Source organism: Sturnira hondurensis, unplaced genomic scaffold (assembly GCF_014824575.4).
Source record: "Sturnira hondurensis isolate 20B ecotype Veracruz unplaced genomic scaffold, ASM1482457v3 Scaffold0022910, whole genome shotgun sequence".
Taxonomy (NCBI): domain Eukaryota; kingdom Metazoa; phylum Chordata; class Mammalia; order Chiroptera; family Phyllostomidae; genus Sturnira; species Sturnira hondurensis.
Window position 1 is genome coordinate 9,904,640 of NW_028095541.1, and position 144,179 is coordinate 10,048,818.

At 42.7% G+C, this 144,179-nt stretch overlaps 2 protein-coding genes and 1 long non-coding RNA gene across 4 annotated transcripts; all 3 read right to left on the minus strand.

Annotated features, from left to right (window-relative positions):
• Nucleotides 1-13,853: 13,853 nt before the first annotated feature.
• Nucleotides 13,854-42,116, minus strand: LOC118980531 (uncharacterized). The gene is made up of 3 exons (XR_005065117.1): nucleotides 41,946-42,116; nucleotides 21,240-21,268; nucleotides 13,854-14,454 (listed from the first exon to the last, which is right to left on the minus strand). It is a non-coding gene; the product is annotated as an uncharacterized LOC118980531 (long non-coding RNA).
• A 16,729-nt stretch (nucleotides 42,117-58,845) lies between these two features.
• Nucleotides 58,846-87,038, minus strand: TEX26 (testis expressed 26). 2 transcript variants are annotated; one of them, XM_037037111.1, is made up of 7 exons: nucleotides 86,929-87,038; nucleotides 81,100-81,181; nucleotides 74,468-74,633; nucleotides 73,284-73,437; nucleotides 66,662-66,838; nucleotides 64,280-64,441; nucleotides 58,846-59,246 (listed from the first exon to the last, which is right to left on the minus strand). In XM_037037111.1, the coding sequence occupies exons 1-7, from the start codon at nucleotides 86,987-86,989 to the stop codon at nucleotides 59,185-59,187; spliced, it is 864 nt and encodes a 287-aa protein (XP_036893006.1). In that variant the 5' UTR covers nucleotides 86,990-87,038; the 3' UTR covers nucleotides 58,846-59,184. The 2 variants fall into 2 exon arrangements, with proteins under 2 accessions (XP_036893006.1, XP_036893005.1); XM_037037110.1 differs by having other exon boundaries at nucleotides 81,100-81,184.
• Nucleotides 87,039-93,164: 6,126 nt separating this feature from the next.
• On the minus strand, nucleotides 93,165-111,110 carry MEDAG (mesenteric estrogen dependent adipogenesis). Its single transcript, XM_037037109.1, has 5 exons — nucleotides 110,618-111,110; nucleotides 99,409-99,518; nucleotides 96,172-96,284; nucleotides 95,447-95,732; nucleotides 93,165-93,732 (listed from the first exon to the last, which is right to left on the minus strand). The coding sequence occupies exons 1-5, from the start codon at nucleotides 110,893-110,895 to the stop codon at nucleotides 93,608-93,610; spliced, it is 912 nt and encodes a 303-aa protein (XP_036893004.1). The 5' UTR covers nucleotides 110,896-111,110; the 3' UTR covers nucleotides 93,165-93,607.
• Nucleotides 111,111-144,179: the final 33,069 nt, after the last annotated feature.

Genomic DNA, 144,179 nt, shown 5'->3' on the forward strand with positions numbered 1-144,179 from the left:
CTCTTTGTTCTTCATATAGTTATTGAATATACCATGTACCCAGCACTGTTCTAGACCAATGGGATATAATAACTGTGCTTCCACTCTAATGGAGAGGCAGATAATAAGTAACCCAATAAATATATCCTATGTCTATGGAGATAAATTAAGCAGAGAAGGGCAACAAGAAATTCTGGGTTTTGAGATAGGTGATGTGGAGAGTGTGTTTTCATATGGGGTGGTCAGAGAGGCCTCACTGAGTGGGTGACACTATGGTGAGCCACAGGGATTTTGAAGGAAGCACATCCCTAAAGAAGATAATGGTGAACATAAAGGCCCTGATGTGCAGGTATGCTTGGTGTCTTTGAGGAACAGCAAGGAGTCCAGGAGCCTGGAGCTGAGTGAATGGGAAGGTCACAGTAGGGAGAGAGTGGTGTGGAAGAAGCACAAAAGGAAGAAGATGGTTTCCCCAGAACCAGAACTGTAAGGGAGCCTTCTAGTGGGGAAACAATAAGAAAAGGAGGAGAACCAGAGGGAGAAGAAGGAAGAGAGGGCTGAGGGCCCCAGCAGTGGGTACACAGGCCAGCCTTCCAGCAGGGCCACCAGCAGGAATTGGGTCCTCAGGAGATGTGACAAAAGTGGCTGTGCGGAGCTCCAGGCAGACAGTGCTCCTGGGTCTGAAGGGGCCTTGATGCTGGCTTCCTGACAGTGGGCCCCAAACCGTGGTACAATGTCAGTGGGAACACCCCTGGAGTGACTGATCTTATGGTGGATGCTGGGAGCTCAAAACAGAATTCGAGTTCAGGAAAACAGAGTAAGTTATGTTCCTTGCACATCCACAGTCATGGGCTGAGAGTCACACTGGCTGCATCATTCTACGTGCATTAAAATGAGAAACAAGCTGTGCTTGCACCTCTGGGTTGTCTTTTCCCCTGGAGATTGGCATATTTTTCTTACAACAAAAACGGGAAACATCACCTCATGTGGGAAGCTCGCTCTACTGTTGCTTACCCTGAAAGGGGCCTCAGAGTGTGAAATCACTGACTTCCCTATGAGACACAGACTCCAGTGGAATTACTGCCAAAAGGAAAAAAGAAATTCCAGAAACACATTCATCCCGAGTATCAGAGCCAAGAAATTATTTATATCACCCTGCAGTGCTGGCAGGAGACCATATTCCTGGAATTCAGAGCATCTGAGACCTTTCATGGTGCTACAGTAACATTGGGCAGTAGAAATAGGCAAGACTGACCTAGAAAGATCAAGTTCTTCAAAGAGGGTATCTTTAATTTCTTTTTAAGATTCAGAGAGGCTCAAGAAAAGACCGATAATCTCCTTCCTCCTTCAGAAATTGCTCTAGCTAATCTATTTTATTCTCAGCACAGGAAGCACCAGCTCTCACCTTACTTGAAGATTGGAGTCACTGAGAGGAGCTTTAGGCAGTGAGCTGTGTGTCTGAGGGACTCAGGAGAGCATTTTGTCACACCCACTCATCTGGAGCTTTCATACAGCACCAGGGCAGGTCCTGGCACAGGGCAGACTCAACATTTGCCCCTGGAAAAAGCAGGGCAGCAAGAAAATTGAAGTACCCAGCTGTGTTTGGATTGCCTCCAGATTTCATTTCTTTGAACTTTTCTGAACTGTAAAGCATCATGATAAGTGCATCAATTGCTGTCAAGTTTTGGTATCCTAAATCCCAGTGATCTCACCATCTCCACATTTTTTCCCTCTATGGAATGCAGTGGGATCAAGCATAAAACAAATTTCCTGGTTTTCCCCTCAAAATGAAGATAATCAACAACCCTCATCTGGGAAAGGTGATGGTGAGACTGAGACTGATGACAACTGCTCTCAAAGGACCAATCAGTACTGTTTCTTAGGTGGCAAAAGAAAGACCAGTCAGCTAATAGATCACACTGAATGTCTCTAGTTGTTGACATTGGATTCATCTCTAGACACCAGCCTTCCAAAAGTGTCTCGCCAATGTTCCCAACTCATATCGAAGCTATGGAAAGAATGCAGGCCACTTTCACTCAGTGACCCCAACCAGACTGACTATAGGCATTGGAAGGAGCTGGGATTCTGTCCCTCATGTGAGAAGGCTCATTGGAGGCATCATGGGGATTGCCATTATGGGATACACCATGTCTTAAGAGAGCCAGACAATGTCCTAATGTCGAATTGGATGAAACCCAGGAAATACTTTTGTATCTCAAGGAGTCTGGGAGAAAGTGCAGATCATCAGGTGACAAGCATCAGTGTCCAAAAAGGCCTTGACTCACTGGGATAGGGACCAGATACTGCTGAGATTTGTTCAAGATCATCAGCACAGCATGATCAACCCTGCCTGGAGTTTGTGGGCCAAGTTGTAAAGAGGAGAGACTGAGGCAGTGAGCCCACCAAATAGAATGTGTAAGAAATTGTGAAGACCCTCACTGGGGAATGATTAAAGACATGAGAGGAGAAAAAGGACAAGAACTGGTCAGTGATTAGACATAGAAGGTGAGGAAGAGAGGAAGCAACCAGAGAGGATGTGAAGGTTTTCAATCTAAATGATGAAATGGGGGCTGCAATCATGACAGAAAACACAAGAAACACTTCAGAATTTGGGGGAGAGCAATTGCATTTTGACACTTCAAGCTCAAAAGGCCTACAGGATATCCACATGGAGATGAATCTAGTATTTAGAGGTCAAGGGTCAAGAAGTAGATTTTAAATCATGGCCAAAGCTGTAGAAAGGAAAGACCATACTTAAGGAGAGAATGTGGTAAAGCAGAAGGCCAAGGGCAGCACGTGAGTGGAAGGAAGAGGAAGAAGGGAAACAGAGGAGCTGTTAGAATAGGAGAAACAAAGGTACCACTGCAAAAGCCAAGAAAGACAAGTGGTAAACATCACTGAGTTTGATACAATGAAGACTCCAAAGAGGGAAAAGATTTGCCTCTTAAAGCTCATTGCATTAGGTCCAATGAAAGATAGTGAAGTTGTAAAGCCTGGCAGTGATAATGTCAATACACATGGCAGAAAACCAAGGACAGGCTGTTGAGTCCTAAAGGTGCAGGGCAGGAGGGCATATTCCCCTTCAGGCCCCAGCTCCAGCTGTTCCTCTGTCTGGGCTGGTCTCCCTCAGGTTTCCCTGTGGTTTTCTTGGCTCATTGCTCATTCCCATGCTTCCTTCAGGTCTTGGGTTTTTGTCATTGCTGTTTGTTTTTCAATTACATTTTATATTCAATATTTTTTTGTATTAGTTTTAGGTATACAGCATAGAGGTTAGATGATCATGTACCTTACAAAGTGCTCCCCTTGATATTGCAGTATCTAACAGCATACATGATTATTACAGTATTATTGACGATATTCCCTAGGTGCAGTATCTACCTGACAGCATACATAAATATTACAGTATTATTGACCATATTCCCTATGCTCTACTTTATATCCCCATGGCTATTCTGCAACTACAAATTTGCACTACTTAATCCCTTTACTTTTTTTACCCATTCCCCCAACCCCTTTCCCTACTGGCAACCATCAGTTTGTTTTCTGTATTTCTGAGTCTCTTTTTATTTTGTTTGTTCATTTATTTTGTTCTTTAGATTCCAAGATAAGTGAAATCTTATGGTATTTGTCTTTCTCTGGCTTATTCTCTTAGCATAATACCCTCTAGGTCCATCCACATTGTTGCAATGGTACGATTCTCATTTTTAATGGCTGAGTAATATTCCATTATATATATGTGCCACCACATGTTTTACCCACTCATCTCTTGATGAGCACTTGGAATGCCTTTATATCTTTGCAATTGTAAGTAATGCTGCAATGAACTTAGGGGTGCTCATGTTCTTTCAGATTAGTGTTTGACTTCAGGTTGTAGTTTGAATGTCACCTTCTCAGTGAGGCCTACCTTAGCAGCCTTACTTAGAACTGTAACCAACAGCCCTTCCCCCCATTTCCACTAACACACACATATATCCTTGTCATAACTTTCTCTTTTAGCACTTAGACCTTTAACATACTATATTATTTGCATATTTATAATATTTATTAGTTATTGTCAAGCTCTCCCTACTCAGACAAATACTCTCTGAGGGTACATTGAAGGATTTCCTATACTCAGAACAATGTTTGGCCCACAGTGGTCCTTCTATAGTATTTGTTGTATGAATGAACACAGCTAACTGTAGTATAAGACAGAGTGTGCTAATGCCTAAAACACAGACATAAATAAAGCACTGTGGGATCCCAGAAGAGAAAAAAATAACTCTGATTCTGAGAATTGGCAAAGGCTTTGTGAGGAGTGAAATCTGAGTTGTCTCTCAGGAACTGACAGGATTTTGTGTTAGAAGTGACAACTGAGTGGGTGTGCAGGTGGAGAGAATGGCGATGAGTTCCTGAGGGAACTTGCTTCACACATGCAGGAAAAGCAGGCTTCCCCATGGACATGATGTTTAAGAGGAGGACTTGCGGGGGCAGCATGCAGGTTGTTGAGGGCCATTTGTTATGTTTGCATATGTCTATTGGATTTCAAGGTGGAGACATGAGTAGATAGTTGGATATGAGAGTCTGGAGTTTGAGAGTAATATCTGTACTAAGACATAAATTTGGGGGTCATCAGCATATTGGTAGTATTTAAAGCTTAGAGACCGAAGGAAATCACTTAAAGCAAAGGAGTGCAGATAGAGAAGGGGACAAAGGATAGAAACCAGGAGTGCTCCAAGGATAAAAGGTCAGATAGAAGGGGAGGAACCAGCAACAGGAGCACCAGTAAAGCAGAAGAAATACCAAGTGTGGTATCCAGGAAGTCAAGTGGATCAACTAGAACAAATGAAGTGAAGGGTCTCAATGACTGATGGGTCACTGAGAAGTGAAGCAGGTTAAAGTATACTGGTGTAGGGAGGACAGCAGGGTGATGAGAGTGAATCACAAAGAGGAAGGACAGTTGGCCTGACCATTGAGGATGGTCTGGGAAGTAGGACAGAGGAGCTCACGAGGATGAGCCAAATGAAGGCTGTTCAGTGTGGGACAACTTGGTGAAGCTGGGTCAAAGTGGAATGTTTCTTTCAAGTTTTGCTGCAAAGAAATGATATATGAGCTGGCAGTACCAGTGGGATATAGAGAAGGATTTTGTTTGGTTGGTTACTATGGGAAAGATGGCATTTTTATTAGTTAATGGGAAGGATCCAGTGGAGAATGAAAGGTTGATGGACAAAGAAGAAATAGTTGTAGAAAGGATGTCCCTGAGTAGATAAGACAGGACAGGATCTGGTACCTCAGCAGAGATCTGCACACACGGAGCACAGAAAGTTCATCTGGACCAGCAAGTGAGAAGGCAGTGAATGTGGTGCAGATGCCGCTAGGGGATGGGATGGGATGGAAGTTGGTGGAAGTTCTTTCCTGACTGCTTCAATTTCTCAGTAAAGTGAAAAAAACAAGGTCAGTAGCTAAGATGAGGATGTGGGGGTAGTTAGGGATTTGAGGAAAGAGTAGAGAGAATGAAATTGTAGACTTGAAATGGGGGTGTGAGTGTACCCTTTTCTATGTATGTGAGATACATAGATGGGTCTCAAGGGCCCATAGCTTTCTCCTCCTTTTCTATGTATGTGAGATACATAGATGGGTCTCAAGGGCCCATAGCTTTGTGACCAGGAGTTCAAAGTGAGCTGTGTTGGTGTGGTTATATGTTTTTACAACTGTACTTACATCTCTCTCCTTCACTTCCTTTACTTTTTCTCCTCAAAGGAACTTTAGAATAGAGCCTTGTTTGAAAACAAAAGTTTGGATTTGGCCCCAAACAAATACAAGGAGAGGAAATCTAAAAATCCCATGGAGCATGGTTCCTTGCCAGACTGTATTCCTGAAAAGACCCTTTTCCTTAGCTTTACACAGATATCCATCCTTTACCAAGATCTAAAATTTAATCCAAATTCTTGGCATCTTATGTTTGGACAAACAGTCTCTTCTTTGGTGTACCCTTAAAATGTGCTTTTCCCTCTAACAATTGAAAAAGCAGGGATGAAGTCATATTTTTTTTATTTTAATCATGTTGCTTTCCTTCTGTAGTGTCTTGTGTCTTTAAGTCCATTCCCCAATTTAAATCATGTGTACTTTATGCTCTGTCCGATTTCCCAGACCATCTTGAATGGACAGGCCAACTGTCCCTCCTCTTTGTGATTCACTCCTGTCACTCTCCTGTCCTCTCTTCATGCCAGGCACACTTCAGCATTTTCCACTTTTCAATCCAGGTTAAACTCCATTCCTTACTATAGTGCTGGGTGAGGATTCAGTTTTATGCATACGGTTCTAATCAGTAGCTGCTCATAAGTTTGGAGTGATAAGGAATGTTATCTGTGAGACATTCATAGTCCCCCCATGAACCTACAGGGTGCCTGGGCCCTCATAAGGGTGGGCATAATTTTCCACTTCAGTGTAGCACATGCACATGCATTACACTCCTGGACTGTGGCTGCTATATCTGTAACGAAGGTGGAAGGAGGCCCAAACCAACTGTAGGGTTACTACAATAATAGGGCCTAGCCCAGTTAAATTAATCATGATTTGAGGAGGGCAGGGGGAAGAGGCAAGGCCTCAGTTCCTCTTAGTCTGACACCTGAGCTCCACACTGTGCCTTGTGAAGACACTTGGAAACTCAGCTGCTGTCATCATAGCCGCCACTTCCTTTTCTTTACGTGTACTTTATTGTTGATGTTATTATAGTTGTCCCATTCTTTTTTCTCCCCTTTATCCCCCTCTGCCTGGTACCCCCATTCCCTCCTGCATTCCCCACCTCTCTAAGATGAGGATGTGGGGGTCGTTAGGGATTTGAGGAAAGAGTAGAGAGAATGAAATTGTAGACTTGAAATGGGGGTGTGAGTGTACCTGAGATACATAGATGGGTCTCAAGGGCCCATAGCTTTGTGACCAGGAGTTCAAAGTGAGCTTAACTTATGTCCATGGGTCATACATATAAGTTCTTAGGCTTCTCCATTCCTATAATATTCTTAACCTCCCCCTGTTTATTTTGTACCTACCAATTATGCTTCTTATTCCTTGATTACTTCCCCCCACTCTCCCTCTTTTCTCTCCCCACTTATAACCCTCCATGTGATCTGTATGTGATTCTGTTCCTCATCTAGTTGTTTGCTTAGTATTTTTTCTAGGTTCAGTTGTTGATAGTTGTGTGTCTGTGGTCATTTTATTGTTCATAGTTTTGATCGTAGATAAGTACCTTTAAAATTTCATATAATAAGGGCTTGGTGATGATGAATTCCTCTAACTTTTTAATCTCCATTTTTTACTCATCCTTCCCTGCAAGGCCTGAATCACATGACATGCTTAACAAGTGTTTACTAATTGGGACCAAAGTCTTCAGTCCTTAAGGAAAGTATGTGGAGGACACTGGCAGACACAGGCGAAGAGCTGAGGAGCTCCTGAGCTAAAAGGCAAAGTAGGGGCCCTCCTGAGACCCTCTGTTGTCTCCTAGTCCTTCTCTGATATTATGACAGTCATAGTTACAGTAAAGCTCTATTTCTTTCTCTCAGACAGAATAAAAGTCAAATATCAAATATGAAAATAAAATCCACACGGAATTGAAATAGAAGATACAGTCCTCATCAGGACTGTTCCTGAAATAGAAGACACAGTCCCTCAGCAGGGCGTAGACGAATCTCATTAGTAAATCTTTCTTTCCAGGTCCTCTTTTTCTCTCTCATTCAAAGATGTCCTTCATTCCAAGCATGTTAGTTTCTCCAAAGAATTCAATTTTATCTTCCATTCCTTCCTCTCCCCACTTACGCTCATATGACTCTCATGGACAGGAATGTCCTTTCTGTCCTTGGGCCCACCACACCTGCTTGTCCTCCAACTCAAAAGTCACTCTCCGGGGGAGGCTTTGCTGTCTGTCCCTTTGTCTTCAGGGGTGGTACCCACTCCTCTACTGTGTCCCTTTGCACCCAGCGTACACCTCTGTCTAGTAGTTATGTCTTGTGTGGTAAAGTTTGGTTGGCTCATCTGTTTCCCCCACTAGGGTGCAAATATTATGAGAAAGAATATTATTAAGTCTATATTTTAGAGCTCATTTCATGGAGAAGTGGTATACAAGATAGGAACATCATTTTTACACATAACAGAACAGGAAAGTCTCTAATTTAGGAAGCAAAGCAATCTCCTTTTGGCCTCTTACTGATGTATTTTAACAGAATTCTTAGAAATTTAAGTTTTTCTTCCAAGAAATCCTCTTGGGTAGGTTGATATCATAGCCCTCGGTAAAAAAAATTTTTTCCCTTGGTTATTAGTTTATTTTATGTTCAAAGAAGGAAATCTCTTATCCTAGGTTAGCAGACAAATTAGCAATAGATCAAGCTGGATAAAAGATACTAATTTTTTTGTCCTGGTTGGTGTGGCTTAGATGGTCGAGGGTCAGCCTTTGAACCAGAGGGTCACTGATTCGATTCCCATTCTAGGGCACATGCCTGGGTTGCCACCCAGGTCCCCAGTCAGGGGTCCACAAGAGGCATCCATACATTGATATCCCCCCCTTATAAATAAATAAATGAATGAATGAATAAATAAATAAATAAATAAATAAAATCTTTAAAAAATAAAAATACTGATTTTTAATGTATTTATTTTTTCATAAGAACATAGCTATTGAATGTCTTCTAGGACCCAAGAGCTCTACTAGGAAGATACAATCATCACTCATCAAAAATATTTCTCTTGCCTTTCCATTTTATTTTTATATCTAAAATTTTAAAGTCTGAGGAATATCTCACAGTGTTTCTACAGATATATGAAAGTCATATTGTACATGCAATTGTATCTTAAAGGTAAAATGACAGAGTGAGTTCCAAACATGACAGTTAGTTTACAATGTCCTCCCATGAAGGCACACAGACCCCATGAAGGGCACTCCCTGGAACATTCAGTCCCTGTAACTAGCCATCATTGTGCTTGCCAGAACCTCACCCTCTTGGAATATTGTGATAAACACTATGCTGTTGCTAATATTGCGCTAAGTGATTAGGTCTGGGTATGAGGGGTGGTGAGCTGAAATGGAGATAAAATGCAAAATTTATGCCCTGCTTAGCTAGAAACCAGTAAGGAACCAAGCCGGCAATTCTTAAGGGAGGTTTTAGGATAACATGGGGATACTCCATCTCATCCTTCCTCCCACATACACACATGCCCAGCTTGTGGGGGTTCTAATGGGCTATAAGTACTGTTTCGAACAAGTCTTCTGTTGGGTGTGTCTGGTAGGTAAATAGCATAAAGTCAATAAAGAAAAAACCAGTCTCCATGTCAGAGGAGCAGTATCCTGAACCTCACTCCTAGTCTCTTGGGACAGCCCTCTGGCAAAGGAAGGGGCCCCAGAGAATGACATCATCAACAAACAGTTCCACTGATTGGACTGATGTGTGGCCAATACCGTTGGCTCAATCTCAGATGAGCCCCTCAGCAAGAAAAGGGTGACATGGTGCATGGCCCAAGTCATAAATATTCACACTGTTGTGGACTGGATGTTTGTCTACCCCCACACTCATATGTTGAAGCCCTAACCCCCAATAGGATAGCATTTGAAGATAGGTCCTCTGGAAGGTGCTTAGGGTTAGGTAAAGTCATAAGGTTGGAGCTCTCATTATAGGACTAATGTCCTTATAAGAGACATCAGAGAGTTTGATTTCTCTCCATGGTCATGCACCATGGAAAGTCCAAGTGAGGACACAGCAAGAAGGTGGCAGTCTGCAAGCCAGGATGAGAGCCCTCACCAGAAACAGAATTTACCAGCACGTTGGACTTCCAGGCTCCAAAATTACAGAGAAATTAATATCTGTTATTTAAGCCCCCCAGGCTTGGTATTTTGTTATGGCAGCCCGAGCAGACAAACACATTAACATTCACCAGACTGTATCCCCCCTGTGGTGAGGTGTCCTGAATGTCCAACCCCTGACTCCATGCCCAAAGCAGAGGACCCCTCACAAATACATCTCCAAGCTGGGGAGTGGTGGGACAGGGCTTGGGACACATCTCCAAGCTGGGGAGTGGCAGGACAGTGGTGGGAGTCTTTCTGACTCCCTGGGACAGCAGTGCCCCCAGAACCTTAACTGATTTGGAGTACTCTCCATTCAGTCCCCTGCTGTAGAGTTCATCTAATCATGATAATAATGAAAACCAGAATTGATAGAGCTTTTTCTATGTGCCAGATAAGTCCTCAACAAGTAGTATCTCATGAAATCCCCCCCAACTATCTAGTGGGGTAGGTACTACTTTTATTTCCAATTTTACAGACCAGAAAACTGAGGTACACACAATTCAAACAACTTTCCTGAAATCCTAGTGAGAGTTGACTTTAGATTCTACATTTTTGATTCTTTATTTTTTTTAACAGTATTGGAAAATGCCTTGTGCTAGGGGCTAAACTTATAGTGGAGGGAGAACATATGTGGTCCTGCCCTCCCAGTCTGGTGACAGTCGATGGACAATCATGATCTATACTCATAGTCTGTGATATGTGCAATAAAACAAATGGACAGGGTGTCAGGGGCAAAAATGAGGCCATTAGAAAAGAGCTGTCAAAGGTGGTGAGATTTAGACTGAGTCCTGAAGGGAAAAGTGTGGGTGTAAGTGGGGGTGGTGTTGCAGGTAGAGGAGACAGCACATGCAAATGCCCTTAAATTGGAACAGCCAGATAAGTCTGAGGAGCTGTGTAAGATCAGAGAGGCAGGTGCTGGACATCCAGGGAAGGAGCTGAACTATGGATGTAAGATATAAGCTGTCATGTGCTGCCAATAACAAAGATGATTAGATCTACAAAGTGGAAGGCTGAGGTCTCCTTCAGTCACTAAGGGGTTAACTCAGTGCTCCCCTACATTCCCCTTCCTAACCTGTCCCCTTGACCCCTTCCCTCCTGTGTTAGCTCGTCTGCCCTGGAGCTGACAGGACAATTTGTGGTGTAGGAAAAACGGCTTACTGTCTCCACCCCTGCTCATCACTTGGAACACGCAGTCACTAAGTTCCAAAGACTTGCCTTTCTCTGGGTGTTTTTAATGTCTCTTTTCCTACTTCCTTCTTACCTGCCATGCAGCTCAAGTTGTTCTCTGTCTCCAGATGTCATACGTCTTGTCTCATCTTCAGATTTTTCACCTCAGAGTGTCTCTACTAAGTGACTGACTGTTCACTCTCTGAATTATGTGTGTGAGAGACATGATAATTAAAGTCACTGAGCATGATTTTAAAAATCAAACCATGTTGAATTTATAAATCCACATTGGTTACTTTTTATAATTGATATTAATCACAATATAAACCTCTATTAATGAATACATTTTAATTATTAAATTTCACATTAAATTTAATTGTGACCTAAGGTTGGTTTAACTATTTGTTGAAGACCAGGGAGGGTCCATGCTGGGCATGTATGTATGTGGGGGCTGCTGGAGGAGACCAGAGACAGAGGAACAAACCCACCAGTTTGTGCTGAGGAAAAGCCATGGGGGAGCCTCACAGTGGACATGAAAAGTCATATAGACAAATGAAAAGATGCTCAACATCCCTATCAGGGAAATGCAAATCAAAGCCACAATCACACATCATCTCACATCTGTCAGATTGGCTGTCGCCAAATGGCTAACAAACAAGTGTTGGCGAGGACGTGGAGAAAAGGGAACCCTTGTGCACCCACTACTGGTGGGTGTAAACTGGTGCAGCTACTACAAAAACAATATGAAGTTTCCTCAAAAAAGCTAAAAATAGACTTACCATAGGACTTAACAATTTCACTTCTGGGTATTTATCCAAAAAAACCATAAACACTAATTTGAAAAGATATATGCATTTCTATGTTCACTGCAGCATTATTTACAGTAGCCAAGTTTTGGAACAACCTAGGTGTCCATTGATAGATGAGTGGATAAAGATAATGTGGTATATATATATATACACAATGGAATATTACTCAACCATAAAAAATGAAATATTGGCATTTGCAACAACATGGATAGATCTAGAGGTATTAAGCTAAGTAAAATAAGTCAGGCAGAGAAAGACAAATACTGTATAACTTTATTTATATGTGGAATCTAAAACAAAACAAGACTCATAGAAACAGTGACTAAAGTGTTAGCTATCAGAAGGGAGAGGTGGGGGGGACACAGGTGAAAAGGGGAAGAGGAAGAGTCATAATATTATGATAAGTTTACATGGTGACAGCTAATTACTAGAATTAGTGGGTCATCACATTGTGAGGTATAAAAATGTCAAATCACTACATTGTACACCTGAAACTAGTATAATCAATATAAAATTGTAACCCAACTATGCATAAATAAAAATGAATTTATTTTTCATTTATTTATTTTTTATTGAATTTACTGGGGTGACATTAGTTAACAGGATTGCATAGGTTCACGTGTACATTTCTGTGGTACACAGTCTGCACATTGCCTTGTGTGCCCTCCACCCAAATCAAACCATTTTTCATCCCCATGTTTGTTCCCCTGTATCCCCCCATTCTGCTGCCCTCTTCCCCCTGGTAACCATGAAACTGTTGTCCATGTCTCTGAGTTTCAGTTTTATATCCCACATATGAGTGAAATCATATAGTTTTTGGCTTTTTCTGACTGACTTGTTTCTCTTAGCATAATATTTAAAAATGGGGCATTTAGTAGGCAGGGCTGTGGGAATCCCCCTCAAGCCCTGACCCTTCCCTTGGCCATGCCCCTGCAGAGCCCGGTGCTGAACAGCCTAATTCTGCAGCCTGGACCCCGGGATCACAGTTCAGTCTCCCCCAGTGGTGAATTTGCTTTTGCTTCAGCCATGATTTCAAATGTTCCAAATTTTCTACCCAGCCCACCACAACCTTTTGACCTGTCTATTACTGAGGTTAATAAGCAGCACATTAGTTTCTATTCTGTTGCCCTTGATCAAAACCCCCAGGGTCTTTCTTCCCAGCCTGTAACCCATTCTTCCGATGCTTTTCAGCAGTGAGTATAATCGTGTTCTCACTGTGACCTTTATTGTTTGAATCAGTCCAGAGCTCTTTGGACTGAATGTTGGTGGCTAGTGATATAGGAATAGTACTTTGAATCTAAAAGTGTGCTAAAAGTTCACAAGACTATTTTTTTTCTCATCTGGCCCATACCTTCACTCTGGAAGTATCGCAAAAGAAAGCCCCCATCTGTGTTTGAGGCAGTGACAGCATCCTTGCAATGAGCCAGACAAAACAACTTCACACAGTAGTTTTCACTGACATATGAACTCTAGGATTTTTTGAAAGAGCTTCGTGACTTTGTCCTTATACTACAAATGTGTGTGTGTGTAAACCTGCACATGGAAACCAATTTCATAACACAACTTCTTTACTTTCAGGTTGTAGGCACTCATCCAGTCCCTGTGATCAGTTTGCTGCGCTGTGGCATGCTGATGACATCTGTCACCCACCTGGGCCCCTGACTGATGGACTTGTCCAAAAGGGTTGAAGGAAGAAAATGAACAAAATGTGCCTTTTTAATGATAAGACAATTGCAGTTGTTTCAAGCCATTTATGCCTATAATACCATGCTTAATATTAGAGTTTTCCTTAGTTGACTTTCTCCTTTAAGGATAGAGAACCAACTTTATTCCCTCTCTCTAGGGAAGGCTTATTCAGCAGCCGGTGGGTAGGAGAGTAGATGCCTGACACTGGTAGTGTAGATGGTAAGTTTCCTGACAGGAATCTGCATCTCCAGAACCCAGCAGAGAGCCAGGGCTATGTCAGGGATCTCAGCTATTTGTTGAATGAGATTATCATAGACTGACTTTGAAGACAAAATATATTCTGGACTAAGTCAGGCATTGTTATTACTACCCTAAGTGTACTTACTGAATGCTTTTTGGCCTTATGAATTTCTGATTCTGTGAATCAATTAGTTGTCTTGAGAGAAGCCCTAGCATAGCTTCCAAAACTGGAATAACCATTAACAGTGAAAGAAATAAAAAATTCTTTTTCATTTGTCATTCATTAAGACATATGATAAGTTACACAGTGGAATCACATGTAATTCATTCCTCCATCTGATTTGAGAAGCAAAATGAAGCATTATCTTGTTCTACATATAGAGATAATATTTTATCTGCATCTCATAGACTAGCAAAATCCAACATGAATATATTCAAGGATACCATCTCTGTAATCATGCCACATGAGGAGCAGTTTAAAATAGCAAATAAAATAAAACCAGAGCACTCCACGTCCTTATCAAATGAAAATCACATACAAAACCCCTTTTTCTTTTTAACTTCAGCTGAAGGGACCAAAAATAAATCACTGCATCTTCTCTGATGGTGATTAGGGCGTCATCAGGCACAGAGAGAGAATGCGCAGCATGGGACCCCCATCTGACAGTCCCTGCGGCACAGCACGCATCCAGAAGGAAACTCTTTTTGTCAGGCCAAAGCATCAGCTTGCTCTGCATTCTCTGGCTGCAGATATGTGTAGAAGCCATCCTGGAGAACAGAGGGAAATCCACTAAACAGTTATTATCTTTCTGGCTTTCGAAAATTCTCCTTCCCATCAGTGCATGGATAAGACCTTTCTTGCTCATGACGAAACTATTAGCATGAACCAGTTCATCAGTATGGACTTGGCTGCCAAAAGCCTGGGGATAACAGGGTGCACCAAGTCACGTGAGGCTTGGAGTCTGCTACCCAGTAGCAGGGCTCTCCTCTCCTCCCAGTCTCTCTCCCTAAATATGAAGATGATAATGGTGATGGTGGTGATGGTGATGATGGAGACCACACATGTTTCAAGCAATGTTGACCTTCATCCCAATTCTCATACTAATTATATGAGATAAATACTATTCTCCTCATTTTTATAAATTAGAAAACTTAAGCTTAGAAAGTTTAGATAACTGGCCTAATATCAAACAACTAGTATGGGGCTGGCTAGAAACTTGAGTCCTATTGGTCTGAATGAAGAGTCCCAACCCACCAGGACATATGCCTCATGCAGTATGAATCTCAGCAGTATGCCTCAGGAAAAGGACTTTGTGGTCAGAGAGAAGGGGTGGGCTTCTATAGGGCCTGAGACCATCTCTGTTTTCTCTCCATTCTCCCCAAAGCCCCATTTCACTAGTGTCTTCCCTACTCTCCCCTGGAATTTTGACTGTTGCTTTTTAAATAAGATAGTACTGAAACACTAGTGTTCGATTTTGTTGGGGAACTGGCCCAAGGACTGAAGAGACATGTCTACTACTCCACTTGTTGTCTTAGAACATAGTTCATCCTGGAACAATGGAAGGTTCCTGGCAGACACGATGGCAGAGAATACTAAAAGCAGATGTGTTGGCTCTTTGTTATTATAGAACCCAAATTGGATAATATTAATAATGATGATAATAATATTTGTTGAGAATTTACTCTGTGACTGCCCCTGTCCTAAGCACTTTACATGTGTTAACTGACTTCTTGCTCACGGGTGTTTCACTATTGCTTTTGGGTGAGGTGGTAGATATATCTTTTATTCCCTGGTTTTATGATACAGTTGTTGAAACTTGCCTTAGCTACTGAAACCCCTAGTTAAACTATTCCAAGTATCACTTGACATTACAAGAATTTGAAAATTGTGAACCTGCATTTCCCCTAAGGTTGGCAAAGTTTCCAAGGGGCAAGTCTACTCCAGCAAGGAACAAGCTCAGAACCAAACATTTTATGTTTTCCTTACTAACTTCAAGTTTGATTCACAAAACATAACCCAACTTACCCAATGAATTCTGCCCATTGCTTCAGAGTCTATCTTCATGAAAAGGTGTTCTATTTCTTCAATGCTCAACAGAAGAAAAAAAATATGCTTATATGTGTTACAGGAGTAAACTATTCACTGGATTGCTGGGGGAGGGGATACAAAAGGAAAGAAAATCTTCATGTTTCCAATTTATGAATTTTATATTTAAAAATGCATCATATTCAAAGATCTCTGGAATGCGTGTTCCAAAAACATTAATAGGATGATTAATTGGAATTCAGCACTGACATCGAAATTCTTCCCCAGTGGAGACTGGGGTGTCTGGAACTTCTATTTTGAAAGGAAGCCCCAATTAGCCTGAGGAGCTGCACGTGTCTCTGTGCTTGTGCCCCTGGGAGGTCATTCTCCACCCAAGTCAGTTCTGGCCAAAAGGCTGGACTCTGTTTAGGGGCTCCACTTTGAGATAAACAGCAAAGCAAGTTCTTAGGACAATGGCTAGCATCCTAAGTGACTAAGAATAGTCACTTGGGTATAGCTGAAGACAAAAAGATCAGCAAATCATGATAATTATTTTCAAGTACTAGAAGAATTATTCTGTGGGAGAGGGAGAGTATAGATTTCCTCTGTGTCACTGTAGCAGGCAGGGTATAAGATGGACCCAGTGATCCCTGCCACTTGGTATTCATAGCCTTGAGCAGATTGCTTGGAACCAGCATTGAGGATATGTCACTTCTGGGGTTAGGTTATATAAGACATAGCTTCTGTCTTCTTAGTAGGCTCTCTTCTTGGCTGGCTCTGATGAAGCCAGAAACCATGTTTTGAGCTGCTGTATAGAAAGGCCCATATGGCAAGGAACTGAGGGTAGCCTCTGACCAATAGCCAGCAAGAAACTGAGGCCTTAGTCCAACAACCTGTAAATAAGCAAACCCTGGCAATGGTCTCATGTGCTTAGAAGCAGGGCCTTCCCCACTCAACCTTTCAGATCAGGCCCCAGCTGTAGTCACCACCTTGAACTAGGCCCACGAGACACTCCAAAGCAGAGAGTCTAGCTAAGCCATGACTGGATTCCTTACTTACAAAAAATGGTGAGATAATAAATGCATATTGTTTTAAGCTACTAAGTTTGTGATAATTTATTATGGTGCAATGGATCACAAATACAGTGTCTCAAAAGAATAGAAATTGGGCTAGTGGGTAGAATGTCAGGAAAAACCAATTTCAACTCATAAAGGGAATAAAAGGTTCTAAGGCCAGAGCTCTCCAACCTTGAAATGGGTTGCCTTATAAGACAATGAATTTTCTTTAGCCGAAAGCATTGAAGTGTGCTGGCTCATGACTTATCAGAGAAGAGAATTTAGCATTGAGGAAGTTATATACAAAGTGACCACTAAGGTCTTTTTATATTCCATAATTCTATGGTTTCAGGAATGCATGTAGAAGGCAGCTTCAAACAGAGAAAGTCAGGTTACATGTCTATTTGGGGTACTGATATGTTAGCTTTTCTTTTATAAGTCCCAGAGGAGTTGCCTTTGTGCTGTAAATGACAGTGAACTGGAGAAAACACAATGATGACTGGTTTTCAAGACACCAGGGCATTTCCTCTTGGCAAGTCAATACCCAGAACAAGTGAAAGGGTCATAGGTAAAGACCCTAGCTTGGAACTAAGCACAACCCTGGGTCCCTCAAAAACATGCTCAGCTGGAGACACCTGACACTCTTGGGTGTGGCTGACAGCACAGACCATCATGACAGCTAGAGAACACCATATGTAACAAATATTTTTGGAATGTTTTGAAATGAATGTCCAAACAAAACTACACACCCAGAGGAATAGCCTCAAGAAGAGTCTAGGATCAGAAATGAAATAGTAAACAGACAATCTCAAAATAAGAGCAACACTGCTGGGTTTAGGCTGCCCACTAGGACCAGCCCTGCCACCATGGAGTAGAGCCTAGAAGAGCTGTGAACACACCTGGACACCTTGGAGGCTGGGCAAGGTGACATCAGGCAAAGGCCATGCAGCATGGTGAGTCATGGTGGGCATAGGTCCTCGGGCAGGGCCATCAGATGGGCTGTATCTGGTTTTACTGAACTGTGGCTCTGCCCAGAGAGACCCAGCTTCCTTCCTCTACCCCAGAGCTGAGGAGACCCACTGCCTTCTCAGCATGGTTATTAGGACACTTGGGAACATTGAAATACTTCCTCCACATATTGTCACTTGTTGAAGCAAAACTGATTGAGCACCAATGATATGCCAAGCCCTGTGCAGGTGCCTTCCTGACATTCACTGTCTAGCGGGGTCACAGATGAGCAAACCAGTAATGTAACACAAAATGATAAACTCTGTGTTACAGGGAACTGCAGACCACTCTTAGGGTAAAAGGAGTGGCATATAACTATTTCTAGGGATATATGATAGACTCCTTCAAGTCCATGATGGCTGTACTGCCTTAAGTCACTCATTTACTCAGCAACACTTACTGGGCACTTGTATGTGCCGGGCAAGATGCTAAATTCTGGGACCATAAAGAAAATCAAGCTCCAGAGAGAGTTATGACTCAGGGGAAAAATGGAAGGAAAGTGTTCTGGGCAAAGGGAACAGAACACGGAATGATATAGAAATGGGAAAATAGGCCTCCATTTTCCTGTTTCTCAAGGGAACCACAGGGTTTTTTGTTCTGGGGAACTGAGCCCCACTCCCCTAGATTCCACCTATATTTGAAGTATCTTATACAATAAGCTTTTCCTGAGTGTTAGTGCCTTCTCACTTTTGGGTCATTGGGTTTTGACTAAAGCAACATTTCTTAGGTAAAGCAAAGGAGGTACAATTGTTTCTGGTTATTAGCAAGTACTACCAGCATGAGAAACTCTACAGTAATGGACAGGGTATAGGGGTATTAGATGTATTTTTAACTGTTCTTCCTGACTAGCAGAATACCCAACCTTTAACTGGACACCCATTGCCCTAGAATAAAGGCCACATTTACCTGCCTCCTTTGCAGCTAGATATGTGATTAATTCTGACCAAAAAAGTTGAAAATGCCATGGGCAGTTTCCAGGATCTGTCCTTAAGAGGAAGGAGTGAATCTTTTTTGCTACTTCCACATTTCTGCTGCCTGGAATGAGGCATGTTGGCTGAATCTGAGCAGCCATCTTGAGCTATGACGACAAATCCATATGCTAAAGGTGGGAGACCAGCTAAGTGGGAGCTAAATTTGGTTCTGATGATTTCACAAAGCTTCTTGACCCTCTGACTTTTTACATGAGGGAGAAAAAAACTTGTCTCCATTCAACCTTCATAGTTGAATGGAATTTTTTTTTTCGCTGCAGGTGATATTAAGCATTAGCACCAGACCATAATTTGAATCCAAATCTGTTCCTTAGTAGCTGAGGAGCTTGAGGCAAGTTATTCAGATTCTTTGACCTTCTGTTCTCTCACCTATGAAATAGTAAGAATGCTTTCTGAATAGTCCTGGTCTGCTATTCCAGAGACTGGGAATATAAAATATATGAAGATCCTAAGACAGTGTGGGTACACAGTCAAAAATCAGTAACTGTCTGATAAATAAGTGAAGAAAGAAATGGTTTCATTCCTCATGATGTATGTACTGGATACAATTTAGCTAGTGCACACTGACCCAAATAACTGCGTCATCTCTCCTCATCTCCCCCTCCCACACAGGTTTCCCTGGATGTGTGGCAGGCATCGTGCTGGCTGTTGCCTCTGTGCTTCGGAAAGTGCTGCTTCCTCTCTGTCCCTCAAAACTCAGCCCAAGGCTCATCTCCTCCAGGAGAGCTTCCTGACATCCTGGTCTGGTTTATATGCTCCCATAGCACCCAGGCTTAACTCTAGGGTGATTCGGACCTCCCAAGGGCAGGGACCATATTTTGACCAACTTAGTATGCCACAAAAGCTAAAACAAAGCCTTAGCAAATACTTACTAAGTACATATTGCCCCAGTAAACATGTATTGAACAAATGAATGAGAGGAAAAGGGAATGAGTAGATAGATAACTAGACTGGCAGACACTCTAAAAATATAGGTAATTAGACATCTTTGGTTAAGAGGGTCTGCGACATTGGTAAAACATCTAAATGGGTGCTAGTTAATGAGCATGTTCTCCATAGCAGAAAAACATTAATCACACCTAAGCTTCCCCTGTAGCCATTGATACCCAGGGCTTTGCACCTTAGAAGGAAGGGGCAGTTGGGAGCCTCATCAAACTATGGTCTGACAATGGTGAGGTTTTTTTTGGTCCCATGGTGTTTTCTTTTTCTTTTTTTGTTCATACGCCAAGGGCGAGATCATAGACCTCTACCTTCAATGTTACTTTTTTATAGTTGAAGATATAATCCTGAAACCTTAGTTAATAGAGCCTAAACAGTCTCTCCTTTCATAATATGTATTTTATCCTACAAATGCAACCCTGTTCATTGCTATTGTCTGGACATGAGTGTCCCTCCAAAATTCATATTTTGACATCTTAACCCCCCAAGATGATGGTACTAGCAGGCCTTGGGAGGAGCTTAGGTCATGAGCATGGAGCCTTCAGGAGGGATTTGTGCTGTTATAAATGAGACCCCAGAGAGCTTACTTGCCCAATCCTACCATGTGAGGATATAGCAAGAAGTCTCAACCCGGAAGAGGGTCCTCACCCAACCATGTTGGCACCTCATCTCAGACTTCCAGCCCCTAGAACTGTAAAGAATATGCACTTACTATGTGTAAGCCCCTAGTTTATGGTATTCTGTGGTAACAGCTTGGGTGGAGTAGACATGCATGAAGATTTCACATTCTGGGCTAATAACTGGGCTTGCCAAGACAACAGAGAGAATGTTTAAAGTATTTAATTTCCATACAGCTTGGGGATGGGAGAAGTGCCCAAACCCTTTGGAAACAACCCATATAATATTTCAATCAGGGATTTAACAAGAACCTTTTTTTCTAAAAAGTTTCTAAATATATTGTTGGTCTAGTACGCTAAGTGTAGACCGTTCAAAATAAATTGGATGGCCTTAACAGAAATCACAGTCTGGCGCTGAGAGTGATCTCTTAGATAGATCAGTCAAGCCTAATTGGTTCCTATGGTTAAAGTTGTAACTGTGGTTTCCATGATCCAACATTTATAAACTCATTTACTTTATTCTGTGATTTTATATTCTGCTTCATTATGCACTTTAAAGTTTCCATATCTAGCAGCTGTCTTCCCCTCTATCTATACTCCTAGGAGGAAAAACAATCATTAGTGTGGACATAGTTGCACTGTGTTTCATCTAGGAGCAAGAAGTCAAAGAATTGAGTGTCTAATTAGATTTACCTAAATTCTGTAAATTTCTAACATGTTATATCTTTTGTTCATTTCTCTGATGCATTCACAATCTGTTCCCAATTTCATTATGAAGTGACAATTAAGGAGAACTTATTCTTTCTTGCTATTTTACAGAAATTAAAAGGATTATACTTTTCACTGAAAAATCAACCATCAAAAAGAGAATCAAATTATCCAGGTAAATATTTAGAAAGCTCACTTAGTCAATTCTTACCTAAAAGAGGGCATTTGAGTTCTGAAGCTCTTTGCAGGGTCATTTGATTTTCAATCGCATCAGACAAAAAAGAAAATAAATTAAAAACATATAATGTTTTTAAAATAAAAACATTATTTTTAATAAATTAAAAACATATAATAGCAATGCCCATAATGCAAGTTCTGGGAACCTAAAATTTTACTCTTTATGAGGCCAACAAGGTAGCTGAGTGTCCAAATAATATTTAATATCCCAACCCTCATTTTTCCTTGTCTCTACTCTAATTCAATGGATCCTTTGACCTTCAAATCTAGGGTACAATTGGCTCTACTAGGCTGGAAGGAAGGAAGAGGTGGCAAGGAGGAGAAGAGATGATAGTCATGGTCTTGGAAGAGAAAAGATCAGGAACTGGACTAAAATAAGAAAAGGAAGACTGACAATATTTTGCCACATCACATTCCAAAGGCTCTATGTTCCTTGTCAGGGGTCCTGTGTACTCAAATGCATTCTGACGTTTCCCTGCTTCCTATCCCACCTCACCTAGACTGAGCCAGGAGGAGGCCTTGGGAGAACTCATCTGCTGTCTTTTTCTGGCACTTGGTGCTCTTAGTGGTAGAGAAAATGGTTATCATTCAGTTTGAGCTGTCCTCAGCTCAATAAGATTGCCGGAAGATGCCTGCTTCTCACCTCCAGACACTTAGCCACTGTTTCAACAATATGGCTCTTATAAATGAAAATTGTAAACTTCTGGCTTAGAACTAATGAATACTGTCACCAGTGGGTAAAGCCAAGTTAAGCCCTGATATTCTCACATCATTTCATGAGGCCCAAGGAAAAAAGCCAAGAAATAAATTGGCTATTTCTCCACTAGGGTTATCTTCTGAAATGTCTGTGTGGTGGTGCCTTTATCATAAAACTCTGACTGACACCAAAGCTATTGGGAACTCCACCAATTGGTAAAACTGAAGCACCTTTCAAATTCTGTCTTGAATGATCCCCAAAATAATTTTTAACTTGCTTTTACTGAGGAACAAAATTGGAAACCTAGCTCTAGAATGGGAAAGCACCACATCTGAAGTTCCTACTTAAAATTTCTCTTTGGGGCTCTTCTGTCAAGACCTGAACTCCTGAGATAACATTTAAAAGAAGATCTCAACAATATTCAATCAGCTGTGAGAGAAGATTCCATCAAACTGAGGGGCCTCTTACCTTAACAGAAGCCATTACCACAAAACAAATTCAACATTTTCTTACACTAAACCCTCTTCAGCACTCAAAAAAGCAGGTGAGAGTACACCAAACTCACACACAGCACATAAGAGAAAAAGGTACTTGAGTCCTAACCAGAAGACAGAGACTTAAGAGCATGTGACTTCTTATTCTGCACCCTGGATGTGAATTCTAGAGGGAAAAACAATTTTTAAGGCTCTGAAAATTATTTCCCTTAAGGCTGAAAAATTATGGTGAAGAAATGGTATTTCAATTTTTCACATTTTTCTGAGTCTTCACAATTCTAAATATACAATATAAATACTTTATGAGTTTATATGTTACATAAGACATTTCTATCCTTAAACTAACAAAGTGACTCTAGATTTGTGCAAAGCAATCGAAATGTATTTCATATATTACTCTTATTGCAAACTTCTACCTTTCTACCACCCCACAATGTCTTTTTGCCTGGCTTCAAAATCCCCTGAAATTTTACACAGTGAGAATTATGTTCATTAACTGTCTTATTATGAGTAACTGACCTTGCACTTTCCTCTACCTCCATTACTAAAAAAGAACAAACAACAAAAAATTGCCCTGCCTCTCAGGAAGGGCTTCCCAATCCAGAAAAGACTAACTCAGCTTCTCTCCATAAATTTACTAGAAATGCTGCTGAGAAAGTGGGCTGAAAGCCATCATTAATGATTGTAATGAAGGGGCCTGAAATTACAATTTCTAGAGCCAGTGTGTTTATAGAATTTATAAAGGGTTTTGCAATACTTTTCACTTAAGAATAAAATTTGACCTCCCTTGTCTAAACATTCAACCTGTATGTCTAAAAAGGACATAGAGATGGCCCATGGGCATATGAAAAGGTGCTCGATGTCACTAATCATCATATAAATACAAATGAAAACCACAATGAAATACCACCTCACACATCAGAATGGCTATCATCAATAAATCAACAAGCAACAGTATTGACAAGGATGTGGAAAAAGGGAACCCTTGTGTACTATATGTGGGAATGCAGACTGGTGCAGCCACTGTGGAAAACAGTATGGAGATTCCCCCAAAATTTAAAAAAGGAAGCTACCTGTGACCCAGTGATTCCACTTCTGGGAATATATCCCAAGAAACCTGAAACACTAATTTGAAAGAATATAGGCACCCTTATATTAATTTCAGTGTTATTTATAATCACCAAGATTTGGAAGCAGCCAAGTGCCCATCAATGAATGAATGGATAAAAAAGTTGTGGTACATTTACACAATGAAATATTACTCAGCCATATAAAAGAAGGAAATCTTATCCTTTGTGACAGCATGGATGGACCTGGAAAGCTTTATACTAAGTGAAATAAGTCAGAGAAAGACAAATACCAAGTGGTTTCATTCATATGTGGAATCTAATGAACAAAATGAACTATCAAGCAAAATAAAGATGGACTCATAGACAGAGAGCAGTCTGACTGCTCTCAGTGGTGGGGAGAGTTGGTGGGCTGGGTTGAGGGAAATAAATGAATAAATTCAACCTAAAATTCTCCCTTCCCACCTTCTTTTCACCAGAGCCATCCCTTCATCTCTAACAAATGCCCTACCCTACTTTGCCTCCTACTCACACCATGACACACCCACAGGCTCCAGAACGTTCTTAGGTTTACTCTTTGTTACCCTGGGCATTCTATTCCACCTTTGCCTCCTGGCTACAAACATATCTCCTTCCTGCCTCCCCTATTCCCACTGTTACCAAACAGGTGTTGGGCCTGGAGCAGATCTGCCTCTGGCCAGCCTGTAGTATGTGGGTTCTTGACTTTGTGCAGGAAAGATTTCATAACACCAGCCCAGGTGATTTTCAGTATGTTTATTAAAGCTGGGGACAGTGAAACAAAGGAAGGACTTAAGGAAGAAGAATCAACAGGAGAGCCAAGGAGGAGTTGCTGTTAGCTCACTGAGAACTCAGAGAAAAGGAGGTCTTGGGGGAAGGATCAGGGCATTAGCCCAGGACAAGCTGCCACTGCCCACTGCTTCCCTGGTTGCAAGTTTCACAGGGTCCCTTAGAGTTCAGGAAAAAGACAGCAGAGATATAAGGTGTGGGCATGCTCTAGTGAGAGCACTGTGGACACTGTGGGTCCTTTGTCTTGAGGCTTCTTCTCTTTGTTTGGCCTGCAGGAATCCTAGGGGAGGTCTCAGGGAAGGGTTGTAACAGAATATTCGTTAGCTTTTCAGGTGTGTCCTTTAATATACTGATTCATCAAAATGTGGATGTAGATGGGTCCAGATTATCTTCTGCTTAGTTTCACTTTTTAAGAACATAATTGAAGATGGGCCAGGATCTAGGCATTCTGTCCCTAGATAGTCTGGAATGTGTCCAAACGATTTGCTCTTAAGTGTCCTTGGTTAGGGAACAAAACCTTGTGATTCACGAAGTCACTGTAGATTGTTCACATCATTTGGCCTCGTTCAATTATTTCGTCTCAGTTTCCCTTATTCCACTTGTCAAGGAATTTCCCTCGCTTCTTACCCTCCTATGTCACCACATCCACAAAAATAAGGGCATGGGAGAAAATTAGCTACAGAAGATTTTTCTGGCTTGCACCACACCACTATGTTAACTAAGTCTCCATTTCACTTCAGAAGTGGGTTCTCAAATCCCACAGACCTCATCAAATTTTCATATGTTATGGCCAAAAGTGAAAATCCAATGATTATTAGCCAACTTCTTTTCAAAAGGCAACCATATAAATTTGTTTTGGGGAAACACAGCTACAAAACAGAGCCATTGTGCTTTTCCTCAAAAAATATAAACCAGGCCTTCACATAATTGCATGTTTTCAAGGCAATTTTGGAACACAAAGCAGAGAAAACATATGTCCCTACTGGGTACTCCTGTGCTTGGCAGTGATAGAAAATTCCTAACTGCCATTAACAGTAAGTCATACTCTATCATGAAAAAGCTTGAATGCTTTGTTTTTCTACAAATAAAAACAGAGAGAGAAGCCTGACCATTTTATCTCCAAACTGTCATTGCTATAGTAACAACCATAAATAATTCAGCACATAATTGTGGCGTCAGTTTTTGAAGTTATTGTCTATTGCCCAGCAATGCACTTGTCTTTATTGAAATGCAATTTCATAGAAACCTACCTGGATAATTCTCTGATGTCCGGCGCGAGAGGGAATTCAAGGCGCTGTGGTTCTGCTGGTCATTGCATGGCAGACTCCCCAGAGCGGGTGGTTTTTATGATTGGAGTGGTTTTCCCATAAGGGTTCATTTGCCTGCTGGGTGCTTATTTGCAATGAGCTCTCTTACAGTTATAGCCCTACATCTCTTTGCTTCTCTCTGTAAAAGTCTCCTCAGTCAGGATGGCTTAGAGATAACTTCATGTGCATGACAAGGGAATTGACTAATTAATTGAATACAGTAACCTTTCAAAAATCTGTTCCTTGAGTGGCTGTCTCTATAGCTTCAAAAAATGGATGGATATAATCCTACGTATATGGGATTTAGAGAACAAACGTATGTGTGTTTATGTGATCTTAAGATCCTAAAAGAGATAGGAACTCTAGAAGGTTTGGGGAGTTCTCTGAATTAAAAGTTAGGGGAGACCATGGCGGATTGCCCTGATGAAGAGGAAAAGGAGGACGCTATAGAGAGTTCTCCAATGAACCTAGATTGTAGAAACACTTGTATAAGAAAAGATCATGGTGTGATCAAGGGAAGAGAACAAAAAAACCGGCCTGGGTGATTTCTACCAGGAACTTTCAAACTAAGCTAAGGTGTGAAGAAAGATTTTCTCTCTAGCCATATTAGGAGCAGAAAGATAAACAAAGCGGGGTTGTGGGGGCTTCAACTTTAAAAGGAATGCGACCTTAGGCAGCACTGCCACTAGCACCCAACCTTCACTGAACTTAGGAGCCAGTTGCTGGGTGCTTCACCTGCATGTTTCCAATACTCTTTCCAATAGCTCCCTAAGGGAGATACCACTGTGGTGTATCTCCCATTTTACACACCAGGAACCTGAGGCACAGAGAGGCCAGTGAAGTTGCCCAGCTTCCCACACGAATAAGGGCTAGAACCAGAATCCAAATACAGGTGATCTGCTGTCTGCCTGGGGCCCCTGCCAGTGCCAGCTCTCAAGGAAGCACAGACAGACCAGAGGCCGCAGAGGGGTTTGGGCTTCAACTCTAACGTCCGTTATTACTCTCGTCTCTTCCCCTCTGACAAGGCTAAAAATCAGAGTAAAGTGTTTCAACCCAAGTGGCTTGTCCTCTTAAAAGTGAACCTGAAATTCCCCTACATTTGGAAGTATTCTTACTTTGCTGGGTTTTTAATGGTTAAAAGTGATGGTGACACTTGGGGAGTTAAATTCTCTCCCTTCCCTCAGTGGACATTTTTTAAAGTTTTATTGTTGACACTATTACAGGTGTCCTTATTCCCCTCCCCCACTGCTTTGCCTGCTGCCACCAAATCCAAAAACCCCTTTCCTTTAGCCGTCATCACCCCTCCGTGAATATTAAAGACTTCTTGCCATTGGAATATTTTATAGCTTATGTAAGTTTTTATAGCTTTTTATTGTATAGCTTTTGTAAGGTTTTAAAAAGGATATGTTTATTGATTTTTAAAGAGAGAGGAAGGGAGAGAGAGAAAAAAAACATCAATGAGTTGCCTCCTCTATGTGCCCAAATTGGGAATCAAGCCTGCAACCCTTTAGCGTATGGGGACAACGCTCCAACTAACTGATCCACCTGGCCACGGCAGCTTACGTAAGTTTAAAGAGGATTCAAATTTGCTGCAAAGAGCAGCCCAAGCATTTCCCTGCTTGGTTCTCAAAATTAATCTAAAATGAGTATATTGATGCTTTTTCAGCTGCTTGGGTAAATTCTATGACTTTCTAGTGGTTTACAAAAGAGAAAAATGCTCCTTAAGCCTAGCCAAATAAATACAGCAAAGCTGCCCTGGCATATGCAGTGGCCGAGTATTGTGTTGGGAAGGATTTTGAGGCACTGTCCATTCCTGAGGGACAGATGTGCTGTCTGCCACAGCCTCGGAGGGGACAGTGAGAACATAACCAAACGTACATGTGCTGGGAGCAGGGCCCTGAGGAAAGAGGTAGATGAGGACGGGGCTGGAAGAGAACTTAGAACCGACAGGGCCATCACCCTTCCTCTGCAGTGGGGAAACTGAGGCCCAAGAAGATAAGTAACTTGCCTAAGGTCACATCACTACTGAGTATTAAGACTGGACACCTGGCTTCTTTCTACATTAGAAATGGAACAAACTCTTCCTGTTCCTGGAACAAGTTGATTAAAACTTCATGGAGTTGGAAGAGCAGGGATATTTCCAGACGTCATCAAGGACCTCCTGTGGCTTCCTCACACCCTCTACTTAACTGCCCTCCATCCCAGCCCTGTCTTAGCAGGAGATGCCAGGGCCCTGCACCCACATCCTGAATTCCCTCTCTAGTCTGTCTCCTGGAGGCGTCTCCTTATTTACCGTAACTTTTCCAGCTGTTAGCCTGCAAGGGAAAAAGGCTTCCACTATACCCCCTGGAGTTTTGGGCATGTGCTCTTAAGAAACAAGACTGGAGAAGGGAAGGCCAACAGTCTGAAGATAGGATGAATCAAAGCAAATCCAATTTTATTGCTCACTGCTGTGGTAAACTGTCAAGATGGCCCACACTCTTTGCCAAGTAACTCACAGTGCTTTCCCATCTTGTCTCTGGGTTTGGCTGGGTGACTTGTTTTGTTTCATGGAAAATAGGAAAACGTTGTGCAAACAGACTTAATAGTGTTTGCAAAATCGGGCATGTCTCTCACTCATGCCTTCAACATGAGAATATACTCAGGCTGTCTGCTAGAAGCTGAGAGGCACTTGGAGCAAGACCATGACTATATAAAAGTTTCACAAAGCATTGTGTGTGTGTGTGTGTGTGTGTGTGTAATTTATAGCATGCACATACATATATGCTTAACAGATTCTCACTAAGGATTCTGATATAAAAAAGTTTGAAAGTCATAATTTTGTGAAACACTATTTACTACTTAATATGAGCAATGCTCTCTGTTACTTTTTATTCTGGTCTATTCTATCTCCTTTTTTCTTCCACTAACCTGATTTCATGACCCACCAGCAGCCCAGGACCTGCAGGCTGAAAACCACAACATGCTTGCCCCAAGGTTCTCTGTGTTAGCAAATGGGCCTCATTCATCTTTGTGTTGTCGGTGCCCTTTTCAGTCCACAGACAGGCGACCAGTGTTCATTGAGTTCAACCGAACTGAGAAAAGCTTACAGTTACAAAATCCCTGGGTTTGCCTCCCTAATCCCTGCCCCTTGGATCTTCCTTTATCTCCCCAAATTCCAGGGACATGTCAATTACTGCTCCGGGCCTTTCAACCCCCAGCTCCTGGCTCCTTTTCCAGTCTCAGTAGAAACTATTTACAAATCACTTGTAAATAGTTTCACAGCTCTATCAAATTCAATAATCTTTTCCAAAGCCACCCATCCCAGTGCCCCATCTGCCGACTCTCAGCAACAGACCACCCTGCAGAAGCAAGGACCCCATTCCAAGCCTGGGCCGACAGACCATGTGATATTGGAAGATGGAGTGCAGGGACCAACCGTACAGTATTCCCCACGGTTTCCCTGTGTCAAGCATGGTGTCTGACACACAGCAGGTGCTGAAAACATTACATGTTCAATTGAACTTAAGTTACTTCACCCTGCTGTACCTCAATTCCTTTATCTCTAAGGGAAAGAAATTGGATAAATTTCTTTCTTGCTTTAAAATCCTGATTCTAGGTAGCACCAACCAGATGTGAGGGCGTGCGCAGGTGAGATAAGCAGCTACCTGTTTCCTGTGCTTTATTTGTGTCAGGAAGGGACCCACAGCTACTCACTAACACCAGAGTCTAGCTAAAGATTTCTCTTTCACATGAAGGAACTCAGCCTTGCTGAAGTACTTCTTTTTCTTCAAAGGTAAATTTAAGCTATTTTCAGTCTTTTACATTCTACTGAGAAAGAAACTTCTACACCTTTTCCTGAGAGCAAGTCTTGAGAGAGGGAGAAATATTATATGAAGGAGCTAACCTAGGGTGGTGTGAAAACGAGGTTAGGGCCCTCAAAGGTGGTCTGTCTGAAACCAGTGATGATAAACCCAAAGCAGTTTACAACGGACTGGTCCTTCCGCCTACTATCTTCCTGGGCTCTTTGCCATGGGCTGTCAGTGAAGAAGTTAGTGGTAGAGCTGAAAAATATCTTTGTGTCCTATACCCAACCCAGTATCCTATTCCATGAGCAACCCTGGCTCCTGTGGTTTCTAACACAAATTAAAACTAGCTGCTGTGTGCCTGTTTTCCCACAGGTAATTTAAAGATGTGGCACTTAGGCCATCCCTTATGCTTAAATATGGTGTCAGCCCATGTCCTCCTGCACAGCCTTGATTCTGCACCAGCCCACACAAACTTTATGCCAGGAGCCTCAGATCCTGTCACTGTTTAGAGGAGGCCATGGGGAGCCTCAGGCCTCAGGGGTAACCCACCAAACAGAGCCCAGTCATAAGCAGTATGGCTTGAGCAACTGCAGTTTCCAAAATGGTTAACCCAATTAGCAGAAGATCAAAACCCAGGCTGGCCACAGTTAACAACTCACCCTTAACCCTAAAATGCCCCACATAGTTCTGCCATCCTCTGACGATGACCAGAACTTCCTCCTTAATCCAAGAAATCTTTTTTTTAAATATCCAGAGTATTTTTTTTATTTTTTAAATTTATTTATCTTTGAGAGGAAGGGAAGGAGAGAAGGAGAGAAATATCAATGTATGGTTGCCTCTCGTGGAACTGGCCTGCAACCCAGGCATGTGCCCTGACTAGGAATCGAACTGCGATCATGTGGTTCACAGGCCCGCGCTCAATCCACTGAGCTACACCAGCCAGGGCCCAAGAAATCTTAAAAGGGGTTGATGGGTAAAGGAAAGTTTGGAGCAGAACCTACATGATGAATGCTGGGCTTGAGCGGTGACTAGAAATAGATTGTGAGCTTGCTCTGTGGCTGGAAGTCTTATCACTTGGGGCCACTGGTTCCAGATCTTTTGGACTTCAGTGTTTTTACAACGTGACTCAATGAACATTTAGAAAACAAAAGTTTATAACACATTACTCATGCTTATTCTGAAATATTAACTTTTGTCTGTCATTTTTAGATGGCAGTCATATCCCACTATATCAACTTTCTGACCCATTAATTGATCTCACCCACAGAATGAAGATCCATGCCCCAAGAAAGCCCCTTGTAATAAATAATGTGCGCAGATCACTATAGCAAAACAAACGAAACCTAGTTCTTAACTCCTCATGACCCTGCACTTCGGGCCCTGTTTGCTTCAATCACTTGTGTAGCCTGGCTTGTGCTGTTTCCTCCAGGTGGAGTGGCCTCTACAATCTTGGGAAACTTGTAGCCATCCTTAAAGGCCCAGCCTATACTCCTCTTCCTCCATGAAGCCTTCCTGTTTGCCCAAACCTAAAGTAATTTCCCCTTCCCTGTCTCCCTATTAGGAGCATTTCTCTTTTGGATACACATCTTCCTTCCTTACCAAGGTTCTATTTCCTAAAAATTAGTCATGAATCCATCACTTGATAGATTTTTGCCATTTCTATGTTACTTAATATTTTTACTTAAATAAACTTACTTATTTTATATACTACCTCCTTTTAGCCTATTCTAAGCAATAGTAATCATGAAATCATATACATAATGTGCTTGTTAGATTTCTAGTGCACAGTAACATAAATATACTATTATTAACACTTTTAAAATCTTATCATGGTGACACCTAAAACATTTCCTTTGAGAAAAAAAACATGCTAGCTGCTAGCTATGTAGTCTTGAGGGACTATATTTTGTTTAAGTTTGAGTTATCTCTAGTGCTCAGTACATGGAATTGAAATCAAATGAAATTGAAATTTATTTACATCCTTAGCATATAAGCATTAATTTGATTTATCCAAGGAGGCAATTGTGACCTTGGAAAGCAAAGAACAAGACTGGAAAGGCATTGGACATAAAAAAAAAGGAAAGTGTTGATTACCAGGGAAGGAAGATAGAGAGAGAGTGTCATGGTGGGTTAGGGGAATATTCTGGGTTGGGGGGAGGGCACATGGGGAAAGAGATGTTTAAGGATCACCAAACAGATGATAGAACTTTACCTGGGATGAGGCCATGACTCATCTAGTATGGATCCTGACTTTACGCTGGGTCATGGGCAGAAAGCTGACCTCCTGACCACAGGCACTAGGACACTGCAGCCCAGTCCCAAAACCCTGCTGAGAGACCCACTGCCCATGCAGGTGTAGTTGGGCTTGTTGCCTTCCTTAAAATTTCCACGCTCAGGCGCCCAGTCAGGTGCCCATGGTGGGCTGGGTCCTCCCCTGGGCCGCGTCCTCCACTCCCATGGAGCGGTTGTGCATCCTCTCTAGAGTAAGGCAGGCCCGCAGCAGCTAGGCTGGGGTTTCAGCTCCCCATAGGCCCTGCTGTCTCCAGTGTGAGGTCCAGTGGGGTACATTTGAGGCTGATGTATTACCAGCTCCCCCAGTATTACTGCTGTGGCCAGGATGCTGTCCATACCCTTCCATACTGGAGACAAAGTCCTGTTAAGGGTCTCAGTAGGGAGCCTAGGTCCCACTGCACCTCATGGGCATTGCCACCACCACACTTGCAATTTCTTTTTGACCAGCCTAAGCAGCCACCTTCTCAGGGGTGGGGCCAAAAGTAGGAAAGGACTTTGGGGGTGTGGAGGCAGCCTCTCTGCCTTAATTGACAAAGATAGGACACATGGAGCTGAACCCTTTCCACTGTGCTTTAAAGATTTTTTAAAAGGAAAAGAGAAAATTAAAAAAGACCCAGATACCCTACCCTGAACTGATAGTTTCTTAAATATTTGCAGTTCTGAATAGACAATGTTACAAGTAGTCAGGAAGCTATTAGTATAAAATCCATGAAGTTAAGATTGTAATTAAAGCCTACAACAAAGCAAATCTGTCATAATTTTTACTGTAGTGCATGATAATTAGATAGAAATCGCAAGTTGTTTAAGCAATAATCCTAATTGTTATTAATTTTATAACAGTGTTCTGGAGGCTGCTCAGGAAAATCTCCCAAAGGTGCTTGACGTTGCTGGGTTCTCCGTGTAAGTGTGTCCAGCTTAAAAAGTCAGAGGAAATCAGGGATTTCAGTTTGTTTTTCTTTCTTTCTTTCTTAAGTGCTGTGCTCTTTTTTGTTTGTACTCAGAGTAACACTTGGTAGTCATTGACTAAACCTCCTTGGCTTAAAGATCTTGCTTATTGGATCTTTTTGAAATACAGAGATTAGAGAGAAACTTATCTCTTTGGTTGCCAAATAATATAGTACAAGTTGGTAATCTCATTTAATGTTGTTGGGCTCATAATTTGGGCTCTGGAAAAGGGAACAAAAAGTTAGACCAGTTATCCCACCCAGGCTCTGCCACAGGCTACAAAGCACACCTTGGGGCCTTAGCAAGGGTCAAGATCATCGGGTGATTAGGAGCACCCTCTTTTCAAGGCATCCTGGATGGTGCATGTCTACAGAGCCTGTGACACCCTTTGACAAGTCACTTATTCTTGGTGCCCTAAAATTTTACTTCATGTTACCAAAAGACCACTTAATTTTTTTCTGGAGAAAGGTCCCTCTAATAATGGAAATCCCTCTACAACAGTCAAGCCAGACTTTCCTTGGGTAAGGGGAAGGAAGTGGGGGAGAGCTGGAGGTGAACTGAGTGGAGCGGAATTTGGAAGTGTGGGGGAGAGGAGGAGTAGGGATGACCTGAGAGCATGGACACTGAAACAAAGTACATTGGGCAATTAAAATGAGAGCCCTGGGCCTCTGCAGGAAGGGGCTGAAGGGAAGGGGAGAGAGGAGCATAGGCTATGGAGGCCCTGCATGCACATCATCTTTTTTCTAGGATGGTACAGAGATATAGTTACATGGCTTCTGCTATTTTACTTCCCCAACTGTGAAATGGCCTAACCATAGTGCCTACATCATAGGGTAAAAAGTCAAGTACATGGGACTTCTGGCCAAGATGGAGGCAAAGGTGGAAACACTGTGCCTCCTCGCACAACCAAGTTTAAAGACAACAAAGTTTTAATAACAAAAACTCAGCCAAAACACAGAAAATTGAACTGTATGGAAGTCTGACAACAACGAACCGTTAAGCCAGACCAGTAAGAGGGGCAGAGTCAGCGACAGAGCGGTGTTCAGCAGAAAAGATCAGCAGGACTGACCCAGGAGCACAAGCTGCAGTTGGTGGATCCCAGGCATGGGGTGGCAACAGGCGGACCCAGTGAGGGCTCAGGGCAGCTGGCTGACCACGGTCACACATTCGAGTGCAGATAAACCAAGTGAAGGAGCAAACAGTGAGGCAGACCACTCAGACTAGGGCCCCAGCAATGAGAATTAGAGCATGAAAGCACCAATAGGAAAGACTTTTGGGGTCGAGGTGCTGGGAGAGTTTGTTGGAGAGACCCACAGGGTCCTGGAAGGTGCACAGGCCCACACACCCGGGAACCAGCACCAGAAGAGCCCAATTTGCTTGTGGGAAGCGGCAGAGGGGACAGAAATCTGAGAGGGAGCAAAACAAACACCATTGCCCCTCTCTGACCCCGCCCCCACATACAGTATCACAACCCAGCAACCTGGATAGCCCTGCCCTGGTGAACACCTAAGGCTCTGCCTCTCATACATAACAGGTGTGACAGACCAAAACATTATGGCTCATGAACAGCTCAAAGCCCCAGAGTCTATAATTCTAAGCAACCAAGAAATAGGCAGCCTTTCAGATGCACAGTTCAAAATACTGGTGATCAGGATGCTCACAGAACTGGTTGATTTTAGTCACAAATTAGAGGAACAAATGAAGGCTAAACTAATTGAAATGAAGGGAAATGCACAGGAAACCAATAGTGATGGAAAGGAAACTGGGACTCAGATCAAGGGAGTGGGCCAGAAGGAAGAAAAAAATGACCAAACAGAAAAATGTGAAGTAACAAGAATTCAAAAAAATGAGGAGAGGCTTAGGAACCTCCAGGACATCTTTAAACATTCCAACATCTAAATTATAGGGGTACCAGTAGGGGGAAAGAAACAGCCATGAGTGGAACACTTATTTGAACAAATACTAAAGGAGAACTTCCCCAGTCTGGCAAAGGAAATAGACTTCCAGGAAATCCAGGAAGCTCAGAGAGTCCCAAAGAAGTTGGACCCAAGAAGGAACACACCAAGGCACATCAGAATTACATTAGCCAAGATTAAAATGAAGGACAGAATCCTAGAAGCAGCAAGAGATAAGGGGACAGTCACCTACAAAGGAGTTCCCATCAGACTGTCAGCGGATTTCTCAAAAGAGACCTTACAGGCAAGACGGAGCTGGAATGAAGTATTCTAAGTCATGAAATCCAAAGACCTACACCCAAGATCGCTCTATCCAGCAAAGCTTTCATTTAGAATGGAAGGGCAGATAAAGTGCTTCTCAGATAAGGTCAAATTCAAGGAGTTCATCATCACCAAGCCCTTATTCTATCAAATGTTAAAGGGACTTATCTAAGAAAAAAAGATAAAAAATATGAACAGTGAAAGGACAGCAAACTCACAGTTATTAACAACCACACCTAAAACAAAAGCAAACTAAGGGGACAGTTAGATCAGGAGCAGAACCATAGAAATGAAGAACACATGGAGGGTTGGCAACAGGGGAGTTGGAGGAGGAGAAGGGGGGAGAAGGTAAAGAGAATAAGTAGCATAGATGGTAGGTAGAAAATAGACAGGGGGAGGGCAAAAATAGAATGGGAAATATAGAATCTAAAGAACTTGTGACACATGGACATAAATGAAAGGTGGGAATGGGGGTGTGCAGGATAGAGGGGAATGAAGGGGGGAATAGGACAACTGTAATGGCATAACCAATCAAATATATTTTTAAAAAGTCAAGTAAATGTTATAGTGATGTCAAGTCTTCAGAGCAGTTCAAGGCACACAGTAGGTGGTCTACACATGTTAGCTATTATTATTATTATTATTATTATTATTATTATTAAGGCCAGCCCTGCCTGTGCCTATCCTAGAAGAGGCTGATCAAGTGCCCAACCCTCCTGCCCTCCTGCCCTCCTGCAGCCGGTTGGGTAAAGTATGAGACATCCATCAACCCTAGGACTATTGAAGAGATGAGCTGGGCCACTGCAAGTCCCTCTCTCATTGCATAAATGAAGACTTCTGAAAAGTTTTCAGGGAATGGCAACAGGACAGAAAGAAACAGACATGGAATGAACTGAATTATGTGAATAGTGGGGCTCCAGAGTAGAGATTTTAGCTATTATTCCTTGGACCTAGCTATCCTTTGCATTCACAGCCACTTCCCACTCCAGCCTCATTATGGCTCAGCTCAGAGACAGCTGCTGTCCTAGGATTTCCATGAGATTCTCTGTTATTTCACATGAGTCCCAATCACAGAGCTCCTTGGCTTATGCTACCTTGATGGAGCGTCTGTTTCTTGTAATTCAAAAAGTTAAGTTGAAAGAACAAATTGTCTCTGATGGAGGCACCACAGATGGTTTCTATTTTATTCTCTCTGTTGTTCTCTCTATTCTATATATCTTTTTACAATGAGTCTATACAATTGCTATTGCGATACAAATACTATGAGTATAGTATTCTATAAAGAGCACTTATTTTGTAATAAAAAATGATTTTAAACAAAAAAATGGCCCACTTATTGGCAGCAAGCAGTAAGTTTGTGTGGGAATAACCATTAAATTTTAAGGTGAATTTTAAATTCTACATTCAGGGGCCTTCTCATTATCCAGTCATGTGCCCTTGTCCCTAAAATGAGAAAGTGAGCTAAGAAATCTGTAGATTCCATTTGAGTTATGTGAACCCTGAGGGGGAAGAAAAACAAGAAGGGCTCCTGTGGCTAACTGTGCTCAATTTAAAAAGCAGAACCTAGCAGCCATTTCTGCACAGAGGCCTCTCATGAAAATTGTACTTCAGGGAGAAGTGTGCACTGAACACCTGCTTGCACTGTGTTCCTGCCATTTGAGCCAGCCCTTATAAAAAAAGTTCCTGGAATCCTATTTGAACCAATAAGAACAAAGACTTTCACCATCCAATCAGAACTGTGCAGCCTCTACCGACCAGAATGGCTGTATTCTGACCAAACAAAACAGTTCCATTTGGGTCAAAATGATAACAGCCACTCCTCAAAGTTCTCAGCAGAGAAAAAAGAGGACCTTTTCAATAGCAGATTACTACCCTGATAAGGATACATCTGTTTATGAAGATAACTCTTATGGCCTTTCTGGGTAAAGTGACTTGCTAACAGGGTTTTCAGGAGATGAGGGTAATCACTTTCTCAGTACTGTAATTATCATGGGGTGGCCTTGGTACTGCTTAGTTAGATATAATGCAAAATCTAACCTGAACCATCAATCAAATTGCTTGATCAGCCACCAGAACTGTTTGAGCCCAGCAAACATCTTTAAAGCATGAGTAGTCCCAGGACAATGGACTTGCCCTTGATTATTTTCTTGCAGCCCAAGGAGGAGTTTGTGCCATACAATACCTTTTTCTGTACCTGGATAAATGCTTCTTCCCAAGTGGAATTTGAAGCAAACTCCTTCATCTTGCCAGATCCTTTAAGGGGCATTCCAATTTTGCTTCTAGTGTCAATGGTCAGTTAGGATTTAAATTTTCTGATATTTTTAACTGGCTCCCAATTGGGCTTGGAGCTACTTTTAAGGTCCAGTTTGCAAATTGTTTTGCTTATTATTCTAACCTTTACAATCAGGACAATAGAAGCTATTGATGCTCTATATAACCAAATGATTCAAACCCCCTACAAAAACTTGAGTAATAGCTGTAGGAAGGATAGGAATGATCCATCAAGCACTATATCCCCTCCATATGTGTGATTCATGATGCTTGAAATCTTTACTCCTTATGCCAAATACTTTTTGTCAATTGCCCATGCTTTCTCTCATGAACTAAGTTCCTTTACTGTTCTCTAACCTGTCCCAAGTTGTTTTAGCTGTTTTTCTAAGACTGAATATTTGAGTTTGGCAGGTAGCTGAATAAACTAATAATTGAAACAGGTAGTTTGGTAAACTAATGGCTCTAGTTACTCTATTGGTTATTGATCTGACACAGGAATTCCACCAGAGGACTAGATGGAAACAGAGCTGGCAGCCAAGCCACTCTGGCACTGGTATGGGACAACCAACCTTGTTTGCATGAGGATGGACCAATCAGGAAGCAGGGAGAGGACTTCTGTCCATATAAATCAGCTCTCCTCTGGCTCTGGAGCACACTTTTGCTTTTTACTAAAGTGTGAAGACTGAGTCTCCCTGGCTGAGCTGAAACACTGAAGATGTCTTATCAGAGCAGGACAGAGCTGTCTAGCCAGAGAGGGGCCTGGGCCCAGGGTTCTGGCCCTGGAGCAGCCTCACAGCCAGGCTGGTTTCACAGTTGTATTGTGGCCCCTTCCCCAGTTTATATGTTGAAGCCCTAATCCCCAAGTGATGCTATTCAGAGATGGGACATTGGGTGGTGATTAGGTCATGAGGGTGGATCCTTTATGAATGGGATTAGTGCCCTTAGAAGAAGAGACATGAAAAAGAGGATCTCTTTTTCCATCATGTAAGAATACAAGAAGTGAGCTGTCTATTAACCACACAGGCAGGGAGCCCTCAGCAAGAACCCCTCCATGCTGGCATCCTCCAGAACTGTGAGAAATAAATGTTTGTTGTTTAAGCCCTCAGTCTATGATAGTTTGCTGTGGCAGCCAGAGCTGATGAAGACAGACTCCTTTGATGGTGAATTTAAGTTTGTGTCGACACATTTAAATGGTCCTTCCTATGCTCCATCCTATCATCCCCCAGCCATTTTAGTGGGACCTGCTTGCCCCTCACCCCAGTCCCAGTATTCATAGTTGCTCAGATCACCTTCTCTTTCCCCTTCACAACTTCCTGTTTCTTCCTCTTGTTTTTCTAACAAACAGCCATCTGATCAGGCTCTCTTTGGGGGAAGACCCATTGAGCCCACTTTTCCTGGTTACTGACCAGCTTTACCCTCATCTCTGACCTAAGCACCACCCTTCTTTGTTCTGGCCACCAGCAGCTATGAGTAAGTTTCTTATCACCTGCTCTAGTCCACACAGCTTCTTCCCTTGCCTTCCCATTCTGGCCCTCAGCCTGCTTAGACATAAACATAGAAGAGATATTGAAGAAGTCTTGTGCAAATAGGAGCTTCAAAAAAGCTGAACAGTTCAAACCAGAACTAATCCAAACCATCACAGGGGTGCATTAGTGTGTTGGCCAGATCAGAGCCAACACTAACATCCTCTTCTCCCTTGGAGTCTGTCTGCAGAATGTGCTCACCAGGCTGGTTTCAGATCACAAGCTGCACACCCTGGTTGCCCATGGCAACCCAGCTGCACTGAAGTGTCAGCATTTGTAAATGTGTGTGGGCTTAAAATTATATTATTGATTCTGTCTGGAAGATGATAGCTTGATTTGTTTATAGCTCTGAATAAATTACTCGTTATCCTTTACAACCATCAGAGTATGCGTTTCTGTTTTCTTTCTCCTTTTCCTTTCTTTTTTTTTAATTTCAGAGAGAGAGAAATTTGTCTCAGCACATGAGAAACAAAATGTTTCCCCTAACAACCACACTAGAGGAATCCATATCCAGGGCACCAGCCTGGGTCTGGGCATCACTGAACAGATAACAAATGGATGGGTTGGAGAGGGATGGAACCTATACTGGGGAGTTTCTGCTAAAGGGACCATCAAATGTAGTTTGAATCACAGAAAAGCAGATGGGAACAAAGAGAGTGTCACCCCCACCATGGACTTGATCAGTTCATGCTGAGCCCAGGCTTTCTCTTTTTGTTTTCTTTGATGGGTAGTTGTATATTCCAGCAGACTAAAGTACTGCCCAGTCATCACCCCTCCTTGAATCTATGTTCCTTGACCTTTAACTCTGTAGATCCTTCCACACAAGACATAATGTGCTGCCCTTGACTTTGGGCTTGATCTTGTTGCTTGCTTTGATAACTAGCCAAATTGGCAGTGTACCAGTTCTGAGCCTAGGCTTTAAGGAACTTTGAGTGTTTCCACTGGCCCTCCCGTGCTTTTTGTCATTATTATGAGAACTTCCCTTGGATAGCTGCCACCCCTTCAGCTGGGACCCACAATGTGGAGCAGAGTCAGTCCCATCAAACCCAGTTGATTGATAACAATACCCAGCCTAGATAAGCCCCTTCAGCTATGCTGCAGTGGTCTGGAAAAGAAATGCTCACTGCTGTATACCACCAAGGCTTTGTACATGCTCGTCAGGCTGCGGTAACTAGCTATTATTATGCCCCATCTTTCCAACATCACGGCCCTCAGTGTTATTGATAATGGAAAAGAAAATATCAACATCCCTCAGTGCTCCATTTCAGTGGTCATTGATCACAAGTGTTATTGAGAGAAAGTCCAGATCATACATTACAATTTGCTACCATAATTTACTATTATGCTTACAGTTTTTTCTTTCAAGAACCCAAACACAAATTCTTTTGCCAAGCTAAAAGCATGTTTCATGTTAGCCATCTCAGAAGTGGACCTCTTTTTAATTATGGCATTTCTTTTAATTATGGAACTTTATGGGGAGGTCAGTGCATCTGAGAGAAGCTCTAAGTAAATTATAGGATTTCATCTCCACTTCTCCCCAGTGGTCACCAAAGTCCTGCCAAAAGGTTGCTAGGGTTATGTTTGAATTTGGGAGGAAGAGTGACATTACACCTTTCAGGAAGCTGTCATTGTTTTTATCAATTCATCCCAGAATGAATACTTTTAACAGAATGCCACATATTATTACCAGCTCTTTGTATACCTCCACATCTCCACTCTCCAGTCAAGGTATGTACAACACAAGCACATCCAATAATTTTCAACAAGTTTTTTAAATCTTCACCTGAAAAAATGCTTATTGATTTTTAAAGAGAGAGGAAGGGGTAGGGGAGAGAGAGAAAGAGAGACACATAGATCGGTTGCCTCCCATCTGCTCCCTGACCAGGAATTGGATCCACAACCTAGGTATGTGCCCTGACTGGTCATCTAACCCACAATCTTTTGGTGCATGGGATGACACTTCAACCAACTGCGCCATCTGGCCAGGTCTCAACAAGTGTTCATTGCACACATTGTGGGCTGAGCCCTAGAAGCGGCAGCTAGATGTGTTAAACAGGCAAGTGGTTGTGGTGGGTAGTTAGGCAGATGAATCAAGACTGACTCCCAGGCATTTGTTCTGAAACACTGGAAAGATGGAGGTTCCATTTTCTAAGATGGGAAAGTCTGGGGAAGTGCTGGTTTGGTGAAAATAATACATTGAATTTTGGACAGATCATGTTTGAGCTACTTCAGAGACATGGAAGTGTGGTACAAGTGGTCAAGCAGGCAGTTAGATGTCCACATGTGGAGATCAGAGGAAAGGTCTGGGCTAAAGATACTGGTTTGGAGGGTTGCCATCAAGTAGGTGGCATTTAAAACCACAGGCCTGAGCAGAGAGTACATGTAGAAAAGAGAAGGGAGCCCAGGCTTAGTGTTGAGGGGTCCCAATATTAGATCCAGGCAGAGGAAGAGGAATGAGCAAGCAGGACTATAATGGAACAGCTAGAAAGGTGGAAAGAAAGTCAGAGTGTGAGACCAGAAAAAAAACTGGTGGGTTTGCATGTACTTCTACCCACACCCTACCCTTGCTGACAGAATGTTGCCTTTGGGTGGGTGTTGAGGGTTATGCCCTTTATGGGAGGCATGGCTTCTGGTTTCAGGGGGGCAGCTCATGGGGGTCAAAGACAGCCATGGTAAGCTGCTCTCCCTGCTAGTTTGGGTCTAATCACAAACATGCGATGCAGCTGTGGCCAAGCCAGTGGGAGTCCAATGGGTAGCTTTTGGGAAAGGTTTCCATGCTTTTAAAAAGTGAAAAAAAAAGGAGAAAACCAAGTTCCTCTCCTCCTTCAGATGTGGACTCTGGATAAAGATGCTGCATCCATCTTGAAATCAGGACAAATGCGAGGCCAAAACCAAAAACATCAAAGATACCAAGAACATTTGTTTTAAATTACACGTTTGAATTGTTGAATAAACCAGCTTTGGAGAACTCCCTACCAACCAATACATGATATAAGGTCATCAATTTTCTAAGTGTTTAGGGGTTGTAAGTCTTTTACAATCTTTAGCACAAACCATCTAAATGGTACCAGTCATTTTACAGGACAAAATCAAGGTAACTCACACCCACTGGTAACATGATTCTGCCAGGGGTGACAAGACCCTAAGGTGGCAGGTGATGCTTAGCCTGCTACTTAATGGGGTTTTTTTCACCTTAATTGGGGGAACAGCGATTACCCAATCCTTTAAATGTTTTGATTGTCACTCTTAATACTAATTTAATATTATGCTTACAGTTTTTTTCTTTCAGGAGCCCAAACACAAATTTTTCTCTCAAGTTAAATGCATGTTTTATGTTAGCCATCTCAGAAGTAGACCTCTTTTAATTACGGCATTCCATCAACACTTGGCTAGTAGAAAGGATGAGTTGAAAGATTGAGTTGGAAATATTCTAAAGCTTATTTTCCTGCTAACATAGAAAAACAAGATTCATGATAGGGCAGTGTAAGAAGAAAAAAATAAACACCTAATGATCAGGACAAAAAAATTATACAGAAACTTAAATATATATAAAGTATCCTAAAGTCAAAATGTTTGATGACACTTAGTATATTAATTAGCCAGATTTTAAGATACTGACTGCAGAGTCCTTAACCAGTTTGTGACCTCTGTACAGCTCTTTGAATAGTGTTCTTTTTAATCAATTAATGCTCCTGAAAGGGCTTTGATTTTGTATTAGAGCCCTCATGATAATCTCAGGAATTACTCAAATTCAAGGTTTTATTTTTTAAGTGCTATTAACTTATTAAGGCAGAGGCTCTGACCACAGGGACAACATCGCACACCCCAGCCACACTGGTTCACCTGCCAGGCCAGGACGGTGTGGTCAGGTGGCACAGTGAACCGACAGGCTTCTCCTTACCTTCCTCCTGAGGAGCAAAATGTGTCCTTGGCAATGTACACAGTTACCTTATAACACTCATTTTTACAGTAAACAACTCCCTGCCTATACTCCAGCAGAACTGTAGACAATTCTATTTGATGTTTGAAAAAGCATGGAATAAAGATACCCTTTTCTTACCTGTTAACATTAGATGTTTCTAACCTTCCCAAAACAAAACCTGCTCTTCTTCTCTGATTCATGGTATTAGACAGAAACACCTACTGGGTGCTCTTTTACAAATTAGAATTGGGTTCACATGGCCCCCTCACTTCCTAATGATCAGAGAGATGCAGGTGAACAAAATCTTGCTGCTTCCTAGTTGGGAGCAGCAAGGCTGCTGAGCTCTGGCTATGCGGGCTGCCTGCCTCTTTGGGCCAGGGTTTGTAACTGGAGTAGTAGGGTGAACCCTCCTCTCTCAGCTCCTCTCCAATTACGCTAATCCCATCACACATGAAAGTACCTGATGCTAAGCTGAAGCTGGAGGTGTGCGCTGGGCAGGAGATGAGAGGGAGTGAACAAGAAGGAAAATAACTCTGGTATTAAAGGTGCTCTCATTGTCTTGTCCTGCCAGGGTTTAGTTAATAATAATTATTATTTGTGGGTGCTATCCATCACCCCAGTCTGAACCCTGATTACCCAATCTCACTCCTCTACCTTTTCCATTTCAGATAGCAACTCCATTTTTCTAGTTGCTTAGGAAAAAATCCTTAAAGTCATCTCCCTCCCCTCTTTTCTAAACACACATTTAGTCCACTGACAAATCCTGTCAGTTCCACCTTCTAAGTATACCCAGAAGTCAACCACGCCTCACTTTTCCCACCAGCGCCTCCTAGTTCAAGCCAGTGAGTCTCTCACCGGGACAAGGGCAATAGTGTCCCAGTTGGTCTTTCTGTCATAATTTCTACCCCCATACAATATATTCTATATAGAGTGATCTTTTAAAAACAGAAGGTAAATAATGTTCTGTTGCAGCCTGTCAAGGCCTGGCAGGTCCGCTCTGGATTTGGGCAGACAGAAGAAAAGTCTATGAGCCGTGGGGATGCTTGACATGCCTTTATTCATGAGTCCAAACTCCCCTTATATACTAATTGCACACAAAGCCAGCAGGGAGCTAGAATATTGTGTATTACGGCATGATTCTTTACATGTGAGCCTACTTAATGTTATGGGAACGGTTTATTCGACCCAGTCTCAAGGCTATAAGAACACTACTTATCCTAGTTCCCCAGACATCTGGGTAAGGGGGCCAGACTGACTCCATTTACCCTGCAAATGTCAATCCTCCACTCAAACCTTAGCCACACTTCTCATCTCATTCAATGTAAAACCATGGGCTCAGAGGCTCCTGTGACTTGTCCTTCTGCCTGCCTGACCTCCCCTCCTGCCATCTTCCCTGGCTTCCCTGGGACCATGGCGACCCTCTGTTGGAGCATGTATGCTCTGCCTTGGTCACCTCCATCTGGAAGGCTCTCCCTCCTGGTACCCACAGATTCTTCTCTGCCCCTCATTTCTGTCAGGGATGAGTTTGATGCCATATTACAGAGGCCTCCTCACCCACCCCTCATGCCTCACTGTCCTCAGCCCCTGTGTTTCTCTGCATACTCCTGAATTCAACATTGGATTATATATTTACACAGTATATTATATATGAAATACATTTCTACATAACATGTACACTTCTCTTTGTATTTCTGTAACTGTCATTACAGCACATACAGGGTCTAGCAGAAGTAAGGCCTGCTTGAGTGTGGTTGGTAGGGTAATAATATGTGTGTAATAATTTATAGTTTTAATATGCACATTTCACCTAAAATGCCATAGGTATGCTTGAGTGCAATATTGTTATGTTACAGAACTAAAGGCTCGTGATTTTGTAATAAAAGATTTTGTAATAAAAAGGGAGCATGATTTATGCTGAACCCTGTATTTGTTTATGAGTTGTCAGTTTTCTCCCCTCAGAACATAAACTCCATGGACATAAATTTCTTTTCCTGAATTCCCATAGCCTAGGTATGAGCTTGGTGCAGGTGGAAAAATTGCCCCAGACTGGAGACAACCCCCATGTCCTTCAACCAGTGAATAAACTGTGGTATATCCATTCTCAGCAATAAAAAGTAACAAATTACTATGGATTACACAAAAAGAACAATCATCTCGAATTCATTTTGCTAAATGCGAGGAGTCAGTTACAGAAGGTTATGTATTGCCTGATTCCCCTTATAAGATATTCTAGAAAAATCAAAACTAGAGGGATGAAAACAAAGGGTATGACTTTTCTGTATCATGATTCTGCTGTTGGGTATAGTACTTTAGGCATTTGTCAAAATCCATAGTTATGTACACCAAAAATAGTGAATTTCATTGTATATAAATTTTAAAAATTTCTGCATTTTTCCAAACCCTACCTAACTGACATAGTCTGAGCAGGCAACTGTTGACTAGAGAGAGCTTCAGCAGCCCTTTTAGACATGGCAGCCACTCACAGTTCACCATAGTCTTCACCACTCCCTATGGTCTCCCACCTGGCCCACTTCCCTCATTTAGGTTACCTGCCAGGCCCCTGTAGGCATCTGAGATTCTTGCTTTTGAAAACAGCCTAATATAGTTCCATTACTTCCAATGAAAATCTGGATTCTATAATATTCCAGCAACCTTTCCTGACCCTTCAGGCTGGGTTAGGCAAGCTGCTCAGAAATTCCATAGCACTTTACACATAGTTCTATCATACTGCTCTTTGGAGTTTGTTGACATTTTTTCCTGTATCAGTTGGAATGCTATTGATTCCCAGTGGTAGAAGTTCAGCTCAATCCAGCTTTAGGGGAATGAATGGGTTCATGGCAAGGGTGGTGCACACATCCAGTACACACACTCCAGTCTCAGCAGGATCCTCTCTGTCATGGGTCCACTCTCATGAGTCCATTCTGTTGGGCTGGTTGTTCCCGTGAGGTTGGAAGAAAGACTACAAGCAGCTCTGGACATGCCTTCTTACAATCCTCATGACCACAGAGGAAGCAAGGACTACAAAGTTACAGAGCCAAGTGGATATAGGGAGAGATTAAGAACTGGGGACAATAATTCAATTTACCACCGTGCCTAGAAAGAATGTCTGTCAAATACTGCATCCCAACATTGTAAGTAGGACCACATTTCTGTGTGCAGCCAGGAGGAGGCTGATGCTCGTCCACAGGCTGTCTGCCACAAGGCAGTAGAGGTAATGTTGGCTCTTCTTGCCTGTCCTGGCCTTTAGAACACCAAAGCTGTCCCTAAAGATGAAATACACAGTGTGGGGGATAGAGAGGAGGGTTGAATGGCGATGCGCAGGGGATATTCCCAAATAATGAAACTATTCTATGTGACTCTGTGCTATTGTCAAAACCCATAGAATTTTATAGCACAAAGAGTGAACTTTAATGCATAAGTATTTTATAAAACATCACTTAGGAGATGAGGGATTCCCTTTGGGACTTCCAGCACACGCCACTTGTTCCTTTTGGATGTAGGTAGGAAGCCGGTGATGCATCCATGACATGTTTGTGGTGGCTTAAAACTCTAGTCTTGGACAAAGCTTTGCTAGCACAGTGTGAAGAAGAGGAATGGCATAAAACTCATCCATGCTCAAGAGTGAGCCACAACTGAAATCAGCAGAAATGTATTGAATATTCTGAACACTGAGACTACAGAATGAGAGTCCATGCTATAGGAACCAATGGCAGAGTCCATGGAGAAGGTAAAGGATAAGTTTAATAGTAACTCAAGGAGATTCAGCTGTAGAGAAAAGGATGGTTTTCTAAAATCAAAGCTAAAATAAAATTTAATGTCTGGATTTTAAAATATGTTAAACAGAACCATCACTGCTAACAATCACTGCTAACAGTTCTGATGTTGTGAGTGAGCAAAAGGGAAAAAATCACATGAGAGTAGTCAAAAACATTAAAATCTAGAAATTATAAACAAAAAGGAGACTTGAGGGACAAATCCAAGAGGTCCCGCATGCAAATATTACTGCACTCACAGAGAGAAAATGTATCAAATGGTAACATAGATAAGAAAAGCAAAAAGGCAAAATAAATTTTTTTGTTAAAGGGTCCAAATGAAACTGAACACAGCCTCCAAAAATTACTGAAATACTGCAAGGGTAAAGAGACAATCTTATAAACTTTTAGGAAAAAAACCCCAGATCACTTATGATGGTAATTGAATCTGACTGGTATCTGACATCAATTATACTGTGAATCAAAAGACAACAGGGTGACAAAGCACTATTGAGAAAATAGGAGTTAGATCCAAGAATTCTATACCTAGCCATGAAAAATGAGGCAGGACACTCCCCAAAAAACTAAATTGTCTTCTGCAGGGTGGACCATTGTAGTACAGGCTTCCCCTGCTAAGTGAGTATTCTAGGAACTCATCTGTATCAGTGTACCAGCTGGTGTTGTGAGAGGCTGCCTTTGGCTTCAGTGAATTTTCTTTCTCTTTTGACACATTTGCCCATTTTATGATGAGTGATTTTATGAGCACACCTGCCCACACCACACTGAGTGTTCACCAGTTTTGGAACAAAAATGTCATGACCCCCATGCCTCACCCTCCCTATTCACCTGATCTTACCCCAAGTGACTTGTTTTTTGTTTCCCCTGGTGAAAAAAGTCTTCAGATTGAAACGTTTTGCTGATGTGAAAGAGGTGAAACAAACAAAAAACACCAGGAGCACTAAAAGGCATCAAAGTGACACATTCAAAAACTGTTCTAAGCAGTAGAAAACAGTCTCGGTAGGTGGTATTGCATCGAATGGAGAGCTTTGAAGGTGACTGAAGTTTAAACACATAAGAATAAATACACAATTTTTATAAATAAATTATAGGGGGTTATGGGTTCCTCCTTATAACTTAATGCAAAAGAACATTTTTGGGCAAGTAAGAATTCAATGTGTTGCTGTCCTGGGAACCCATCTGAGGAAATAGATAGAAACTATTCTAACCAAATAAAAGTAAATTGAACATGAATCTCAGGATTTGGGAAAATAATAAACTGCAGGAAAAAGTGACAATTAAATATAAATGGATGATATCAATGATGTGGCTGGGAATTTATGTTTAATGGTTTAGTTAAACAAAAAAGGAAATTTTAAGGAAATCCCTAATACGAGCTTGAAGCAAAAATGTCCAACTATCTCAGCGATGCAGTGCAATGTGTGTGTGTCCGCAAGCACATGCATAGTCAGGGGGTGCAGCGGAGCGAGCAGCACAGAACAGAAAACCAGATGTCTCATGAAGTGGGGATGGGAAGAATCGTGGAGGAAAAGGTCCTGGGAGCATAGGGATTATGTAGGGTTTTTTTTTTTAAAGCTTTTATTTATCTTTAGAAGGAAGGGAAGGAGAGAAGGAGAGAAATATCAATGTATGGTTGCCTCTCGTGAGTTCCCCGCTGGGAACTGGCCTGCAACCCAGACATGTGCCCTGACTGGGAACCGAACCGNCAGAACAGAAAACCAGATGTCTCATGAAATGGGGATGGGAAGAATCGTGGAGAAAAAGGTACTGGGAGCATAGGGATTATGTAGGGGTTTTTTTTAAAGCTTTTATTTATCTTTAGAAGGAAGGGAAGGAGAGAAATATCAATGTATGGTTGCCTCTCGTGAGTTCCCCGCTGGGAACTGGCCTGCAACCCAGACATGTGCCCTGACTGGGAACCGAACCGCGATTGCGTGGTTCGCAGGTCTGTGCTCAATCCACTGAGCTACACCAGCCAGGCCTGGGATTATGTAGTTTTTATCAAAGTGTGATGAAAAAAATTACTAGTGCAATGAAAAGCCGCATTATTTAAAACTTAACAGTGTGTAATTAAGAAATGAAGAAAATTAGGAAAAGTAAATTTAAAAATAACAACAAAGAATAGCAAACAAAAACAGTATAGAGGTGGGAGGAAGATGGTGGTGAGGTAGGAGGGAATGTATTCCACTTCCCCGTACACGTGGGAGAAAAACCTAGCCAATCTACAGAGAAACAGAGAGAACAGCCAACAGTACTCCAGCATATATGAAGATAGGAGACCAAAAATTATAGAGGACATTGAAAAAACAGGTGGTAAGGAGGGTGCTTCAGGACAATAAGGTCCCTGGAACCAGCACAGGGACCAGGGTGGCTGCAGCCCCAGACCTGGGTAGTCTGCCATAGGGTCCTTGGGAGAGAACCAGGTCAACGGCTCCCTCCCCTGCCAAACAAGGTTTGAGCAGCACCTGGAGAGACCTAGTTGCTTGAAGTCGCAGAGAGGGGAATAAGGACTAAGTGGCAAACACACAGGGGCTGTGAGCACCCATGGAGTCTGTGAACACCAGCTGGGGAGGGTTGAGAGTTGGGCTGAGACAGGCCCTGATCCCACTAGTCCTCAGTCTGGTTGGAGAATTGGGCTGTGTGAGAGGCCAGGTCTCTGTACGGAGCAGCAGACTTGAGCAGGAGGAATTGCTCAAAAAGAAAGAGTGAAAAAAGAGATACTTGGTGGTTGCTTAGGGAATTCTCCTGCAGCAGCCACTCTGGCCTCCTCCCCACCCAGCTACTCAGAGCTCCTGAGGTGGTGTGGAAGGCCCTGCACACACTCCCATAACCCTGGAAAGAGTGCGTGCTTGAACCCGAGGGACCAGAGGTGGCCAAGACAAGTGCACAACCCCACAACCTGGGGAGAGTGCGCTCTGAGGAAGGCTCAGCGCCCACACCTGAAGCCCCCAGGGGAGTGTGCACCCAAACCAGAGGATGCTGGGGAATGGGGTTGGAGGTTGACTGCCAACCAGAAAGGGAGAAAATCAAAATCAATCACCCCTCAGCCTGCTGCAGCCAGGAAGAACAGGAAAACTGGCTTGTCCAGTTGGAAGCCAGCAGGAGGCTTTTTTTTAAAAGTAATTCTTTATTTTTAATTTTTAAAATCTTTTAACTTCTTCTTCCCTTCTTTCCTTTTTCTTGTTTTATTTCTTCTTCCTTTCTTTTCCTTTTTATCTCTTCTTGTTTCTTTTTTATTTTATTTATCTACTTTTTTAAATAATTCTCACAAATGAGACAAAAAACCTGGAACTGTGAAAAGACCAGAGATGGACCCAAAAAGGGGTCATCCCAACAGCTGAGACAGTGAGACAAATTTCACTTTGCTATTAAAGAGAAATTGTAAGTTATTGCATATTTGTGTTATTATTTTTTATTATTCTTACATCTTTTATTTTATTAGTATTTCTATAGTCTTCTCTCTGATTAGTTTTCTATATTTGGCTGGTTAAATTGCATTGTTTGACTGGTTTCCCTTGTTTCTCTCTTTCATAGTGTATTGTTATTTTATTTGTGTTCCATTAGTATACTACTGTAAGTCCTATGCCCCCTATTCTGGTTATCCAGATCACATAGATTCTGCCATATGATCATTGCTCCATTATTATTGTAAATAATAGCTGTTCCATACAATTCTAAATACGACACAGCACCCCTCCCAGATCTTCGCCCACTTCACAGTTTCCTGAACTCTATTACTGTTGTGGTTCACTCTATTCTCTCACACACTACACCTATTTTCTACCCTTTATGCTCACTTAACCTCAGAATCTGACCTCCTACAACCTCACTGCTTTCTAGATACAACTAATGATCCTTCCTCCCATCCCCCCAAAAGTCTTATCTTTTTTCTCCCCTTTCTAAAAAGTGGCTAGTTGGGTGAGATATCACAGTTAACACTATACATATCCAAAGGGTCTCCTATCTCCTCTCTACAGGCTGGTACTGTAAATATCATAGAATATACTCTTGCTATCGTAAACATTTTTCCTTCCCTCTCCAACTGATCACAAAAAAGAGTAGGTGGAAGCTGTGAACACCAGGATACCTGCTGGAAGAGGAAACCCAACAACAAAGGAGTCACCAACAGATAACAAGAGAAGTAGGTGAAGGAAGGAGTGGAAGCCACAGTAACTCAACCCAGGACCTATCTGGAAATACAATTAAATAGTGGAGAAATTACCCAGAACAAACAACTGAACAAGAACAAGAGAATTCTCAAAACCTTGTACACATGGAAGAACCAGCTTCAACACAACCTGACCACACCTGCACAACTGAATATAAGAGGTAGTGGACAGGGGGATCCTCAGTTAACCAGTTGATGGGAAGAACCCACCAAAGAAAGCCCCAACAGCAATCAAAACCCAAATACATACACAGAACCAACACAAATGACAGCCCAAGATGAGTGAGCTCAGGGAATCAAGGAGAAGGCACCACTGAAACTCACAGGTATTTTACCATAGAAGTTCACACCATAAACCCAGGGAGTCAGAACAGATCAATTTAAGAAGGAGAAACTAACAAGAAAAATCTCACAAACAACAGGAAGACAAAGAAAGAATCTCCAAATGAAAGGAAAGGAGGAAGTCTCAGAAAGAAGGCTAAATGAAGTAGAGGCAAGTCAACTATCAGATATTGAGTTCAAAGCAATGGTTATAAGAAAGCTCAATGAGCTCACAGAGGATTATCAGAAACTACAGGGGAAGTACAATGAACTCACTGCAAACTATATCAACATGAAAAAGGAAATAGAAACTATCAACAAGGGCCAAGAGGAAATGAAGAATACAATTTCTGAACTGAAGAACACAGTGGAAGGAATTAAAAGCAGTATAGATGAAGAAGAAGATCTCATCAACAAATTGGAGGACAAAGTAGAAAAAAACTCCCAGAAAGAGCAAGAAAAGGAAAAGAGGCTCAGAAAGAATGAAGAGGGGTTAAGGGAAATGCAGGATAATATAAAATGTCATAATATTTGTATAGTAGGGATATCAAAAGGAGAAGAAGAATAGGAAGGGATAGAAAACCTGTTTGAAAAAGTAATGATGGAAAACTTCCCTAATTTGATGAGAGAAAAAGTCATACAAATTCAGGAAACACAGAGTCCCAATTAAGAGGAATCCAAAGAGGCCCACTTCAAGACACATCATAATTAAAATGACAAAATTCCAAGACAAAGAATCTTAAAGGCAGCAAGGGAGAAACAGGAAATAATATACAAGGGAGCCTCAATAAGACTAGCAGCTGACTTCTCAATGGAAATGCTCCAAGTCAGAAGGGAATGGCAAGAAATTTTCCAAGTAATAAAAGCCAGAGGCCTGTGACCAAGACTACTTTATCCAGCAAGGCTCTCAATTAAAATGGAAGGCCAAATAAGGAGCTTCCCAGACAAAAGAAGCCTCAAAGAATATATCTCCTCCAAACCAGCTCTGAAGGAAATGCTAAAGGGTTTGCTTTAAGAACAGGGGAAAAAAAAAACAGTGAAAGAGAGAGGAACACAGGTATGAAAAAATGGCAATAAATAAGTACCTATCAATAATAACCTTAAGTGTAAATGGATTAAATGCCCCAATCAAAAGACACAGAATAGCAGAATGAATAAGAAAACATAACTCACACATATGCTACCTACAGGAGACCCACCTGAGAACAAAAGACCTACACAAACTGAAAGTGAAGGGCTGGAAACAAATATTCCAAGCAAATGAACAGGAAAAAAAAAAGCCAGCGTAGCAATATTTGTAACAGACAAAATAGACTTCAGAAAAAGAACCATAAAAAGAGACCCAGAAGGTCACATCATAATACTCAAGGGAAGAATCCATCAAGAAGACAGAAACATTGTAAATATATATGCACCCAACATAGGAGCACCCAAATACATAAAGAAAATCTTGGAGGACTTCAAGAAAGATATTGACCACAGCACAATTATAGTAGGGGATTTTACCACTCCACTGTCAAAAATAGACGAACCTTCCAAACAAAATATTTTCCCTAGAGGAAATAAACTTAACTGACATATATAGAGCCCTTAACCCCAAAGAAGCTAAATACACATTCTTTTCAAATGCACATGGAACATTTTCAAAGATAGACCACATGATAGGACACAAAACAAGCCTCAACAAATTAAACAAAATTGAAATCATATCAAGCATTTTCTCAGACCACGAGGTACTGAAACTAGAAACCAACCTCAGGGAAAAACCCTAAAACACTCAAAATTATGGAAATTGAATAGCATGCTATTAAACAATGAATGCCTCACAAATGAGATTAGGGACGAAATCAAAAAGTTTCTGGAAACCAAAAAAAAAATGGACTCACAACAATCCAAAACTTATGGGACACAGTGAAGGCAGTCCTGATAGGGAAGTTCATTGTGATACAGGCCTACCTAAAAAAATAGAAACATTTCAAATAAACAACCTAACCCTATGCCTACAAGAACTAGAGGAACAACAAAAAAGACAACCCAGAGCAAGTAGAAGGAAGGAAATAACCAAGATCGGAGCAGAATTAAATGACATAGAAACTAAAAGTAAAATTTAAGGATCAATAAATCCAGGAGCTGGTTCTTTGAAAACATAAACAAAATAGACAAGTCTTTAAGCAGGCTCGTCAAGAAAAAAAAGAGAGAGGACCCAAATAAACACAATCGGAAATGAAACAGGAGAGATTACAACTGGTACCACAGAAATAGAAAGGATTGTAAGAAATTACTACAAAGAATTATTTGCCAAGAAATTTGAAAACCTGGGTGAAATGGACAAATTTCTAGAAAAGTATATTCCAAAACTCAGTAAAGAAGAAGCAGAAAGCCCGAACAGACCAATAATATTTGATGAAATCAAAACAGTAATTTAAAAGCTTCCAACACACGAAAGCCCTGGACTGTCGCAGAGTCCGCCTGTTATGGTTGATGATGAGAATCAATGCACAGGGGGCAACAATCCTGTGTGAAAAAAGGGAACAGGCACAACTACTCTCTCAAGGGGAGAGTGCCTATGGGTGCCTTGGCCACTCCCTCCAGAGGGGAGCACCCCAACCCTTGCCTAGACAGGCTTTTATTGTTTTCCTGGGGTCTTACATCAGAGAAAGATTTATTATCTATTACATAGAATATTATTGTCTATATTCTAGGTACAATCAAGGAAATAAAAATAACATGCAAAGGAGAATGGTGATGAACTCATTAGCACCGTCCTTGGGAGAACTCATACAGGTTTTGGATATTACCCTGAAGATAGGCAATACACATCTGTTGTTTTAGACCAGGGTGATGGAGTTTTAGCAAGAGCAAGCCATAACAATCTGTATGCATTTTCCAGGCCTGATTCCCACAGGAAAACTCAGTTTGAAAGTCTAGCTCCTGCCCACCACTTCACTTCTGTAGGTTTTCTATACAGAGCTGAGTCACATTTGCCAGGCCAAGACAAACCAGTCTCCTACACTGGACCAGACAGTTTCATGGGAGAATTTTACAAGGGAGAGCTAACCCCCATCCTCCACAGATTATTTCAAAGAATTCAAGAAAATGAAAGACTCCCAAACTTTTTTTATGAAGCCAGTATCATCCTAATTCCAAAACCAGATAAAGACATCACAAAGAAAGAAAACTTCAGGCCAATGTTGCTGATGAATATAGATGCCAAAATCATCAACAAAATATTGGCAAACCACATCCAGTAATACATTAAAAGGGTCATACACCATGACCAAGTGGAATTCATCCCAGGGATGCAAGGATGGTTCAATATTCATGAATCAGTAAATGTAATACATCACACAAATAAAAGCAAAAACAAAAACCACATGATTATATCAATAGATGCAGGAAAAGCATTTGATAAGCTACAGTACCCATTTCAGATAAAAACACTGAGCAAAGTGAGAATAGAGGGAGCATTCCTCAACATAATAAAGGCCATATATGAAAGACCTACAGCCAGTATCATACTCAACGGACAAACACTTAAAGCCTTCCAATTAAGATTGGAAACAAGACAAGGATGCCTGCTTTCACCACTCCTATTCAACATAGTACTGGAAGTTCTGGCCACAACAGTCAGACGAGAAAAAGAAATAAAAGGCATCCAAATTGGAAGGGAAGAAACAAAACTGTCATTATTTGCAGATGGCATAGTGTACATAGAAAATTCTATAGACTCCACCAAAAAACTACTGGACCTAATAAATGAATTCAGCAAAACAGCCAGTTACAAGGTCAATACTCAGAAATCAAAGGCATTTTTGTATACCAACAATTAAACATCAGAAACAGAAATCAGGGGGAAAAATCCCATTTCCTACACCAACAAGAAAAAATGAAGTACCTAGTAATAAACCTAACCAAGGAGGTAAAAGACCTGTACTCAAAAAACTATACAACACTGAAGAAAGAAATTAAGGAAGACACAAAAAAAGGAAGCATGTCCCATGCTCATAGATCAGAAGAATTAACCCCAGTGGACATCAAAATGTCCCATACTACCCAAAGTGTTATAGATTCAATGCAATCCCTATTAAAGTGCCCATGACATATTTCAGGTATATAAAACAAACATTTCAAAATTTATATGGAACTATAAACTAACCCAAATAACTGCTTTGATCTTGAGAAAGAAGAGCAAAGTAGGAGGGATCACAATACCTGATATCAAACTATTACAAGACCACTGTAATCACAACAGCCTGGTACTGGCAAAAAAACAAGCACATAGACAATGGAACAGAACAGAGAGACCAGAAATAAACCCAAGTTTCTACAGTCAATTAATATTTGACAAAGGTGGAAGAAGCATAAAATGGAGCAAAAATACCCTCTTCAACAAATGGTGTTGGGAGATCTGAACAGTTACATGAAAAAAAATGAAGCTCAATCACTAACTTACACCATACACAAAAATAAATTCAAGGTGGGTAAAAGACTTAAATATAAGTCATAACACCATAAAAGTCATAGAGGAGAACATTGGCAGAAAAATCTCAGACATTCCACACAGCAGCATCTTAACGGATATGTCCCCTAAAGCAAGGGACATAAAGGAAAGTATAAACACATGGGACCTCATCAAAATAAAAAGCTTCTGTGTGGCTAAAGTAAACAGTGTTAAAGTGAAAAGAGATCCAACCATATGGGAAAACATATTTGCCAATGACACCTCAGACAAGGGCTTGATCTCCAAAATATGTAAAGAACTCACACAACTCCACTCCAGGAAGACAAAAAAAAAAACAATTAAAAAATGGGCAAAAGACTTGAACAGAAACTTCTCCAAGGAGGACATACAAAGGGCACAGGCACATACGAAAAGATACTCAACATCACTAGCCATCAGATGCAAATTAAAACCACAGTGAGATACCACTTCACACCAGTCAGAATGGCCATCATAAACAAATCAACAAATGAGTGTTGAAGAGGATGTGGAGAAAAGGGAACCCTAGTGCACTGTTGGTGGGAATGCAGACTGGTGCAGCCACTGTGGAAAACAGTATGGAATTTCCTCAGAAAACTAAAAATGGAACTGCCTTTTGACCTAGCAGCATACCCTAAGAGCCCTGAAACACCAATCCAAAATATCCTATGCACCCCAATGTTCATAGCAGCACAATTTACAATAGCCAAGTGCTGGAAGCAACCTAAGTGCCCATCAGCAAATGAGTGGATTAAAAAACTATGGTACATTTACACAATGAAATACTACACAGCAGAGAGAAAGAAGGAGCTTCTACCCATTTGCAACAGCATGGAGAGAACTGGAGAGCATTATGCTAAGTGAAATAAGCCAGGCAGTGAGGGACAAATAACATATGATTTCACCTTTGCCTGGACCATAATCAACAAAAGAAAAAAGCAAACAAAATATAACCAGAATCATTAAAATTAAGAACAATTGAACAATAGCCAGTGGGGAGGGGAAAGGGGACAGTGGAGAGAAGCATTTTCAGGAACTGCTATAAAGGACATATGGACAAAACCAAGGGGTAAGGTGGAAGAAAGGGAGGGAGGTGGGTTTGGAGGGGTGGGGAGAAAATATGGACAACTGTAATTGAACAGCAATAAAATAATTTAAATTAAAAAACAATATAGAGGACTTCCACCAGGATGGAGGTGTAGGTGGAAACACTGTGCCTTCTCCCACAACCAAGTTTGAATACAACAAAGGTTTAGTAAACAAAGACACAGCCAAAGAACAGAAAACTGAACTATATGGAAGTCCGACAACAACAAACCGTTCAACTGGGCCGGTAAGAGGGGCAGAGCCAGCAGCAGAGCAGGGTTGGGCAGGAAGGATCCCCCAACCCCAGGTGCCCAGGCAGCCATGGATGGATCCCAGGCATCGGGTGGCAACAGGCAGACCCAGTGAGGGTGCAAGGCCGCAGGTTGACCATGGTCACACATTCACTCGCAGTTAAACCAAGGAAGAGTGAGCAATGAGACAGACCTCGCAGGCCCCAGTGGCGGGAAGCAGCAGAGGGGACTGCCATTGCCTCTCTTTGACCCTGCCCCCACATACAGTATCACAACCCAGCAACCTGGGTCACCCTGCCCTGGTGAACACCTAAGGCTCTGCCCCTCATACATAACAGGTGTGACAGACCAAAACATTATGGCTCATGAACAGCTCAAAGCCCCAGAGTCTATAATTCTAAGCAGCCAAGAAATAGGCAGCCTTTCAGATGCACAGTTCAAAATACTGGTGATCAGGATGCTCACAGAACTGGTTGATTTTAGTCACAAATTAGAGGAACAAATGAAGGCTAAACTAATTGAAATGAAGGGAAATGCACAGGAAACCAATAGTGATGGAAAGGAAACTGGGACTCAAATCAAGGGAGTGGACCAGAAGGAAGGAAGAAATGACCAAACAGAAAAATGTGAAGTAACAAGAATTCAAAAAAATGAGGAGAGGCTTAGGAACCTCCAGGACATCTTTAAACATCCCAACATCTAAATTATAGGGGTACCAGAAGGGGAAAAGAAACAGCCATGAGTGGAACACTTATTTGAACAAATACTAAAGGAGAACTTCCCCAGCCTGGCAAAGGAAATAGACTTCCAGGAAATCCAGGAAGCTCAGAGAGTCCCAAAGAAGTTGGACCCAAGAAGGAACACACCAAGGCACATCAGAATTACATTAGCCAAGATTAAAATGAAGGACAGAATCCTAGAAGCAGCAAGAGATAAGGGGACAGTCACCTACAAAGGAGTTCCCATCAGACTGTCAGCGGATTTCTCAAAAGAGACCTTACAGGCAAGACGGAGCTGGAATGAAGTATTCTAAGTCATGAAATCCAAAGACCTACATCCAAGATCGCTCTATCCAGCAAAGCTTTCATTTAGAATGGAAGGGCAGATAAAGTGCTTCTCAGATAAGGTCAAATTCAAGGAGTTCATCATCACCAAGCCCTTATTCTATCAAATGTTAAAGGGACTTATCTAAGAAAAAAAGATAAAAAATATGAACAGTGAAAGGACAGCAAACTCACAGTTATTAACAACCACATCTAAAACAAAAGCAAACTAAGAGGACAGCTAGATCAGGAGTGGAACCATAGAAATGAAGATCACATGGAGGGTTAGCAACAGGGGAGTTGGAGGAGGAGAAGGGGGGAGAAGATACAGAAAATAAGTAGCATAAATGGTAGGTAGAAAATAGATAGGGGGTCAAAAACAGTGTGGGAAATATAGAATCTAAAGAACTTGAGACACGTGGTTATAAACTAAAGGGGGGGAATGGTGGGGGAGGGGTGTGCAGGATGGAGGGGAATGAAGGGAGGAATAGAACAACTGTAATGGTATAATCAATAAAATATATTTAAAAAAACAGTACAGAGATTATACAACTAAGTATGTCAGGCATCATAATTATTGTGTACTGACTAAATTCTCCTATCAAAAACAAATATTCTGATTTCAGTTATGATATAAAACCCAGACATAAGGTATTTCTAGAAATATACAGAAATAAAATTACAAAGAAAGATTGGAAATTAAGGGAAGGCAAACATATGCTAAGCAAATGCAAAGGGAAACAAATGAACTCAGTATTAATATCAACTAAAATGTAAGTCAAGGACAAAAGCATTACTAAGGTCAAAGAAGAAAATATAATGAGGGAAAGTTAATCAGTGAAGAAGTTATGTATAATTCATAAGCAATGGATAAACGATATAGCAGTCACATATAGAGCAAATCCCCAAAATACAAGGAGATATTGATGAAAAAAATTCTGGGGGGAATTTTAAAATATACTTTCAGAATTTGCCAATTCAACTATATAATTTAAGATATATAGATTTGAAAAATATAATAAAATATATTTTTTCTTATGTTTCTGTAATATACAAATCAGAGAGTTGACATAAGAGAAAATTTTGCTAAATTTTCCAAAGCTGAGATTTTTTTAAACTTTCAAACAAGAAATCAATAATAAAAAGACTTTTTAAATTCTCTAATTATTGGAAAATTAAGAAACCTCTTTCACATAATTCCTGCTTCAAGAGGAAGTCAAAATTGAAGTCACAAATTACATATCCAAAAGAGAATAGGAGAAACTTTATATCAAAATGTACTGGATACAGTTAGAGCTATGTTGGGGAATGGGGTGGGGATTTATAGTGTTGAGAGAAGACAATCATACAAAGTCATGAATATCATATTTGGAATAATTTGAATATTGTTTTTCATTGACTTTTGATGAAATGGCCCAGTAGGCCCTTCCACTGATTTTCAGATTTTCTTCGCTTGGACCATTTTCCCTTTTCACTCCGTCCCCTTGTCAACATCACAGTAAGAGCGAAGAAAGCGTTCAAGAAGTTTTCTGTCTGAAAATTATGAAGAAAAACAGGGTGAAATTTTTCATTTAACTATTTAAGTGCAAAATAGAGAAATTCTAGGAGGGAGACAGATGTCTGATAATAGAACTCTATGTACAAATTTGATGAGCCCAAAATAATCAAAGGATATTGTGTCTAATAGCTAAAAAGGCACCGTTATGTGATTATTGATTTAAAAGAGCAGAGTTAATATTCGAGGGATTGGCAAGACTTCGTGGAAAGAGCATGGTTTTGGAATAACGCAGAGGTAGGTTTCAGTTCTGCACTGGAAAGTATTAGCAAGTCATTTGACCTCTCCTTTTCAAAAGTATTTTTCTCTTTGAATACAGGCAACAGTATTCACCTTGCACAGGTGTGGGAATGCTGTGTGTGAGGCACCTAGACAATGCCTGGTCCATAAAGACACTTGGTAAATGCTGTAGTTTTACCCTTCTATTACTGTGTCCACAGTAGGAAATAGTGGTGATAAATAACAGAGACCATTAATCCAAGAGTTCCACAGAAGCCAGAGCTGTTTTCGTTTCCAACAATGTTGGTAGGCTTTGCTGGTTTTTAGTGATAAGTGACCATGGTAAGGCCCTTCAACTCCCTTGCCTCCATTCCCTCATCTGGAAAACACAGAATCTTGCCTGGCCTAAACATCTGTGGTTCCCTAATTCTAATTACATATTTTTAAATAGTACAGAACAGAACTGTAAAACTTTGCTCATACCTAGCAGTCATCACCTGTGCAGTTCAAACCAGAAGAACAAAAAGAGAGGAAGAATTGAAGTGATAACATGTTATCCTGGTTTAAGTTAAAAATGGCAGTTGGGGTCTGTAGCTCCGGTGTATGTGTGTGTGTGTGTTCCTGTTTTCTCTACAATTAGGTTTGCATTTGTTTGTTTTTGTGACTTCCATTTAATTCTGAACCATCCCAGCACTATCCAGACCTTCGTTGACCCCAGCATTTTTTAAATTAAAAATGTACACTTTATGAAAAAAAGTGCACTGCACTGATATTCCAGTGCAACTCGATGGCTTGATACCTGCATACATGCACCCTACACCCATATAAGAGTGTAAATCGCCCTGGCTGGTGTAGCCCAATGGATTGAGTGCAGGCTGCTAACCAAAGGGTCACCAGTTCGATTCCCAGTCAGGGCACATGCCTAGGTTGCAGGCCAGGTCCCCATTGGGGGCCATGTGAGAGGCAACCACACATTGATGTTTCCCTCTCTCTCTTCCTCCCTCCCTTCCCCTTTCTCTAAAAATAAATAAATAAAACCTTTTTAAAAATTCTTTTTAAAAAAAGGAGTGTAAATCATGTCCACTGCCCAGAAACCTCCATCACGCTCTTCCCCAGTCAATACTTCCTAGCCCAAGACAGACAAGGTGCTGATTCTCTCCTCATAGATAAGTTTTGCCTATTGTAGACCTTTGAATAAATGAAACCATACAAATTGTATTATTTGGTGTCTGGCTTTATTTTCTCAGAGCACTGTTTTGATGTTCATACCTTGTGTTGAATATATCTAGAATTCATTCTTTTTATTATCTAATAGTATTTCATTATATGAGTATATCACAGTTTGTTTGTGATGGAGATCTAGGGTGTATCCAGTTTGGGACTATTAAGAACACAGTGATTCTAAACATTTTTGTACAAGTCCACCTGTGGGCCTGTGTATTTTATTTCCTCTTAGGTAAATACCTAGAAGTGGAATTTCTGGGTCATGGAGTAGATATATGTTTAACTTTATGAGAAACCACCAGATCTGTTTCCAGAGTGATTAGACCATTGTACAACTACCAGCAAAACATTGCTCCATGGTGTCAATATTTACTGTTGTCAGTCCTTTTCATTTTAAGCCTAAAATGTCTTCATTTTTCAATCTTATATCAAAGAGTTGATTTTAAGAGAAACAAAAAAAAGTTTGTTGACACCAAAGATAAGCTTATTATAAGATGAATCTAGTTTGGCACAAATTAATAAAAAAGATGAGATTGTGTCAAATTTAATGTCATTTTAAATAACTGTTCAAAAAGGCTGCCAGTTGCAATCCAAATATCCATATTTATTACATATAGATACAGATTTAGGCCCCTGTAATTTTGTTTATGCTGTTCCCTTTGCTTAGGAATGACCCTGCTTCTCCTTGTCACGTGGTTCATCCTTGATGCTTAAAGAAGGCCTCCTCTGAGCAGTCTTTCCCACCCCACTGTCAACTCACAAGCTTGGGAGCACCCCTTGAAGGCTTCTCATGGACTAAAGAGTGCACCTTGATTGCAGAGCTAAGATGACTGTGTACTGTCTCCCACCCTGACACTGAGTCCCCTGAGGAGGAGAATTTGCTCTTTATGTATCTTTGTATCAAGTGAACAGTGTAGATATTCAACCAACGAAGCAGGTTGAATGGGTAAATAAATGCATTTTTAACAATACCGAATACACCATAGGAAGAAATACCCTTTGAATAGACATATCCGTGGGAATTTTAGTTGGAGAAAGAGATGGGGAAGGAGTCATAGCTGAAAAATTCTGAGAAGCAGATTTCAGATAACTTTCTCTTTCAAGAGGGGAGTAAGTGGAGAAATGACTGTCTTTACTGATACATTAACAGAGGCCTGAAGAGTAAGCCATTGGGTGTCTGAGTCACTTGGAGACCAAAGCCATTTTGAAAACAGAATGGCCACTACAGACGTCTAGTTAAGTTTCCTCAAGCTGTATATGCAGAAGAAACTCATACCATATGGTGACACACAGAGGCAATAGCAACAAATGGTTCACCATCAGCTGCTCCTCCTTCCTTCTTTCCAAGCTTTATTTTGTGTCTTCCTGAAGCTTCCTCCAACCCCCCTCACCCTGCCACCTCCCAGCACCAACTTGAGCCATGGTGATGATCCTTCCCCCTCCCTTCTCTCTTTCAATCTATAGCAGAAGGGGCTTCTGTATAGTCTAAATCAGCTAACACATCTGACAGTTTTTATTTATTCTCTTGAGTACCTGCTCAGACCTACCACTACTACAAAAGAGCTCAGCTGAGACATTCACCATCTGAAAAGCATTAGCATCATCTCAGACAGTGGAAAACACAAGAGGTTTGGGGCTTCAGAATTCAAAAGGAGCCTCCTATTTGCTTGTCAGCCTCTGGCACAGCTGGCATTGATGAGCAGGCCATTCTAAAACAAGGCTACGAAAGAAAAACTAGAACCAACTGGAAGCAGATCCTACATGACCCAAGCCAATGCAAAATGGCAAGGCTGTGGGGCCTGAGCACTGGGGTGCCTGCCCCCCGTGCTGTCCTAAGGGAACCAGGGAAGCAAGCCAACTAAGAAGAAACCAAAGCCTAGACCAGCCCTAAAGCTGCCTTGGCAGGTAACAGGTCATGTCTCAACTGTCTGGGAAGAAAAGCCTAACGAGGGAATAGTATTTCTATGAAGGATCAGCTTACCCAAGGAATCTTGGAAAAAGCTGATCCGAGTGGAGTAGAGGCTACCAGATCACTCTAAGAAGCTTTTATTCACCCATAGGGGATACGGCTCAGGCTCCAATTGCAAATGACACACAGACAACAGATAGAGGGGCCCAGCAGCCAGCATGGTTTTCACGTGGGAAGAGAAGAGACAACACTGCATGTTTCTGCTCTGCCTCCTGGGAAGACCTGAGCAGTGACCCTTTCAAGGAGCCCCCCAACGTCCTTGTAAGCTGTCAGACTGGCCCAGAGGCATCTGTTAGCAGAAATGAATACCCTTGTGGGACTTACAGACTTCTGCTTCTGTCTGCTGCTGGTACCTCCTTAATACTCAACACTGAAGCTCTGTTAGGGGCCTTTGGGGCATCAGCCCTCAGTCTGTGAAGGTGGAAAATACCCCTTTCCTCAAACACACACACGTGCACACACACAAAGCACACATAAGCACATTCACATCCCCTTTCTGTCTTGCTTCAAGCAGCGTTTTGATCTGGTGTGGGGTAGCTCAGCTACCAATGAAAGAAAGTGTTTCAGCAAGCATTGTAGAGGAGCCAGCTCTTCTGATGGTGGCTGCAAACAGACATTGGGGACCTGAGAGGGGGAGGAGGCAGAGAGCAGGGGGAGGGTGGCCGAGTAGCTGGTGGGAGTTCTGAGCTCAAGCCTGACCACAGGGCACAATAGAAGAAAGTGGCCCCCACACAGGCTGGAACACAGGTAGGGTGAACCAGATGGTCAACTGGGTGCAGGCAGAAATACTAGAACCTCTGTTACATTTCTTCTTATTTCCTTCTTCACATTTTGTCTGCCTTACAACGGACATAATACATTAGTTTGGTGGTATATATACATATACTTTATATAAATGTCTCTTTGGGCCATGTGTTTGAAAGTGCAGAGTAATGCAGAGCACAAACACTAGCATTGGGTGCTGAGAAGCCACTGCCCAATGAATGTGGCTTCCTGTCCTCCAGCTCCTCTTCTCTGAGGTAACACTTTATACTCTCGCACTGACCAGTTGCCCCAACTGAGCTGTTCCCAAGTTGATTCTTGTCACTAGGCCCCCACCTGGGATGAGTCCCCGTTATATGGAGTGAGCCAACATGGTCCTATGCATGGTGCTTTCTCTCTTTGAGTACATGGTACATGAAGGTACTCAGGGACCCTAAAAGCCTGTGTCAGAAAAGTAGCACCAAACAGGAAATAAAGATTACACCAAATAAAACAAAATTATGAAACAGTACACACAGGCACTGGAGAAAGCCATTAACTATGAGAAAAAGTCACCCTGGAACAATTTGAACATGGACAAGCGAGATCAGAAATGAACAGAAAGCTCTGTTTTCTTTTTAATAAGTGGAGATATAGTTGCTGGGGCCTCTTTGAAAAAAGTTTATTTTCAATGGGTTGAGGTTTGCACAAAAACTATGGATTTTTTTTGAGGCACTATTTTTTTGCGTGTGAACATTTAACTTCCATGTCTGGAAGTTGGAACAATTTCTATTTAGTGTAAAGCAATGTATTATGACCTGTAAATTCATGAATAAATAACCCAAGACCTCATCTTACCTGTGTAGGAAACACTTTGCAGGTACTCTCTTATTTGAGAAGGAGTAAATGAGTTCAAGATGGTTAAGAAATCCAGGTAGGCTTCGCCGTAATCACTCTGGTATGTGGTCTGCTTCTTTGTGCGGGCCTGGCTCTTCATGTGGCTGTGCAGCACAGAAGGAACTAGGGGACACACAGGGAAGAAAGACATGGAGGCTTACACTGAGTGAGGAACTCCCACCCTTATCTGTTGAGCATGCCCCCCGCGCCTACTCAGCCTCCTGAATGGCTCTGGAATGGGAGGTGCTGTGCGAGTGACTCAGGGCAGGCAGAGCGGCTGTGACTCAGCACTGTGCTGTGGTGTGGGAGGGGTTGGAGATGATAGCCAGAAGGTTGCATTTGACCGCTGTTTTCAGAGAAATTTTCCCTGGAATTGCCTCTTCTGCAGGTCAGCATGTTAGGATGGTAGCATTCACCACCTGCTTTGTTACCCTTTCATGCCCCCTCCTGGGAAGACTGGGACTGACACATAAAGGGGCCTCCCCCAGGTGCCTTAGGAGGAGCAGTTTGGAAGAAGGATGACACCTGCAGTCAGCATGCATTGCACTTTCAGACTAATGGAGGTATGAGGTGCAGACCACTTTCCTTCAATTCTGAAGGTCGCTTATTTAATGTGGGTTCTGATAGTCATGAGTCATTTTTTAAAAGCAATGAAGATGATGTGAGAATCTGTTCACAACTTTTCCAGTCTTTGTAAATATTAAGAATACCTTAAATACTGCTTAGGTTCCAGGTGTCTCCTTGAAATGGACCATTGGCTAGATGGAGAGACCAGCTGGTGAGGGAATTTGATACCACATCCTAAGAAGAGTGTTTATAGGGTCTAGAAACACTTAAAGTACAGGAGACTTAGAAGGCATACATAAGGTTTTTGTAGAATGATAGACTGATACTCTGGAGGAAGAAGAGAACCAATGGCTAGAAGTTGAACAAGGAAGATTCTGGCTGTTCAGAACTTTCAAACAGCTACTTAAATTGCCACTGAAATATCTAAGAATGAAGGATCCTTGGGAATGAGCACTTCCCCTATTATTTCAAGCAGAAATAATATCACCCCTTGGCAAAGGTAGTATAGTCATGACTCACATAGGACATGGTGGTCCAGAGTTGTCCAACCTTTTGGCATCTTTGGGCCACACATTAAATACATTGTGACACATAAACACACAAAAAAATCTCATAATGTTTTAAGTAAATTTATGATTTTGTGTTGGGCCACATTTACTGCTGTCCTGGGCTGCGTGCAGCCTGTGGGCCAGAGGTTGGACAACCCTGATAGACCAAGTAACTTCTCAGTTACCTTCTAACCCCAAATACTAAGTGTCTGTTCAGTGATTTCTGTGTAAAGTACTACTTGGTCCCAATTCCATGCCAGGAATCAACCACTATCCCAGAATGACACCCAAAAATCTTCTCAACCAACAGCTTGGAGGTGGCTGGGTCATTGAACTTCTAAAAACTTTTCTGTTGAAAACAACAGAAATCTGGGTTACATATGCACACAAATACACATCCCTCTAATCTGAAGATGCTTGAAAGTTGTTCCTTGTGGGTAAAGAGGAGTAATTGAGGAGTAAGTCAGTGAGTAATTGACAAGACTAATTTGATTCCTACCTAATCTCTTTCTCTGGCAATCTCTTTCTCTGTCAACTGAATCCTTCCTTTTATGTAATAATGGAGGGGGGTGTTCTCCAATCCCAATACCTGCTCCTCCCAGGATATCCCCTTGAGGATATACTCTTTTCTTGGAATAAGCAGGCAGTTCTCTTTGAGATTTAGTCATTTCCTGAGTCTGAGGCTAGGTACCATAGAGGCATAGCTTTAATTCCATGTAGGGATCACTGGTACATTTTGCCATTGTTATTAAGATCAAGAGGAATTTAAGAAAGAGGGAGCTCCTACCCTTCATGACAGCATGGATGGAACTGAAGAGCATTATGCTAGGTGAAATAAACCAAGCAGCAAAAGACAAAAATACCCTATGATCTCACCTATAAGTGGAACCTAATCAACAAAACAAACAAGTGAGCAAGATAGAACTAGAGACATAGAAATAAAAACCAAAATGATCAGTGACCAGAGTGGGAGGGAGGATAACAGGGGGAAGAAAGGAAAGGGTCAAGTCAAGGAACATGTATAATAGACCCGTGGACAAAGACAACAGATGGGGTGGTGAGGATTGAATGTAGGATGGGGGTGGGTAGGGCAGGGGAGAGTAATTGGGGAAAATGGGGACAACTGTAATTGAACAACAATAAACACATTTTGTTAAAGATCAAGAGGAATCTTGAGGCAAGGGGAGAATATTTGTGAAGTTGCTTTAAAAGCTATAGGTGCGCTTACCTAGACCCTGAGAAGCAATTGGTAGACTCGAGTAGCATCCATATTTGAAACTAAAATCCTGAAACTCAGGAATTTTAGCTGGAACTTGGTAATTACGTCGAAATTCAGTGTCTGTGGGGTGGGAAAGTAACTTTTTCCATTCCAGAAACATCTGAGAACTCTGCTTAATCTTCTGAGCTGGGGTAGGGGTAGAAATAAAAGGCAATGATTACTCCTTCTCAGCTATTGCTAAATAGTGTCATACTTCATTCCATTTTGCTCTGGCGGTAGCTTCCAATTTATCACACTAAACCGCACTCTTCTTGTTTTTAGAGGTATGGTCAATTTCAACCGAGAAATAATTTTCTGCTTTATTAGGCACAGGAAGTATGTGCTCAAGTGATTAGAAGTAGTTCCTAATGAATGCATTTTTTATTGGTTAGGAGTGCTCTGTTCTCCTCTGAGGGTGCAGAAGGCAGAAGTAGGGAGCAGGGAGAGAGATTTCAGATAGGGTTGGTCTTGCCATATAAAACATTATATGTTTTAAGGATGCCAATTAAATTTGAATTTCAGATAAACAATGAATAATTTTTAGTGTAAGATTATATAAGTATTTGGTATTTATCTACTATGTATCATCCCAGTTTAATTGGGCATCCTGTATAAATTTATGTGCTGCATCTGGCAGCCCTGGGTGGAGCATTGCATGTCATTATCCTTACCTGGAAAGAACCACTCAAAGCTTATCCCCTACCGATGAAGATGTAGATAACATCGTTGTCATTAGTGGACAGTAGCACTATTATTTCTTTGAAATAAGTCTGCTAACAAACATTCGTTAAATCTTTATTTGTTAGATATTTGTTAAGCATTGACCGAACACTAGGTCCCATAAGCACTTTACCAGATTCCAGAGAAGACAGCCATAAACATTTTCACTTAGATGAGTTCACCCTTAGTTCTTGCTACAAAAAGTTGGTGCACAAGCACATCACACAACCCCGGCTTCATTCGGGACAAAGATGTTCAAACCATGGATGTCACAAGCAGTGTCCAAACAGTGCCAAGTACTATTGAAACTAAACTCAATTCTTATTCCAGTTAGTTTTTCAAAAGGACTTTTCAAAATACATTCAAATGTACATTGTATGTCAAATAATATGTGATGTCATCTACTGGCACACAGGAGCATTTTATTATTGATTTTTTAAATGATCTCACTCTCAGTCAGCATGCTTTTGATTTAAATGACTCAGGAAGAGAGGTTATGAGTACTCAGTGGCCCTCACAATGAAGCCATAAGCTTCCCATGGAGGAGACAAGGTTACAGAGAGGAGGAAGCTCTAGGGCTCAAAATCAGAGATCCCTTAACATATCTTTGGAAAACTATTTTTGAAAAACTATTGGTTTTTTGTAAATTACTAATAGCTTTATAGGAGAAAATTCCTGTTGAAATACTTGATATTACTACTGAAAAGCAAAGGTGTTCAGTTCCTACATGTGTTCGGTGTCAAGACTAAAGACAATTAAGCCATTGTCTTACCTTAAGACAACCTCAAACAAGTATGATTAGAAAGATAGATACTGAACAAACATATATGGAATGTGATGTTTTGCAAGCATAACACTTAGAACAATAGGTAGCACATGGATAATCCATCAAAATTATCTGGATGGTTTTTCCAAATCATACCTTCTGAAACCTCATCCCAGACACTGATAGTCTCTAGAAGTGGGACCCAGGCATTTATATTGTGAACAAGCTTCCCATACACTTAAGCATCATTGACTCAGAGCCTTGAATAAGGTGCTGCAGAAACCCAGAGAGAGTGTAATGAACTCTATTAGGGGAAGGGGAGGAAGACAAGAATTAAAAGGCAGACATAGCAAAGGGCATGCTTTGACAAAGGACTAACACTGAAGCAAAAGGTACACAGTGTGTTCATGAAATGTAATCTGGCTTGTGGGAGTGTAAGGTATGCAGGGTAGGGAGAAGTAGCTGAGGGTGAAGCAGGAGAGATAAGTTAGAGTCTGGAGGGGTTGGCCCATGTGGACCAGAATGGATCAGCATAGAAGTAGAGTGATTGGAGATGAAGACCCAGAAAAGACAATAATCAGAGCCTAGATTTATTACAAGTTTCCTTGAAGATAAAGATTAAGTCGTGCCCTGGCTGGTATAGCTCAGTGGATTGAGTGCGGGCCTGCGAACCACACGATCTCAGTTCTATTCCCAGTCAGGGCACATGCCTGGGTTGCAGGCCAGTTCCTGGCAGGGGACACACCAGAGGTAACCATACATTGATGTTTTTCTCCCTCTCTCCTTCCCTTCCCCTCTAAAGATAAATAAATAAATAATATTTTAAAAAAAGATTGTCATATTCTTCATCAGTCCTTAGTACTTATCACAGCATTAGACTTCATTAAATATTTACTAAATTAATGAGTGAACAAAAGAAAAATCAGAACATAATTGCTATGGATTAGCAATTAATCTAAAGTACACACTAATGACTGCCTATGTGATGTATGCTTAACATAATTCTTCATTACTAGTTCTTCTCAACTAATGCTTTCATTGCCTTTATAATGTTTCATGTTAATGAGTTCCTTTGGTATTATTAAGGAGAGAAGTTCCTGCTGTTCATGGGCCCAACCAACATCTGAAGGAACCTTAATGCTACTGAAGTACAGACAGACAAGATAACCTGGCCCAAAGCTAACCACCCCTCCAAGGCCTGGATTGTTCCTGCTCCTCAGAAGCTCAGGTCCTGCTCATTTATTTCCCTCTTGATAACAGTGACATAAACTACAGCCCTTGTAGCCCAAAGAGAGGAACTGGCCCTTTGGAGATTAGGTATGACATCTGTTGAAAGGCAGAGTCCAAAGGTAAATCTACAGCAAGTGCTATCCAAAACCACTAGGACCCTTGGCACATAACCTACAGCCAAGTGAGAACCAGTTCTGTTGCTTTTATCTGCTGCTCTAAATCATCCAAGCAGTGTTCTCCAAGCCTAAATTTCTCAAGAAAATAAGCACCTTTTAGTTATTCTCACTCATTCACCATAAATTCAATAATGAGGATACTCAGGTAGGACATGGTCCCTAAGCTTCGGAAGCTTAAACTATTTAGAGAAACAGATACAAAAAAGATAATTACAATATTATGTGATAAACACTACAGAAGAAGAGCTATAAAAACATATTAGAGGTCCATTGATCCAAACTTGGAGGAGGAGAGAAGAATCCTGGGGGAGAAATGGAGCTTGTGTTCAGATTTAAATGATGGACATGGGCTAAAAGAAGGAAGGGAGAGGCAGTCCACAGGGAGCAGCAGTATGTATGAGGCATGACGCCTGAGGCTGCCAGGGGGCTTGATGAGCCTGGAGAGCAGAAGGAAATCAGTCTCATAGTGTGGGGACTGGCAAGGGAAATTGCTGGAGCAGTGGGCAAGGACCATAGTGTACATCACTCTGAGGACAGCGGGGAGTTATTGGAGAGTTTTAAGCTAGAAGATGATGTCAATTGCACACCTGGAAACTCACTATGGATATAGTATGGACAGTGTACTAGAGGAGACAAAGGCACAAAAGCAAGTTGGATTAGAGGTCATCCAAAGCAGAGACATTGGTACCCTGAAGTAAGGCAGTAGCTTCCGGGAGGGAGAGAAACAGGTGGAATTAAGAGATTTAGAAGGGTGTCTTTGTCAGGTGTTCGGTATTTACTTAGATTAGGGAACATGGTAATTTGCACATGCTGAAAGAACAGCTTTGATTGGAAGTGCAATGCCATCTTTTAAGAATGTTGGCATTTCTGCCTTGGCTGAGTAGTTCAATTGGTTAGAGCATCATCCTGATGATATAAGGTTGTGGGTTCAACCCCTGGTTAGGGCACATATGGATATCAACGAATGTATGGATGAGTGGAACAAACTGATCTTTTTTTCTCTCTCTTTCCCTCTCCCTCTCACTAAAAATCAATCAATAAATAAGTGTTTAAAAACAAAACAAAAGTACTAAAAAATGCTGACATTTCAAATATTTTTCCATGACCCTTAATGTTTGTCTGCAATATGGAGGTCTTTTGATTCCATCCCCTTCCTAACCAGAGATTTATTCAGTGCAAAACTGAACCAAAGAAGCTCTGAATTCCAGTATTTCAGTTATAGGAGGAGGGTGTAGTGAGATTCTGGACCAGAATAAAAAGAGGGGTTCAGGTAGAATATGCACAGCAAGCAGGAAGCTCTCAGTCTCTACCCTAGTTCTGTGCTTAATCCTGCTCTCAGCCAAGCATTTACCTTTCTGGAAAAAACTGATCTATAAATACTGGCATTTGGGGGCTTCCCAACAAAAAAAGAGAGCTCAACACCTGAGTCAACCACCAGCTAACAAACCCCATCTTTGTATGTAGTTTCCAATCAGATTTTAATTGTATATTTTGTACATTTGTACATTTGTACATTTTGTGAATCTTGGAGTTTAATACTTTGGGTAAATCATTTAAAGAAAAAAAAACAGAAATAAGATTTAAGTTGTATTAGCTTCAGTAAATCTGCCTTCACTACTTCGTAAATATAAACCAAAAAAAAAAAAAAAAGGATTTGCCCTGGCTGGCGTAGCTCAGTGGATTGAGTGCAAGCCTGAGAACCAAAGGATCGTGGTTCGATTCCCAGTCAGGGCACATGCCTGGGTTGCAGGTCAGTTTCCAGCAGGGGATGCACAAGAGGCAACCATACATTGATATTTCTCTCCCTCTCTCCTTCCCTTCTCCTCTAAAAATAAATAAAAAAATATTTTTAAAAAGATTTTTATTAAGCCATTAAGACACAGAGAAAATAGAGATGACACAAAGGGCAGATGAAAGCGCTAAAAATTAAGTGAATCATAAATTTATAAAAGAACTACTGCATTTATAAAACAAAAACACAGTTCTATTTTCACAAAATAATCATAGAGAAGAAGAAAGAGAGCTTGGAAATTAAAAACATGAAAGCTAAAATTAAGAATTCAGTATAAGAGTTGGGTTAAAAAGTTAAAAATATTTTAAATAAACATAATTAAAATACAAAGAGAAAGCTACTAGGAGAGAAGATGTAAGAAAATTAGAGGCTCATACCAACTTTCAGGAGTCCCAGAAGACAACAGAGAAAAGAAATCGGAGAAACAAAGGAAAAGGGTATATGGGAACAATTTCCAAAACCAAAGGACATATGTTTCTAGATTGAAAGGTCCTGCTGATCTAACATAATAAATGAGATTCTCACTAATGCATGCAAATGTGAAATTTTACAGTGTCAGGAATAAAGAGAAGATCTTGAGAATGTCTAGGAAAAAAATTATGAAAGAGTCAGGAATCAAAATTGCATCAGTCTTTTACATACAAGTTCTGTATGTAGAACTTGTATTCTAGAAATCATTTGGGGGCCCTGGGGGAAAATGGTTGTCATAGTAGAATTCTATACCCAGACAAACTATCAAATAAGTATAGGGATATTTTCTGTTGGAAGGAACATGCCCCAAAAAGTTTCTCCTACATTCCCTTTCATAGGGAACTACTGGAAGATGTGAGGAGGGGGAACGAAAATGAGGAGGGGGAACAACACAGAAGAATATATAGTCTCAGAGCAGGAAGAAGCCAAATAAATGCCCAGAATGATAAAAAGAAAGTTCCAGGACACAGTTGGGCAGCACATTTACAGAGCAACTCTTCTAGATTAGAGGAGACTGATGGAGGATGTTGGCTCCTCAGGAAAATCTCTAACTGGAAAGAATGTCTGAAATTGTATTTGGGGAAAATCTTGGTAAGAGTATGACAAAATATTTGAAAAAAATAGTGACAGACTCATAGAAAACTAAGCAAATGAAAACAATTATTAACTCTAGTAAAAAAAACCAAAAAGTAAAGAAACATAATTTTAAAATACCACCTGGCTCAGCAGTAAATGTTTATATATCATAATACATCATTTCATCATAATCATAATATAAACCCTAGCAACTGAATTAACCAAAATTTTGTGATACTGAAAGGATGGATGGAAGAAGAGTATGGAAGAGTTATAGGGGAGCCAAATCATCAATGGCCATAACAGGAAGTCAGTAATAATGTCCAAAATGGATGGACTAAAAATAGCAGCATGAGCACATTATTTTAAAACACAGAGGGTGACATAAGAAAAAACAGTTCAAATGACTGAAAATGATTGTCATTGTGAGGTAGGACTGGGCTTGGGAGGCATGGGTAAAGGAACTGCTGCTATTTATTATGAGTCTGCAGGAAATTATTTTTAAGTATATGCATGAACTGGTTTAATAAAAGTTTTAATTTAAAAAATAGTAAAAAATCAGTTAAGATTTGGAAACAGGATATTTAACCTGATCCCTTCATCTTCACCCAGCTCACTTGTCCTTGTCCTTCAGTCCAAGAAGCCTTTCTTGACCTCCCCTCTAGAAAGGGTGTGTGCACAAGAGGACATTTGACTAGATCTCCCATTGTACACACCTGCGGCACCCTTTTTATACTTGGCTGTTTCCATCAGCAAATCGCCTTTTTCTATGTCTATCCTGCGAGTTCCTTGAGAGAAAAGGCAACTGGTACTTTTGTGCCTGGCACATTAGCAGGAACGAAGAGAAATGGGCATGCCTACCTTCGGCTCTGTCCACAAAGTCTCTCCTGGTATGGGAAATAAACTGATTTGATATGGCCTTTCTGACCTCATCTACTGTAGCACAGATTTTCCAAGGGAGGTAGCTCTTCGCTGACGTGGAGTGACCTGGAGGTAGTGTCCAGCAAAAAGAGTCCTATCAATAAAAACACAGTTTTTAAGAAAATCCACATGGGTTCACCTAATGGTGTGTGAATGTGTGCACCCAGGTACCTCTCTGGGGATGCTGTGTGTGCAGGAGCATGTCCACAAGCGCCATCAGTTTACCCCGCTCTCATCTTACACAGGCACTTTGTCACTTCTTCAGTGAAAGAAAATGTGATTGCAAAGACCAAAGAATTGTATCTCCACCAGTAAACTTAAGACAAAGTCAGAAGAAGAAAAGATCCCATGAATTTTAGGGCTGGCCACAGCTAAGACAGCTGCTGCTTTGCCTTGGGAGTTCCAAGCCCTCTCTCCTCTTTGCCTCCAAAGAGATTTATGATTATAAAACTTGGAACCTCTACCACCTCTTTCCATCTTCCCTCTTGCTTCCTATTTCCCTGAGAAAACTGAAGCCAGCAAAGAGAACCTCCACAGCCTCCACAGCACCTCCCAGCCACTGCATCTGTGATGGCAGAGGAGCTGCCGGGCCACACAGCAGGGCTTGACCTCGCCTGGTTCCCTAGAGCCTGCATCTGGTCTACTCCAGCCCATCCCCCCAACTACTCGCCTGCAATTCCTGTTCCTCCCTCTGTCCTGGATGGTTGCCATCGGTATCCGTGCCTGCCTTTATTTCTTCCATCTTAAAAAGAAAACTCTCCCCTCACCCTACTTCCCTCTCCAGTTACTAAAATATTTCTCAATTTCCCTTCACACTGAAATTCCTCAAAATAGTTAAGAATACTCTACTCTCCCAAATTTGTCTTTCAAGTCTCTTTTAATCTTCAGGTTCCCACTCCATCCCCTCCCTCTCCTTATAATTTCTCTATGTGAATTTCACTCCTTTTTTTCAAATGAGGGGATAGGGAAGTAGTAGTTAGAAATAAATGTGAAAAGGTGGACAGAAATAGTCTAAGAAGAACCGTAACTGTAGATGATGAAGGATTTTTGGGATATATTCAAACTCCCAGTTAGGGGTTGATGATAATGTCTTAAACTCAACAGATATACAGATGTTATCTTACTTGACTGGTGTGAGAACTGCAGCTCCCAATCTCTCCTGGAGTCCCAGCTTTGATTAAATCTTCCTTAGAGCCTAACTTCCAAATGTACTCATCATTGTAATGTGTCTGATTGGGAAGAGGATCACTAAGCGAATACGTATATCCTAATGTTCGGATGCTTTTCTGACTACAAGAAAAGATAATGGAAATTAGAGGAAAGAATTAAATACTAAGTCTCAAAATAGTACACATGTCAAAGAATTTTACTGATTACATTTTTTTAAAGATTGGCTTGAGACTTGATGCCAGAAATCATTTAATATTACAGAATTCTCTAAAAAGAAACAATCCTGTATCTTAGGATGGATCCTAAAATAAAATTTAAAAGAATAATGATAGGGAAATCATTAATTTTTTAAATTTATTTTTAAAGAGCCGAGTATTCCCCTGTAAAATAGTACTTCTGTGTCACCAGTCAGGGAAGAAAAGTTTCTCTTTACAGAAGTGTTCCAGTTAATAAAAGGAAGAAATATAAGCATTAGGATATCACTGCCTTGCAAGTCCCTAATGAAATAATGCATCCAGGCATCATCAGCCATTCTCCTTTGCAGCTCAAAGAGAGGGACTGCCGGCTTCCATGTGCTCTTGATAGACATGTACACCACCACCCACTTAACGCTTTTGCTAAAATATTCAACCTAAATCTGGCAAAGTTTTTGGAATGTCAAATTAAAGGAAATACATGAAACTAGAAACATTTTAATGACATGATGGGAGTGAAATCAGAAAAATCCAGAATCCATTTCTTCAACAAAGAAATTCTCAGAGAAAAAAGGGGAGAACCTATAGACTAAAAGAGGTAAGTGATATAATAACCAAATGGAATGTGTAGACATTTGGATTCAATTTCAAACCAACTTTTTAAAAAATTATGACGCAATTGGGGAAACTTGATTTCTGATTGGCTATATTTAATATTAAGAAAAGATTTAGATGCAATAATAGTATTATTCTATATTTTTAAAGAGTCTTTATCTTTTAGAGATATAAAAATTATTTAGAATTGAAATCATATATAAAACCTGGCAATTGCTTCAACATTATCCAATGGGGAGGCTGGGTGAAGGGTGACATATAATGTCAGTTCTTAATTATTGAAGCCAGGTGATAGCTGGAGATTCATTGTGTACAAATATATCTAAAATATTTATATTGACTTTTTTCAAAAATAGAGTTAGATTAGGTTCAGATTATGTTTGTAAGAAACCATACATCCGGAAAGTGGATATAGCTGGATGATGACTATTTGACTTGTCATCCAGCTATGTGGTCCTAAATCAAACAGAAGTGATCACAGGTACACGAGGATTCTCCCAAGGAGACAGAGCACCAATAGCTTTAAAGGGACTAATTTTCAGATCTCCATTTCTAAAAACACTCTTTCCTAACAGGCACCTGCCTGAGAACGAACCTGCATAGCTATGGGTCCTTTGTGTCCCACAGCCATTTCTCCCTTCTCCACTGCACCACAGGGTCTTACTAAGATGCATTACACCTCACCTGGGGTAAGTCCCCAACTGTGAGAGGTGCCCAGTGGGAGGGGAACTTTGCTCTAGATTTCAGGGCAGCCCCCTTGTCATCCAATTCCACACCCTAGGTCTTGCCTAGGTCTCTTGTTTCTGAGGGAGTGAACGATGAGGCTACAACCAGGGCATTATAGCCTGTGTGGGATGATCTGAATTTAGATGCATTGTAGTGGCATCCCTCAGAGTAATGTCTAGTTTTCCATCTTCTAAAAATGATAAATATTCACTCCTCATCAGGGAGATGCCTCTGGGAAGAGAGCAGAGAATATAGAATACTGAAAATGTCTCTTTCCTCCAGAGATTTAGAGCATTTTTTTAGCTTTTAAAAAATGTCTAGGATATGTCCTCAGCGGGAAAGAAAAGCTTCTCTGAGTAGGAGAGGGTGGTGATGCTGATTCTTCTAAATATAACTGGAATCTTTTCCAAAGCTACCAAAGTTTTAAAGATTCGTGGGATAAAAGCAGTACATAAAAATCTTGTGAATATTTTTCAGATTTTGTGTTCATCACTCAATAAGGTATTTAAATCTTATCTTTAAACCCAATCATATTATGAAGTGTCTACCCCAGTGCAGCCAGTCTTCATTTTACTTTTTGTAGTAAACTTTTAACAATATGTGAGAGTGTGTGCTGGCTTGCCAAACCAATTAATTTTTACCACTTACAACTTTATCTTTCATTAAACTCATAATAAATGTTTGAGTTGCTGTCTTAAGAATTCAGTAAAATTATTTCTGATTTCTGTATATAATTATTATTTAATTATTCCCAAGTGTCAAGTGCACTAAAGTTCTAGACACTTGAGAACATATTTAACTAAGGAAATTTTTTAAATTATACTTCTCTCTTCGCAGATACTTTACATATTCCATTGCATTATTCTTATTACTTGGATATATTTAATCATATTAGACCTGAATCTTTTTGTACTTCCATGTCTACTTTTAATAACCTTCCCTAAAATGTGCATTCCATAGTTTATCAGTAGTTTTCATAATATTCTTCAAAACATACATTAATACTTCATTAATATGAAGTGTAGTCATATTTTATCATGGCTGTAAGAAAACCTAATTGTTCTTGTTGGTTTGACAATAAGGACTGATTTTACTGACAAGGTAAATATGGTGAAAGTTGTATGAATTAAATCTTCAGCTCCAAGATTTTGATAAAAATATATTTTAAGTATGTGATGGCATAAGCTTTTTATTTTAAAAAGATCATATTGGAAAGCTTTTGTTGAAACTGATGTTCCTATTTTTTACGTCCTTTTTGAGTATATAATATTAAAACAGGTTTCCTCCAAATAAGAGTAACATGTAATTTATAGCCATTTGTTAACACATGCCTTTTCAATACACTTCTCAGAAAATGAGACAGGAAATAACTCAATAACTGGATAGCAAATCATTTAATTATTTGCTTTCAATAAAATTGAATGAGTGCCCATCCATGGTGTCAGCCAACCAACCATTAAAAACACAACACAGACAGGGCTGAGCGACAGTGAGGACGCCTTTCATTCATGTCTACTTACTTACATGAACAAGGTTTCCCAACAGCATGATCTACAAACTTAAAAAACTTTAAATAAGCAGAAAAAAGTAATGCTGAATGTGGTCTTATCCCCAAAATAATAACACTCAAAATTAGAAACATAAACCAATTGAAACAAACACAGCCCCATTTATCTCATTAAGACTTAGTTCCAAAACTTTTACTTTTTCTATTTAATAATTACTAACTTTTTTGTTGTATGCATTTCTTTGAGCAAGTATGTACTAAAAGCAATTGTGATAACTCAATACTTAGGGTCTCATAACATGTTTAAAAATTAATTTTGATTAATATATGAAAATAGTTATCAAGAAGTATAATGGAGTGGTTGATAAATTGCTCTCAGATACAAAAATATATTACAGCAGGGTAAAATTCTATGGAGGAAGTAGAGCAGGACTAAGTTCAAGAAGGAAAAGAAAAGAAGTAAATTATCTATTAAAGAAGACCTCATCTGTGCATTGTTTAAAAGGATCATATAGCCTGTATCAGTTTGCTAAGGCGGTTAGATTACCCATTGGTTATATTCAAAGAAATGACTTACCAGTTTTATTTTTAAACTCAGTCTTTAGGATGGGCTTGAAGTTTTATCTTTTCAACTATTTAAGTTTATGATGAAAACTTTTCTGTGAACTTAAAGATGTAAAGTTTGAGGCACACTGACCTAGACTTCATTAGTAACCATTTGTTTTTGGCTCTCATCTCACATGTTTCTTCTTCAGACAACTGTTACTGTATGGGAAGCTGGAGGAATCATTACTGCCAGAGGATAAATCTCCCAGGGAAGGGACATGATGTGACTCAGTGGTATAGCCAATAACTTGGAAGTCAGGGGTCTCGCAGCCCTGTACATCTTGGGAGTCTGTCACGTATTATGCTGGGGAGAATGAATGCAACATTTTTGAGGAAATCTTTATTTCTAGTCACTGTGCTAGTACTTTTATTCTGTGCTCAGAACCACCACTAACCACAACCATGAGACACAGGTGGCTTGTGACTTGCCTCGGGTAGCAGAGATAAATTAGGTTAGAGCAGGGAGTGGATGCTAGAATCAATTTCTGCCTGACTCCACAGCCATGGTCTTGCCGATACTCCACTTGACTTCTCAATAATTTGACCTTCAAGATGAAAAGATCTTTCTTGGAAACAGTTTACAAAGTAAACACAGGCAAGTGAAGTCTCTCCATGCTAATTTCCCACCTACCCTGATGTCCTGAAAGATGCCAGGGGTTTCAAGTTTCACTCTGGCTCACCAGCCAGTGAGCTGGGAGAGGCAGCCTACCAACAAAAATTCCCACCAGTTGTTATTCTGTTGGAACTGGAGAAGTTGCTGGCCAGCACTACTTTAGGAAGCAAAAGTGGAGGCGTGAAGGTAAGGGTAAAGCTACTGGGGCGTTCTTCCAGCTTCCAAGACTAGTAGTGTTGATAGAAGTGTTAACAATTCCTCACTCATCCATTCATTCGGTTGTCATTGACTGCTTACTATGGCTCAGGCAATGGATTCATCCTCATGTCCATGGGTCATACATGTAAGTTCTTTGACTCCTCCATTTCCCATACTATTCCTACCCTTCCCCTGTCTATTTTATACCTACTAATTATGCTTCTTATTCCTTGTACCTTTTCCCCCATTCTCCCCCCACCCCTTCTCCACCAATAACCTTCCATGTGATCTCCATTTCTGGGAATCTGTTCCTGTTCTGTGTTTAGATAGCACAAGTCTATTAGCCTACTTAGAGCTCGATTGTAGATCAAGACACACAGTAACATTTTAAGTATATTTTATCAATTATGCTATTACAGTTGTCCCAATTTTTCCCCTTTATTCCCCTCAGCCCAGCAACCCCCTCCCAGAGCATTCCTCCCCTTATTTAGTTCATGTCCATGGGTCACACATATAAGTTATTTGGCTTCTCCATTTCCCATACTATTCCTAACCTTCTCTTGTCTATTATGTGCCTACCCAAATATGATTCTTATTCCCTGTACCTTTTCCCCTATTCTCTGCCCCCTCCCCATCCCCACTGATAACCCTGAATGTGATCTGCATTTCTGTGATTCTGTTCCTGTTCTAATTGTTTGCTTAGTTTGCTTTTGTTTTTGTTTTTAGGTTCAGTTGTTGATAGTTGTGAGTTTGTTGTCACTTTACTGTTTGTATTTTTGATCATATTCTTTTTCTTACATAAATTTCTTTAACATTTCATATAATAAGGGCTTGGTGATGATGAACTCCTTTAGCTTTACCTTGTCTGGGGGTCACTTTATCTGCCCTTCTATTCTAAATGTTAGCTTTGCTGGATAGAGTAATCTTGGAAGTAGGTCCTTGCCTTTCATGACTTTGAATACTTCTTTCCAGCCCCTTCTTCCCTGCAAGGTTTCTTTTGAGAAATCAGCTGACAGTCTTGTGGAAACTCCTTGATAGGTAACTGTCTCCTTTTCTCTTGCTGCTTTTAAGATTCTCTCCTTATCTTTAATCTTGGGTAATGTAATTATAATGTGCCTTGGTATGTTCCTCTTTGGGTCCAACTTGGGAATCTCTGAATTTCCTGGACTTCCTGGAAGTCTATTTCCTTTGCCAGATTTGGGGAGTTCTCCTTCATTATTTTTTTCAAATAAGTTTTCCATTTCTTGCTCTTCCTCTTTTTCTTCTGGCACCCCTAAGATTCAGATGCTGGAATGTTTAAAGTTGTCCCAGAGGTTCCTGAGCCTCTTTCCATTTTTTCGAATTATTGTTTCTTCGTTCTGTTCTGGTTTACGTTTATTTCTTCCTTCTGCTCCAAACTGTTGATTCAAATCTCAATTTCCTTCCCTTCATTGTTGGTTCCCTGTATATTTTTCTTTATTTCACTTTGCACAGGCTTCAGTTTTTCCTCTATTTTGCAACCATATTCAACCATTTCTGTGAGCATCCTGATTATCAGTGTTTTGAACTCTACATCTGACAGGTTGGCTATCTCTTCATCATTTAGTTCTACTTCTGGAGTTTTGATTCATTCTTGAATTTGGGCCATATTTCTTTGTCTTGGTGTATTTGTTATATTGTAAGGGGCAGAGCTTTAGGTATTCGCCAGTGTGGGGCTTCCCTCTTTGTTGCATTGTGGTGCTGTGTACATTCTAGGACCCTGTGGGTCTCTCCAATGAGCTGTACTGTGAAGCTGGGAGCTTCTCCCACCTCCACAACCCCCACATATTTGTGAAGAAACAATAATTCGAAAAAATGGAAAGAGGCTCAGGAACCTCTTTGGGCCAGAAGTCCCAACACACAGTAACTTGATGAAAAATCCATGGTTCCATTTTCTTCAGTTTCCTGCAGGAGGTTTGGGCATTGTTTGAAGAGGGAACTCTCTAAGGTCCCTGTGGGAGAACTGTGCATGCAGTAGGTCCTACCTGAATGCATTCTTCATAAGCCCTCTCTGGTTACTCTTCTCATTTGTTTTGAATTCTGAATAGAATAAAATAGAAGTGAACAAATTAAAGTGTGCATGCCAGTCTGACTCAAGTAGGGATGTACCGGATTAAAGCAGGCACTGCTCCTGTCTTTGGCGTGAATGCAGTCTTCATCGTGGTGGCATAGGAGTCCCAGTGGGTGTCACCTGCTAAAAGTACAATAAAACATGTTTAAAACAGTCAGGCCAGCATATATTAATCAAATGTTGTCTTAATAATTAAAATAACTTTGCAAGAGAAAACATTGGGGACAGTAATTTTGATTCTAAAGAAATAAAGGCCAAATTTTGTCCTCCACTAAGAGAGAAAATTCAACTAAATAATTTGAGTTTTCCCCCTACATAAAAATAGGTCTATTGTTTTTCTTGAGAATTCATACATACTACTACTTTAAAGTTTTTTTAAAGATTTTATTTATTTATCTTTAGAGGTGAAGGGAAGGAGAGAGGGAGAGAAATATCAATGTATGGTTGCCTCTCGTGAGTCCCCTGCTGGGAACTGGCCTGCAACCCAGGCATGTGCCCTGACTGGGAATCGAACTGCGATTGTGTGGTTCGCAGGCCCGCACTCAATCCACTGAGCTACGCCAGCCAGGGCCATACCTGCTACTTTAATGAGTTTCAGCAATATGTAAAAATGTAAAGCAAAAATTCATTTGATATTCTATCATCTTAAAATGCTCACTGTTTCTGATTTAGTGATCAACTTTTTATATATCATATTAGACAAACTGGTTAAACACATGAAATGATTGTGCACAAATCAGAGTTTATGTATCAGGTTTCTTTTTTTACCCCCTTGATTTTCCTCCACCATGTACCCTCCCCCCCACCATCATTCCCCCACTTAGTTCATGTCCATGGGTCATACATATAAGTTCTTTGGTTTCTTCATTTCCCATACTATTCCTAACCTTCCCCTGTCTATTTTATACCTACTAATTATGCTTCTTATTCCTTGTACCTTTTCCCCCATTCTCCCCCCACCCCTTCTCCTTCAATAACCTTCCATGTGATCTCCATTTCTGGGAATATGTTCCTGTTCTAGTTGTTTGCTTAGTTAGTTTTTATTTTTGTTTTTGTTTTTTTTTTTAGGTTCAGTGTTGATAGTTGTGAGTTTGTTGCACTCTACTGTTTGTATTTTTGATCATCTCTTTTTTCTTCAATAAGTCCCTTTAACATTTCATATAATAAAGACTTGGTGAAGATGAACTCCTTTAACTCGACCTTATCTGGGAAGCACTTTATTTGCCCTTCCATTCCAAATGATAGCTTTGCTGGGTAGAATCATCTTGGATGTAGGTCCTTGCCTTTCCTGACTTCAAATACTTCTTTTCACCCCCTTCTTCCCTGCAAGATTCTTTTGAGAAATCAGCTGATAGTCTTTTAGGAACTCCTTTGTAGGTAACTGTCTCCTTTTCTCTTGCTGCTTTTAACATTTTCTCCTTATCTTTAATCTTGGGTACTGTAATCATGATGTGTGTTTGTGTGTGCTTTCTTGAGTCTAACTTGTTTGGGACTCTCTGAGCTTCCTGGACTTCCTGGAAGTCTGTTACCTTTGCCAGTTTGGGGAAGTTCTCCTGCATTATGTTTTCAAATAAGTTTTTCATATGAAAAACATTTTTTTGAATTCTTGTTTTTTTGAATTCTTGTTTCTTCATTCTGTTCTGGTTTATGTTTATTTCTTCCTTCTGCTCCAAACTATTGATTTGAATCTCAGTTTCCTTCCCTTTACAGCTGATTCCTTGTACATTTACCTTTATTTCACTTATCATAGCCTTCACTTTTTCTATCTGTGACCATATTCAACCAATCCTGTGAGCACCCTGATTACCAGTTTTTTGAACTCTGCATCTGGTAGGTTGGCTATAGCTTCATTTCTTAGTTCTATTTTTGGAGCTTTGATGTGTCCTATCATTTGGGCCATATTTTTTTTTTTCTCTCAGTGCACCTGTTACGTAGTAAAGTGTGGAGCCTTAGGTGTTCAGCACCAGAATGGAACAATTCCGGTGGCTGTGTTTTGGCACAGTATGTGGGTGAGGAGTCCAAGAGGGAACAATGCCACTTGCTCAGCTCCCCTCTGGCTTTCAGTCACTTCCTCTGCTACCCACAAGCAAATTGGGCCCTTCTGGTACTAATTCCCAGGTGGGCGGTACATTCTAGGACCCTATGGGTCTCTCCATTGAACTCTTCTGTGAGGCTGGGATTTCTTCCCGCTCTCTCAACTCCCACATATTTTTTTCAGTCAGTTTCAGTCAGAGGTTTTGAAGTTTTATTTCTCCACATTGGAACCCTAGGTTGTGCAGTCTGTCTGGCTCCCCAGTTGTTCCTCCATTTTATCAGCATGCAAATGTGGGACTGCCCATTCCAGCAGCCGCCACCTTGCTGCTGCTAGTCCTGTCCACCACTGCTGCCTGTGTCCAGCCCTCCTACTGGTCTGGATGAATGTTTCTTCTTTAACTCCTTGGTTGTTGGACTTCCATTTGGTTCACTCTTCTCACAATTCTGGTCATTTTTTGTTTTTAAATTTGTTGTTGTCCTTTGTTTTGTTGTGCGAGTAGACAAAGTGTATCTACCTATGCCTCCATCTGGCAGGAAGTCTATATATCAGGTTTCATCCTGGACACCTTCTCCTGCTCCTTGTTCTCCCTACTTATTATCACCTGCCTCCTCTGAGCTCACTCATGTTAACAACTGTGCCTGTTTCTTTCCAGACTTTTATACCTCCTGATATAATCATATACCAATTTACATTTATATATGTAAATTTACAAATTAGGGAAAATTTGTAACTTTGTAACTTATAGGGTCAAATTTGTAACCCTATAACCCTATATAATTTCATTAACCAATGTCACCCCAATAAATTCAATAAAAAAGTTTTTTAAAAGGGCTCATATTACACAAAGTAATATGACTAATATCCTTTCTTCTGTCACATAACAGTGTCATATGGGAATCCCCTCGAACTCATCCAGTTCATTCTTTAATGACTGGATGAATAACTCTAATTCATTCTTTATAATGACTGTGCAAGATTGTGCAGTATAGTTGTTGTTTAAAACTTTGAGACTGGCTGAGATCAACAAGGGAGGAGGCATAGAGGAAATGAAGCCTGTGGCATGCCAATATCAGGAGGTTAGGGAGAGGAGAAACAGCCTGGGAAGAACACAGAGAAGAGCAGTTGGCGAGGTGAGAAGAAAACCAGGAGGGTGAGGTGTCCTGAAACCCAGCAGAAGAAAGGGATCACCTATGGCAAAAGCTGTTGGCAGGGCCCAAGAAGAATTCACCATTAGGCAGACACTAGCAACAACAGAATTTATCTGCCCCATCTGCCCACTGTCAACAAAGCACCATCAAATTTCTTGGGAATGTGCGTTTTAAATTTATTCAGTCTGTCTCTCATTCTTCATATTTTGGCAGTTACCTGTTGCTTTTTTACATTTCACTAGAACCTGGGTTGAATGTGCCCTTTAATGTTTAAATAAACCACTGTCTGGAGTGCATCTCCTCATATCTAGAACTGTAGACACGTCATTGTGTGTTTGCTCCCACTCACACATCCTAAATACAGTGCCTGCCAAAGATATTTCTCAAATACCCCTTCAACTTTCAAATATTCTTAAAATTTGTATGCCCTTGCCAAGCATTCAGACCCCTGACCAAATATTCCATTGTTGCCACCTGTGGACTTATTCCTCACCACCCCATCTCTCCCCACCAGGGCTTCTGTCTAATTGAACAGGCCCATGGGTCCAGCCAGGCAGGGGAATCTGCTCACCTGTGACTATTTACCTGCTGCTTTAACACAAGTTGAGTTTTGCCTCCACCCAGAGGCTTCCCCAGTCAACTAAAGCCTCAGCCCTATGTGTTGCAGCCCATATGTCTGCTCACACAGACTCCTGGTATCCACGTTCTGCTCCCTCTCGGGAAGAAATGACCTTTTCCTGGGATACTCCTACTTTAGTGGGAATCATTTCATGCTTGGAAGCATTTTATAGCAACAGCAGAATTAAATGGCCTAAGTTAAGAAAATTTCAAACACAGACACATAAGTAGGAAGAAATTGTGAGAAAGTGCTGCTCTTCAAAGAAGTCATTTTTTAACTTGACTGGAACCTCTGAAAAATGGCAACAGCCACCAGGCCAGAAAGCCTTCTCCCCTAGAGCCACCAGAGGGAGTTCGGCTCTCCAACACCTTAATTTGGGGGGTCTGGGCCCCTTCAATGGGAACGGATACATTTCTGTTGCTTTAAGCCACCAGTGTGTGGTAATTTATGGCAGTCATTGGAAGTAACACAGCACTTAAGAGCTCAATCTATAGCAGTATTTTAATAGTAGTTAGTCCATAGCAGTCATCATCAATCTCATTCTGTTTGGGGATGAAGCTGGGCGGTGACACAAGAGGATTAACTTTTGAAGAGTGCCACTTCTGAAAGGGAGGATAGAGAGACCCCAGACTGAATGTGAAGAGGAAACTTGCCCAGGGGGAGGGAACTTTGGAGCAGGACCAATGAGGCCTGGTGATGGAACCAAGTTGTCAACGAAGCTGTGCTCCCATCCACTCTGAGTGGCTGGGGCCTTCTTTACTGAACTGGTAGAAGGACAGGAGACAATTTTGGATTGAGTTTGAGGACCTTCCGGGGCATTCAAATGGATCAGGTAGACACTTGGATATTTTAGTCTCAAAAGGCAGAGGAACATCCCTGTTAGAGTTCAGACTAGAGAGCCATTGACTCTTCATGGACTCGAAGTCCTGCCGCAGGGTGGCTACTCACAGAGGAGGCAGACTGAGAAGTGCACATGCAGGGGATGCCTATAGTTCCCCAACAAGAGGGAAAGAGGAGACAGTGAAAGAAACCAAGACTAGTGGCTGGAAAGGGAGGAGGAAATCCAGGAGTGCTGTGCCTCCTCTTTGCCCTACCAACATATAGAAAACGGATGTTTTACATAGCTTTTGTTCTTAGTTATTTTCATGTTCTATCCTCAATTTACAGAGATTTAGCAGAATGGAAAATGCATCTCATGCATTCTTGTGGGACTGTGGTTCTAGGGAATTTGCAGTTGAACAATCCCCATTGCTCTGGAGCCACCCCGGAACCACGTCACCCAGCTAGAAGGCTGCAAGGAGTTGTTATTGCCATGAGAAAGGCCAGACTGGAGCTGTCTGCACTGCAATGGTGCTGCCAGCATCAAAGCTACAGTGGCTCTCCCTCCACTGACACAAAAAGCTGAGTGAGTAAATCTGCTGCATTTGCATGCAAAATTAGTTTTAAAAGCACTACAGCTGTTAAATACAAAAATCACTTTGAAAGAAAAATCAGCAAAGGTTACAAGCAGCAGCTGAAGGCCATAGTTTGCAGCCTCTGCTACAGCCACGTGCTGGGGGCTGGGGCTGGTGAATGGGACAGCTGCCTTTGTGGATCCCCTGGCGGGGCGGGGGTGGGGTGGGGGGGGGTGGGCTGTGTCCTTGCATTCTCCACCCCTGCCCCCCTCTCTGTGCTGTTTTCCAGGGGATCATGACCCTTGCTGGGTCTCCTGTCTTCAGAGCTTCCCACCTCGCCTCATGCTTTGGCTTTTTTTTTCTCCTGGAAAAGCACTAGTCCATTTTTCCCCCTGCCGCACTCCAAGCATTTCATGGGGTGTTTAAAAGCACCTGAGCATTTCAGGACGGGGGCAGAAAGAGTGCTGAAAGTTAAGTAGAGGTAAGGTCATAAACACCCTCTCAGCTTCCCTGACTCCTAGCCTCTCCTTAAACTGAGTCTCATCTTTGAGGGGAGAGGCAGACACCCTCAAAGACAAAAGCAGCCTTTGCTCTTGTGTATCTTACCTCCAGGAAAGAAACCGCCCCCCGCCCCACCCCAACCCCTGGGTTGGCAGGGTCCACAGTCTTACGTGGCAGGATCTTTGGGCCGCATTGAGAGGGGTGAGGGGCCTCCGGCCCAGGCTGTGCCATTCGTGCCTCAACACGCAGTCGCCAGGGTCCTTGTTCCAGATGGACTAGGGCTGCGGGAGCTAGGATACTTTGTGACGCGTCGCCATGGAGACGCGGGTCCGTTGTGCCCCAGCGAATTTGTTCAGGCGTCACAGGGGACTTAACACAGAGGGCTAGGGGACCAGGTGTGAAAAGCAAGATGTGCTTCTAGTATTATGGATACCTTGCTTTCATGTATTTATATAGGAGCCTTTTTGAACATTGCTTGTGTATTTGTGGAAAACAAAAGGGAAGTAGATGGAAAAGAAAGAGACATCAGATTCTCAACTACAAAGTTTACTCATAACTTTCATCTGAAGAAAAAGAGAGCAAAGTGTCCCAGATCTTTGCAGTGAGTAGGGGCCAAGCAAGAGGACCAAATCACAGGGATCCTGGAGTAGGTAGAGCCAGAACCATAGTTCCCGAAAAAATGTCGTGCTCCCAGGCTGCTCATCCTCATACAGTAATTAGAAGGGAACAGGAGAGTGAAGTGTCCTTGGGAACAACAGCCTGCAAGCATGTTTGTGACACCTTGCTTTTCATAGGCCCTGCTCCGTCATGTTTTGCGACTCTCCTGCCCCTGCAGCTGAAACTGCGATCCTCACCCCATGTAGTAGGGTTCTCCCAGAAAGTGGCAGAGTTCTCCCAGAATGTGGTGGGGTTTTATCTTCATATGCTTAGCAACTGCCTGGTAATTTGAATATTACTAAATAGCTGTCTCCAGGGTAGGACACTGCTATTTCCTACTTGGATGCAAAGAGAAGACATGAATTAGGTGGAGACTGCTGGCAGCATGTTGAGAATGTAATTTACACCATTTCTTATCTTTAAAGGGTTTGCTCTAATACAGGATTTTAGGGGAACAGTGAATTGGAACAAAGGGAGGTTTGCAAAGGACACAGAATAGGCATCAAAGTAAGGATTCTAAGTATATAAGCAGGGAAGTTCTTTGAAATGAGGATCTATATTAGCATTTTCTGAGATTTTAGTCTTATCTATATAATGGAATGGATAGAACACATTTTGGGCTCTCAAATTTTATAGCAGTGAATGATGCAACACATTACAAGGCATAGACTTCGTCAATGTTATTAAAAGGAATGAGTCTAAGTTAGGATATAGTAGTGGCATCTAAATCAGGAAAGTAACACCCAATAACAGATTACTCTCTGGAAATGGGAGAGCTAGTTACCATAGCATAATTTAAGAGAAATGTATATTTTTAAAAAAATAGAGCAGTGAGGAAGGAATTTTAAAAGTAAGTTCTTATTAATATCTTCCATTTGTTTCCTCTTGGGTGAGCTGTGAAATGGGGTTCACACTGAGTGGAGAGCTCCTTGTACTTTCTGCATGGGGCCCTTAGAACAAAGCAGAAACTTCTCTGAGCCCATTTTTTTCTCTGTAAAATGAGTCCACTAGTACTCACTTCACCATGTGGTAAAAATAAATACTTCTCAATGACAACTTATAAACTGTAAAGCCACACAAACATAAGTCTTACTCCTTTGTCTTACTGCTATTCTGATCTTTATTCCTTTTATTGTCCTTCAGTGCTGCCTCAAAATGGATTTTCTGGGGCAGATTCATTTTATTGTGAGCATACAGCACAGGGCAGGAAGCTCCTGGCTTTGAAGTTGGATTGCTTGAGGCAACCGTTTTCAATGATAAAGTGGCATTGTTTCCTTCTTTCCCTCTGCAAACACTGACTGTGCACTGGGACTGAGCTGCTCTAGGACATTAAGGGCAATGCCCTGGGTATCATGGGAGCTTGGGAGATTGTTGTAGAAGAGGAAATGTCTGAGCTGAGTTCTCCCAGATGTCTGGGAGGCAGCCGGGGCAAGAAGGAGAGGTGCCCGGATGCCCAGTAGGGGCCCATGAGGCACGGAAGAGCCTAGCACGCCAGAGCCCCTGGGCAGCACGGCATTTCCAGATTGTAAAGAGTAAAGGAAGGTGAGAGGCAGCTGGAGTGGAAGCCCTGCAGGCCAGGCATGGAGCTCAAACTTGAGAATTGACTGGAGGGGTTAAGCAGCAGAGTGAAGGGGTCAGGTCAGAAGGTTAGGTACACCCTGGCCTCTTTTCCCCAGGAGCAAGAGAAGCAAGTGTCCATGTGGCTTGCCAGAATAAGTTAATCATTCAGAAATAAAGACATCAGTTAAAAGATGTTAAAAAGGCATGTTAAAAGACGTTAAGGAATGTTAAAAGACACTATCATGCCTTTTAACAAACTTGTGATTAAAAACAATTGAGAAGTTGTATCAAATGGGTTAATTGTTGATTGGTTGTGTCCAGTCTAAATGACCATGGTAAATTTCTTTATGTACACACACATACACAAACATACGCATGAACACAGAGAAACATAATGTGAAATAGTAAAGACAGGTGGGTTGTGGAAGGAGGAGAGCCAGCAAGTATAGAGCCCTCCACTTTTGTCTGTGAAGAAGAAAGTCTCCAGCTGGGGAAAGGGAGTGGGTCAGGTAGAGAGTTACTACTTCACAAAGAGAAGATTGAACAAGTTCTTAGGCCAAGGGTAAGGAGCAGGGAGAGAGAGCTGGACGCTGCAGCAGGGCCCCCACGGATCCCCATTCAGTAAGTCAGCTGGGGCCTGACATGCTTCGAATCTAACAAGATCGCAGGTGACTCAGAGTTTGAGATGGACAGATCTAGGGCCCTGTCCCAGGCCCAGCAGCCTGGGCTCAAAGTGCACTGATCCACAGGGGCTCATCAGACACGCAGAGGCTCAGGCCCTGCCCAGGCCTATGGAACCAGATCTGCAGCATCACCAGACTTCCCAGAGTTTCTTCTGCTCATTCAAGTTTGAGAAGCTCTGCTCCAGGTAATTTGTCTCCCAATGAGAGGGAGAACAAAGAGTTGCTGGGAGAATTTAAAGAGAAACCTGATGTGGGACATGTAAAGGGCTTGGCAAGTGGCTACTCCCAAAAGCCCAGAAGAGGTCTCAGGCCATCTACAGTGAGGCCCACATAGTCTGGATATGACTGTTCTGAGCGAAGTTTCTCTGGCTTAGTGGTTTTATTTGCACAAAAGACTTTTGATTACTATGTAATATACAGTGCTTTGAGTGTCTTCATATAAAAATATTTTACTTTTTCTTGTTTTAGTTGATTCAATCTTAAAACATTTTCTGAATTTTTGTGATGGATTCTCAATTATTCAGGGTTCCCTAGAGAAACAGAACTGAGAGAGAGAGAGAGAGAGATTTAAGAAATTGGCTCACACAATTGTGTAGCCTGACAAGTCTGAAAGCTGCAGAGTGGGTCACAGGCTGGAGGCCCAGGGCAGAGCTGATGTTGAAGCTCAAGTCCAAAGGCTAACTATGCAGAATTTACTTTTGCTCAGGTCGATCTTTTGTTCTATTCAGGCCCTCAGCTGATGGGAGATGCCTTACATTGTGGAGGGCAATCTGCCTCGCTCAAAGTGCACTGATTTATGAATCTTGTCCAAAAGAACCCTCATAGAAACATCCAGAATGTTCGACTACCATGGCCCAGTCAAGTGGACCCAAAAATTAACCATCTCAGACTCAGGTCTTCTTGAGGTCATCTAGTTATTACCTTACACTAAGATTATGGTGAAGTAGTCCAAGAATGACTACTATTTTTTATTTAAAATCCAGAAAAAACATTCTATAATATTCTCTATTTTATTGGAACAGTCCAATTTAATGTGAAAAATTCTAAACTCTGATTCTAACTGTCCACTCACTAAACTTGCATTTTATCCAAATAAAGCCGTAACAGCAAGTATAAACTGTTGATTCGATCAAAACCTTGTCAGTCCTGTATAAATGCCACCTCTCTCCTGGGCCATCCTGTTCTCTTGGATTCTTGTATTTCTGTCATTTCTGAACTCTTAAGAAGCTGGCCAGGCCAGCCATTGGGTAATTACCAGTGCCTTATACTGTGAGTTCTTACAAGTTTATTTAAGTGGTGAACATCAAGTGTGAACACTAATTTAACTCAGATGTACTAGCATTTATCCATCCAAGTGAATATAGTGATCTTCAAAAGTAGTAGTAATTTACTCCAATGACGCTGCCATTGCTTGAAGCATTTTAAAAGTTCCTTAGAAATTTCCTTTAGAAATGCATGCATATTCCTTTTGAATTTCTTAAGTAGGGACCTAACTTTGCTCTTTGACAGAATACTTTGAGCATTTGAAACAATAAAAAGACATTTGAGTTGATAATTAAGGTAAGCAATAACATTGGACAATATTATCCTTTAGCCAAAAATCAAAATTTCCCATGAGGTAATGAGAAGAAAATGCTCTCACTCTATCGATAACGTTCAGATTTGCAGAATTAAAAGCCTCCAAGGTGACCCTTTCACTGAGAGCTTAGCTAAACCAGCCAGTTTGATAAATCAATCCTTACAGATTTGTTTTAAAACAAGTTTTATAGTTACACATCATTGATTTTATCTCCAAATCCGGATCATAAACATCGTGGACGTTTTCCTTTTGGAACTTCTCTCACAGCACTTACTGTTCTTGGTGGCCCATACACCGACCCGTCTTCCCCTACAAGACTGGAAGCTCCTGGAAAGCTCGGGCCCTGCTTTGGGTACCCTCCTCTGCCAGCGCCCATCTCAGTAAACCTCACATAGTAGGTACTTAATCATGTTTTGAATGAGTGAATTAATTAATTGAATGGATGAATTGCTTAGGACACTGTTGTCCTATAGATTTCTACTGATCTCAAAATATCTAAATTTGGCCATTTACACCCAAGATTGAGGCTGCTTTTACCCAGGACAGTCCAGTTTTAAAGATTGTCCAATATCACTTCTCTGTAACATTTGCTAATAAAATGCATTAGTATGGAGTGGATTTCATTACAGACAGTGAATAAATTTTTGCTGAATGAATATTGAATGACTGAATGCATTTGGTTCACAGTTGACTAGTCTTTTTTATGACAAAAAGAAACTTCCAGACCTTTAGTTCATTCTTGGAGTGGTTACTGATGGGTTTTCTTAACTCAGATACTCTCAAAAAAATCTTCTTTGTCAATTTTTGAGTAGAGAGAGTTTCTATTTCCTTTGGAAAGCATCTAACATTTGATATCCACTCAACATTGGTTTGTCCTGGTGTAAAACTTATTTTATTGTTAATACTCCTCATTTGGCACTGAGTTGAATAGCAACTGTTTATCCTCTTCTATTAATGAGAAGCATTCTCTCTTCTGAAAGATCATATCAAATTGTGTTTCTTTTCTTCAAATACGGCAGTTTGGCTCTTCAATAGGCTCTGGAAAGTGTCTGTGAACCACAATTCTCCTGGTAATTTAGTAAGATAGCAGGCAAATATACAAAGCACAATGGAAAGATCACACATACTTGGGTTACAAATGTAATCAATTTTGTGTTGAACGATAAGAAAAGTTTAATTGCACAAAGGTAGTACATAACATTTCAAATATAAAAGACAATCGGTAGTACTATCAAAATACAGGAAAAATTTGTAAATGTTATAAAAATTATACTCAGAACCCAGAAGCCTTCTTCTTCATTATAAGCATACGGAGTGATTCATTCCTGCAGGTTTTACATATAGATGAACTTTTTTTTCTTTTTGAAGAATTCCATTGTAGCTCTGAGGTGAAAATGCATTGATGTAACAATGTATTGTGGTAATGTTGTATAGTTTTTTCCTTCTTAGCTATTAGTGTTAGGGTTGCTAAAAGCTTATTTAAATAACCAACTGGTATGGGGGCATAAATGGTGATAGGAGACTTGACCTGGGGTGGTAAACACTCAATACAATATATAGGTGATGTATTGTAGAATTGTACCCCTGAAACCTACATAGTTTCATTAACCAATGTCACCCCAATAAATTCAGTAAGAAAGTAAAAAAATACCCAACTGACATAATGTGCTTTCAGTCAAGAGGACACTGCTGAGATGGCAACCCTCCTCCTGTCGCCGTGTGCACATCCCCTGGCCTCTTTCTACAGGCCACTTTGTTACGAGGGAGGCCAAGGGAGTTCAAATTTTAGGCAGTGGGTGGTGGGGCTGCCATACTACCAAGCTGGCCAACCCCCCAGCAAACCCCACCTGGAATGGTTCTGCTAACGGCAGGATGAGAAACACATGCGCCTTCCAATGAAAGTTGTCATACGCTTTTGCCAGCTATGTTTGCAAGAGAATAGCACAGCTCACCCCAAGCTGGCTTGAGTTTGGGTTCAGACAAGGGTGTCTCAAGCAGAGGGCCAAACCCCGATTTATGAAGCATCATGGTCAACACCCAAGTCAGACTGGTCCCACAGAAGCTGCCAGGGAAACTCCCGGGGTGCCAAGGATGAAGCACTCAGAACCCTACCAGTCCCTCTGCCTCTTTGGAGAAGTGTTCAAAGGAGGGGCTGCCCCAGCCATGTGGCCAGGGCCCTCCCATCCTGAAGTCAGCTGCATGGCGCCTGCCCGGGAAGCACCCACAGAACAGGAAAAGCAGTGCTCCAAGGAGCAGAAGGTGGACCAGTGGGTGGAAGGCCTGCCCCCAGCTCCTCCCACCTCCCACCTCCCCTCAACCTTCAGTCAGCCTGGAGTGCAGGAGGAACTAGATAGAATAGGTCCCATCCCATCAGAGAAACTGGTTAGGTGCCTCTTCCGATTCCAGAACCCTTGGAAATGGTAATTCTGCCAAAAGGGGCTCCATCAAAGATGATCTTGGTGACAGACTGCAGTTAAAAACTTCATCTATTGAACCTGAAAGACAAAAATCGGGCATTTTTACCATCACTGGAAAACAAAAGGAATCCCACAGTGCCTTTAAAACTCACAAAAGACAAAAAACCATTTCAATGCTAAAGAGAGAACCCTGGCCTCCTCAGAAATGCTCAAAAGCTTAATAGAAATGGGTAGCATTTTGTTTACCAGAAGGACATGGGGTATTTGCTTTTACAGGCTGGAGTAGATTTGCAGTAAGTTTCACAAACCCTTTCTTTCTAATGACAAAAGGCCCACAATCAGGACAGCCCAGGACAAAGGCTGAGTTTTAAGAAGGAGGAGGAGCTGAGCTAACAGATCCCCCCAGGCAGGGTCGTGGAGGTCAGGCTGGGCACATTTGCCAGGGCCACCAGGCATCTTTGCTGTGCCCTCTGCCAAGCATAAGGACTCTGATCAGCCTTGAAGAAAGCTTCCCCATTGCTCTGGAGTGGAAGTGGCCCCAGGGCTGGCTCAGAGTTAATTTTAAGGAAGCATTGCCCAACTTCACATGTCCCTGGTATCTCTGGGATGGCAGTGGACACTCTGCACGGCCACAGGACAGAGGTGAGCAATGCTGAAACAGCAAAACCCTGCCCAAGCTGCTATGGTCAGTGGGAGGAATGTCACAAAAAAGACCAGGCATCCAGGACTGCCACAACCAGACAAGCTCACCTTCCCCCAAAAGGATCAGTGTACAACACGCCCCCCCATATGGCTGCAAAGGAGCAGAGTGCAGAGGAATCTCTGTAAGGAGCATCCAGACAAAGCTAGAGAGACGTGGAATGAGAGGGGAAGGGGGTAAGGAAGGAAAGGAAGCAGAGGAGGAAGAGGGGAGACATATAGGGAGGAGGGAGAAAAGAGAGGGAAAGAGGGAGGGGATGAGGAGGGAGAGAGAGGGAGAGACGGAGTGACAGAGGGGCTACTCCCAAGGTGGTAAATAGCTAGAGTAAACATTTTTGCTATACACACTGGAAGAAAGCAACTGTCATTAAATACAATTAATTGAAGACTGTATTTTACATTTGAACTATTTGAAAACTGTCAGTTCATAGAGACTGGTGGTTTTTGTTGTTTGTTGGTTGGAATTAGAGCAAAAATCGTGATTCAAGGAAGTTGCTTTCCAGCCAGCTGGCACAGGACAGGGAGAAAGGGCTCAGACAGGGTGTGACGGGCAGGTGCCACGGGCTCTGCCGCACCAGTCTCTCGAGTCTCCCAGAAGACACCAATGTAGTTTGTTCCATGGGACATTCTCAAGAGTTATTTTGTGTTACAAACTCTGGAGAACTCCGCCTGTTTTTGCTGACATAAAACTGACAGCAATCAGCCATGTACGCACCTCCTTCAGCTGACACTTCTGTCCACATTCTGTTACCCAGAGTATGCACATCAGGGAAGCATAATTCTTTCACCATATTCAAATAAATGTTAATAAAATTCAAATGAGCATTAATAGATATTTAAATTAATAATATATTCTAAAATTATTTTCTGGTATGCTGCACAATGTAGGTAGCTTCTATGTTAGAAAACTTCAAGGAGCCCAAAAGGAAATGTCATTATATTTCTTTTTGGTCCTCTCACTTCTTACCTTCTGAATAATGTAGTATATTATATTCCCCCCTTATCAAGAGGCCTTATCTTTTCCATTCATTGGCTCTCCTCTTTCATTATGCTATTCTATGCTTTTATTTAACTATGAGAATCTTTAACACACCTCTGGAAGTTACACTGAATTTTCGGTCAGAGAAACTGCTCCTTCGGATCAGTGGTTCACTCATTTTTTCCAGAAATAGTTTAATTGTCTCCTTCTTTTCTGGACTTGAACTTGACAAATTCAGAACTTTTCCATTCACTTGTACAGTGGAATTGCTGAGCCCAAGCCAATAGAAGAAATCGAATAATGCGTCAGCTTTGAACTCATAGGCAAAGCTCAAATTTTCTTCATTAACCACCTCATTTCCCAAAGGGAAAAAATTCTTCACTGCCTCTTGAAAATCAAACTGAAAGAGAAACATGTGATGAATTTCATGCATATAAGGATAATGGTACATCCTAGAATTCTATGTTACCACAGGATTATATACAGAAATAACAAATGCCCAAATGTCCAAAATGTCACACCCTTTATTTCCCTTTCATTCAGACAGATACTTTTAAACAGTTGCCTTAACTTTTTCAAAACAGACCTATGCATTTGCATCATATTACATCTATAGACCTTGGAGTGCTTGGTCAAGGTGACATTCAGTATTATCCCATTTCTAATAAGTTGCTGGAAACTCCACCCATTTTATTGGCAGCAATGATAAAGCAACAGCAAACATCTGTGTCTGGATACAACTAAGTTAGAGCTGACCTCTCAGGACTCAGCCCTACATAAAATGCTTGAAACCTTCCGTATTTGGTCTCTGTCCTGGATTCAGACAGGCTAACACTTACTTGGAGCCGGTAGCTCTCTCCAATCACTGAGGAAATGACCATGTCCATCCCTTGCTCTATCTGTCTTCTTATCTTGGGGTGCCTCGTGTTCACAAGGAAGGCGTACGTTCTTTCTACAAATTTGGAAGCAGAATTCAAAGAGAAGTGTGCATGTGTGACATAGTAGTGGTTCCCACCTTACTTGCAGATTTCATTCATTTTTAGCCTCCCTCATTGCAAAGCCTCACTAGATTTCTAGAAACATTTCTGAGATTTTTGCATATGTAAAGGAAGCAGGACCCTAAAGCTCCATTTTGTTGCTCTTGTCTGGGAAACTGGAAGTTGGAAGTCCTGTTTCATCAGAGGTGAGAACTAAGCCCCTACCTGTGTATGCAGCATAGGGAACTAAGTGAGAAACACAGGTCAGCCCGTTTTTATGCCTCGGCCTTGCTGTCACCAACATGTCTTCCTTTGCAGAGCAATAGCCAAGCCCAGGGCAGGAAGGTGCTCCATGCCTCCCCTGCCCCAACAGCTCCTCCTCAGGGACTGGCTTTCATTCCACCGAAGGGCTGGTCTGCGGTGCTAAGAGTCAAGGCGATTTGAAATGTACGCTCCTCCGTGCCCCAACAATCCCCAGTGGGACGAAAAAGTCCCTCTGGATGCTGAAATTATACCATGTCTGTGTCCTGGCACAGCTGGGTTTTTGTTGTTTGTCTTGGTTTGTTTTTTTGGTAAACTCTTAAATCCAATTCTGTCCAATTCTATACAATCTAAACAAAGGGAAGGTTGTTTACTCATTAGGAAATCTGAAATACTATTAACCAACAACCTCTTAACTTTTTAGCTCCCAGAAACCCCTGAATTTCTCAAGTGCTTCTTCTAGAGAGACATATAACATATTGAACTGGCCAAAAAGTCTGTTTAGTTTTTTTTCTGTAAAACAAAGGACACATTTTTCATGTTCACCAATAACTTTACTGATTGGGGTATTTGGAGTGTGTCAGCTCTCTCCCATGTGGTATAACATTGATTATTCTCAATTAATGTGTCAGTTCGGTCGCTATCAACTTCAACTGGTCTACCCGACCGTGGAGCATCATCCATCGAGATATTTCTGGCATGAAACTTTACAAACCACTTTTGATGCATTTTATTTGTCACGGAACCTTCTCCATACACTGTACAGATCTTTTCTTGAGTTTCAGTTCCATTTTTACCTTTCTTGAAATAATAAAGAGTATGTTGAAAATGTGTATTTTCTTCCATCTTCAATATTAGAATGGCTACTCAAAATTCACTAACTTTGGTAAGTTTTTTAAATGACACTATGACAGCTGTCACAATGCAATCTAATAAAATTGTTTCAAATAAAATTAAAGACAACTAAGCACTAGCAGAGCCATCTTACAAAAAAAAAGAAAAACAACCCCCAAACAAACTTTTGACCAACCCGATAGATTGTTGGCCTCTTTTTAAACACCACGGACCAGCCATTAGGCAATTCTGAGAACTCGACCTTTGGCCTTGCCTTGAGCGCCAAGTTTGTGGTCCACCAATATGGTGTCACATCCTTGAGGGACACATTTTGAACTGACTTCTGCACTGGCCTTATTCATCTCAGTTTTCCTACCCCTGTCTTTCTCCCAAATTATTTTTTTCGGTACTTTAGATATAAACTAATCTATACCCTCTTTGAGATGAGATATAACAAACAAGGGAACAATTTTATACCTTGAAATAACTTTTACCCAAACCAAGCCGGGACCTTCAGGCTCCTTGCACGCTCGGGGCCCGCACACGCCACAGCTGTGCAGCCAGCACAGCACTGAAGGACACCTTTTGCACTCACAGACCTTGACTGCTTGTATATTTATTACAACAAACTTCTGGGGATAACAGTAAATTGTAAGTTAATGGTGGCTTTTTCTAATTTGTATTGTATAAAAGTACAGTTTACAATAGCAGCAAGGCCAAACATCATGTTACCTTAATCACAATTTTCATAATTTAAACTTTACCATTTTCATTAAGTTTTTGTATCATAGAATCTCGACAGTTCGCGGCTTTCTTCACAATGAACCAGAGCCCGGTTTCTGTGCCTCCTTTCACAATAGTTACACAACTGTGCACCTTTTGTAGGCCACCCACACGTACCTCCTGTGTCACTCCCTCCACTTTCATTAAAATGTTAAAGTGGAGAGGTCTCTTACTCTTACCTAAGATTCCTCCTAAGAGATGGACCAGAAGGGGCACTTAATACATCTGTGAATGTTATCCCTAGAGAATTCTCTGGTTTCCTGGCCATCATGAAGCCAAATAACATCAGGGGCTCAGATGTTCAAATGAGCACTGCTAGTTACTGTGTGTTCTGTTCCTGGCCCCTCTTAGCTTTGAATTATGAAGTGAGCAGAAAATCTGAGTGACTGATTGAAATGAGCAGAGAATTGGCTCTAGGAGCCTAGAGGAGACTGAATGTTTAAGGAAGTTTCTTTGAAATCTGTAGATCCTTTATTACCTCGGTCTCACATTAAGAATGTTATTTAGAAGTAAATTTCAAAAATTCTATGATTATGTCCATGTGGAATTTGAGTTAATGTAGCTGTTAACAGTCAGTCTGATTTCTTGAAAGAAATCATAAAGAGACATTTCTAGAATTGAAATTCTAATAAAATAGCACAAGACATAAAAGCATCTACAGATACTTATTTTATCTTCATTTTCTCATCTATAAAATGGGGGCAGTCTCCGTACCTCCCGGTAGGATGACCATGCATCCTAGCTTGCCTGAGTTGGTCCCAGAAGAATTATTAACAGCTCGTACTTTCATGCTAAAAACGTTCCCATCCGAACAGCATAAAGCCCTGCAGGGCTGTGTGCCAGCTGATACCAGAACAGACCCGGAACACCTAAGTGTCCCCTACAGGGCAGACAGTATTCCGTACCATCATCTTCACCACTCCTGTCATTTTTGCAACCCCTGCAGGCTCAGAATGTCAAGTCGCTCTCTGCCTTGATAGGAAGTATGAAAGAAAACTCAGAGACAGACGGCTACTGCTCCAGGCTCACATAGGGTTTAATCTTCAGGCTTATGCTGCGCTTCAGACGGCCTGACACAGCAGGCTTCGTGCTCCAGCCTTGTTACACGCCAACCCCTACCCACCCACCCCCGCCACCTCCACACCAGTTTCTACGTCGTCAGCATGTCCCAGTCGAAAAGCCCAGCGAAACACAACTAAACCAAAATATTTAGATACTAACCTTTTGAGGTGTCTTTTCTGGTCTGCACATTAATAAAGAACAGCATCGGTTTACTCAGTATCATCTCCCGGTAGTCTTTATAATCGCAGTAGTTGGTCAGTTCCACATATCTATGAAAAAAAGCAGAGACAGGTACAAATGTATGCACCCGCCTACCTAAGGAAGGGGATACCTTGACAGGTGCCAGCCACATCCATAGTCCCTTTGAGAGAAATCCTCTAAAATATGTCCTGGCAGAGGCAACCATATTTTGTATCCTATATGTAAAGTGCTTCTCTCGCTCCCTCTCTCTCTCTCTCTGCAGGTTAGCCTGAGATCAAAGTGTGACCCAAAGGTGGTCCTGGTTATTGGGGTGGCCTGACACCAGCACCTGGCTCTCAGATGATAGCCAGTACCATCTATTTCTGGGGTTTTAGGGGTTCACTCACAGCCACCAGAGTTCTATGTCTGTCTGGGCTGAGAACAAATTACACTCAGTAAGTAGAATTAGTGGGTCTTCCCCAGTGCGGTTGTCCATATCACCAGTGGGTCTACAGCCTTCCTTCTCCCCTCTTCCCTTCTCTAATTCCAAAATAAACCCAGCCCCTCCACAGAGTACACATAAACCAATATTCACATGAACTAATTCACATCACCCTGACCCTGAGCTTGCACAATTAAAGAAACACTACTAATGGCAGACTTCTGCTGGGGTCCCGTTAACTGAGCTCCCTTGGTTTTCACCCATTATTTGAGCCTGAGAAGAGCTTTTACATTTTGACTCTGTTATCTAGAATAGCAGCTTTCTCTCCATACTCTACAAATTTCCCAAGCTGTCTTTCTAGGCCTCTACCCACATTGTTGATTTAAAAAAAAAAAGGCTGATCTAAATGTAAATTAGTTTCCGCCAAGAAGATGGCTAATTTTCTAACCAAACCCAAGCTCTGTGCCATGAGGACGCAGGCAGTCCAAATGGCACCCAGTCCAGAGGCTGGAGGACACACCACCCAGTCCTTCTTTACCATGGAGCTGGGTCCCCGGGTGGCCCAGCTACGGAGACGTGCACCAACTGAATGGCCATCGTGGTGAGAGTGTGGGCTGCTTCTGCTACACTGCGCTGTCTGCTTCCGACACCTACTCAAAGGCAGAGAGAGCTCTGTGTTTCTCTCTGGCTTATTGTCCTTCAGTGTCTGACATGAAAATCACAGCCCTGGAGAGCTCCTGACAGCCAGGAGCAGTGGCACCACAGTCCCCTGACTCACCTACGACCCACAAGCTACTTAGAGGGGCCAGTGCACAAGACCCTGACCACAACATGGGTCAAGAGCACGTGGGAGAATACCTGCCCCTGAGTCAGAAAAAAACAGCTTCCACTTATCTATCTCCCAGCTTGTTTTCTTACAAACATGTCATTATCTTTTTTTCTGGGCTTGTCAGACCTGATTTTGAGAGCTTTTAAACCTAGCCCCTGATGGAGACTCTCAAATGCTTCCTGCGTTCTGATTCACCAGGCTTTTAACACAGTCTCCACCTCTCAGCCCAGGGACACAGGTGGTGGTCAGGCGGCTGCAGGGCTCACAGGAGGAAAGAGGGAGTGGGTGTTGATGTCAGGGTGTTGGTGAGAAGGGCAGGAGGAGGGTAGAAGAAAGTGGGAGTGGAGAAGGGGTGAGGGACCTGGGAAGTAATAAGGGGACAGACTGGGTGTGAGATGCAGACCAAGGATTTTGTGTGACCCTTTCTCTGTCCGCCCCTGCCCTCACCTTCACAGAAGTGTGGAAGGAGAATAGGATGAGGTGAGGCACCTGAAGGAGAGACACTTGTATTCCATATCAACAGACAGAATTTTCCTGTTCTTCTTTGTCTCAACTGACCAACTGTCAAAAGGTACTGGAGAAAGGAAGCAAAGGAGAAGGAGAGACAACGGGGCCATCATTGCTGATTCTCTTGCTCTTACTCATTTGACCATACTCTGAGTAGCTAAGACTTTGGGACAGCAGCTAGGCACTCACATGGGCCTTATCACATCTGAGCAGCTCAGGGCCTGGGGAATGGGCATGGGGAAGGGGGTGGCAGTACAGGGTCACACCAGGGTTCTCTCCTACCTCTGCCATCCATCTACTCGGCTACTAAGGACCTGGCCTGGCAGGCAAGAGCAGCAGCCTTGGAAGAGGAGAGGCAGGTGAGGGCTATGGTTGAGGGCTGGGAGGGTGTAAGATGCTGAGGGAGAAAGGGGGAAGGAAACTCTGGTAGCAATAGAGGAAAGGCAAGACTGAGTGGACTAAACATCAGAAAGACAGATGCATGTCAGGGCAGGAGTCAGGTGCCACCTGTGAGCCACCCAAGGTGGATTTTCAGTCTCCCACCTTGTTTATCACCGAGTTAACTGATAGTCACTTAAGTATGTAATATTTCCCTGAGTGACTCCTCTGCTCTCCCCACATCCACCGTCTGACTGTCATTCTCCAGCACAGCCAGAAAATGTGTAGTTTCAATTACTATTCTGATGACACAAATGACAATCTTTGCCTCTGCCTGTATAATTGATTGACATCCAATTCAAGGTGTCAACGGTAGGGAAAAAAAATTCAACTGAGAAATGATCACTGGGTGTGAAAACAACCAGTTTTCTCCAGAATTCTGTGGAGGGCTTTCTGGAATGCTCTGGGGCTGACAGGGCTGCTATTTGAGGTGCTCAGAAAAGGGGGCTGACTGATGGGACTTCTGATAGCCACATACTGACTTTAAGGGGGCACCTACACCGGAGTCATCCTTTTCTCTTAGAGTCTGAATGTGATAAGACCCCCTGAATAATGCAACTATGCTCAACAGACTTTAATCTTCCTTTGATGATTCAGAGGCATTTTCAGGATGTTAATGGGCCTGTAAAGGTCATGGCAGAGCATGTCGGTTATCCCTGAAACTCATACATGCAGAAATGCTGCTTATTATGAGAGCTCTAGTAACAGAACTCACAGGTAAGAGGCAAGGTCCCTACCTACTAAACCAGGGCACAAGGAAGAACTACCTTCTCAAACTATCTATCCCCAGTCTCCCAGTTATGGTCCCATTGTTAAACAGCTCCTGAATTCCAGTGAAATAAAGAAATATGAGTATTCTTTTGGAACTGGCTCTTATAAAATCTGGATATGTAAGTCACCGAAATAAAAAAAGACTGAGGACCAAGTTATTAAGGAGGAGCCTTACTAGACTGTATTAGGGGGTTGTGCACATTTCTGAATTACTAATGCAAATACCGCTTTTATGTACTGGGTAATTTACTACATTTGCTGACATTATCATTAGGGAAGAAAAGCAAACAGCTGAAGATGGTTCCTTCAAACTCTCATTTCTCTGTGGCTTTTACCCTGGGCCCACCCAACCTAAATGCTGTCTGAAACTATTTTCTTGCCACTTTTTAAGTATATTTTATTGATTATGCTATTACAGTTGTCCCAATTTTTTTCTCCCCTTTATCCCCCTCCCCCCTGCACCCCACCACCCTGCAGCATGCCCCCCCAGTTCACGTCCATGAGTTGTATATGTAAGTTCTTTGGCTTCTCTATTTCCTATACTATTCTTAACCTCCCCTGTCTATTTTATGCCTTACCAATTTATGCTTCTTGCTCCCTGTACCTCCCCCACATTCTCCCCCGACTGTAACCCTCCAAGTGATCTTCATCTCTGTGATTCTGTGCTCATTCTAGTTGTTTGCTTAGTTTTTGTGTTTTTTTTTAATTTATTTTGTTGTTCAAGTACAGCGTGGGTTTTTTTAGGTTCAGTTGTTGATAGTTATGAGTTTGTTGTCATTTTACTGCTTATAGTTTTTGATCTTCTATTTCTTAGATAAGTCCCTTTAACATTTCATATAATAAGGGCTTGATGATGATGAATTCCTTTAACTTGCCCTTCTCTGGGAAGCACTTTATCTGCCCTTCCATTATAAATGATAGCTTCGCTGGATAGAGTAATCTTGGATGTAGGTCCTTGCCTTCATAACTTGAAATACTTCTTTCCAGCCCCTTCTTGCCTACAAGGTTTCTTTTGAGAAATCAGCTGGTAAGTTTTATGGGAACTCCTTCGTAGGTAACTCTCTCCTTTTTTCTTGCTGCTTTTAAGGATGTTGGAACATTTAAAATTGTCCCAGAGGTTCCTACACCTGTCATTTTTTTGAATTCTTGTTTCTTCATTCTGTTTCAGCTGGATGTTTTCTTCCTTTTGTTCCAAATTGTTGATTTAAGTCTCAGTTTCCTTCTGTTCACTGTCAGTTCCCTGCATATTTTTCTCTACTTTACTTTGTGTAGCCTTCCTTTCTTCCTCATTTTGCAACCAAGCTCAATCAATTCTGTGAGCAGCCTGACTACCAGTGTTTTGAAGTCTGCATCACATAGGTTGTCTATCTCCTCGTTGCTTAGATCTTTTCTGGAGTTTTGATCTGTTCTTTCATTTGAGCCATATTTCTTTGATGCTGGGCACATGTTACATGTTACGGGGCAGAGCCTTAGGTATTCACCAGGGCAAGGCAATCCACTCTGCTGCGCGGCGGCGCTGCCTGTGGAGGAGGGGCCAGAGGGGAAACAATGCAGCTCGCCTGCTCTGCTCCAGTCCCACTTTCCAACAAACTCTCCTGGGAAACTAGGATTTTCTCCTGCCTTTGCGACCCCCACAGTGTTTTACAGCTAGAGGTTTTGAGTCTTATTTTCCGGGCCAGCCAGCCACTCCTTGTCCACATGGTCCAGCACCTTGCTGCGGGTCCGCTCCACCCTCCCAGCTGCTCATCCCCACCCCTACTACCAGTCTGGAGGAGTGTTTCTTTGAGTCCTTGGTTGTCAGAGTTCCATGCAGGTTGATATTCTGGCAGTTATGGTTGTTTGCTTGTTATTTATTGGTTGTTATTCTTGTGGTTGTGTGAGGAAGTGAAACATTTCTACCTACGCCTCCATCTTGGCCAGCCCCCTGGCTGAAACTTCTCACACCTGGCTCCAATCCAAAGTCTAAAAGGCAGAACACTGGATAGATAGCATAGTGATTAGAAATGAAAAGATCTAGTTCATGCCCCTGACTGATTATATGAACTCAGTCCCATAGCCACAGCCCACTGTAACCTTGAGTGAATTACTTCACCCACTTGAATCTGTGCCCTTCTATAAAGGGATACAATAAGGCTGCCTTCTGCTTAACAATTCAGTGTAGTACAAGTACTGCTGACATAGTAGATGCTCAGCAAATATGGTAAGTATCTGTAATCCTGACCAACTCTGCTAGCGACAGGGTGAATGAAGTTCTGTAAGCTTCTGACACCCAGCTAGGGCTGGCTTCATCTGTGTGACCAGGAAAGGAGGACAAACTGAGCACCTGAAGAATAAATGAGCAAGACTTTCTCCTTTCTTGCTCCAATTTCTATACTCATCTTTTCCATCTGGAAGGCTAAAGAGCACAGCTTCATGAAGGCAGTATCTGAAAGGTGGGGCCAGGAAAGAACACTGAATTTTTGGTTCTAGCGAAATCAGGACCACCCATCTCCTAAGACACCTCACTCTTTCTGGAGTCCCTTCAGGGTTCACCTCATCTGTAGCATGATCTGAAAGCTGCTCCCAATTTCCCTTGGCTCTGACAACTTACTGCTCAAAGAAGAATGGGAATTCAAACCTATGGCTTCCATCTGAGGGTATGTGTGTTCATTTAAAAATATGGAGAGAGGAAAAGAGAAAAGGAGAAACACATGTTGAAATAGTCCTTGTGTACAAGGCCCAGAAATTGCTGAAAGTTCATAATCCTTTGCTGTGACACTAGCAAAAGCTTGCAGGGACCTCCTGCCCTTGGGAGCACACAGGATGGCCTTCCTGTGTTTCTAGGGTTAACGTGATAGCTTTATGCAGCGCCTCACCTAAGTTCTTAAACAGTTTCCTTCTTTTCTCCCTATTGTAGTGAAATTAAGCAAAAAAAATTAGATTTGTCACTATGTTGTCTGCGCCGCAAATCAAGGATACCCACAGTTCTTTGTGCATTTAGTAATTCAGCCATTAATTATTGATGCATAGTACACAGAATAATTCATTCATTCATTCATTCATTCATTCAATAAACATTTGCTAAGCACCAACAATGTGCTTGGCACTAGGGATGTGGATGAGAAAGGAAACAGTCTTGCTTTCAAGAAGCATACAGTCCACTGAGGAGACAGGTAAGGAGTTATGCCATTTCAATGTGAAATGATAGCTAAGACCTCGCTGCTGAAAGTGTGGCCTTTGGACCAGCAGCAATGGCGTTACATGGGAGCTTGTGAAACTGCGGATTCTCGGGCCCCTCTCCAGGTTTATTCCATTGGAACATTCATCCATACCATCCCCAGGAGACTGTTGTGCTTACCTAAAGTTTGGGAAACACTGGTGTAAGACATGGTCCCTCCCACTCAGAAGCTTACAAACTAGTTAATTGTTCAAACACCCAAATGGTGGAGGAATGCACAGTTCTCTGCATTCAGTGTCCACTCTCCATGGGTTTACGTCCCAGTTATTTAAATAAGAAAGAGCAAAGCAGGAGGGCCCTAGAATTAGAACCATTTACTGAGCTGAGACAAGCACTGGAAGAGTGATCCTTCTGTCAGGCCCAACATTCTGCCGCTGGGTGGGCAACGCAGAAGAGAGGAGGAGTCACAACTCAGCCAGGCCTGGGGGGAAATGGAGTGGCTGCATCCAGGCCTCCAGGTTGGCATGTGACAAGGATCAGGCGAGCTGAAAGCAAGAGGTAGACCACAGTGTGTCTGGAAGTTCAGAGCAAGGCTCCCAAGAAAGGAAGGCAGGAGGGAAGGCAGCAAAGCCTCATAGCTTTTCAATCATCAGATCGGGATTTGGTTTCTATCTCTGGGACTTTTAATGGTGTCAAGATCTATTTTATCACCTGTAAAATCTAGCTAACAAAAGGTACCCTGTAAAGTAGCTACACGATTATATAATATGTGTGAAGCACTTGGCTTTGGGGGCTGCTTAATAATAGTAATATAAAAGTTAACATTTGTGAAGTAAACAACATATAACCAATAATGATTTTAAGGACTTTATGAAATTTCATTCTGAATACCAACCCTATGAGGGTGATGAATTATCATTCCCATTTCACAGCTGAGGAAACTGAGGCGCAGAGACAAGGTAACTTTCCCAAGTCACTGGGCCAATAAGCACAGAACTCAGACTCCAACCAAGGCCTTCTGGTCCTGGCCCTTCTGCCCATCCACACTTACTCAAGACTGACTCTTACAAAAGTCACAGCTCAACAGAATGACAATTACCTCTCAGGAGCACTCAGTGTCCTGTGAACAGGATGCAGAACTGGGCAGGTCATCAAACCCAAGAGTCAGACATGGGGACCAAGGCTGGTCAAGAAGGCAGAACAGGAGCCCACTGAGTGCAGCAGCAGCAAGAGTGACTGCTGCCCACTGCATGTGGAGCTGTCACTGCTTCCACACCTCCTAGCCTCAGTCAAGGTCAATGCTGAGAGGTGGGCCTGGGCCGGCAGATGGAGCCCAGGCACCTCCCATCATGGGGTGGGGGCGATGCTTTCCCAGCACAAACCCATGGTCCAGCACTGCCTCTGAGTCTCCTCCTCCAACTCCCTGCACCCTCTGCCCCTGGCAGCTGCCCTCCAGGTGAGTGTGACTGTCACCCATCCAACAGCCAGTGGGACACAGGCAGGAGCAGGTCACCTCTCTGCTTTTTGTGGCTTCTTTACAAAAAGCGAAAGTGACTTTTGCCTTTAGGTTGATTACACAAGACGAGTACTGGCTGATATAATTTCAGTTATTTTTTTTGTAGATTCAGGAAGTTCATGAGAATGCTGCTGCTGTCTATAGTAAGGCAGAATGATTGCGGATTCGAGGTGGTTTGCTGAACATGCATGTTCGTAGTTAGATGAGGCTGCATAGGTGCCTTGGCTCCATGCTTCCCAGCATCCTACTTAGGTGCAGCACTTGACCTCTCCTAATCCTAATTTCTCATCTGAAAAAAGGGGACACTGTGCCAACTTCATAGCTTTTGTGAAACAATAGCTGTAAAACACTCTGGTACTCAAAGCAAACATCACTGGCCACTGTTGTTATTGTTGGGCTTATTTTTAGTACCCAAGCAGCCTCTTTCATGCTAGGAGAGCACTGAAAAGCAGGGATTATAGCTCCTCTTTGCCCAGCATTTGCCATTACACCTCAATCAAAGGCTATATTACAGAAAAAAGATGTGTGTGTGATAGTTAATGGCAAGTTACACCTAGTATCCCAAGCAGGGTTCGTCTGCGACATGAATGGAAATCCAGAGCTTGAAAGAAAAATAATAATAAAGGTTTTGACCTCAATCCCACAAAGCAGGACAAATATTTTTAAAGCAAGCTCTCAGGAGCGCTAAAACATTGGAGCGTTAAAACATTCGGCCAGCTGAAAAGGTTCCCACCACCCTAGGTTTCCTTAGGTTCATTGAGCAGGTATGTATGTAGAAAAATGTTCGAGTATCAGAAAACAAACCAGACTAAGCTGAGCGAGTGAACTACAGGAATGTCAGGGTCAGTAGCTCTTAACCTTTCAGGTTCCTTGGGAAAGGACCTCATGAAAACCACAGTGCAGCCCTGCCTGGTATAGCTCAGTGGATTGAGCGCAAGCCTGTGAACCAAAGGATCGCAGTTCCATTCCCAGTCAGGGCACATGCCTGGGTTGCAGACCAGTTCCCAGCAGGGGATGCACAAGAGGCAACCATACATTGATATTTCTCTCCCTCTCTCTTCCTCTAAAGATAAATAAATTTAAAAATTTTTTAAAAAGCACAGTGCATGCTTCTGAGGCTCTGAAAAGAAATCCTGCTAACCCTGTGGACTTATTCCACACCAAAAATATTTGTGAAATGCAAAAAAAGTAATTAGCAAAGCAGTGATTCTTAACCTGGTTCCAACTATGTCATAAACCACTCGAATGGTCAGCAACATTGGATGTATCTCCCAAGTTTCTCGGGAGAAGGTCTACATACTATTCCCCAAAGTTCTATAGTCCAAAGTGATTAAGAATCATCACTTTGCTTTCTTGACCAGCCAACCACCCCACTGCCCCCACCCCTGGCCACCTTCTCAGCTGCTCTTGGGATGGGGGCCATCATACCTCAGGCAGGAATGTGGTGGCTTCAAAGATGAAAAAGTCACTGGAGTCCATTGCTCTAGGCCCAAACTCATTAGGAAAAGTGGAAAGTACATGCAGGGGTACAGCCAACTCCAAAGATGACAGACAAGGCAAACAGAAACTGGTACCCTTGACAACAACTGCCTGACCTTGGGGAAATCCAAAATAGAGTACTGCATCATGCTGGCTAAAACTGGTGTCCAGCACTACCCTGGAAATAACATTGACTTGGGCCTAGCCTGCTAGAAACACTACAGTATGCACACTGGATGGCACTGACCCAGGTGCTCATGTGATCTTTAACATGTCAGAACAGACATGTCATGCGAAAAGCAAGTCATGCAAAATATTTTTGTAGTAGAACTGGTCAAAGCTTACTGAAGAAAGGAGGGAGGGAGGGAGGGGGGAGGGGAAGAGGGGAGGAGGGGAGGGAGGGAGGGAGGGAGGGAGGAAGGAAGAAAGGAATCAAGACTTTGGAGCAAGTGATTTGAGAGAAAAAGTTGTATGCTAGCCCCAAGGCCAAAGAGAGTTGGGTACATTGGGCAGAGCCGAGGAGCTGCAACTTTGGAAGACTGAATCCTGACTATGCATGTACCTCCTGATCCATGAAAGCAAACCTGTCACTGCTGCCCATAACTCGGTGTCCCTCTCTTTCTGGCAGGCTCTCTCCATTCACACCAGGTTCCTGCTCAGTCATCTTTCAGGACTGCACACCCAGTTACAAAAGCCCCTGCCCTAGGATGTTCCTGAGAAGACAGATGGTTCCTTCCATCACCCAAATTATTCTCAGGTGCTCCTTGTTCTTCCCCACGGTATAAAAATCCTCACACAATTGCTTAAACAAGAATCTTGTACTTGTTGGTTATTTGCACCCTGGTCTGTGTGGCCTGGCCATTATTTATTCTAGATTCTAAATTGCCAGGGTTCCACTGCTGTTTAATTTTCTTTTATGTAAGTGGCGTTCAAAGAAAGGGTTTAATCACCAGGCTTCAACATCATTTAAAATTTTGCAGCACTGTTTGCTAAGACTCGGGGAGCTGGCTCTGTCAAAAGCCTAACCTGTATATTAATTCTGGGCATTTTAATTTTTCATATTGTTCTCAAATGCACTGGTTAACTTCTCTTTAAATCTTCCCAAATCTGATTTCTAATTCAGTTCCTCCCAGGTCCCTGCTTATGGGTTGGAATTTTCAATTCACTAAGAAAGGGAGAAATTCTTGTCTGGGAATGGTTTTTCAAACATTCAAAGCCCTCATTCTCTCTGTGTGGAAAGCAGCCCGATGAAGGCATTTTAAATGCCATTTTGTTTGCTTGCCCCTCTTCGCTCCATCTCACCCACAGGGAGGCACAGTGCCGCTGTCTTTCCCAGGAGCAACGGGCTTTGGAATAGCTGGCGGGCTTACTCATCTCTGAATCATGCTCCAGACTGCACTCTTCTGTTCCTGGCAGTCAGTTCTCTGCACAAACGTAAGACACCAGCACACTCCCACATAGCACTTACTTTTGCCCACACGAAGACCCACAGGACCCGGGGTTGGACTTCATGGGGCTTTGTTCCCTTCTCAGCTATGGTTTATTTATTCATTTATTTGAAACACTAAGGGAGGCCAAAGACGGGACACTTTGTACTTTCACACGCTTCTCCACTGGGTCTCCTCCCTGGATAAGGCTCGCAGTGCACAAAATTGAGCGTTCTCACCCCTCACCCCCACCCCCATCTAAAGCCAGGATGTGAGTCCTCTGTAAACATCCCCGAGGGGTGTGTCCCCAGTTTGAGCTCATTTAACCCAGTTAAGGAGCCAGAAAGGGAAAATCACCCGCCAGTGACGTGCTCCGAGTTCCTTCCCACCCTACACTCCTCTCCAACTCCCCCCGCCCCATTCCGGCGCCCCCTCGGGCGACTTCTAGCGTAGCTGCAAGAGTCAAGGGGAAAGGCAGAAAAGCCCACGAGGGAGAGCTTTTGGGCGTGGTGACGTCAGCAACAAGAACAATCTAGGCGTGCAGCACCGAGAAGGAGAGGGCGGCGGGGGCTCCCGGGGACCCGGCGGCCAGGGGTGGGGATTGAGCGGGGGGCGCACTCACCTCTTGATGTAGCGGCTGAGGCGGCAGAGCTGCCCGTCCAGGCTCACGAGGCCGTCGCCGAAGACGTTGAAGCCTCCGAGCGCGGCCGCAGGCTCATCGGGCCCGAGCACCGTCAGGTGGTCGCCGCGCAGCTGGAGGGCGCCGGGCAGCAGGCGCAGGAGCTGGGCCACCGGCAGCAGGGCCATCTCGCAGTCGCAGGTCCACAGGCTGCGCAGCTCCCCGGACGAGATGGAGGTCAGGCTGGGCCTGGCTGGGGGTGCGCACGCCGCCGCCGCCATCCCGCCGCGCGGAGGTCCTGGGTCGTCCTGCCCCAGAGCCGCCCGCTCACCCGCGCGGAGCGCTGCAGCCGGGAGTGGAGACGGCGGCCGACGCCCTGCGGCCCTTTTATCGCGCTCGGTGGCGCCCCGCCCGGCCCGGGGCACGACCCCAGGCCTCTGGGCCGTATGAGCACCACTAGAGCTTGGCGCGCTCCCGCCCCTCTGCGCGGCCCGCAGCCAACCCTTACTCATCCCATCCCGGGTCCCCAACCTTTTACCCGGGGCTGGGCGGACACCCGCGGCGGGGTGGGGACTGGGGCCCTGGTGTCCACTCCAGCCCCTGGTGGGAGGGGGAGGGCGCCGGCACCCACCCTGGGCGGAGACACCGCACCTGTGCGTGCGGGGGTGGGGCGGGCGTTCGTCGCCCTCTCTCCGCACCTGGGCCGCAGGGCCTTGGGAAAAAGCCAGCCTCTATCCCCACTGTATGGCCCGTCGCAGCCTGCTGCCAGTCTTTGTCTCAGAGCCTGTTTACTGCTCTTTTCCTTCTACATCATACCCTACGTTTTCCCTCCGTTCAGCCTTTACTTTCTCGCATTCCCTTCCTCGTACAGATTCCAGAGTGCTCACGTCACTTTTCCATGAAGCCTCTGTGAATCCCCTGTGGGTTTTATCCCATTGCTTCTACTCCCTTCTCCTGCACGGGACTTCAGGCCGCAGGGTGTCTGCCCAATAATGGGGGTGGAGGGGACCAGCAGAGCTCCCTCCTGAGTGCCTCTACAAGTCCCCAACAAATTAATTATAGCAGCGCTTTTCAACTGGTGTGCTGCACGAATTTTTAAAATAGATATACCTGAGCATTTAGTCTGAGGCACTTATCCTTTTCCCTTAGATCATCAAATAAAAAAAGACGGCATCCAACACAACAATAGCTGTCCAATATGAATTAATTAAAATTATACCTACTTTTTATCAGGTCAGCAAAAAAATATTTTTTGGTGTGCTGCAGAATTTCAGTAATTAGTTAATCTGTGCCATGAGATGAAAAAGGCTGAAAATCGCAGGTCTGTAAATACTTGAATGTTCATTCTGCAGACACACTGAATGGCTTAGTTTCCTGGGGTAGAAAATGGGACGATTTAATTTAATTTAACAACTATTTCCAAAACATCTATTAGGAGCCAGATAATCAACCGAGTTCTGAGAAGACTGGAAGAAATAAACACAAGCCCTGTGCTTGCCCAGTTTACAGTCCAATGCTGTGTCAGGAGGGGCCCCAGCTTTCCCGACACCCGAATGAAAAGCAGTGTTGGGAGGTTCCTGGATTTACGGGAGGAGAATTCAGCCCAGTTCTGAGGAGCTGAGCAACAGGCTTCCTGAAGTCCTGTAGTTTAGAAATCTAAGCTAAAAGCTTAGAAAATACCTTTCATTTGTCTTTTTATGTGCTCAGCATGGACCGATCTGCAGACTTAAGTCCAGTGAAGAGTCCTGTTGTATCTCACTTAAACCCAGAATACAAATAACCACCATTCCCAAGCCCTTCCCACAGACATGGTTCCCTCAGGCTCAGTCCCCGCTGTTGAGCTTCTCTGAACAAATCTAAATCACCCAGCATGCACTGATCACAACTGAATCAACCTTTTACAGAAAGGCAGGGCAAATTGGCCTGTGATACCAGCGCCCAAGGGGATTCTTTGGCAAAGTGAAGCCTGCCTACTGCCCAGAGGATGGGTGTGCAGTGGGCTGAGGTGGAGTGTAGGACCCAAAGACTGCGGCTGCTTTCACTGGGTGGGGGACTGCGGTGCCTTGGGCCTCGAGTACCCTGCACAGCCGTCTGTTTGCAGATCAAATATGGACCCGGTCACTGTGGTGCATCAGGCCCCATGTTAAGCTCTGAAAGTACCGACAACAGCAAAACAAATAACCCGGGTCAAGGTGAATACTGCAATAGATGTACGGACTAAGTACTTTGAAAACAAGGTCCAAAGAGGGGTTGCTCCTACCTGGGAGGCCCCAGGAAGGCTTCTCAGAGGATGTGACAAATGGGCTGGACTCTGAATACAGGGAAAGAGCTCTCAGGTAAAGGAGCTCCATCAATAAGAAACTGAGGCGAAGATTCTAGACCAGTCTGTTATGTAAAGAGACAAGGTATGGCCCTACTTGAGGCATGAGGACTTTTGTATGGCTAAAGCAGACCAGGCCTGTTTGGGGCAAGAGGGGAGTTTTATAAGAGATGAGACCCAGAAAGGGACATTGGAGCCAGACTGTGAGAGGCCTTCTGAGCTATCTAAGAACTTGGATTCTAAGGCAATAGGGAATTTTTTACTGTTTTCAAGGAAGGAAGTAGTATAACTATACCTAAGTTCAGATTCTGTTGGTTATGGCCACAGAGATGATGTTTTGAAGTAGGAAAACTAGATGCAGAGAGACCAGTTAGGAGATGGGTTTCATATCCAGGTAAGATACAATGAGGGTCTGAACTGGTTTACACAGCAGCTGTGGGAAAGGAGATGACAGGATAGATTTGGGATACATCTGAACTGGAGTCAGCAGGATTTGCTGAGCAAATGAATGGCAGAGGGAAGAGTGAGACAAAGTAGTAGGAAGAGACAGCCTTTTGCTAGACAGACAATGTAGCTACTAATGGAACATCCACGTGGAAAAGTCTGTGAGGCAGCAGCTAGTTAGCTGGGTCTGCGGTTTGGGAGGGAAGACAGGGTTCATGATTCAAATTGGAAAGTCATTAGCTTGAAAACAGGGGTTGAAGCTAGGGAAGTAATAGGGTAGAAATTTGAACCCCAGGCTTTACTTTATTTCCACAAATGTTTATTGAGTACCTGCTATGTTCCAGGACTGGTGGTTTGCTAGAGATTCAAAGGTTACAAACAGAAGATGGCCCTGTGCTTCTGCAATGAGGAGGAATTCAGGGAGCGTCATGGCTCATCTTCTGGTACAGCATCTAGGCTTAGCGCTGAAGTTTGCTCACATTTTGGGTATAGCATTTCTCAGATCTACTGATGGAGTACACTCTCCACAACAGCTACAGAGTTGCCTTCTCAACTCTAAGGTCAATGAGGGCAGGTCTACTGCATCGCCCTGCCTCACACCACATAGATGGAGCTCAATACTGTTGAGCACCCTTAAACCCGCACTGTCTGTGGACCATTTGGCTTTGTTGAGGGGTGAAATGTAGCATCAGTTTTATGTCAGAGTTAAATGCACTTGGTTAGTATAAACATAGCACTTTCTCCTATCAAAATCTGTTTCTCTTACTGAAAATATCAACTTTATTACCTGAATAGAAGAATTAAGTGAGATTTTTCTTTGCTTCTCCATAGTTCTCTGACTTTACCATTTTTCTGGATTTTCCAAATGAGTGTATGATGAGTATACAATGAAGTGATGTTGAGCACAGAATAAAAACATTCTGAAAATGCTTGCCTGACGGGTGTGTAGAGGTTTTACTTGATGCATTTTCAGGAAAACACCTGCATTTCTTTCCGGATAATTTGCGCTCCACCAAAATCCCGGAGAACAATATGAAAAGTGAACAGAAAAACAAATAGCACTGGTTGTCATCACCATTGCTATCAGTGAAGAGCTGTAGCCATCATTCTATTTTAATATCTTTTCATTATCAAAGTAATAACCTGGCAAATAAAAATCACTGCTTGTGAAGATATATTAGTCTCTTTCTATATTGTTGGCTTATTCACACAGTTGTGTTGACATTGTAGAGTTTTTATCCTACACTTAACACCGTGTGGATAGCATGTGACAAAAATTATCTAAGTTATATTTTCAGCTGCCATAATGTCTTCCATCAAGTGGCAGTACTGGGCATCCCTTTCCATGTGAGCACTTGGGTGCATTGTTCCTTATTCAGATGATGCTGCAGGGAATGTCTTCCCGCTTTTATTTGTTTCTGCATCCAAACTCTCAGAAGGGACATTACTGAGACAAGTAGTGACCATGTTTGAGGATCTTAAAACATATACTATTATCTTTCAAAAGAATTATACCAAACAGTTTTCTCACCAGCAGTGAGTTTTCTTGGCTTTAAACCTCTGGTGTTAGGGACATTGCACCTCATTGCTATTTACGAACAAGTAGCTATGATGTTACCATTCAGGCTTGGAGTCCGTCTATCACAGAGCCCACGAGTGAGTCTGCAGCTATGTTTGCAGTTGAGGAAGACAAGGTGACGCTCTTGCCATCCCCGTGTGCCCCCACTGGGGTGACAGTGCTTTGGTGGTGTCACCAGTTGCAGGCTCCATTCTGAAGGTCCACAGTCAGACTCAAAGACCCAATTCATATGAACCAAATCCACAGCAGACTGAAAACAAACTGTCCACCACCACTATCCTCATTCTTAGATTGCCTGTCGTTGTACAAATATCTGCAGGCTTCTCCCTCTTAAGCAAGAAATATTTTTAAACATTTTTACAGCCCACTTCCAAGGTTCCTACAAACCTCAAGAATCCCCCGCTTTCTTCCCACCTCCATTGCTGACGTTCCCTCATCCTTCCATCCCTTTTCCCCTGGACTATTCCAGTAGCCATCATACCAGCCCCAACCCCCTCAATCCCTTTTCCTCCTGGCTTGTGGGTGAATTGCACCCCCTTCAGATTTGTATGTTGAAACCTTACCCCCCCCAGTACCTCAGAATGTGACTGAATTTGGAGACAGCCTTTAAGATGATTAAGTTAAAATGAGGCCAGTTATATGAGTACCTAATCTAATCTGACTGGTGTCCCTAAAAGTAGAGAAAGGGGGACCAGACATGTTTGCACAGAAGGATGACCACGTGGAGACACAGTAAGAAGGCAGCCACTGATAAGCCAGAGAAAGACCTCAGGAGAAACCTAAAATGCCATCATCTTCATCTTGGACTTCCAGCCTCCGGCTGTGAAAAATAAATGTCTGTGGCACTTTTCATGGTGGACAGAGCAGACTGAGGGCTTTGCTCTGGGCTGCTGGGGGACTAGGTTTGTAGCTCCCTGAGGTGCAGGCTGACCCTCGCTCAGTGCTGTGCAGATGCTCCTCTTGCTATACTGGCCTCCTCACTGTTCAAGACCCTCACTCACTTCTCAAGACACAATTTAAACATCACCTCCTTAGAGCTGAGTGACAGGCCTTCCTGCTGGTCCCCAGGATAAATGACATAGGCTGTGTGTGCCCTTATTACAGGCGTTGCCTCTCCCACTAAATACATGAGAAAAAAACTGTATCTTCTGCCTTTTTATCTAGCACAGTCTGGTCTCACAGGCTATATCCAATCTATTTTTATTGAATGAATGAATAAATGCCAGCCTCAGACTGGTATCTGACATAATATGTATTATTGAGTGTTAAGTAAATGAACAGAAATATACTGAACATGCTTCAGATCATTTTTCTACACTCTTGTCTGTTGACGTCCTATGAAAGCTAAAGTACATGTGAGAAAATAAAAACCCTGCCCTGTGAGGAGATTTGCCCATGCAAATCAGCTTACATTCGAAGCAATTGCACTAATTCCTGACAACTGTAGTCATGGCTGAAACAGAATGGAAAATATGACTTTCTTCCCTGTATGCTTAGCTCACTGGGCTCTGGCTATGTTATTCTCTGAATTCACTGCTTCCTGTCCACCCAAGTAAACACTCCCTCTTGAGGCCAAGTGGGCATGGAAACCCACCCTGGCCAGTCCTCTTCTGGTCTTTGGCATTTTGGTTAGTCTCTCTGATTGCTGGTGGGGCACTGAGGGCTGTGGGCCCTGAGGTGAATGTGGGTTAGGATGATATAGCAGCTGGGAGCATCGGGCACGTGCAGAGTCTAGAGGAAGCACAAATGGTGGGAAAGGAGTGAGTCCGTGAATGAGAATCAGTTGTGGGAACAGAGGTGCAACTCAGTGCTACAAATGCCTAGGTGCTTGGGCACAAAGATGCTGAAGTCCTCACATCAAGCCAGCTACCAGTGTTGGAAGAAGAGACGGAGGAAGACGTAGAGAAGGAATGATGAAGACATGAGGGAAGCCAGGATGGGGGAGAGCGTCAGGATAGAGTGTTGATTAGGTACGAGATGCCACTAGAACTTTTAATGGGGTTGTATAGTAGTGGCAGCACATAAGATTTCTGCCTTGGGTGGGAGGTGGCTCTAGAAGGTTCCTGAGAGCCCTTCTGCCTCTAAATCTTACTGTTCTACAAGTAGATTGGGAGGCGAAGAGGTGGCCAGAGAACACCATTCATAACACCCTCCAAGTCACTGCTGCTCCTGGAAGAAACAGAAGTGCCAAGCAGTGCTGGGATTTCACATCCTCCTGTCATAGCATCAACCATGACAGTATCCATAGTGATGATGGCTGATACTTAGTGAGGACTTCTCTGGGCCAGATACTGTTCTCTGCCTGCAGTGGGTCTTATCACTTAATCCTCCCAGCTGGGGATGATCCACATTCCCATTCTGTGGGAAGAGAAATAGAGGCACACAGAGCTCCAGTAACTTGCCCAAAGTTACGCAGGTGGTACAATGGAAAAGCACTTGTCGTTTTCATGTCAGAGCTGAACTGACCCCCTAGATGGAAAGATCCACCCCTCTGACTGGCCTGGACTCCACAGCAGGGCGGGCAAACTACAGCCCACAGACTAAGTCCAGCCTGCTGCCCATTTCTGTAAACTGATGATTAAGAATGCTTTTAAATAGTTGGAAAAATAAAAAGTAATATTTTATGACATGTAAAAATTATACAAAATTCAAAGCTTAGTGTTTGTAAATAAAGTTTTATTGAAACACAGCCACACTCATTTGTTGACATATGGGTAGAAGAGCAGGGCAAGCAGTTGCAATGGAGACTGTTGAACACTCGAAGCCTAAAATATTTATCGTCTGACCTTTTACAGGGAAGATGTGCCAGTCCCTGCTTCTGAGTCCAGACTGGTGTCTAGAGCCAGCTATTTGTCTCCTGTGTGTCATTCCTCCTCTGGGCAACACAGCCCCTCAGCCTCTCCATGGCCTGAAGCACCCCACCTTTGAGAGACTACAGACCACGAGAGAAAAAGAGCCACCCCAAAAACCCACACCCTTATTCCCCAAAGTCACTTTCTAAAATGAAGGGTATCTTCATTTATTGGCCAGTTTCACACTGTTTGCCAAGTTGATGGTGGCTCTGTTTGTGCATCCTTTCCCTGAGGATCAAACATTGGTCATCCCAGAGCCCTGGTGCTTTTCTAGTGTGGGTGGGGGAGGGGGAGAGGAACTCTCAGTCTCCACACAGTCGACAGGTACGTCTGGTCTTAGAACTTGACCCAAGTGGTCAGGTAGAGACTCTGAAGCAGACAAATCATGGTTAAGATCCTGGTTCCTCCTTCTGAGCTCTGACCATACACAAGACCCTGACCCACAGCACCCTGAAGGAGGCGGGCTGCCCACTCCTGTTGGGAGTGGTAAGTAGGATCTCATTTCAGAGCCCCTTGCACAGGACAGGGCACAGAACCCACCCCAGAAAAGTGCCCCGGCCATCAGCACCCTCAGCATCACTGTTGTCACTAAAAAATCTACCACACCACCTCCGAATACATAAAGTGGATGCAGGTTTAGAAAGGTTTTCTCTTTTTAAAAAACTCTATACCAGGAAACACTGTACTCTCTAAGATCCTTGGTATTTGTTCAAGAGCCAAAATGATTTGAGTCAGGAAAAAAAACAAGAATTTTCCTCTCACCACTATCTTCTGGGATTGTGAGGAAACACTGAGCAGAACTAACAAGGCCCCTGGCGGCGCAGGCTGATGGCAGTGGGAAGAGGCCGGAGCCTGGGTCCCACGTCAGGTCTTAGGAATGCTGGGCCCAGCCCAGTCATCCTAGTAGAAGAAGGGGGAAAAAAGACAGGCACAGAATGTTCAGAAAGAAAGGAATTTTTAAAAAGAGAAACACATTTCATGTCAGTGTGAGGCATTCCCGTCTAGAGCTTAGCAGAGGCGGGGGTTTGGGAAGCTGAGGTGGTTCTTTAACCTTATTTTGGCCTGTAATTTACCAAAGCAGTGGAATGAGGGGAGAATGAATATTTAGTCAGTATTTGCGAGTGCTCAGCAGCTTTGAAAAACTTGTGGTTCTTTACCGCTGAGTGATACATATTGAGTGTAGAAAAATCAGAATATATTGATTTAATTTTTTAATTAAAAAATAGGGTCCTCCATGACTTCCATCTTTCCCCCACACAGGGATATGCACTGAAGGCTGGTCACTGTGTGTCCCCAGCCTTTCTCTCTCGGTGTGAAAGTGAGCTTGGAAAGCAAATGTTAGCCAGTGTAGACGGTTAATAGCCAAGACCAGGCTCTGCGGAGCTGCAGGACCTGGACTTGATTCCTGACTCTGCCCTTGCCAGCGATGTGACTTTACTTTTCTGGCTCAGTCATCTCGTTTGTGAAATGGAGTGGTTTTATAATGCCCTCTGCGCTGGGCTGCAGGGAGGATGAAGCGAGCTAGCTGAGGCAGAGCGCCTGAGGCAGAGCGCCGGAACAGCGGCCAGCTCGCCCTGCGTGTCTGCCTGTGTGTGTGTGTTCTTTAGTGCAGACACATTTTTTTAAATAAAGTTACAGCAAACTCTTCGTGGTATTCGGTAGCCTTTCTTTTAACCGGTAACTTATACTTTATATGATATCATATTATCAGGATTTTAAGTTGTTTCTCATTTTTACTATTATTAAAAATATTGCCATTTACACACTTGGATCTCTTGCTACTTGCCCAATTATTTGCTTAGACTTTATCCCTAGAAGCTGAATCAGAGGTTATGCTCTTTTTCAAGGGTTTCAATATATAATCCCAAATTGGTCTCTTAAAAGTTGTACTACTTTAAATTCCAAACGGCACAGCATGAAAGTACCTATTTCCACAAATCCTTGCTAATTTTGAGCATGTTCACTTTATTTCATTTTTCCTCCACTAGGTTAGAGAGTTTTATTGTTTTAATCTTGATTTATTTTGTTACCAGGAAGTTTAAAGTTTTTTGTTTATGTGTTTGGCCATTTTTATTTTGTCCACTGTGAACTTGCTGTTAGTGCCCCATTGTTAACATATGGGTTCATCTTTTCTTTTCTGACTGGTCAGAGCTCTTTATATATTGAAGACATTAACATTTATTTAAAGTTTACCATTTGTCTCTTAGCTTAGTTAAACAGCAAAACATATCAGAGGGTTTTTTTTTTGCTATTTAGATGTTTTGATTTTGTTTGTGAATACATGTGCATTAAGTACTCAAACCTAGAGATATTTTCCATTACAACTTTTGTCCTGGGATTCATAAAGTTCTTTTCTACCACTATCCATCAAATTATAACAATGTTCTTTTTTTATTTTCTTCTGAAATACTTAAAACTTTATGTTTAAATTTTTAAATTGAATGTATTTCAAACTTATTTTGCAACTTGAATTTAAAAATATATGGTTTCTCCTTTAGACTCAGTGATTCTATAAACTGACCATTATCAAAGTTGGTTGATTCTTTTGAACACCAATGTTCTCCTCCAAAAAACTTCCCTGATATAAACAACCAAATAACTCACTAAAGTTTCCTAAGCTGGGCACAGGCAGGCACTTGGCATTGTTTGGTATAAAAGTATAGTTTATCAATGGCACTTTATACTTTTAGAATGTCACAGAATTGATTTTACATAAATGTCCAAAAAAAGCAAAAGTAAGTGTCATTACTTAAAAGATAAGAAGTGGTTAATTATCAGGCTTTTCTTCAAAAAAACTTGTATTTTCTAAGTTGTTTTGATTCTCCATAAACCCCATGCCAGGTGTATCAGTATTATGCAAACTCCCACTTCCATTGCGCAGTGTTGGCAAACTTTCACCTTGTTATTTTCTCCAGTCAGTAAAGTACATAAAAAAGCTGGGTCAGAAGTGGTCGACCAGGCCACCATATCTCCTTCAGTGTTCTGGGCTCTGCCCACACCCATAGCCACAGCCAGCCTTGCACCTGGACTCTGTGCTCTGTTACTGGGCCGCCTAGCCAGCAGTGGCCAGAGAGCACGATGATGAAAGCCAACAGCCACCAGCTATTCTACTTCTGCCTTTGGTCCTTAACAGAAGAAATAAATCATGCTCCAGACAGCTGACGCTGGTGTGGATTCAACTTCAAAGACGAGAGACATTACCCTGGGGAAAACAGCACCAAGTTTATGAGAGAACAGTTAAGAAGCTCTTTTTAAAGTTTCTGAAAGAACACCCAGATCCTGCTGAATAATCCACAGTCATCCATCTTTTTTATCAGTAGTTTGCTCAAGGTTCTGCAAGACATTATCAGAAACATGAGACATTTTGAATGCTCTTCAAGGATGTGAACTGAGGCCTCCCTCCTTCTTTCAGATGAATGCTAATAAAATGAGCAGTAGGAGATTCAGGACAGAAGTATTCCACTCTCATTGCACAGCCACAGTAGAATTTTGAGTAAGAAATTTTGATTCTCTGCAAAGTACCATGTGCTCTCTATTTGCCTTTTCCCCTCTGTGCTATGGGACATTTTCTGAAGACACATCTTTTTTTTCTGTTAAGAAAAGCAAGAAATAAGTATGACAAGACTTTTTTAATGAGTCCATGTTGGTCCTGCTTATATTAAAAAGTACAAAATAACAGCAGCCATTTCCCAAATGCCTGGTATATACCATGCACTTTACATACAGGTATATCTAACTGCCACAATACATTATTAAGGCAAATATTGTCACCGGTTTCCAGATGAGGAAAGGAATCTCAGGAAGATTAAGTAACTTGCCTAAACTGTTAGGAGCAGGATTTGAACCCTGCCCCATCTCACTCCAGGGCTTTGGCTATTTCCATTATTCAATGCATCCAACATGCATTTCCCTCTTTTCTCTGCTTTCAGGCAGGACAGGAAAAGAGGAAAGAGAACCTGTCGAGTTTTCAAATTTTGAAACAATGTTCATCCATGATTCTGTGAATTTAATTTTTGAGGTTCATTAGACATAAGGAATTAAATGTCTTGGCTGGGTTTCTTTTCTGTGGCCCAGCTCACCTTCAGGGGAACTACAGCCGGGCTCTTTCCTGACCTCTCGGTCCATGCCACATCCCATGGGTGACCGTCCTTCCACCTTCCCATTATTCCAAAATCTGAGTCTCAAATCTATATAATGCCTCCTCCTGCATTTTTGATCTTCTGTGGCACATACTAAAATAGTAAAAACCAATCTTACTGGTTTTCCAGAGACTTGAATGAGCAAACACCCTAACAGAGATCCCAGAGAGAATTAGACACTGAGAAGACTGTGACTCGGTGTGTGTGAGGCATTCAGACTGCGCCGAGCACTTGCAACGCACAACCACTCACATGCCTTTCCGCCCAGGAAGCGTCCACTCTCAGGCTGTGCAAGGCGGAAACCATGGACACATGCAGTAGAGAAGAGGTTTTATCACACAGGATCCTCTCTAGTAAATCACTGCAGGACTTTAAATATAAATAATCTCTTAACAGTTTGAAACTTTTAAAAGAGCACAAGAATGTTAGAGATATCAACAACTTTTTCTTTTCTTTTCTTTCTTGCACTGGAGGTGCTGGCTCCAAGAGCACTTAATCTAAACACTTGGTCTCATGCCTGGTGCATAGTAGGCATTTGGTAAATATCTGTCAGAAAAGGAATGAATAATTAAAATGAGGCACATTACTCTTTTTATTATCCCACCACTGTTCTTTGATTTATTTATTTGCTTGGCAAATATTTATTATGTCTTGTCAACAAACACTATAAAAGACTCTGAGGATACAACTTTAAAATTTGTCTGTACTTTCCGTCCTCACATAAATTTTCTGCTTAACCATGTTTAACCTAGGCCAATGCCTTCATGGTTCCTGTCTTCTTCTGTTTTTTTTTTTTTTTGGTATTTCTTTTGTTTCAAATTAAATTGGAGTGACATTGGTTAATAAGGCCATATAGGTTCAAGTGTACAATCTATGATACATCATATGTATAGTGCATTGTGTGTCCACTGACAAAAGTCCACTCATCTGCTATCACCATGTATTTGACCCATTTTACCCTTTACTAGCTCCCTAGCCTCCTTCCCTCTGGGAACCACCACAATATTTTTCTATGAGTTTTTGCTTGTTTGTTTGTTTGTTTGTCTTATTTATTCATTTGTTGCTTTTAGCCTTATATCCCATATGTGAGTAAAATCATAAAATTCTTAACTTTTTTCTGTCTGACTTAGTTCACTTAACATAATATTCTCAAGATCCATCCACGTTGTGGAAATAAAAGAAATAAACTTTCTGAATATTCTTATTGTAAAAGTGAAGTAGGATACTGTGATTTTATAAACTATTATGTTGTACACTAATGTATCTTCAAGAAACTGCATCAGTTAGAATACAAGTAACAGGAGGCTTTGCTAAAAATGGCTTAAACCATTAAGGGAGTTTGTGGGCTCAAGTAACTGACAGTGCTAGGGGTAATATGGACTTCAGACAGGTCTCGATTCAGTAGTCCAACAATGTCACTAAGAATCCAGTTTCTTTCCTGCTCTTCACCTTGTCCTTTTTGGTGTCAGATTCTAAGACAATTCTCCTCCGGCTTCCAGCAGCTCTCAGGGTTGGTATATCCTCATTCCAGTCCAGAAGAGAAGAGGTTGCATCCCTGACCGGCCTTTCCAAGGAAATATGAAGATTCCTTTGGATTGAGCTTCCTTGTGTCACATACCACTCTGCAGCCAATGTCTGTGTCCGGGGGAATAGAAAGCACTGAGTGGCTTGGCCTAGACCACACAGCCCGCCCGAAAGATGGGGGTGAAATTTGCTTCCCAGTAACCTCATGGAACCCCCAGTAGAAAGTGGTTGGCTGATGCATAGAGAATGAGGATGGAGGGGGATAGATGATGAAACCAACACACTGCCCCACTACCTAAATCTGAAGCAAGAGTCAACTAATAACACTGCCTGAAATCCATTTTATGGTTCTAAGTGAACTTTAAAAAAACTCAATATTTACATAAATTAGAGGCAGCAAAGGACATTCTATGATGAATATAAAGGGTATATAAATGCAGATATATAAATGGGGCTATGAAAAGTAAGATAATTAACAAAAGCATTGATATAATCCACTGTGTCACTCCAAATAATGGCCATACAGTTTAAGTAAATTTTGAGATTTACAAAATTATTAGAAAACAATAAGGGCCTGCCCATCTGATGAGAGATACTTTCAAGAATTTTTAAAAATTTTCCCTTTTAAATCTGTTATTGAAATCAAGTATGATGGTTTCTCACATCTTTAAAGAAATAAAATGCCTCTTGCCCCTGAAGAATTTATCAAGAGAAGGCTGAGCCACCCATAGACCCTCCTGACCCAGTGAGACACCCAAAGAAAAAGAGTCCAAATCCTTAAAAGTTTGGAAGGGATATAAATCTCCACTGAAGGTATCTTCAGGCCTTAAGGAAAGCCTTACACAGAACAACACACAGGAGTTTCCAACAATCTTTTGCACTCAACTCTCCCCTACCGCATGGACATGAGACAACTGGGGTTCTCCACCTCGTGTGCCCCCTGCACCTGAGTCTGCCCACTGCCAGGAAATGTCCCTGATAGAAATTATAAAGAACATCTTCCACAGGTGGGAACTTACAGCCATTATTACATTCACTCCATGTTTGAAATATTTTGGTTTGGAGTACGGGGACTCATTTTGCTAAGTCATCAGAGAGAACTTGAGAAAGTAGAGGACCTTAATGAACAGAACAAGCAATGGCATTGTAATTTTTTTTAGCTTGGGAAAATGTCAGTTCTCTGCACATGGACTGAGATGCTGTCTCTCGGGACCACCAGTAAGAGTTTCAAGGAACATCCAAAAGAGGCCCCAAGTTTCTAAGTGGAGAAAAAGCAACCTGTCACTGCTGGAGAGAATAAGCTATTGGGATAGTGGTGCCAGCTACGAAGGCTCTTGTGCACCTGACACCAAGATGCGGTGCAGGTGTTGGTGAGCGGTCTTCACTCCGTGCTCCTCAGAGCCTTGGGAGTTCCTTGGAGCCTCCTGACAGGCCGCTGTGAGACAGAAGTCAAGTAGATCTCTGGAGTCTCCAACCCTTGATTCAACCAAAGTGTTTCACTTTACGTCTTTTATATCTTAAACTTCTGAATAAAATTTTTTTAGAAGGCTTCCTTTTTCAAGATGGTGGCCACAGGATGTGTCTTCGCTCCCCCACTCAATGACATATGAATCAGCGGAGTCACCCTGCCCAACTCCTGTGGATATCGTCTGTCCTGTCTGCTGTCATGTGCGATGGAGCTCTCGGGAGGATGACTTCAGGTGGATGACCACTGGGAAGGGCCCAACTTCTTTCTTCATTCTCCCCAGGCTAAGAACCCAATGAGGAGGGGTGCTCATGGGCACTTCCCACACTACAGAGGTGAGGCAGGGGCTTCAGCTCCTCCTCCAAGGGCCTTTCATCCTGCAGAGCGCCTCATTGCCACCCTGTCCCCTGCCATTCTCTACCTTTCCTTTGAAGCTCTTCTCTGTCTTCCTTTAGCTTTTCTTAAACTGAAAATATATATGACATAAAATCTCCATGTTAACCATTTAAAATTTTTGAAATTTATAATTATGGTAAAATATACATAACATAAAATTTACCATCTTAACCATTTTAAAGCGTATAGTTCAGTGGCATCACATTGTTGTGCAACCATCACCACCATCCACATCCAGAAATTTTTCATCTTCTCAGACTGAAACTCTGCTCCCAGTAAACACTAAGTCCCACTCCTTCCCCCCATCCCAGTCAGTGCCTGGCAACCACCATTAGACTTCCTGTCTCCACAAATCTGACCACTCTAGCTATCACATGTAAGTGGAAGCATACAGTATTTGAATTTTTGTGTCTGGCTTATTTCACTTAGCATGTGTTTTCAAGGTTTATCCACGTCATAGCATGTGTCAGAATTTCCTTTTTAGAGCTGAATAGTATTGGTATTTCATTGTTTATCCATTCATCCTCAATGAACATGTAGGTTGTTTCCACTTTTTGGCTATTGTGAATAATGCTTCTATAAATATTGGTTTACAAACACAGGGGTGGGGCCCTTGCCAGTGTGACTCAGTGGCTGAAGCATCATCCTGTACAACAGAAAGATGGGGGTTTGATTCCCAGTCAGAGCACTTGCCTGGGTTGTGGGTCAAATTCCTGGTCACAACTTGTATGGATGGCAGTCAATCTATGTTTCTCACACTGATGTTTCTTTCTCTCTCCCTCTCCCTCCCTCTCTCTCTAAAATCAATAAACATATTTTTAAAATCAAAGAAAACACAGGAGGGCAAAAGTAGGTTTACAGTTATAAAACATGAGAGAGTTTATTCTTGTATTATTTATTTCTTATTGTATTATTTATTCGTGTTATTTTCATACAAACAACTGTTGTGAGCCTACTTTTCCCCACCTCTCTATTTGTGTTGAATTTCTGCTTTCAATTCTTTTGTGTATGTACTCAGAAGTGCAATTGCTGGATCACACGGTAAGTTTACAATTCATTTTTGGGAAATCGCCAGACTGTTTTCCACAGTGGCTGCACCATTTTACGTTCCCACCAGCAGTGAACAAGCATTCCACATTCTTACTGACACTTGCTACTCTCTTGTTTGTCGAAGAATTTGCGTTTGTTTGTTTCTTATAAAAGCCGCCAAAATGGACGTGGAGTGGCATTCCATTACGGTTTTGATTTGCTTTTCCCTAACGATTAGTGATGTCGAGCACCTTCTTGTATGCATGCTGGCCAGCTGTGTGTCTTCTCTGGAGAAGTGTCTATTCAAGTCCTTTGCCTACTTTTTACTTGAGTTGTGTGTTTTTGTTTTGTTTTGTTTTTGGAGTTGTAAGAGTTCTTTGTGTATTCTAGGCATTAACCCCTTATCAGATATGTGATTTGTAAATCCTTCTCTCACTCTTTGGGCTCCCTTCCCACTCTGATCATATCCCTTGACACACAGGAAACCATCTGTCCAAGGCCTCACCCCTGGCATGTGTCCCCTCCTCTTAGGCTCTCCTGCATCCCCCCGCCCCCCGCGGGGTTACTGGTGTTGAGGGGCTTCCTGGCCCTGTATCCTCCTTCCTCCCAGGGTCTGCTCCATCCTGACAAGGGTGGAAGAATGAGGGTCTTCTGCCCTGCCCCCCACCTCCTAGGGAAGCCGCAAGCTGCCTTCCTCACACTTGAAACTGCAAAAGACATCTTATCATGAGGATTTGCTGGCAGCTTTTTTAAAATATGGAAATGGGTGGTGAGCTTATTTCAAAGACAGTTTTTTTAAAGAAAAAGCAATATATATATTTTTTAAATTTAGGTATTTGTAACAACTCTGCCCCAGCTTGAGAGCAAGGGTTCTTTTCAAGAGTGATTGGCAGCAACTAAACCAGAAAAAGGCAAGTCTCTGCCTGAGCCTGTGAGGGGAGACGGCAGGGTCATTGCCAGGAAACCCAGATCAGGAAACACATCTGTGGGCCCCATGTGAGGTCCGCCCACCCTGGGGAGATTCTGGGTCCAGGGTGGTGTTTGGCCTCCATGATTGGGGTGCGCCAGGGGCAGAGGGGAGTGTGTGCAGAGTAAGAAGACAGATCACGTCAGGGCTCAGTTGGCTGCTCTAATTTCAAGCTGCTACTCCCCGATTCTAAGCCTTAGTTTTTTATCTGGAAAATAAAATCAGTAACTGTTATAAAATCTTACTTTTTTGTTACATGATTTACACAGTGCTTCATACGCATTGTCCAGTTTAACAAAATACTACAGAGCCGAGCACTTTGAAAAGAATAAAATCCTTAACATATGTAAGGAATTCTTTCCTTTCTTTGAAACCTGCCCTGGGTGGTTCCACTATTGTTTGGTTAAGAGAATTATACAATTTTGAGACCTAGTTCCTTATCTTCTGTAGACTGAAGGCAATTAAACAATTATTCATGTCAGAATCAGAAGTAAGGGGAGGGCTGCTTCGAAGGGCCCTCTTGACAAAGTGAAAAGCAGTTGAGTCGAAACAGAGAGCACTTTATAATTTCCTTCTGGAACATCCACACCATATGGCCCAAAGCAAGAATTTCAAACTTATCTGTGAGGAGAAAGAGACAGAAATAAAAACATTAACTTTTTTGCTATGATTTTTCTCAGCCATCTTCTGAAGAGCCTTTGGAAATCACACATTGCTTTAAAGAGAAACCAACCCAGGCTCTCTGAGGGGGGTGGTTTCTATACGTGGATCACTCAGTCATGGATCAGTATCTTTTTCTAAAAGAAAGGTTTCAGAAACAAGAGGTGGTCACGATCCCCTCTCATGTCCAGTGCTGATAACAGAGACACCCTGAGAGTACAGGGAAGGTACCCAGCCTGGCATCAGGCCACCAGGACTCCAGCTTCCCTGGCAGAAAATATGAAGTTAACAGCAAACGCCTTTACACATAAACCAACACCCCCACCCACTGCCACTTCTCACCCTTGGCTGTCAAAGCGCCCGACCCCCAAACCTCCTTAGCCTTTGACTTTTCCTGCAGGCTCTCATTGTCCTTCAGTGCCCCGTGGAGACCGCGGCCTGTCACCCGCTCAAGTGTGTGGCCTTTATAGAGCCTGGACCTCCCTGAAATAGACCAACAAACAGTTTTCCCAACAAATGGAATTCAAAGCAACTCTAATCTTGTACTCCTGCTCCCCAAACCAAGGGGCTCTACGACAGCACAGAGCACACCGCAGGGAAGTGTACTGCCTGCAGGCATCCAGCCCAACCCGGCGTCTCACTCCACCAGTCCACCTTGTGCTTGTCCAAACACCCAGACCCTCTCTTCCCTGTCCCTCTCCCTGCATCAGGCTCACTTCAGTCTTTAATTTTGGGCTTGACCAGGTTTCCTCCTCTTTGCAGGAGGTCAGGACAGTGACTGGGCTCAGCTGTGACAGAGATGTTTGGAGGCTGAGAACACAAGCGATTTACCTTTGAGTTCCTTCACTTCCTTGGCTTCTTCCAAGCCATTGGCCTGGGAGTAGAGACAACCTCAAAGCCCGGGCTGCCACCCAGACATCAGGGTGAAGTGGCAGCACAGAGCAAAGCCTGGTTTGAAAGATCTGGATGACATTGAAGAAAGTTCTCCTTATCACCTTCCCACCCCCACTGCAACCCCTCCCTAGGCTGCCACTGAAATCCACTTTTCCAGAACAAAAGTGGTGACAGCCTCTGCCAGTGAGGACTGCACTGTGAGCCCACTCAGAGTGGCCTAGAGTCACCACCCTCAGCGGAATTCTGCCAGGGAGCTGCTGAGACTCACTGTGTGCTCACTTCTGGAATCTTCCTCATTGCGTCCTCAGGGAGGTAAGGGGGATGACACTAAAGAGAGGTGGGACAAAAATGAGACTTCTTAACTAAATTTAACCTTAGGTTCCAAGCACAGAAATTACTATTTGAAAGTGTGTCTTAAATGTCTCAAATGAGCACTCAGTGTGCCTGGTAAACCTTGGTTCCATGTGTGACTTCTAGCATTAGTCAGCTCCCTGCTGGGAAAGAGAAGTCCAGAAATAAGGATATTGCAGAACCAGACTGTGTGGTTCACTAAGCCACAGGGGAGAGGGTGGGGAAGCAGCAGAGTTCTGGTTAAAAAGGTCACAGAGCATTATTTATACTTTAATATCCAGAGTCCAAGAGAGAAGTTTGAGATCAAAGTGAAAGTTAACTGAGGACTGCTGTGCCATTTTGGCTTTCTGAGACAGGCTTGCTGTAGGAGAATGCAGACCACCTTAGCTAGCTTTCCATGAGCCAGAGATGAAGGAGGAATGGGTGTTAATAAGGATGAGCATAACAGAATGGCAAGAAAAATTGGTGGAATTCCCTTCCCTGGGGAGTCCTGGAACAAGCCAGGCATACACATTAGGTGCAGGTGCACCTGGAGACAAGCAAACTTTTTTTCCCCAGGGCTGTGATACTTTACTCTGTATGACCCCTGGTTCTCCAAGCCAACAGAGTCAGAGCGAATCACTCTAGCTAGGAAGGCAGGATGCAATGACCCTGTTCGTGAAAACCCTTGGCCCCTGGCCCCCACCCAGAATAACCACGTAGGCTCTGATTTCTTCTCTCCTGGCAGTCCCCAGGAGGTCACATCCTCTCCTCAGAAAATAATAAGGATTTCTTATCTGGACCCAGCCTGGGTCTTAATTGCCTTAATTTTACACCACTTCTGTTGCTAATGGACTCTTGTGTCCATCTGAGCCTGACCACTCTTCCAGCTGTTGGTGTTGGCCAGCCTGCTGGAGGCCCACAACAGGGAAAGACACTCTTCTCACCAGTGCTTCTAGGAGAAGAGGGGCCATACATTCTGTTTGTTGCTAAGTTTCCCATGGTGGCGCCAACCATGAATCTCGTAAGGCAGAGATCCCCAGAGCTGAAGGCAGTAGGGGAGCACCTTCCCCAGGACACCCAGCACACTTCTCCAAACAGCAATCACCCCTGTTCTCTCATGGGTGCCATGAACACACCAGAGCTGCACCTAATACTTGCAGGTGCTGGACACCATGCTAAATGCTTCACATGTACCATCCCATTTGATCTTTGCTTCTATGCCATGAGATAGATACTATTCTTGCTCCTGTTCTACAGATGGGCACACAGATATGCAGTCTCTGGGTGGGGATGGCCTGGTCAGCTTCATGCTTCAAATGGTTATTAGCTGCACTGCAGTGGCCAACCCTTGCTCTCATCACTGTGTCTTGTCAAGCGTCCACTGGACCATCAAGGCAACCGTTCTCCAGTAGAGAGTGCTGGTGTGCCTGATAGATAGATGGACAATCAGCTTCACTACATAACATGTGCTGATAGCTCTGGGTTTTCTCATAATTACAATGCAATTAAAAATGTAAATAAATGCTCAAGAAATGGGAAATGCAGCCTGAACAATAATGAAAGCCAGGATATTGACATTTCTTATTTCTATGCTCTGTTCTGCCAGGAGATGGAGATGCCAGCATTCAAATCCAGCAACAGCGTAGGCCTCTTTTTGCAAATGTCAAATATAGCAAGGCTTTCAATCTTCTTGTATGTTTATTTCTTATTGCAGTGTAGAAAACAATATGCCCAAAAGACCAGAATTAAAATAAGGCATGAGAAGTAACAACAGCGAGGGGCTCATACCCAATGAGTGCTCAGGAGTCCAGGCTTGGTGCTTGGTCCCTCCTCTCAGTTCAGCAGTGAGAATGGTACTACACACAGTGGTGCAACGAAGTAGAAACAGGCAAGTGCCCACGGAAAACACTAATACAGCCTCATGGGACAGAACACCTGCCTACCTCTCCACTGAATTAAGTTTCGGACAATCACTGGGATCTCTACAGATGGAAACAGGAAAAATGAACAGAAATACTGTAAGCAGAGAAAGGACTTCATGGTGGAAGAGTCCTGGGGTCCAGAAATAGTTAGTTACTGAAATCAAATGGACCAGAGAGGAAGTAATGGATGGTTCCAGGGAGAAAAGATACCTAAATTTATTAGAGCAGTCAGCAGGTAAAGTTTTAGTAACATCTCCAGCACACATGGGGTTTTCAAAAAACCTCAGTGATGGCTCAGGGGGCAGAAGAGTTCTATCCTGTTTGCCAGATGTCCTGGGTTAGACCCATCCTTGGGGCATCCCATCTAGTTAGCACCCCCGACCCTCTCAAGAGGGTCCTCCCATGGACAATAAATGATATGGCTCCCCATGTCTGGCAGATTGACAGAGCCAAGATATAGAGCCTGACACTCAGGCATTGAAGAAGTCGTGTTTGTAAAAGCCTGTGTTGCAGTGTTGGCTGAGCATGGTAAAAAGCTGGGGTCTCCAACACCGGTGCCCACATGCAACCAGAGGCAGCTCTTCTTTCCCCACCTTAGTTGGTCTGAGTCCAATTTCATACAAAATCTGGTATCTAACACAAAGACACACAGGAAAACCAGCTCTTTGATAAAAAGGTGTCTCCTATGTATTTTGCAACCAGTGATGGCAAGGGAAAATTTACCACAGGTTTAAACCACATATCGGGTTGTCAGGGAGTATAAAAATTAAACACAGAGCACTTCGAAACAATGGGATTTGCACTGTGGTGGACAAGTCAACCAGTTTGTCCAGAGGAGTGAGCCTTCTTGTGCATGGGCTACAATCCTTCCAGGAAAGAAAGGAAAATGCAAAGTGCCCACAGAGCTGAGCAGGATGAAAAGGAGGACGTTCTACCCATCCTTTCAACTTGGACATGGAATCTATGTACAGGACTTCCTCAGGGGGAATGGGCAGGCCCTGCAAGGTGAGTTTACTTAGTTGGTGGCTGCTGTGCTGATGCTGGGTTTTATTACTGTATAAAGTGGAAAGTTCTGTTGTTAATGCATTTGAAACTGTAAGACTTCTCAACACACTCCCCTGTAAACGCCCCGTCCTGGGCGGGGTGCGCGGTTTGCTGGGCGTCCGGAGTGCATGCTCTGCTGTTCCCTGATGCGTGCATGTGAAGTATTGCAGACCCGCTTGTTCTCTGGCTCCTTTCTGAGTCTTCTATGGCTTGTTCATTAGAAAAAAGATGAATGATGACAAAAATGATTAATAAGGCTCCCCTAACCCCTTCCGAAATCTTGATATTTCAAAGAATATGGAACAAAAGCAAAGAGGACAAAGCAACTTGAACTAATCTGCACTATGACTTGGGAACAAAGAATGTGGGCCTTCCCTAATTTTGGAATTCTGGATTCCAAACATTTCATAAATAAAATATGACTAGTAGCATGAAATTGCAAAGTATGCACTGTATGAATGAAATACACAGGAACGAGTTTTAAAAAGTTCTTGTTGGCAAATCCAGACTTCTCATTGCTACTTTCAATCTTGTGAAGTAGAACCAATCCTGACAGTGAGGTTGAAGACTTGTCCTGGAGCATTCTAACATGAAAGCTTAAAGTCTGCATTCCAGTGTGTCACAAGTCATACTCCAACCTTACAAGTATCCATGCTACAGTCTTCCCTGTAAGTCAGCCTCCAGCCTTTGCTGTGGGCTGGTGGCACTGGGCTGCCTACAGGGCCACCAGCCCTACAGACAACACCAGCAATAAGAAATAACAATGAGCCAACAAAGGTGACTATGCTATTCACGCAGCTTTTATTGATGCACATTCAAACTGAATCAATAACAAGCAATCAGTAGCAATAACACTCAGAAACAATCAGTAACAATGTCACACAAGAGAATTGGAGGATAATGAATCCAAGTGCCAAGAGTCCTGATGAGGTCTGAATTCAGAAAGCTTGCAGGCAGCTGACATCTTGCAGGGCAGTGTCACAGGGGTGGGATCTCAGAGGAGCTCTTTCACTCCCCAGGCGGAATGTGCAGGACATCTCGAGGTGATTTGCTCTCTGGATGTGTTGTCCATGGTCTGAAGTCCTCTGCTTATGTACTCTTCTATGATGCAATGTTCTGTCAGCTTCTGCCTAACACACGTTGTTTTGTGCAATTTCATAGGCATATGTGGTTTATGTCGCTCTACTGCTCATGCTCTGAGAGGTGGTGTTACCCTACAGATAAGCACATGTTGACTGCATTACTGCCTGTGCTGAGGAATAGCATCATCCCTCTGAGTCACTGCTCTGCTGAATAAGCTCTGAACACGGCTCCCTCAATGCCATCTGAGTTGGCAGGACTGATGCCAGCTTAATTCAGCCCCACTCTCTACATGGTGTTAGGGCATCTGATGGTGTTTATTTACTCCCTGGTGGGAGCATTACGGCCAGCTATGTTTCAAAGAAAAAGCATGCCACTTTCTATGTACATGTGCCATCTAAATGAACACTTGGAAGGCAACAGTAGGTATCAATGCAATGCATCATGACAGAAATAGGATCACCTTCAGTTGCACTCTTATAAATACATGGTTTTCATACTAGTAAATACTATAGAATGTATACACAAAAGGTTATCTCACTGGCTGAGAGAACCCGCAGCAAGGCAGAGGACTACCCCGGTGGGGCTGGCTGAATAAGAAACTAAGACTCAGAGCTGACTGTGGATGACTGTGGGGGTTGCCACAGTGGGAGAAACTCCCAGTCTCACACAAGGGTTCATTGGAAAGTGTGCTAGAGCCAAGCAGGTGAGCTGCATTGTTCCCTCTCTGACTCCTCTCCCACAGGCAGTGCCACAGCACAGCCAGGAGGGCTGCCCTGCCCTGGGAATACCTAAGGCTCTGCCCCCTTACAATTTAATGGGTGCACAGTGACAAAGAAATATGACCCAAATGAAAGAACAGAGCAAAGTTTCAGAAAGGGAGCTAAGTGATGAGGAGATAGCCAACCTATCTGATGGATAGTTTAAATTCCTGGTAATCAAAATGCTCACAGAACTGATCGAGCTTGGTCACAAAATGAAAGAGCAAATGAAAGCTACCCAAAATGAAATAAAGCAAAATATTCAGGGAACCAGCAGTGAAAGGAAGGAAACCAGTACTCAAAGCAATGATTTGGAACCAAAGGAAGAAATAAACATCCAGCCGGAACAGAATAAAGAAACAAGAATTAAAAAAATTGAAGAGAGGCTTTGGAACCTCTGGAACAACCTGAGATGTTCCAATATCCAAATCATAGGAGTGCCAGAAGGAGAAGAACAAGAGCAGGAAATTGAAAAGTTAGTTGAATAAATAATGAAGGAAAATATTTCTAATCTATGGAAAGAAATAGACTTCCTGGAAGTCCAGGAAGCCCAGAGAGTCACAAAGAAGTTGGACCCAAAGAGGAACACACCAAGACACATCTTCATTAAGTTACCCAAGATTAAAGATAAGGAGAGAATCTTAAAAGCAGCAAGAGAAAAGGAGACAGTTACCTACAAAGGAGTTCCTATAAGATGATCAGCTGATTTCTCAAAAGAAACCTTTGCAAGCAAGAAGGGGCTGGAAAGAAGTATTTGAAGTCATGAAAGGACCAAGATTACTCTATCCAGCAAAGCTATTATTTAGAATGGAAAGACAGGTAAAGTGCTTCTAGATAAGGTCAAGTTAAAGGAGTTCATCATCACCAAGCCCTTATTATATGAAATGATAAAGGGACTCATCTAAGAAAAAGAAGATAAAAATATCAATAGTAAAATGACAACAAACTCACAACTATCAACAAATGAACCTAAAAGAACAGACAAATAACAAAAACAAAAACTAAGCAAACAACTAAAACAGGAACAGAATCAGAGAAATGGACATCACATGGAGGGATTTCAGTGAGGAGGGGGAAGGGAGGAATAGGGGGGAAAAGGTACAGGGAAGAAGCATAATTGGTAGGCATAAAACATATAGTGAGAGATCAAAATTGGTATAGGAAACAGAGAACTCAAAGAACGTGTATGTACAACCCACAGACATGAAGTAAGGAAGGGGGAATGCTGGAAGGTGGGGGGATGCAGGGTGGAGGGAGGATAAAGGGGAGATATTGGGAAAACTCTAATAGCAGAATCAATAAATATACTTAAATATATATATATACTTAAAATTTTTTAATGAATTTTTAAAAAGGTTATTTCAGAAACAAAATCCAAGATATTTTCAGATGCTGAGGGTTTGAGATAAGGGAAGAATTAAAAAGCCCCTTGACCATGTTTGCTGTATTCCTAGATAATTCCTGCATACTTAAAATGTGCTACGTTGAAACAATGGCCTAAAATACCTTAATAGAAGTTTCTAAGTGAAAGCTACTTTCATAGATCAGGAAAGCCAAAGACACTGAGCGTATTCCAAACCCCTTGTATCAGAATGCTGCAGACAGAGCAGCTGGGTGCAGGATTAAATTCCAAACCATCACACCAAACACTTGACACTTACTGAACTTGGCCCACATGCCAGGCACTGTCAGAGCAGGGGATATAAATGAGCAGCTGTAGTGGGCTGAGTGGTGGCCCCCAAAAGGGGGTATTCACATCCTAATCCCTGGAACTTGGAAATGTGACCTGATATTAAGGGGAAAAAAGGTCTTTGCAGATGCAATTAAGTTAAGGACCTTTAGATGAGATCATCCTGGATTAGTCAGGCGGTCCTTAAATCCAATGACAAGTGTCCTTATAAGAGACACTCAGAGGAGAGACACCCACAGAGAGGCCTGTAAACTGGATGCAGAGATTGGAGTTCTATGGCCACAGCTGAGAACTGTCTGGAGCCACCAAGAGAGGCAAGGAAGGGCCCTAGAGCTTTAGAGGGAGCATGGCCCTGACGACCCTTGACTTTCAGATGCCTGGCTTGCAGAATGGTGACAGAATACATTTCTACTATTTTGTGACACTATCTCCCAGGAGTTTTAGGAAACTAATACAGATACCATCCCAACATGCAGGAACTAAGGACAGCACGCAGGGTAGGGTAGCGTGAGACGGAAGGCACTTTATAATGAACTTCTTCACAGCAAAGGAAACAATAGGCAGAGAACAGAAAAAAGTTCATCGTAGGTATACTTTGTCTTAAAATTTCAAGTTAGGTGAGGACTCTCACAGGCCTTTGGGTGGTCCACCCCCAAGTGTTCAGTCCTGGGCTGTCGGGTGGGACAAGTGGCCTCGCATACTACCCTCCTGAGCAAACCTGAAGCCGTCTTTACAAGTGGCCCTGAAGACCAGGCTCCAGTAGAAATTCTTTTTTCTGCTCTTTTGTAGCCAACACCTGTGGAACACGAAGTTTGGAAACTGAGGTGCATGTTGTGGCCATGTTGTGTTCAGCCCGCGCCCCAGCTACACCATTGTGGGTTTGGCCACAACTGGGTATATTGGCACGCTGGCATCAAAGGGGTGCTCAGAAAGGTCTTGTGAGAAAGTTCCTCCTTAGCCAGGACTCTTACCCAGAGGCCCAGGCATCAAGTGTAAGGCCCATGGGCTCGGAACTGGTCTGTGCAATGCTGGGTATGCACACATTTTCCTGAGAGGGGGTCAGGACTGTTATCACCTTTTGGAAAGGCTCTAACATCCCCTGTCTTCCCTCACCAAAGTTAGAAATTGTGTCTTAAGTACCCAGAGAAAGAGCCAGTGAGATGCCCCAGTAGCAAAGCCTCAACTGTTGGAGAAAAGTGGGTATTGTGGAAACAAAGACGCAGCTTCTGCGTGAGGGGCAAGGCTGGGCCTGAGGCCGTGAGAGGAGACGGTCACACTGGAAGTGTGGTCTGTGGAGGCCCGACTAGGCCTGTCTGGGGCCCCATCAGGACTCACACAGAGGGGAAGCCCCTCTCCACACCTCTGCCTGGCACCCTGTGGAGGTTCCTCAGGCTGAGCCGTCATAGCCCCCTGGAGAACAAATGCACCTGCAGAGCAGAGCACACACGAGGTGCCCCAGAGACACCACGAACCTGAGGAAGGCTGCATATTCTTGGAGGAAGGGGGAGAATGGCGTGAGCAGAGTTCGGGTTTTGATGTTTTACAAACTATTTCTCCCCACAGACACAGGAACATTTGAGTGGCGCACAGTATGACCTAGGATCTGTTCCCCCATATGTATGTTGATCAAACTCATTACATCACTCACCAAGTCTAACACTGAGTCCCACTTGAAAATATCCCCTAGATTCCTGCTCAGCTTCCTGAGACCAAAACAGTAGCAGTGGTGTCTGTTCCTTCACGCACCCAAGTGCTAGCTTGCTCCCCCGTGTCTCGCAGTGAAGAGCTGCTCTGTGCCTGTGCAGAGTGCCGGGGCGAGGAGATCACAGCCGTGGTGAGCCACCTTCTCTGACTCCACAAAGCCCTCCAGCCCTCGAGGGATGCTCCCGAATCTCTGATGCAGACGACAGCTTACCTTTTCATTGAGGTAAGCAACAAAATCAGATACCTCCCCAAAACACGCCCACAAAAAACAAAGGAAGGAAGGAAGGAAGGAAGGAAGGAAGGAAGGAAGGAAGGAAGGAAGGAAGGAAGGAAGGACCTATAAATACATGGTTTTGGAGTTTTGTTTTTTTAATGGTCTCAACAGAGGCACATGAAGACCAGACTATGTATTTACATAAAATGCTTTTGTGAAAAAAGAGGAAAGAAGCTTAGGGCGTTCTCATTTTGTGATTTGCTTAAAAAACAAAAAAAAGCAAAGCTTCAGCACTAGTCTGTATTGAAAAAGGAAAAAAATCAGAAAGGAAGAACTTGTTGGATAGTGGAGTGAATGCTGGCTTTTCCCCTGGGCCCACTCAACCCCGTCACCATGGAGACTCCTGAAGGTGCCAGGAGTGACTCACATTTTCTGGGGAAGCCTTTGAAATGGAAACCACACCAGGCACAGAGTGGAACTTAGCCTGCAATCCTCCAGAAAGGAGCCTCTGACTCTGAAGCCTGGGGTGTGGGAGCTGGGCAGGGGTTGCAGAGAAGGCTGTTCCTTCCTCCAGGCCCTCGTGACTAAGGGGCAAAAGTCAGGAAAGGCTTTTGCCTGGATTGAGCTCCCACTGTTGAAGAAGCTTCGTAGATGTAAATCCCACCCTGGGGTGTGAAGACTTGAGGGGAAGCTCACAGTGCGGGTGGTGTTGGGTCTCTAGGGCCTGGGGTGGCATGGAACTGGGAAAAGTGTGCAGACGCTGTGGACCAAATTTTCTCCTGGGCAGCAGACCCATGCATTCCCTCTGGCTGCATGAACCCTGCTCAGAACTGGGGAAGGCAGGCTTCGAGCAAAATGGCCTTGGGTTTCACATTCACCTTAGCAAGAATGTAAAGATAGAGTCACAGAAAGAAGCTCAGAGTAAAGAGCTGCTCTCCACCTGGAGTTTCATCTGCTGAACACCTCTAAAACCAGATGGCAGTCAGTGCTGGGAAAGCCCTCTTCCCAGGGCACCACTGGACCTGCTCTGGGGCCTCACAGGATGCATAGAGCCTCACACGAGGAGCGGAGTGGGGGCCTCTGGCTCCCCGCACAAAGGGTACCCTTGGGGCCATATCAGCACCTCAACTCAGTGGGTACCAGTGGCTAATGCTCCCCCAGTTGTCCTGTGCCCTCCCTGTCGGAGGGCTTGCCCTAGGTGTCACTTTCCCAGGAGCAGCTGTGTCAAGCTGGGCTGTCCCCTGTTCACTGGGCACAGCCAAGCCTACCAGCCACAGTAGAAAACCTAAGGAGGGAGAGAAACTTCTCCGTCTCGGGTTTTGTGTCTGACTGAAGAGAAGCACTTAGTCTGAGACTCATGGCAATATCCCAAGTGTATATCTAAACCAGAAGTTCACCAGAACTTGAGTCCAAAATGTACAGAAGTTGCCTTCTTTTCTGTCAATTTAAGAAACATCCAAACCTGTAAGAATCATTAAGAGTTATTTGAGCCAAACTGACAACTGCCGAGAAGCTAAACCTCAGTGGACTGAGGAAATGCTACAGAGAATGGCAGCTTTGCACCTTATTTTATACACCACAGTCAAAAGAGAAGATGCAAGTGAGTTACATGAAATCCACTGATTGCGATAGATTGGAGGTGGGAGAAAGCAAAGCAGTTCCCAGTGAAGGGAACCTCTGGGGTTGGATAAAAGTAGAACGATAGGCCCACACTCCTTTTACGCAGGTGGGTACCGAATGGCTAACAGTCAGCGATTAACAACAGCAGTGAGGGGATTTGTCGTCTCTGCTCTGATGTGATGTTGTGCCCAGAAGGGGTCCTTTAAAAGGAAATTTCTTTGACCCTCCAAAGCTATGTTATCATAGAAGCATAAAGATAATAGACAGACTCAATTAAGGTAAAGACTGAGTTGTGTCAGGTAAGAGTCTAGCCTAGGACCTCACTACATGCCATGAACAGCTTTTAGTGAGTAAGTTTCCATCTCAGACCATCTTTCGTGCAAGCCTCCCCCCTGAGCTTGTCAGGTTTAGTATGTGGCCCATTTTCATCCACAGTTCTTCCCCTTCTTCCCTAAATCTACGTCCCGGTGACGGCGATGGCAGGCCTGCTTAACTGGGAAAACAAATGAGAAACAAAGGTCTGAGCAAAGGCAGCAGTCACCACCTCCCAACTATTTATTCAGATTTCTCGACAAGCAAGTTAATTGGATGGGACCCCATGACAGACATTCCATACTAAAATTCATAGCTTTCTGCCAAAACAACACATTATGTGCTGCTATATTTTCCATGCTTGAACTTGAAGCTGACATGCATCCTGAGCAGCTTTACATGGGAAAAGGGAGACCGAAGGCACAGACACAGAGGCCGCAGCTCCAGAGATTCCGGGCCAGCCTGGGAAGGAGAGCCACAGGCCTGTTCCCTGCCTGCAGCAACACCTGGTGCCTTTGGTGTTTTATTGTTGCTTGGGCTTTGCAGGTTTCAAATTCAAAGAGAATCACAGGGAAGGGAGAGCAGGGGCCGGGTTCAAAGCATCCCTGGGGCCTCCAGGAACCTGGAAAAGACTTGGGAGCTGGCACAGGCTTGCTGACCCTCAGTGACCCATGTGCAGCCTCCAGCACTGTCTGGTGGGTTCCTTGCCCTTTCAGCAAAATCTGCCAACTGCCTCCTATAATGTGGTGGTGTTTCCCCTCTGAAATCCCCATGTTCGTTTTCTGGATTTTCTATAGCTCTGTGTACTCCTTCATTCATATGCCAGAGTCTCTTAGCAGTCCCATGCCCCTGCCTCCCATCCCCTCTCTGGTTCCCCCACCTGCAAAGAGCACCACACAGTGATGTCAAAGCCCTGCTTTCTTCCCAGGGCTAGGGGCTCCCCCACCCCCTTCTCTATTCTTTGTAGCACATGCCCTCAAGACTAAAGAGACAGAGGCCACTACCTCGAGACTTTGCTGCCCCACACGGACCCTGAAACACTCAGCAGTGAGAATGCAGCTGCCAGCCAAGGTGCACAGGCTGGAGACTACAGGCAAGCTCCAGACGCCACCCCACAGAGCCCCCAGCTCACGGCAGCATGGGCACTGAGCCCTGGGATTGGCGCCAAACCGCTGCTGCAGACTTTCCCTGGACCCAGGACGCCTCTTCTGCATGACCATGTGCAGGGTGCTTCTCCTCAACTCCTAATGACCGTGTCATCTCCGTCTGTGGTGGGGTGCATTGATTTGGACTCTTCCCGCTGTTTCTCTGTGTGCACCATCTTGAGAACGTCCTCTGGTTGTTGCCAGTGATAGCTCTGGCTCCCTCCTGCAGACTGAAGATGGAATGATATCCTCCTTTCTCTGTCAGCTCCCACAAAGCTCCTTTCTGGGGCTTCTTTCTTCCACCTCCCTGGGGGCCCCATCTGAGTTTTCTTCCCTGGCTCATCTTACCATTGGACCTCTGACTTGGGGTCTCTGTGGCCCCTTCTCCCCTGGCTCCACTCTGTCTGGGTAGCAACATCAGTCACCTACAGGAGCCACTGCTCTTTCCAAGCCATCTCCCACCCGGAGTCCAAACCCACATATTAAGACAGAATTACCTTAATTTCTGACTTAGATTCAGTGTGTCATGAATGAAATAAATTAGCTGTCTCCCAACTTGTTCTTTCTGGTATCACCTGTCTTGATTAACTTCTCCACTATCCCCCGAGTCACCCAGAAACTGAGATCACCCTCGACTCCCTGCTCCCACCATCACCACCAGGGCCTGCCCATCACCTGAGTTGGGCCTTCCAAACCCACCATGTGCCGAGACCTGAGCGGAGCACTTAACTTAGAGCACGTCATTTACTTCTCACACAAATTCATGGAGCCAGCACTATTCTAACCCCTGTCTTCAACATGCGGATCAGGATTGAAAAGACTAGAAGATGTGCCCTAGATCCCACAGAGCAGATGTGGCATTGAGATTCACACCCACAGGAGCCGTGCACACACGTTCTGCAGCAGCCCCAACACACTCTCCGTAGTGGAAGACCCATAAGGCTGGGAGAAGCCACTGCACAAAGGGGAACACAGAGGCTCCTGGCAATTAGGGACCTGCCCAAGGCCTACCAGAACTACCATCTCCTCCTCCTTCTCAGCACAAGCTGACCCTGAGGAAGTGGGGCTCCAGAACATTCGATGGGGTCTCCTTCTGCTAAATGCCAAATGAGTTTAAAATTCTTGTGTGAGTTATGATTATGCCAGTTATGATGGGCAATTGTACTAAATCTCATTGATGGAGAATGGGAAGAAGTGGTTTAAGTTATAGCATGAAATATCTAAAAAGCCCTTCTAGATCTGGAGAGATGACAGATTTTGCATTCCCTTGATCTCTCTCTCTCTCTCTCTCTCTCTCTCTCTCTCTCTCTCAGATCTGGTGGGACTGGAATGAGTTTGAAGGACTCCAAGAGGAAGGTGGCTCTACCATTCCATTCCATACCAGAGGTTGCTTTTGCCTGGTAGAGGTATTTGATTTGGCACACAACACATTTCATGAAAATTCTGATTTCTGGCTTCTTTTGAAAACTCAGTTGATATGAAAACCCCAGGCTCTGGGCCCCAGTTGGCAACAACCCCTGTGGAAGAGGGTTAGCCACCTCCTTGGACAGGGCCCACACACTCCACCTGGCCCTGGCCCCTCCAGCTTTGCTACCTTCCTGGCCTCTGTAGGCGTGTGAATTGATGACCTCAGATGACATTGGTAAGGTCAGCCTTTTGAACGTGCATCTTTCCATTTAGCTAAAATTGGAGTGATGCCAAACTTTGGTAGATGGCGTCAAAGTACAGACTACAAACTGAATTGCTTTTACATGGAAAGGTCTGAGTCCCACACACCCATTTTATTTCTTGTAAAAACATGGCCAGATAAAGTTGTCTAATTGCGTACCTGGTGGAGAAAGCAGACATATTCACCAAGTGTGAAAATACAAACTTAGTTTCCAGACTGGCCAACGTCCCTGTATCAGTCACTTATGACTTCTACCTAATGACAACTCCAGAGCAGGCTGCAGACTGACAGGCAGAGAGAGCCCAGTCTGCTGTTTATTCGGGAGCTAATCACAAGCATGTTTACAGGAAAATGCCCTCATCTGCTTCCAGCAGCTCCAGCCACTCAGCCATGTGAGAGCCGTCTTCAAAGTCAATTGCCTGTCATTTTGCTGATTTATGTTGAGCAACTGTGAGGCCCCTTGAGGTAGCTGTAGGAAGCTTAATGATTCCCAGCTTATAAAGTGGCAGTGGGGAATGTGTTTCAGTTCAAATTCCCATCAAGACAGAATTTAAATCCTCAGCTCTGCTGCTCAGATTTGCAATGTGAGCCAGAGATTAGCAAAGACCATTCTGCCCTGAACATTGGGGGAGCACAACCTGGGCTGCTTCAGACAGACCGTGAACCCCCATCGCCTTTCAGCCTTTGACTGGGAAAGTGATTAGAGCAGTCTTTAAAGTCATGATCACAGGCCCTTTTCCTCAAGATATGTTTATGACTGAGGTGGGATGGGAACTATCAGAAAAGATTGGAGAAGCCAGAAACTTCTGCCCCTCCCTGCCCACCTGATCCATAGAGTTCAACCAGTAGATCTGATTTCTTTGGAATAGCTTATCTTCTAATAAAGGTTTCCTTTTAAAATAAAATGTGTCACCCTGGCCAGGTGGCTAAGTTGGTTGGAGCACCGTCCCACACACCAAAAGTTTGCAGGTTTGATTCCCAGTCAGGGAACATACCCAACAGGTGGTGGGTTCGATCCCCTGGTCATGGTATGGATGGGAGGCAACCAGTGGATGATTCTCTCACATCAATGTTTCTCTCTCTCTCTCTCTCTCTCTCTCTCTCTCTCAAATCAATAAAGCATACCCTTGGGTGAGGATTTAAATAAATAAATAAATAAATCTGTGTATACATAAAGGGTGCCCTATTAAATTACTAACCCATTAGCTCTGGTTTAGCTTTAATTTTAATGGAGAACAGAGCACAGCCCCCTTCTTGCAGATTTCCTCACATCTCCACCCACCAGACAGAAAGTGCTAGAAGGTTCCAGATCACAGGAGCTGGCCCTCTTCTGCTGAGGCTGAAAGGTGAGACAGTAAGGTATTTCTGAAAATCAATCACGTCGGAGATTACCTTCCAAGCCCTGTTCCAGCACTAAACCACTAACAAGCGAAGAAGGATGCATCTTTTATGTTTCCATGGTTGCATTTGAGAGTTGAACACAAATGATTTAAAAATTGCCCATGGCTTACATTGCTTGTATTTCTGCATTGCCTGTTCCTGTGGCGTCTCAGATGAAAAGCCGCACTGTGTTCGGGCTGAAAGGGAATTTAGATCTAATTCATACCTTCTGGAGAAGAAACTGAGGTCCAGTGATGTCCCTAAATCAGCCAAGCCCAAGGACCCTCATGTACGTAAACATGTGAGAGACTGAGTCATCCAAATTGAGGCCAACTCCAAAAAGAGTTCCATTGAGTCATTTTCCCATTAGAAAAAGACAGCTCACTTGTACCATGCCATTACCTCCTTTATTCTTCTTTGTA

Excerpts from the sequence above, each read along its gene's own strand:
- TEX26 (XM_037037110.1), bottom strand. The coding sequence starts at position 86,989 with ATGGCACAGCCTGGGCCGGAGGCCCCTCACCCCTCTCAATGCGGCCCA. Across the intron at positions 81,185-86,928 it reads CGGCCCAAAGATCCTGCCAC|CAGGTGACACCCACTGGGAC; the intron begins GTAAGACTGTGG and ends TTGTACTTTTAG. Across the intron at positions 73,438-74,467 it reads GCAGTTCTCACACCAGTCAA|GACTCTTTTTGCTGGACACT; the intron begins GTAAGATAACAT and ends TTTTATTGATAG.
- MEDAG (XM_037037109.1), bottom strand. The coding sequence starts at position 110,895 with ATGGCGGCGGCGGCGTGCGCACCCCCAGCCAGGCCCAGCCTGACCTCC. Across the intron at positions 96,285-99,408 it reads CAGAAAAGACACCTCAAAAG|AAAGAACGTACGCCTTCCTT; the intron begins GTTAGTATCTAA and ends CCAAATTTGTAG. Across the intron at positions 93,733-95,446 it reads ATTCAGTGTAACTTCCAGAG|GTTCAATAGATGAAGTTTTT; the intron begins GTGTGTTAAAGA and ends TTTGTCTTTCAG.